Raw genomic sequence first — 113,726 nt, forward strand, 5'->3', positions numbered from 1 at the left:
AACCGATTTTTTCACTGAGAAAATTGCATTTGTGTAAAATGCATTTTTTCTACAATTTTCACTATTTTTCTAAGTCTGATATCTGTGGCGCAATGAGTTTCCACCACAGAGGGCTAAAATTTTGGGAATCTAGGTTTGAACTATCTAGTTATCAAATGGTATATAATACACGTCATTCAAAGCGAGTAAATTTTTCGATTTTTGGCCACCACTTTCCCCATAGTGCAGCCCACGAGGCTCATGGCGGCGCAGCCTCAATAAGGAAATAAAAGAAGTCGACAGAAATTTGACCTGGCCACAGGTCAGGGTGATGGCGAGCAATCGCCTAGAATAGATTTCAATTCGGCCGTCTGCACCACCATGGGTGCTTATGACTGAAGGTAAATAGTAATTATATTATATAGAGTATATGCGTATCCATACGATGCAAAATAGCCATTGACAGAGAAAGCTACCAGTTAAAACCTGTGGAAGTACTCATAGAACACTGTGCTGAGAAGCACGCTTTGTGCCATTGGGGACGTTTCGCCAAGAAGAAGAAGAAGAAGATCATAACATTTCACTGATCTAAGCAAATTTCAGCTACTAAGGGGTCCACTATTAACTAAATTACCCTAGCAATAACTACGATCGGCCAATACAGCTCAGTGCTCGTTAGCCATAGACAGCCTTATTCTTTGTTGTAAAATAAATTCCTATTTCCACTGCACTGACGTATAGCTAAAAAATGGGTCGATTGTGCACAAGTGAGTAAACATATGATCAAGTTTATGTTAGGTCCATAATAATCTGAGATGAATATCTTGGCAAAAGTAGAGCCATGGCGGAAAATTCCATTGCCGCAACTTCCGCCCAATAGAGCGATTGTTATCACTTTACATACTGTCCTAACAATAAACAAACTGCTGTTTTGCAGTCATTGCTCTAGTAAATTGCATCGACACGTGCTTAACCGGTCAGTACCGAAAGAGCCACCACGCGAGAACGATGCACTCGGAATACGTTGAAAATCTCTTCACTATTGGTGAACTGACACCATTGCAGGATAACTTGAACGGCGTCACGATTCCCACCTGGTTCAGTGAACAAAAGTTCAAACGGTTCGTCTGAGCACGTGTTCCAATGTAGAAATACCTGCAACGAAAAGCATTTCCTTTGAAATTCGTTCCAGAGCTCAGCGGTACTTCCGGCAAAACTTCGCTGCCATCTACTATGGAACGATCTGCGGACTATTGACCGTGTTATCAGTGCCATCGATCCTGAACGCCTTGGTGTTCTCGACGGGGGGTAAGCCATCGTTCCGAATCGCAGCCCGTCGCTATCTGGGAGCTTTCCGACACACCGTCAACTGGTACTGCGATGACCTAACGACGTCTCAAAGTAGGTTAGTATTTAATCTGTTCTAGCATAACTTCCGCGTCGGCTGTTATCATTTGAGCTGATTTTTGCAGCTCTTGGAAGTCGCTGAATCACGTGCGTCAAGTTCATTCCACCATTCAGAGGCGTGCAGCGGCTAGAAACTATGGCGTCATCATATCTCAGCGGGATATGGCGATCACGCAGTTTGCTTTTGTTGGGTAATTATGATACATTTAAACACGATGTGTTTTCGATTCGAAGAGCAAAGAACAACTACAAACATATTGCTTACCATCAGCTTCGCGATACTGGATCCATCGAGGTTGGGAGCTCAGAACGACCCGGCAGACCTGGACGCAATGTGTCATTTTTGGCGAGTTCTTGGCTATCTACTCGGAATGGAAGACCGGTACGATCATCTGTGGAAGTAAGCTCCTTTCAGTTCTATCGTTAATAATTTCCTGTATTTCAGGTTCAACCTATGCGCGGACTCGTTAGAGCAGTCGCGCGCACGCATGGACAGACTTCGGCAGGACTTCCTGGAGCCTGCATTTGAGCAGCGGACGGAAAAGTGCGAAGAAGCTTACCGTTTGCTTCTGGGCGGATTGTGGTGTTTCAACGTGCTTCTGGACTACAATGCGCTGACTTACTGTGCGGGAAGGGTCGTGGGTTCTCCCGGGTATGGCAACTATTGGAGTAAAGATGGTCATCAGGGTTCTGCGGACAGGCTTTATTTTGGGATGAAATGGAGAAGCCGTTTTGTGCTATTTGTGATACTTTGTATTCATGAAGTGCTACTCAAGTTCGATTTGTTTCGCGTTGGTTTCAATACTGTTTTGATAGCTTCCGGACAGTTTGCAATATGGATTTGTTCCCAGATTGTTGGGAGAAATGTAGAAATAGTTCAAGACTTCGTTCGCAAACTGAAGGGGAAATGTAAGGTGTATTAGATTAGAGATTGGTGAACGGTGTGCAACACAATTGTTGACTTGATAAATGGGTGATCCAAAGATATTGTTGAAATGCCAAAGATTAAAGTTAGTCTTCCGGAACACATTATTCAGTATCATGTGACAAATAGAATCCATAGCACTTATAATAAATGTCATAACACAAAATTAAATTTTATTTTAATTTAGCTGCATAAAACGTCCGAAAAATATAAATCCACTGTGTTCCAATGCTGGCCAGACCTCGCTCCATCTGGTCCGCATGTCATGCTCACTGCGCTCAACGCCTTCTTGTGACAACCGGATCAGTAGCGAACTTTGTGGGTTGTTGTTCGGCATTCATGCAACATGCCCTGACCACCCTATTCTTCCGATTTTGCACACTTAGTGGATGCTAACTTAGCAGCTAAGCAGGGCCCTTCATTTTCAATTTCAATTGAAATTTGCATTGCTAAGTACGCCTTAGGGTGCAGCGAGACCGTGTTTCATCCATTTTTATCTTCTAAACAATGGGGGTATAATCTGCTCAACAGACACCTAAACAGGGAGGTTCAGGTAGTATGGGGTTAAGGACCGTCTTCTGCAACAAAAGCGAAGTTATGATTACTCTTTCCTCGACCCACTAAACAACATTCCCATGGTCGCCAAACCCCTCGTCTCTCCGGAACCACCTAGAACCCAACTAACAATCACTCATTTAACAAGCACCTTTATGACGAATTGATTCAGCATGATGCTGAATAACATTTGTATAATTTTCAGGCACAACCTTTGTTCGGGTTTTGTTCACACAAATTTGGAGAAACTATAAAGCATAGTGTTGTGTACCAACTGAACTGTTTGTTGTTAAACCGTTTTACAACTATATAGTAAAGCTGTTATTCAGCTTTAGCAAAAATGATTAAAAATTTAAAAATAAAAAAAACAATTTCTACGAGAATTTATGATTGGAACTTAATGCTGTGTACAAATATTGTGAAATAATAACTACACATAAATTTACCTAAATCCAGATTCGAACTCGAGACCCGTCGATTGCGAGCCGCATGCCTTCCTATCTGCGCCATCCTAGAGATGATGAATTGCAGCGCTCAAATCAAAACATAAACTTCCCGTGGTTTAATAATGATCAGACTTCGACTCCTATTCAGCAGTGGTGAATTAGCGCAACATTATGGTTAACGATTGAACAACAGATTAATTTAGCTGTTGTTCAGTAAAAACACGTGTTTTTCATCATGTACTCTGAGTCGAAGTATGATAAAACGAAAGCGCTTATTTGACTTGTGAAAAACACACTATACAGATACATGTCCTAATTTTTATATGAACTTAACGAGAAGCAGAAAAAATTCTTGTTAAACTATGTTGTAAAGGAATTACTGCGAGTCGAATAAAAATCTTATTAAACACTTAAACAGTGTTTTAAATTATCATTGTTAATACCAATACGAAAAGTTGATCATTGGCTACTTTTTTAATTGAAATAGCATTTGTACAGTAATGTGTACAGCATAATTTTTGTTCAGCTATAATTACTATTATCAAGCAATAATTCAGCATGCATGCTTGTTTGCGGCTGGCGATTGTTAGTTGGGAAGACATTGCTTCAGAGAGGAGCTAGTGCACATCGCACCGTCAAGGTTAGCTGCGTAGCCTGCAGCAACGAACATCAACGTGGCTACCGAAGGTAAACTTATTGTCGATCATCAACCCCAAGTGATTGACGGATCGCTTCGAAGTGAGCCTACACTGTGATCATCGCTTGCTGCCCCGACTTTCGGTTGTTCATCTTCACCACCTCAGTTTTGTGGTAAGCAAATTCCAGTTCCCTGGATCTCATTTACTCCTCCACAACTTCGATCGAGTGGGCAGCAGGCAATTCCACATCTTTGATCGATTTACCGTAGAGTTACAGCGTAATGTCGTCGAAGCCGGACGATACTGCCACTGGGAACTCTTACCTGAACATCTCGTCGTACATGACATTCCATAACACCGGACCCAGCTTGGAACCTTGCGGGACTCCTGAGGTTATGTGAAAGCATTTCCGACCCACCTCATTAACTAATACTCGATTCTTGAAGTAGCTTCCGAGAATCTTGTACAGGTAACCGGGAGGCCCAGACGCACCCGGCGCTATTGAACGCGTTCCTTACATCCAGAATCACTACCACATAGTAGCGAATCCACCCATTTTTGGGCTGGAGCTTGGCTGGAGCGTTATCTCGGTGGTTTTTGCAACCAATAGGATAGCGTGTACGGTCAACCTCCCCTTCCGGAAGCCGAACTGGCTGCTCGAGAGACCTTTTAAATATACCCTCGGTGTGCCTCAACATTCTATTGAGAACGATGTTTTCGAGCTCCTTCCCCACCGTGTCGATCAAGCATATTGGTCTTTATGCCAACAGGTCTCCGGGTGGTTTCCCCGCCTTCGGTAATAGAACTAGGCTCAATATCTTCCAAACTTCTGGAAAAACTCCCTCGTCCAGGCATTTCTGCATATCAGACCTGAACATCGCGGAGATTCTGCAATAGCTACCTTAAGGGCCAGGTCTCCGGAACTCCGTCCGGACCTGGGGACTTACCTAGGCTAAGTGATTTTGGTATCCCCGCAAGTTCCACATCGGTCACACTCTTCTAATCGCGAGCCCAGCCCCCGGCTGTCCTATGATAGGAGGCCAAGGACTAGGATCATGACGCGGAAAAAGCCCCTCGATGATCCCCTCAAACATCTCTGGAGATTGCTCTGTAGGAGCCATTACACCTCTCGTCATGGCCATCGCGATCATGTAGGCATCATTCCACGGATTTCAGTTGGTACTCTGACAGAAACCCTCTCGGTCTTCAACGCGACTTTAGCAGCGGCGAATACCACCCACCATTCGTTTAACTCTTCCTCATTTGGTGCTCGATGCATCCGCCGACTACCCAGGCACGGCACAGCTCCGCAATCGCTTGAGTCCACCAGTAATCCGGTAGTCTCCCGTTTCTAGGGTGGACCTATCTAGGCATGGTCGCATAGCATGTACGCGAGAGCACCGCCACCAGCTCTTCGCCGTCTAAACAAAATAGGTTTCGCTCACGGCGGAGCGGCTCCCTAAATACCCCTTCGTCGAAGTATGATGTCTTCCACCCTCGAGGGTGGCTTTGGCCTAGCCGCCTTTTTCGCTACCCGCTGGCTGCTGTTGTTGAAGTCGATACTGTAGCGAACCGCCAGGAGATCGCTGTGAGTGTAGCCATCGTCTACTCTCCAGTTCGAACTACTTGTTAGGCCAGGACTACGACAATCGACTCCGCACCGTTCCGACTGAAGGTACTGTTGGCACCGACATGTGCAAGGACGACATCTAGTATGGCCAGTGTCTCTAGCAGGATCTGACCCCGCTGGTTCGTGATACGGCTTCCCCATTGCACGGCCCAAGCATTGATGTCACCCGCTATTACCACTGGCCTTCGCCCTGTCAGCTGACGACCGTGCTGCATTTGCGTGAACTACTCGATCGGCCACCGCGGAGGCGCACAACAGCTACAGAAGAAGACCCCGTTTGCTTTGGCGACCACAAAGCCCTCATAGGTGGTAGACATCAACTCCTGGACTGGTGTCGTCCACATCGCCGCCATTTTTCTGAATCCATCCACGATCCAATTGCCGGTGAGTACTCGGTATGGGACCGCTATGATGGTGGTATCCACCCCATTTACAATTCCATGACTTGTGTCCTGGCCTTTACCGTCCCATAACTTGTGTCCTGGTTCCAGACACCTGAAGCAATCCTCCGGTGACTCATGCGAGGTCAGTTGGCATACTGACCAGCCCATCTTTAGCTTCCCTACTTTAACAGACTTATTTACGTCCGCCACAGGTACCTGTACCAAAACTACTTGTGTTCTTGCTAGGCCCTTCCGTAGCTGAACGGCTACGGTGGCCACCAGCACCTCGCACTGATGCCGCAGTGACGTGACGAGCTCTTCCGCGTCAGTGATCTTATCTAGGTTCTTCACTTTCAGAGTCGCCTCCGCTGTAAGAGCTCTCACTTCGACCCCTTTGCCAAGGACTTCTTCCACCAGACTTTTGTAGGCGGCGTCCTTGCGCGCTTGAGCTTTAGGATCATTTCGTCCGTACGAGTGCGTCTAATATTGCGCACTTCGGCTTCTGCGAGTGCTTATCATAAACAGTCGCATCCGCAAAAGCGAAGCGCTCGTAAACTTTGCTTTCGCCGGTTCTACTGCTGCAGTTTCCACGAGTTCCTCGTGGTCTTGCTTGACTTCGTTCATTGACTTTTGAAGTCGAAACAGGGCCTGCTTGAGGACGCAAAGTCATGATTTTGCCATGCTGCTACACAGGCACTTCCATTGCAGAGAGCCCGTCTCGCTTTTGATTGATGGCCCTCGTCAATCACGTTCCGTCCACTATCTATCGGATCCTAGTCCTACTTTCTCCCTTATCCTTAACGGAGATCTAGCCAACCCGCTTCACGCCTCGCCACTACAACTACTTTAGAGTTCATGTTCGATCTCACGAGTAGCACAGGAAAGAAGGTCTATCTCGCCAGAGCCCTGCATTAACGCGGTAAGGGACAAAATACTGTGGGGAGTGCCCAACGGGTCACTTGACACCTTGAATTGGGGTTAGTAGTTCTACCGGCAAACTCGCAGAAGGGGGGTGGTCGTCAGGGCGTCAGGCCATTCGGCCGAAGATCATTAGGTCGAATGGTCACTAGGTCGAATGGTAAGTGAGTCTTATTATTGCCGTTGCGTCCCCGCTGAGACAAAGCCTGCTTCGGCTTTGGCCACCTTCTAGATGCTTGGTTCACAGTAAAGTACAGCGAGCTTGTGGTTCATCCTTCTCCGGCACACACCGTTCTCTTGTACACCGCCGAAGATCGTCCTTAGCACGCGTCGCTTGAAAACTCCGAGTGCTTGCAGGTCCTCCTCGAGCATGGTCCATGTCTCGTGTCCAACGGTCTTATAAGCGTTTTGTACATGGTGCAATTTGATGCGTGGGTGAATCTTTTTAGACCGTAGCTTCTTCTGGGGCCCGACTTCCGCTGATGATGCGCCTTCGAATTTCACGACTCACGTTGTTGTCTCAGTAAGGATCCGAGATAGACGAATTCCTCCACCAACTCGAAGGTATCCCCGTCTATCGTAACAATACTACTCAGATGGATCCGGTCGTGTTCGGTTCCGCCTACCAGCATGTACTTTGTTTTTGAGGCATTCACCACCAGTCCGACCTTTGCTGCTTCGCGTTTCAGGCGGGTGTTCAGCTCTGCCACCGTTCCAAATGTTAATGGCGATAACGTCCATGTCGTCTGCAAAGCACACAAATTGACCGGATTTTGTGAAAATCGTTCCCCTGCTGTTGAGCACGGCTCGTCGCATCACACCTTCCAGAGCGATGTTGAAGAGTGAGCAGGAGAGTCCATCACCTTGTCGCAGTCCCCGGCGAGATTCGAATGAACTGGATAGTTCATCCACAACCCTTACGCAGTTTTGCACACCGTCCCTCGTTGCTTTAATGAGTCTAGTCAGCTTCCCAGGAAAGTCGTTTTCGTCCATGATTCTCTATAGCTCAGCGCGGTGGGTACTGTCATATACCGCTTTGAAGACGATAAACAGGTGATGCGTTGGGATCTGGTATTCACGGCATTTCTGGAGGAATTGCCGTACGGTGAAGATCTGGTCCGTTGTCGACCAGCCGTCAATGAAACCGGCTAGGTAACTTCCCACGAACTTATTTACTTAAGGTGAAAGACGAAGGAAGATGATCTGGGATAGCACTTTGTAGGCAGCATTCAAAATAGTGATCGCTCTGAAGTTCTCACATTCCAAATGGTTGTCTTTATGAATTGGGCAGATTACTCCTTCCTTCTACTCCCCCGGTAGCTGTTCGATTTCCAAGATCCTGACTATCAACCGGTGCAGACAGGTGGCCAACTTATCTGGGCCCATCTTGATAAGTTCAGCTGCGATACCATCCTTGCCAGTTGTTTTATTGGTTTTGAGCTGATGAATGGCATCCTTAACTTCCCTCAGCGTGGGAGTTGGTTCATTTCCGTCCTCCGCCGCACTGGCGTCGTCGTTTCCTCCGTTGTCGTGGTCTTCCGTGCCTACGTTTTCCACGCCATTCAGGTGCTGATCGAAGTGCTGCTTCCACCTTTCAATCACCTCACGTCCGTATGTCAAGAGGCCTCCGTCCTTATCCCTGCACATTTCGGCTCGCGACACGAAGCCGTTGCGGGATGCGTTGAGCTTCTGATAGAACTTCCGTGTTTCTTGGAAACGGCACAGCAGTTCCATTTCTTCACACTCCGCTTCTTCCAGGCGGCGCTTTTTCTCCCGAAAGAGGCGGCTCTGCTGTTTCCGCTTCTGTTTGTAACGTTCCACGTTCTGTCGAGTCCCTTGCTGCAGCATTACCACCCTCGCTGCGTTCTTCTGCTCCAAAACCGCCCTGCACTCTTCGTCGAACCATTCGTTCCGTCGACTCCGTTCCACGTACCCGATGGTGCTCTCGGCTGCGTCGTTGATGGCTGCTTTCACTGTACTCCAGCAGTCCTCTTGAGGGGCCTCATCGAGCTCGCCCTCGTCTGGCAACGCGGCCTCGAGATTCTGTGCGTATGCCATCACCAGATAGTGGTCGAAGTCGATGTTGGCGCCACGATAGGTCCTGACGTCGATAATGTCGGAGAAGTGCCGTCCGTCAATCAGAACGTGGTCGATTTGAGATTCCGTATGCTGTGGTAATCTCCAGGTGTAACGATAAGGGAGGCTGTGTTGGAAAAAGGTGCTACGTATGGCCATATTTTTGGAGGCGGCGAAATCAATGAGTCGTAGGCCGTTTTCGTTCGTCTGCTGGTGGGCGCTGAACTTACCAATCGTCGGTCTGAATTCCTCCTCCTGGCCTATCTGAGCGTTCAAATCACCTATGATGATCTTGACATCGTGGCTTGGGCAGCGATCGTACTCGCGTTCGAGCTGCGCGTAAAATGCGTCCTTGTCATCATCAGTACTTCCGGAGTGTGGGCTGTGCACGCATATCACCCACGAAAGTGAAAGTTCTACGAGAAGCTGAACCGCTCGCGCAGAGGCTTTGTGTCACAAGCTGACATGTGCCGAGAAAATCACGGGAATATTCTCACGAGTGAGCGTGAGGTGGTCGAGAGGTGGCGGCAGCATTACGATGAGCACCTCAATGGCGACGTTGCAAGTACCGAAGGTGGCGTCCTAGACAACCAGTAATCGTATAAGATGTTGCATAAGATGATAAAGTGGAGGCTATAAGCGTGCATACCGCCATTTAGGCGCATGTAAAATGTACGCATATCGCCTCCACTTCAACATCTTATGCAACATCTTATATGATCATTGGTTGACTGGGGTGGTGACAGATCTAGGAGAATGTGCACAGGACGAAAGACTTCCGGCCCTGACCTCCAAGAGATTGAGGAGGAGGTTGACCGGTTGAAAAACAACAAAGCCGCTGAAGCAGATCAACTACTAAGCGAGCTTTTAAAATATGGTGGAGAAGCACTGGTGAGAGCACTGCACTGGGTTATTACCAAGATTTGGGAGGAGGAAGTATTACCGGAGGAATGGATGGAAGGTATCGTGTATCCTATCTACAAAAAGGGCGACAAGTTGGATTGCGCGAACTACCGCGCGATCACACTACTGAGCGCTGCCTACAAAATACTCTCTCAAAATTCATGCCGCCGTCTATCACCGATTGCAAAAGAGTTTGTGGGGCAATATAAGGCTGGATTCATGGGTGAACGCGCTACAACGGATCAGATGTTCGCCATCCGCCAGCTGTTGCAGAAATGCCGCGAATACAACGTGCCCACACATCACTTGTTCTTCGATTTTAAATCGGCGTATGATACAATCGATCGAGAACAGCTATGGCAGATTATGCACGAATACGGATTCCCGGATAAAGTGATACGATTAATCAAGGCGACTATGGATCGAGTGATGTGTGAATTTCGAGTATCAGAGACACTCTCGAGTCCCTTCGAATCTCGCCGAGAGTTACGACAAGGCGATGGTCTTTCGTGCTTGCTGTTCAACATTGCTTTAGAAGGTGCAATTGGGAGAGCGGGGATAAACATGAGTGGAACGATTTCCACGAAGTCCGTTCAGCTGCTTGGTTTCGCTGATGATATTGATATTATTGCTCGTAAATTTGAGACGATGGCGGAAGCGTACATCCATCTAAAGAGTGAAACCAGGTGAATCGGATTAGTCATTCGAAGACAAAGTACATGATGACAAAGGGCTCCAGGGAGGAATCACCGCGCCCGCGACCCCGAATTTCTATCGACGGCGATGAAATCGAGGCGGTTGAAAAATTCGTGTATTTGGGCTCATTGGTGACCGCCGACTACGACACCAGCAGAGAAATTCAGAGGCGCATTGTGGCAGGAAATCGTGTTTACTTTGGACTCCGCAGAATCCTACGATCGAATAAAGTTCGCTGTAACACGAAGTTAACTATCTACAAAACGCTGATTAGACCGGTAGTCCTCTATGGGCACGAAAGATGGACCCTACGTGCAGAGGACCAGCGCGCCCTTGAATTTTCGAACGGAAGGTGTTGCGTACCATCTACGGCGGAGTTCAGATGGAAGACGGGACTTGGAGAAGGCGAATGAACCACGAGCTGCATCAGATGCTGAGAAAACTACCGGGAGGCTACGGTGGATGGGTCACGTCATCAGGATGTCGAATAGCAACCCGACTAGAATGGTTCTCGCAAGTCATCCGACCGGTACAAGAAGACGTGGTGCGAAGCGAGCTAGTAAGGTAAGGTAAGTAAGCCTTGAGGGCGCCGCCTGGCAATTCCTCACGGTTGCCTCGCTTCTGCGACTGCATGTCGTAAGAAATCGAGTCTGGTGTACCCTTCGGGCTACCCGCGAATACAAAGGCTTCCGTCTGGGTAGGGTAGGGCGGGGCAAGATGAGCACCCTAAGGATCCCGTTGAGTTTATTGAAAGTTAACACATTTTTTCAAAGTACCTCTCAGTAGTTGTTTTCTATATTATGTTTTCTATCACCCATAAACATGGGAGGGTTCAAAATTCACAATAAGGATGATTTATTTGACTAAACAAAAAAGATGTTTTATGGTCAGTTCGAACATGCTACGGGGCAAGACGAGCACTTCATTAAAATCCCAATATTTTAACAATAAATTGGTCATACAGTGATTGATTTAGTAAACCTTGGCTATAGCTATGGTATCTCGCTCTAAAATTATTATTTTTTTCGATTATTGAAAAAAATGCGGTTTTATAATACTATATACAAAATGACCCGAAAAACAATAAATGATTATTAAGTTGCTTATTTTTAGAAATTTACGCTACCAAATAGTTGCAGAGGTTAAGGAAACCTATGTTCGGCACTATTGAGTGGATTACAATAATTTCAACATATTTTCTATATTGCCATCATGGGTGCTCATCTTGCCCCACTATAGGTAAATAACTAAAATTGAATAGATTTTAATGTTTGTTTTTAGAAAATATTTTCTGATGTAAATTAAAATGCTTTGCAGTAAGCTAATAATGTTGGCTGATAACCAGAATTATGGTAAAAATTTGATTCTGATATAAAAACCTTATTTTATTCAGATGATTTCTAATAAGAAAATGCTAAAAATCCATACTATTGGCTAATTTGACGATATTTTTTCATTCGTTCATTATGAAGTACCTTTTATCAGGTTTACAAACAGGATGAACATTATTCTAACGGATTATGAAGTTGTTTGGGCAAAATTCATCAAAAAAGTAGTAAAACGAAGGGGTGCTCATCTTGCCCCGGGTGGCCATCTTGCCCCGTCCTACCCTATGGATTTTGGCTTGTGATATAGGTACATGTGCCGGGCGTATGCCAGCGGTTCCAGCGTTCATGTAATGCATATTGATATTTTCACCATACGCTAGTTTGTTCTGTTTCAAGCATCAATTTTGCTGACAGTACCAATAATTGGTGGATTGCTGATCAAACACAAAAGCCAAACCAGTAAAAAATCGACTTAAATAGGTATGTCAATAGGTAGGCCGGTCGACTTTGGAGAGATGGGTTAAGCGCTTAATATTTACATAGCAATCACGTTTCTTCATGTAGGGTTGAATGTATCCAGCTAGTACAGTTCAGTTGTATTTAGCTTTAGCCTAAGTAAGCACTGCATCAGGTGCATTCTGAAGCAGTAAAATTCGTTATTGATTTACCAAGATCTAATTGTGTTTTGATGGATAAAAGTTGCAGTTCAAATTTCTTGTACAAGTTAACCAACATCGCCACTAGAATTCCTGTAGACAAACATGAAGTAAACTTCCAAATCAGCCTACCTCCATGGTTCGATCGGGACAAATTCAAACGGTTTGTGTGTTACAATTGTTTCCTCTACAATGGGAAGTTTATACTTTAATTTTCTCACGCATGTCTACCCAGTGGTCAGCGGTTCTTCCGAAACAACTATGTGGCTATTATGGCTGCCCATATGTGTGGTCTGGTGACTGTATTCGCCGCATTATCAATTCTGAAGGTGCTGATATTTACCAAACAGTCGGCGACTCCTGCAGCGGCATACAAGCGTTATTACCGCACGGTGCTGCATATTCAAAGTTGGTACTTTGAAGAGCTTGAGCCGGCGTCAAAGTAAGTACAGTGAGAAGATTCAAGGGTTTCCACGATAAACGTTATGATAGAACAGTGAATAACAAATAGGACATTATTGGTGAGCTCGTTTTATACAATTTGTCAAATTACAAAATGTATTGCTTTAGTAATCTATGTTCTGTATTGTTCTGTTCATACAGTTATTCAATCTACTCGAATAAAGGAGGGGAATTTAAGCCAAAGTTTACAGTCCATACACATTCTAAAAATTTTGTATGGACAAAAGTCTACAAGAGAGAAGGAGGGGCGGGTGTCTGAGATGACCGAAAATGAGTCTACGTAGTTTATGGACAGCACCAAAATAGCGAATTTCCACTGTCTATCAATTGCCTTCAACTAAAACAGGTTACCTGCACTCTAAAACTGTTCAACACTAAAATGTGTAAGACCTGCTTATAAGTGCATAATTTCCAGCCCACATAAAAAAAATGTGTAACAGTTACACATTAACAAAATAAGCTCTTATACTCTTCTGGATGTGAAATGTCTATATTTATTGATTCCCAACGGTCACTAGTAAACCAAGCCAGATTACCCTGCATGGATTAATGCAAATTTGTCGACGCAAGAGCTGATTTTCCTGATGTGTAACTGTTACATATTGTGTTTTAGTGTGAGCAAGCCAGATGCAATTCTAAGAGACTTCTCTAGCTGCATCCACAACAGTAATGCAGTGCGTCCTCTCCTGTGGCTATGTACGCAATACTCATATGTAGTGCGCAGTAAAGCAGCATCATGAAGTCGCAATTCCCAATGTTCGTAGGCTCGTATCTTGTCTGTCTGTCTGTCCGCTCCGCTCACTTTAGTGAGATTTGTTAGTTAGCTTGTGTAACATCGAACTGCTCGAAACGGAGCCAGTGAATACAATTTGAGAAATTTTCGCAGTTGGGGATCATTTTTCAATGAGTGCTACCCAAGGAGAAAGTAAAGAGCTGGAGTCTATTTCCGGACGTAGTTCGAAAAACGGGAAAGAATCACGTTACATCGAGACCTTGATCAACGATGGATCTAGAACGCCGATCGACACAGATAGTGACACCTACGAGATTCATTTGCCGCCGTGGTTCGATGAGGATAAATTCAAGCGGTGTGTTTTCGACTCAACTGGTTTTTTTTTATTATGTACACGGGAGTGAATCAGCCTTGGGCCGGATTTCCCCGTAATAACGAATCCATAATAATAATTTATCCATTGATTGATTCTTTCTCAAAGAGGTCAGCAGTACTTTCGGACCAATCTAACGGCAATCGTCACGGCCGGGTTCTGCGGATTAATATCGGTGCTTTCCATTCCGTCGATACAGGATGTGCTTATATTCACCGGACGATCGTCGACCCTAACGACGGCCTACAAGCGCTACGTACTGACTGTGCTGCACACGTTGAACTGGTACCTAGAGGAGTTGCGACCGGGATCTAAGTGAGTGTAGGGGGCAAGGGGGAGGTGGACTTGATGTGATTGATGTGATGTTGTGCACAGTGTCGAGGGCATAGTCAGTTAGTGACATAAGTTGTTGACTTTGATCCTTTTATTGATGCTCGTGATTAGGCTCAGTCACTAACTTTTTTCTTTGGATAACTCCAATTTATCACTGCAAACAAAAGCTTGCTGAAAACAATGGGTGCCGAAATAATGTTTGCCGTCCAAATTTCAACACGAATCATAAATGGCTGACGTCATAAACTATCTGTATCAGTGCTGATTAATCTCACACTATATTCATGGCATTCCTGTTGCTTATTTATTCGCGTCTTGACGGAAGTTTTAGCTCTAACAGAACACGGTTGGATATGATACATTACTCTCAGCACGTGCAGTTTATAGTTAGGAAAAACATTTTTAATTACTTCATTTGTTTTTGTCATTTACTATAATTGACTTAATGACTACTATTCAGTGCTCATGACCTCATGACGAGTAGTATTTTGTTTGATACATCAAGATGCAAACTAATTTAATGTGTCACATTGATAAAGCAATTAGGGTATCGCGCCACTTGGGCGGTGGCTTCTATATTCGTCTGTTTTTCACTATAACTCAGTCAATTTTGAGCCAATTGACTTGAACTGTTGTACACGGGTAGATACTATACCTATCTCACCACATTCCAAAAGTTGTGTCAATTGGTTCAAATTTGACTGAGTTAAAGTGGAAAACAGACGAATATAGAAGCCACCGCCCAAGTGGCGCGATTCCCTATTTCCGAAAATGTGGCCAACAGGGTCCGGGTACCTTGCACACATTTGAAAGGCACAGGGTAAAAAGCATAAAGTTGTCTTAAGCATGAAAGATTGTTCATAGATTGAGATTTCGTTCGCATATTGCGTAACACTAATTATGGTTATTTGTATCATTCTCCCAGTTTGAGTAACCTACGTTTTATTGAAATTTTAAATTTGCGTCGTTGGAATTCAAAAATTACTCGATAGTAGTACGTTTTCTTGTATTGAATACGAAATTAACTTCATACTAAACTCATAGAGGATTTGTACCTTTTAATTCCGCCCTATTTTGCTTATCCTTTGACAGATCCTTTGACAAAATACAAGTACATAGAGCAAGACATAGAGTATTTATAATAATTTTCTATGAATGTTTTGGATTTTTTGTGAAAAAAGCCAAGATTTTTGTTAGATACCATTTTGGAAGTTTCTCAAGATGTTTTGTTATAAATCATTCAGAATTGACTGAATTTTTTTTTGTTAACTCCGCGAAGCAAGAGTCCTACAAATGCTTAAGTAATTTTACAAGTAAATAAAAAAAACCTACGATTTTTTGTTATTGTCGAGGATGCCATCACAAATGTGGGTCTCCAGTTGCCTAGTGGCTATTGATCGCCAATCCGGAGACGACGGATTCAATTCCCGTTCCGGTCGGGAAAATTTTCTCGACTTCCTGGGCATAGTGTATCATTGTACTTGCCTCACAATAAAGGGTGGTACGGTCAAAATTTGGTCACACCATTTTTTTTTCAAAACTGTAGACTGCGTACACCAAAACAGCTTATTTTTTGACCAGTAACGGTACATTATATGAAGCTTATACCATAAAATTTTCATCAAAATTCATTAAGTATTGGTTGATATATAGATAAAACCAACGACCTGCCTTTTTAAAATTTTGTACATAGCGCTCCAAAGTAAATTTTCGGCAATTTAAAGACAGTAAAGCACAATTTTGATTATAGAACTATCCTAGAATATCTTGGAAACGTAAGTCTCTACAGAACTATGCTCCATGGACCTGTAAGATGTTACACCGTATCAGTAATGTAATAAAAATCCATTTGTTACGCTTGTAGATGTTGAATTATTTATTCGCGGACATTCTTGGATGACCTAGAGCATATTTAGGAAGTAGCTTTCTACAGAACCATGCTCCATGGATCTGTAGGATGGTACATCGCATCAATAATATAGCAACAATTAATTGATTACGCTCATAGATTTTCAGGCCTGTACTCTCGGAAGTTCTTGGAAGTCCTACAATATCTTTGAAAACTACGTCTCTACAGAACTGTGGTCTAAAGACCTGTATGATGTTGCACCGTATCAGTAATGTGACTACAATCCATCGATTACGCTTGTAGATCTTAAGGCCTTTATTCGCGGAAGTTCTTGGATGCCCTAGAATATCCTTGAAAATTACTTCTCTTCAGAACTATGCTCCATGGACCTGTAGGACGCTGAACCATACTCCAGAAATCACCTTTAGGAAACCCCCCATTTAACCCCTCCTAGCCCACCATATATTAACCCCCCCTTCAAGAAACAGACCCCCCCCACACATCCCTTTTCTGCAGACCTCTTACATCATCATCCGCCTTCACCTCATACCACTTTTCAACTCCCTTGCGACCCTTTCCCATAAATCCCATTTCTCCCTTTTAGTAAGAGTTCCCTTCTAGACACTTAGCGCGAGAAAGTTGAAAAAACCGTGTTAATTCGCGAATCCGTGTAAAAAAAACCGTGTTAATTCGCGAAACCGTGTAAAAAAACCGTGTAAAAAAGACCTTAGTGTACTGCTTCGATTCTTATGAAAATTTTACAGTATAATACCATTATAAAAAAAAATTCTTAGTTAAATTTTGAGCCATTTTGTATGAATACTTTCAAAGTTGTAGCAGTTTGAAGATAAAAAAACTGACCGGGTGCAACTTAGGAAAATATAACTTTGTAACGGCTAGATAAAATTGAATGAAACACAACTCAACATTTTGACATGCATACTTTACAAACAGAAAATTTTTCATTGAAATCGGTTAACTTTTTCTGGCTATATAAATAAAACAGTAAAAATGTGTTCTTATTTTTGAATCCTCCTTGTACAAAACTTTTAAATTGCAGATCTCAGGATTCAACAATATCTCCGCAAATACTAAAACGATTTTTATGAAAATTTTATGGTATAAGTTACATACAATCTACCATTAGTGGTCCAAAAATCAGCTATTTTGGTGTACGCAGTCTAAAGTTATGAAAAAAAAAAAATGTATGACCAAAATTTGACCGTACCACCCTTTATAAGGCACATTTGTACCAGTGAGACGTGTACCAATAAGGGCGTAGCGACGAACATGACTTCTTCGACCGCACGATCACCCTCGTGGGATTTCAGTTTCATATGAGCTCCCCAAGTATGGATGACAACTTCCAAGATATGTTAGATCGCCATTTTTTCCACCAATACATGAAATTTTTTTTTTGAAATCCCATTTTAGCTCAGTCAAATATACTATATTAACAATATAGGTCACTTCGCGTTTTCACATACAACGACATGGGGACACCGGTGGTAAATGATAACAGCACCACCTGTTGTCAGAAAATGTCAATAATTGTATTTTGATCAATTTCAGTTTACCGTGCAATGCGACATTTCTCGAAAATTATGTTAGGGATGTCCAAGTTTTTTTGTTCTCAAATAATCGATTAATAAATAATCGATTTACAATATACGCAAACAAAATAACATTTCAGTAGATGTCATCTACGAATACATCTATAGAAGATTATGAATGCTTCCTCATTGTGACGTCTGCGAAATCGTTTAACATCAAGATTTTACTTTTTCGCCCTCAAAACTAACTATTTTCCTTCGACAATGGCTTTTAATATCATCATTATTGATGCCAATAGCAAGAGCTCCTCAATTTAATCGTATAATTTGTTCTAGACGCATCTGGAAGAGAATTTACTTTTCTGTACAGAAATGGCTCGTTTGTATTTCTATGGAGCAGAACTCGATAAAAAGTGAGAAAAGTTCACTTCACCTATGCTGCGCCTTGACGGAGTCGTACTTTCGTTAGGGTTTCTATACCCTATTGTTGTTGTTATTCTTACTGCTGTACTATTTTCAGTCATACTACAAAAATAAGAATAAAAAATCGACCAGAGAAGTATACAAGAAAACACTGACAACATTGAATTTTTAAATTATGTTTTAAAGAAGTGCATATAAAAACGCGGGTACGATGTTGGCCAGGATAACTACCTATAATTTAATAATCCATATTCGGTTGGAGTTAAAAAAAAGTGAACATGTTTTGTTCTTTGACAAAGCGTTTTTTCGTCGTTTACGAGCGTATCTTTGAATAGAAACGTTTTATATAATTTGGAAGTAACTCGTAGACTTCGTAGCCTTGGAGAATTTTGTTTTTTTTTTTTTATCAAAACATTTCATGAGATCGAACACACAAAATCTATGTTGAAGTCAAGCTTGGTTTTATTAGACTTTATACACGATTACAAAAACGTCAACTACGTCATAAAGCCCTTACTTAAAATCAGTCTATATTCTTGCTCAACAGTAATCTGAGGACACCCCGTGAAGGTGCTATGCACTATACTAATATTTTGAAGAAGGGAAAAATAACTAGACAATGGATAACACTAGTTTACAGCATTTTTGAACTCGGTAAGCTGATAATCATTTTCAGTGTAGATTCATGTCCTGAGTTCGAAAACGGGAAGGAAAAAAATTACAGTAGAGCGGAAATTTTTTCGACTTTCCATACAAGGTTGATGATTTGAAATCGATTTTTGTTCTATTTTGAAGCAAAGTTGCTCACTTCATACATCCCATTCTCCGTAATCAATGCTCCGATTGAGCTGATTTTTTACTGTAGTTCGCCTACATATGATATGTCAAATGAACGTTGAGAAAGAATTTTTAAATTGATTTTTTTATTGAAATAATACATTTCATATATTTTTGGAAATTTTGCTAAAATTTAGGGAGATCGTCACTAAAACTGGCCAATATCTTGAATTTCATTAATATGACGCAAAACCTGCATTCAGAAGATCGAAAGGTAATATATTCAGTTTATGGAAAAGTTTTAAAATTGGTTGAATAAAATGCAAGATGTAATTTGCCAATTGTTGCACGGCTTAAAACTCGCCTATTGTTGCACACTCCATGTTTTTCTTATGGGGTGTGCAATAATTGGCGAATTTTTAGCCGTGCAACAATTGGCGATTTACGCTATTTGAATTTTAGTAAATTCCATATTTAAGAAAACTGTGAAACTCGATAATGAGCTGAAACTCAAAAACTGTTCTACTTAATAAATTTTGAAGCACGGTTTCGAAATCAGCGTTATTTCGATTATTGTGCATAAAGAATTTTGATCGTTGACAAAAATTCACGACTCTCGTTTTATTTTGTAAACTAGTGTAATTAACCTGTGCACCATTTTGCGCTGTTTACCTCACTCCTGCGGGAAATTTGGAAACGGAGGACACAATGAACGTCAAATTTCTGAAAACAAAGGGGATGATAATATTTATAGTCACGTGTTAGGACGCCTGCTACTGTCAAAATTTTATTCATAAAAACGGTTCGTAAAATAAACTTTTCCATGTTACATTTCTTATAACATTCGATTTTCTTCTAGCAGGGGCGATTTCCGCTCCAGTCGGGAAAATTTTCTTGGAGTTGTCCGGAATAATACGATCAGTATTCGAATAAACTCACAGTTCAGTTCGGAAGAGCAACGAAATTAATCAAAATAAAATTTCTAGCTGAATTATTTTATTTTTCACGAATAATCAGACTTTGGCGACGAAATTTAACTCGCCCTAATATGGTACTAACCTAACATTTGTGTCACCTTTTCGCCTTTTTTACCCGATTCAGACAAAATCAGCTGATTTTGTCATGAAAACATAATCAGCTGGTAGCTGAGAATAATGAGGATGAACGTTAACATCGTTGAACCAACTGGTTTTGTTGTGTAAACATGACCATAACGCCAGAAAATGTTGAAGAAGAAAGAATAAAATATGTTCTAATTTGAGTAGTTGAAAAAAAAAAATCGATGATTGATTAATCGATTATTTAAAAAGAAGTGGACATCCCCACCATGCAATGACAGCTCGACGAATAAACGTCATTCGGATAGCGCATGCGTTTAGTGTGTAGTAGTACCTCTTCTGACGCTTGGTGGCGACACATTCACTAAAAAGGAGTCGCCAAAAATTCGTAAGAGTGACCTATATTGTTAATATAGTATATTTGGCTCAGTGCACAACTATATAATACTACTGATACAAAGGAGGATCTAGCATACCTAAGAGAACGGTCATCTATACTAGGATGAGCACCAACAGTCTGTTTTTTTTTCGAAATATTCCTCAAATTTAGCTCTTTTTATGGATCTGGGCCTAAAATTCCATAAAGAGATCCCTGTATGTGACGTGAAGATGGGTAGCACAAGTATCGCAAGTTGGATCGCTTCTATCGAAGAGATATTTGTGTGGCAAAGTCTTAGTCGTGTAAAGGCGGTATATTTGTGTAGCAAAGTCTTAGTCGTGTAAAGGCGGTGTGCTCTTTACGATTGCCTGAAGAAATCCACGCGACAGTGTTGGTTTTAAATTTCACGCAGTTTGTGCTCCCTTAACCTTCTTCGGATATTAAAAAAGTTACGAATAATGCATAAGGGTCATTATGACCCAGAAATTCAAACTCTTATAGAAAGATGAATTTTTATTATGTCAAATTACCAATGACTTATTTAAAAGATAGTTTCGTCAAGAATGTGTTGATATGGTAAAACAGTGGTTGCTCAGAAGACTAAGAACTTTCGCATAGAAAACAATTTAGTTCCAGAATCACTTACTGCATGGCGATAGTGCTCTTAAGAGCTACTAGTTTAGTCTAAACGTTGTAAATCTCGCATTATGGACCACTCTGAAGAATTCTGACTTCGGCAAAGTTGCTCCGAAGAATCAAAGATTTCTTGTAGTGGCCCTAGCGCTGTAATGAGCTCAATTATAGGGTGTCGTATATCTCATGATCTGGACCGCTTAGAACTGTTTTTAGTAAAGTTGCAAAGAATGATGTTCAGTTTGATCTAAGGGTAATATATCTCGCGTTCTGAATCACTTCGTAGAATACTCTCCTCGGCAAAGTTGCTCAGAAGAGTAAGAGCATCCTTCTAGAAAACAATTGATTTCGAAACCACCACGAGGCGCTAGTGATCATAAAAGCTTCTAGTTTAGTCTAAACGTCATATTTTTTTTTTTGCATTTTGGACCACTTGCAAGAGTTCCGCTTCGCCAAAATTGCTGAGACGACCGAACACTTTCTTCAAGAAAAAAATTATGTGCACGATTCGCTCACAATATTGCTTTAGTGTTGTAAAGAACTACAGTTTGCTCTTTGTGTCGCATATCTCACGTGCTGGACCATTTCTAAAATTACTAGCTTAAGAAGATTAAAAAAAAAATAAAGATTTTGAATTTATCTAGAAGCTTTCTAGAAATATCTTTGGAAACTCCTATGGAAATATCTCAGCCACTTGATAGGAAGCTTGTTCAACAATTCCTTTGAAGCTTCGGCATTTCTATTGGCCAGAACTGCTTTGGAAAACCATTCTGCTTTTTATTTGAGAACTTATTCATAGTCAATTTTCAGGGAAAATTTGAGAATTTTTTTCTTAACATTTTTAGGCAATCCTTCAGGAAACTCTTTAAAAAATTTGATATGGATTTCAACAGCTCTCTACGCAGATTCATTGTTTTTATTTTTGCATTATATTTTCCAATACACGTTTATTTAGTATTTGTACAGCAATTATAATGGAGATTTGTTACAAAATTCCTCTGAGAATTTATTTGACAAATATTTTTATAATTTCTTCCGGCCATTTCTTGTTGCATTTCCATCGACAAATTAATTTTGGTTTTCTCTAGCAATTCGTTTTGTAATTACTTCTACAAATCACACAGGAAATTCCTTTGGAATTGATGCGGGTTTCATTATGAAACTTCTCTTGTAATTCTTTCGGAAATGCCTTCGACAACTTATTAAATATCATATTTTGCTATTGGATAGTTGGTTCAAGAACAAATTTTTGATATTATTTTCAGTATTTTAACTTCTTATCTCAAACAAACCAATATCATGTTTTGATTATCAGTACTTGATCTCTACTTGGTATTCTAACGTTTTTAGAAATTGCTTTTTGAAATTTTCCAGTGATTTATTTTTGGAAACTTCTTGCAATCACCTTGATTTTTTGGAAATTCCTTTGAGATTTTCTATGGCCATTCTATTGATTTGTTGTTAATTCGTAAGAAAGTATCATCCAAAGTTATACGAAATCTTTCCTCCGACTGTAATGGGAATTGGATCCACAATCCGTGGCTTACAATGAGCATAAAAAGCTGGCGCCACTAACCGCACAGTCACGAAGCTCACGGTAATGCAGTAGCGTTGGCACAAATCACGAAAATTCCAAGAGCTATCGAACAAAATTCCAAAGGAAATGCCGAAAAAGTTTTCAAAAAATTCCATAGTAAACCAAAAGAAAAAAAACCATACAGGAAGTTTAAAATCAAATCCAATAAAAGTTGCTGAAAGGATTCCCAAAGGATTTGCTGAAGTAATTTCACCAAAAAAAAATCCGCGAAACATTGTCACAGTGTAATTTATAGGAAATTCGCCGAATCAATTTTCGAAGAAAATCCGAATGAAACACCCAATCAATTCCAGTGGAAATTGGCAAAGATGTTTCACGAAGAATGTTGACGAAACTCCCAAATTAATAATCATGGGAATTGTGAAAAAAAAAATAAAAGGAAGTTGCAGACGAAATTTCCAAAGTAATTTCTGTAGAAGAAATTTTTGTAGAAGTTCACAAAGCCATTGCCGAAGTTTCCAAAGAAATTGCCTAACAAAATTCTCATGAAAATTGTCACAGAAACTCGAAGTTCTTGGAAAAATCTTAAAAACTTTCACCATGGAATTTTGAACTCAATTGGGTTTTTAAATTTTGAAAAATGTATTGATGTTTTTATTCTCTACGAAAGAGCACATTTTTCTGAGCCACCATAATTCTTAGAATTTTATTTTAGGGCCTGTGTCAATTGGCGAATTAAAATTAATTTTCACTTAAACTTGACAGTTCGATAATTATTTCCTTAGGAGAACTGTCAAGTTTAAGTGTTGAATTGTCAAATTTAAGTAAAAATTAATTTTAATTCGCCAATTGACACAGACCCTTAGTACCTTAAATAAAATTCAAAGAATTTTTTAAATCACCTTTTGATGATTCGGCAAATCGCTCCTATATAAACTTCAAATTGATTTTTAAATAGGTTTCCGGGCACAAAAATTCACGATAATTTGGTTTTTGGATCAGTTTGGCATGCAGATTCAGAATATGGAATCATCTTAACACCGCTAAAGAAGCCAATTATGGCTTCGATAGTTCTATCCCCCAGACTGTATACGATACTGTTTTGATTTATCACTCCCCTTTTTCAAAATGTTTTTAAATATACTACTAAATTTATACACATTTTCAATATTTTGCACGTTACCAAACGTGCTTTTGACATTCTTCTTGAAGAACAGGGGAAACACTTGCTTTAAAATATACAGCGAAGGAATAAAAAATGACGGACCGAAGCGTGGAGGGCGTGGTAAAATCGGAACATTACTGTATATAGTGACTGTATTTATGTGTTGATGAAAAAGTGTATGATTCACGAAATCCAGTGCATGAAAAAATATCTGTATTGAAACATATTGTGTCAAAAACGAATACAGGCATAATGCTCAAAGACTTTAGAAACAACCACCTGAAACGCTCCTGAAGGCCCTTGGAGCCCACTCTTTTTGCGCTCTTTGGGAACCCAGGAGCAAAAATTGTTCTCGCGAACCTAGTTTGCTTATTGAATCTGAACCTTAATAGGACAGATCTGTGAAGTACTAGATTTGTAGTAATGAGCTGATTTTTTTGTATGGTGAGAAGGTCAATTCTCCGTTTCTGCAATGAAATGGTGCAAAAAGCATGGGTATTATTAATCCTTGCCAAGTTTGATGTTGTTTGAGCAAAACTGGCAACAGTGTTGTTGTTTTCTCCATTTCTTGCAACATAAACAACATAGTTATCCAAAGTTTTGCTCAAACAGCATCAAATTAGGCAAGGAATAATAATAATACCCATGCTTTTTGCACCATTTCATTGCAGAAACGGAGAATTGACCTTCTCACCATACAAAAATTCAGCTACTACAAATCTAGTACTACACCGAACGTGACCCATTGTCTCTTTTTATGCACTTTTTAACTTATGCACCCCCAGATGATGGCTACTTTTAGAACATTGAGTAAATTTTAATTTTTTTCTTTCAAGCTCCTGGAAGTCATTGGAATATGTTCGACGCATCCACGCCGTCAGTGGAAAGAACGCAAATGCCGCCGATTCGAGGATGCTCATATCCCAGAAGGACGTGGCCATTACACAGTTTGGTTTTGTTGGGTAGGTCTCAACTTCATTGTACATATAATGGAAGAAAACAAGTTAGGGATCCTTATTTGACTCAATTTCAGTTACGTGGTGCTGAATCACCGGAAACTAGGCGTCCAATATAGCCGAGAAGGTGTAGAGGGCTTCGTGCATCTGTGGCGTACCATTGGATATACACCAAAACCTCTATTTAGGTAACGAGTCGGGACTGCCTAAATAGAATTTTTACCTAAATGGATTCATTACCTAAATGGATTCAGTTCATTATCTAAATGGAGTACAAGGTTGCAAAGAAGTTTAAGAAGGTGAGTTACTAGGAGATTTAAAGGAGGTCATGTGCAGGGAGTTTCAGATGGCTTTCAAGAAGTTTCAGGAGGGGATGGATTTCAGAAGGGAAGGGGCTTCAGGGGCGTTTTCGGGGGTTTTGCAGGGTCTTAGATCAGAATTGTCATTCAAGTGACTAGCTGTGCACGAAACACGAAAAACCCTGCGAAATTCCGCCAGACTGAAAAATTATTGAATGTCGGGTCAAAGTCGGGTCAATTTTTATCGTATGTTGGGCCATTGTTGGACCAACATCGAACATCTGTTGGGTCTATGTTGGGTTTGGTGGCCAAAATAAAAACAGGTGAATGATAGGTTGATATCGGGTTTGACGTCATCACTGCTGGAGCTGATATCAATTGAATGATGGAAGGATGGTTGCTTATCTCAATTTCAGCTGGAAATGACGCTGAATACTGACACTTTTCAACACTGCACGGAAGGGGGGGGGCATATCTCAACATTACATCTCCCTCCCTCCCCCATATCCCCAACTCACTACTTCTTTCCCGTAAACTACCCTTATACCTCATCTTAAGTACTCCAACTGATCTGAACACAGTCAAATTCCATTTAGGTAACGTTACCTAAATGGAGGGACCTAAATAGATTTTACCTAAATGGATCCTACCTAAATGGAGGTTTGAGTGTATGCTGGGATTGGAAGATAGGTAAACCGTTCAGTTTAAATAATTTTTAGCGAACATATTTTGATACTTGCAGTTTCAGATTCAACCTGTGCACGGAGGACTTCGACACCTCGGTTCAACGGATGACCCTCGTCAATGATCACTTCTTTCGTCCAGGCTTGCAAAATCCCAGTGCGGATTTCGATCACATGACCAGGATCATGATCGACGGAATGTGGTGCTACAGCACCCTGTTGAACTACGATGCTTTTATGTTTATGACCAGAAGGCTGTCGAACGTTCCCGGGCACTACTACTGGAACGATGAACCACGGGATGGTGCGGAGGCCGTTTATAAAGATTTCAGTTGGTTCAGTAGGGTGATGCTGAACGTCTTGATGGTGATCCACGAGGTTCTGCTAAATTACACGGTGACGCGGTGGTTTGCAAATTGGTTTTTCCTTTTCAATACCACTGTGGCTAACAAGTACTTTCCTGTGTTGGCGATGGTGACGCATGGCTTTCGGAAGGCTTATGTTAAAATTGTCTATTGACAGTAGAATTAGAGCAACGATAAGTTATTTAGGTGTAATAAAACTCAAAATTTTAAAAACTTAAAATGAATGAAAATGTTGGCATTCCTATTGTTTGAATATTTCCGCCTCATTAATGGGGAAATGGCCGTTTCCAAATCAGTAGAAACGATTTCTATCTTGATCTAACCAAGACGATGGGTGACTAACATAAAAGGAAGTCGTAATGTAAGTGCCTAGTAGATAAATCAGCTGTATTGTTGGACTCCTACGAGCTTGATTGTTTTGATTCATTTTTCGAACTCAGTTTAATCTATACATGCAGTTATTATCGTCGACCGAACTTTGGTCCTCTTAGCTCTTTTGGGTTCCAATTTGATAACATAATCTACTCTCTCACTAGTGTTCCATACCTGCGGGGACCTTCAGTGCAAGTGGATCATCCCATTCAATAAAGATCGAACAATTTTGTAGGCTTCAATTTTAGCAACATGAATCCTAAAGTGGATAAGGATTATTGCAAAACTTTGCAAAGCGAGGGAGTCAGTACACCGATTGAACGGGTGACGGATTCACAAAGCCTACATCTCCCGGTGTGGTACGATGAAGCCAAGTTCAAACAGTAAGATTTCAAAAGCGTTGCTCTTGATTGCATCACTTTTCACTAGAACACAATTGTTACAGTGCTCAAAACTTCTACCGGCGAAATGCTTACGCTCTAGTGGTGGTTGCTTTTTATGGACTGGTAGCCAGCATGGCACTTCCATCAATACTGAGTGTACTGATGTTCACCAAACGATCGTCGAGTGTACTGACGGCGTACCGGCGTTACATGACGACGATTTTGCACTTCGTCGGATGGTATACCGAAGAACTGAAACCTGGAACGAAGTACGTTAAGTTGTGATTTTTTTTTCGTTGAAACATGATGTTAATTCGAATGGTTGTTTGTAGGTACTGGAAGTCACTGGAGTTCGTCCGGCGAGCTCATTCTACGACTAGCAGACGAGCAAACTCTAAGTCTCCCGGGATGATAATATCCCAGCGGGATATGGTGATTGTGCAGTTTTCTTTTTTCGGATAAGTTACATCAGCCTTCGGTTACAAATGAAAAACTTTGTGTATATAACTTTTGTTGCTTAATTACATGAAGCATTTTTGATGTTTTTCTGAAGATCATGATGAATAACTTTCAATACAGGACATCGAATAATTTGAAATTGTTTTGTACTCATGTTTTTCAAATGCAGTAGATGTTTCAAAACGTAATGTTCTTCTTCTTAGCGTAACGTCCTAACGGAGACAAAGCCTGCATCTCAGTTTAATGTTCTATGAGTACTTCCCCTGCTTTTAACTGAGAGCTTTCTCTATCAATGACCATTTTTCGCATGTTTACATCGTGTGGCAAACACGTAGACTTTTTTCCCTTTAATGACGAACTAGCACAATTGTGCTAATGCTATGCCCCCATGTTCATCCTATCCCAAAAACAGACGATTCAAGCATAGTTTGCTTTCGTTCTTTTTCTTATCGTGCATGCTCAATATTAACAAAAAAATACAAAAATAAAAAACAAATAAAGACTGAACTCGAAAAAAGTGAGACACACAAAATAATGTATAAAGCCTGTATCCACAATAATCGGGACACAGAAGTACGGCTGTAGCTCTGTAATGAATCGGTAAAATTGGCCAAATAATTGACTGAGCACTCTTTGGTGTATGTTTATTATTTGTACCAAATTTCATAAAAATCGATGCATTACTTTTAACTGTGGATAAAAAATAAACCGACGTGGTTTTAAACATTTTGTACAATCATGACCAATTTTCATTCGCATAGTAGATGGTTCTTTTATGCTACAGTTCAAAGTTCTGTTGTGATAATTATGAAAGTTCGTTAGCAGTTATGATACTTATAGAGACACTTTCCTGCAAAATTTCTTCAACTTTTACAAATTGGTTTGAAAGCTACTGGTGTTGACATTGGTGAGTGTTAATGAAAATTTTTCGTGTTACTTTTGAATTTCTGTGCCAATTTTCATGAAATTTTCACAGATGGTAGTTGATTATGTGTATATTGTGTCTGCAAAATTTGATGGTTATTGGTATAGTACTTTCAATAGTACAATCGAAACAACAAAGGGTGCTGACTAATTGTTGTCCGAGGGGCTAAAATCACGTTCAGTCCTAATACATGTTTCGACTATAAAATAGTTGATAGTGCATCGATTTTTTTGAAATTTTGCCTGTGTAACAAATGTAGATTGAGAGGTTTGTGTTCAAAATTTCAGCCATTTCCTTTGCCAAATTCAAAAGTTACAGCGCTGACAAGCACAACTAGGGACTGTACAAAATTCAATGGCGCACATTCTACTCTTTCATTGCTGCAACAAAAAGTATTGCATCGATTCACATGAAATTTTGTGGGTGAAATGAACACATCTTAAGATGTTATTAGGCCAAATTTGAGCAATTTTGATGTATCTATTACAGAGTTACACCTGTATTTCTGTGTCCCGATTATTGCGGATACAGGCTTTAACTTTGATTGCGTGCACCAATACAGTTGATTTTTTTTTACCAGAAATAGTGCATTATGTGTAATACCTTAAAAAACACCAAAATCGGTTAATTGTTGGTGGAGATATCGTCGAAACAAAAGAATCGCCATTTGAAAATCTTGGGCAAACAACTTTGAAAAATATCTCTTTTTTTTCTGAAACTGTAGAGCCAAAAATACTGAACCGATTTCAATAAAAATAAATTTCGTGTTGTATAGTATGTACCGTAAACTGGGGTGTAGTTGATCAGTGTGGTGAAAACATGGGTGAACCTGATCACTCAATTATCCACGGATTTCGACTTTGAAGGAAGCAACAATAATATCTGAACCATTCGCACTCCAATGACGAAAATATTGTATCTCATCGATTTCAAGAGTTACAACTGATTTTCTATGTAAAAAACCGTATTTTTAAAATTCAATAAAAAGCTTCAAACAAAAAAAGGTACTCACAATTTTTTCACCATCAATAGAACAGAGTACGATCTTTTAAATGCAATTCGGCGATTGAAAGTTCATTTGCTTCTTTTCAAGATTCTTCTTCTTCTTCTTCTTCTTTATGGCACTACGTCCCCACTGGGACTTGGCCTGCCTCGCTTCAACTTAGTGTTCTTTGAGCACTTCCACAGTTATTAATTGAAGGGCTTTCTTTGCCTGCCATTGCATGAATTTGTACATTGTGAGGCAAGCACAATGACACACTATGCCCAGGAAGTCGAGAAAATTTTCCCGACTGGAACGGGAATCGAACCCGCCGTCTCCCGATTGGCGATCCATAGCCTTAACCGCTAGGCTAACTGGAGACCCCTTCAAGAGTCAAGATGTGACTTTAAAAAAAAAAGTATTTTTTTGAAGAAAAAAGCCAATATCTTTTTGACTATGAAAAAAAAACATGCGTCATTGATAGTTTTAAAAGTGCTCGGAAGTTTTTACTTATGAGAAACTAATGGATTAAAAGTTATTGCAAGAAAACTGAACCCAACAAACATTTTTGCTGTACAAGAGTGGAACAAACAACCATTAAGCAACCATTGGTCTAAGAAGCTGTTATTCAGCTAGTTCTGTTACTTGGAAATTTCATGGATCACATGATTCTAAAATATAAGTTAGGAACCATAAGAGAGCCAGGAATGGATCTAATGAAAGGTTCATTGGCCCTGAGCCCTTCTGCGGGATCTCAGACTGCTCTGTAAAAATGGAACTGAACAAATATATGGTCAGTCAAATCACATCAAACTGGAATGCATTTCCCCATACGAGCCAATCCAAAAGATCGGAGCAATCCAAACCTCAAATTGCCGCTTCTGTGACGAGGAGAGGGAAACATCAGAACACATCCTCTGCTATTGCAGTGCACTCACTCAACGTAGGTTCAAAGTTCTCAGCAAGCTATTTTTAGGGCCTGCTGACATATGGATCTTATCTCCCAAGGACGTGGTTGGCTTCATAAAGCTAGTCTCGCCAGAATGGGGGAGTCACATACTGTAACTCAGGATCTCTATTCATCAATAATAGATGGTCTTGAGTTCAGTCGATACCAAGGTATCTCAGTGACAAATTTGTTACTGAGATAACTTGCGTACCAAACAGCAAAAGGGTATATCACAATAGTTCTAAAATCTGGACGCAGTGATCTTCACCCGACAAACGAGAGAGAACCATAAGAGATAGAATAATGGTTTCTTCAGCAAACTTGCTCCAAATAAGTTCTTTTGCAATTTTGTAGAACATTTTGTAAGCGTACATAAAACTATTTAAAAGCAGATGTTTGGATCAGCTAAACTAGAAGGACCACCCTAAATTCACAACGATGAGAAAAAAGGTCGAAAAATATGAAGAAACGTTCCCAAAGACACCATGTATCTAAAACTTAAGGTTTAGGCACAAACATTTTTATCTTCGTAAATGCGGTTCTGGATCCATTGTGCACGGGTTTCAAAGGGTTTCAGGGCATTCCAGATGGTTTCGGTGGTGTTCTAGGGGGTTACAGGCAATGCAAAGGTGTTGCTGGGAGTCATTAAGAGGCGTTTCAGGAGGTTTCAGGGGCGTCCTAGGAGTGTTCTCTGGGGTTTCAAAAGCGCTTAATGGGGTTCACGGGGTTGCAGTGACGTATCTCGAGATTTTAATTGGTTTCAGAGGCGTTTCGGGGGTGTTTCAAGGGTATTACAGGAATTTCAAAGAACATTCCAGGAAGCTTTACCCAAGTTACATTTTGACAACCAATTAGTTTTGAAGAGGTTTTGAAAACCGTCATAAAACCTAATACCTTTTATTTAGATATTATCATGGTTTTGCGAACCTCTTTCAGTCTATTTGACTAGAAAATGATGGTTTAGAGACGTTCAAGTGGAATTCAGCGGCGTTCTAAGGAGTTACAAGAGGTTTCAAGGGCGGTCCAGGGATCTGAAGGGGCTTCAGTGCAATGCACTGAATCGTTTTGAATGCCCTCTAAAACACCTACGGATACTAAGGCCCCTTAAACGTTTTGAAACCTCGCTAAAACCTTCTTGAAAGCTTTCTGAGAACTCCCGAAATTACTTGAAACCAGGGACGTAAAATTTGAAAAGGAAAACATGAGGCACGATAGCGCTGGCAATTCGCTTCTCATATGACGGATTGCTGTGATGCTGAATTTCTCATGCTGAAACACGCTACTTCATTGCTGGCATTTATGCTGGATTTATGAAAGATGCAAGTTTGATCACTGAAATCCAATTAATAGACTCCCGCAGCCTAGCGTGCAGTAGTGAGACACTGATGATCTGCCGATCGAAACGAAAAAAAAACGTGACCGAGAGGAAGAGACTACCGAGTGCTACGATGAACGGAAAGGCTTCCCGAGTCGAAACGAAAGACTAGAATCGTCTGTGAAACGGTTGACGCGACTCATTCAAAGGTTGCATGAAAGTATATCATTGAAAGGAAATTGCACGCCCCTGATTGTCACACCTTGTAATACCTTGGAATTCCCTTGAGAACTCCCTGCAACGTCTTCAAACACCTTCCCAATCTCCCTGAAATCTTCTGAAACCACACGAAACACCTTCAAATGCCTTGAAAGTCCTCTGAAAAGCTCTGGAAACTCCCTCGAAATGTTTCCATGCCCTTCGCTCAAATCCCCTTAACTACCCGAAACGTCTGGCAACGCCTTGGAACTCTTCTGAAAATCTCCTGAAATATCCTTGAAATTCCTACAACTCCTCCATCTTGTGCATTGAATTTCTAAAAGCCTTGATACGCCTCTGAAACATTCCTGAAACCCCTGGGAACCCCTTCGAAACTCTTCTGAAACTCCCTTGACAGTTTAGAATGGAAATCTGATAAATTTATGACTGTATGTAATTTAATTTTAATTGAGAGAATTGGTCAACATTAGCTTAAAGATGCGTTCAACATTTAGGTTTCTGACTTCCGATACAAATGTCCTAATTCCTCTTTTGAATTTTGTACTCAAGCAATAGAGCCACCGTCAAAAGGTGAAAGGAAAACATATTTAGAAAATACAAAGCGATTCAAAACAAAAGCATTTCGGATAAAACAGCAAAACAATGTTTCTCAAATTTATAAAAGAGAGCATTACATTTTTCGGTCAATTGAATCAGAATGTAATCACTAGAGTGGGTCACCGTTGTATGGAGAAACTTTAAATTTGACCGCATCAACCCGGAACAAAGCTTTTTTGACTCCTTTTTGCGTCCAAAACAACTGTGCAAAATTTGGGAGCGATTGGTTGCGTCCCCGTACTCCGCATTGTGATTGAAATTAGTATGGAAGTTAGTATGGGAAAACGTACTTTTTTGCATTTTACTCATAAGTTGAATTCTTTTGTCTAATACCGTTTAACTAATGACGTTAAAGTATAGCCTAGGATATACCGAAAAACTTTGCCGAAGACCGCAAAGTGATCTGACGCTTGTAAAAAAAGTTATTCGCTTGGTAACTTAGGCCAAAAACTGAGATTTTATTATTGATGTTATTCCTTTACATGTTAAATGATAAGCACCACCAGGCAATCTGTGCGTTATAACTTTTTTCACAAGTGGCGGATCACTTTGCGGTCTTCGGCAAAGTTTTTCGGCATATCCTAGGCTATGCTTCAACGTCATTAGTTAGACAGTTTTAGACAAAAAATTTCAATTTATGAGAAAAATGCAAAAAAGCACGTTTTCCCATACTAAATGCCATACAAACTTCAATCGCAAAGCGGAATACGGGGACGCAACCAATCGCTCCCAAATTCTGCACAGTTGTTTTGGACGCTAAAAGGAATCGAAAAAACATTGTTCCAAAAAATCGACTTTGTTGACCCAGTCTAGTAATCACGCATGTAACTTCCTCGTTTTACGTCTATCGTGGGCTGAGCAACAAAAAAATTACATTTTTATATTTTTGTCAACTTCTATTGATTGAAGAGATATTAAAAAAAATATAAAAATGTTCGGCTTGCTTATTGTTTTGGCGGCACAATTTTTTTAGTGCTGTCAATGATGGACATAAAAGAAGGACAAGGTACCGTCAGTGTACCAGTAGCCGCTCATGACCCAATAGCCGCTCACTGTTGCAAAAATCAAGTTTACACGCATAAATACACTCTTTTCGGTGCTGATATTCTTGGACAATATTAATTAGACGAGAGCAAAGTCATTTTATGCAATATTTACCGGATAACATAAATTTTAAAAACAAAACAATGAATTTTTTTGAGCGGCTATTGGGCCCAAAAAAGCTGTAGCTAATTTCATGTGTTCCAATAACCGCTCACGCAAAAAAATACGTCAAAATTATAAAATCTGCCGATTTTAGTACACAGTGTGTTTAATCCCTATTATACACTTCTACGGAACAGGAAAAAATAATTGTAAAAACATAGAGTTGCAAAAATAATGCACTTTTCCGCAAAAGTCTATTTAAAAGATGGCATAAATTTGTTCGTGAACGGAATTAGGACCACTTTGGTCTCACACCAAATGTAATAAAATCATACTTTTATGAAAAGTTTTACATATGTCTTGAGTTATATCTGATTGCACTTAGATTGAACTAACAGAAAATGGAAAAACATTACAAATTGGCTTAATAGTCATTCAACAGATGATGTTTTTCTGCGAAACTGGCCTTAGATGAGCGGAATCTGGTACCCTGATGGTATATTGAATCTTCCTAACGTACGCTCCGAGATGAATGCATGCCCGAGTCTCAACCGACTCAGCATGTATTGCTCTGTTCTCCTTCGGCACATATGTAGGTTCTTTCACGCAAGTCGTCGCTCCTTGTTTCGATTGTAAGTGAAGTGAGTGAAGAAAATGCTTAAATTGAGTGAGTGTTTCCCATGATTGCGTCTACCAATGCCACTGCATACAGAGTAGAAGAAAAATATAGTACTAATGTATTTTGATATGATAATCATGAAAGTGATATGAGTTTGATTGATATAGGAGATAGAAGTACTTAAAATATTCTAATATCATCATCATTTCATATTCAGCTTTTGTAATACCTAACCGATAGCTGCGAGCTATTTTTTTCAGTGTTAAAATATCAAGTTTCGTTATTGTTAAGATTTTTTTGATATTTGATACTTTTACCCTGTTTTTACACCTTATATCAAACATATGACCTCAATCCGGGACTTCTACAAGAATTCCTGGTGAAATTTTCGAAGGCATCTTCGATGGTTAATGATTGCCTGAAACAAGGTATTAAAACTTGGATGATACTTCACAAAAAAAATCAATAGTTTTTACTAAGGCGCGTGCGCTAAAAGGTTAAATCTGTGAAAAACGTTTCCGGATTATTATGAACTTTGCTGATGTTTTTCTAACAAGGAACACAAGTGTCTTCTCCGTTTTCTTCGCTTCAAAGGGGTTTGCGATTATTTTGTCCAGTAGTTTTACATGGACAAAAAAATAATATTATGCACTCTACATAACGATTTTGGATGTGGCTAATCACGCCGGATAATATTCTTAGAGAATATTCAGCAAGTCATTTCTTTTTTTTACTTGGCATTTATTTATTAGGCTCATTCGCACTAGGCATAACGGAGCCGAAAGTTAGTAATTAATTACATTTTAATCAAGAATACATCCCTGTCTGATCAATTCATCGATCCTTCTGCTCTCCTCTTCTATGTACTGTGACGAAGAACGGGGTCATCGATGTGTGAATACGAACCACGTCTGTATCGCGATGGTGCGGGAGCGGGGGAAACATCAAAATCAGCAACGTTGCTTTCACTTTCGCTGGATATAGATAGAGGTGGTGCGTACGTTTGGGTACGTTGGTGCTTGCTGTGTCTGAGTCGACTGATCTCTGTCGCTTGGGATCTGGTTTATTGTTCTCATGTTTTTTTGTTTTGCTCTTACCACTGATCTCCGGCTTGATTTTCGGCTAGCGTTGATGGGACTTGTGCTTTGCTAGATTTATTGCACTGCGTCGGCTGTTTGTTCGTCGTGGATGCTACCGCTTCAGAGCACCGCAGTTTTGGGTGATCTTTACCACCACAATTTCGGCAGGTACGCGTTTGTGGCGGATAAGAAACATAGGTTGTTTCATCGGCCACCGTGATATATGATGGGATAGGATGGGTCAGCTGCATACGTACCACACGTACCCCGTCGCTGAGACCTGGAAAGTAGCTTCTCCAGACCTCGTTCCGTATGGAAATCACTTCGCCATACTGCCGCATATGAGTGGTGATCGTGTGGTTTTCAATCTCCTCCGGTAGGTCATGTAGATGAACGTCGACAGCGCAGCTATCGATGTAAATCGGCAGTGGAATTGGGAGGCGCTTACCTTCACAATTCATGAAGTGTTTTAGGTGATACTTTGAGGCAATCCTGACTATACTGCCTCTTCACTTTGCATGGTCATATAGATAACATGCCGTACGATGCGAGGTTAGATGCTCTTTACTAACGTCATATCCAACTCCAACTCACATTCTAAAAACTGTTTTAAATCAGCGATGCCAGGCCGTTTCGGAAGCACCGATGTGTCCAGCACAACACAATTTTTCCTCGCAACCGGCATGATGGTAGAATGAAATGAAACAGAAAAGAACCGAACGCGTGTGGTTTCGCTGAGAGATGGATAGCAACTGAACTAATTTCTTTGTTACATGGTTTACAACATATAAATGTTCTACTTAGTGTGATAAAAAGAGGAAGAAATTGAGTGGATATTCCAAAATATAGGAAGAAGAAGTTTAATGATCCCACTGCAGCAAAATGATGTTCAAAAGTTTAATGGAATGTATAAGAAAAGTTAAAAAGACAAATGACTAAATGTGCAACAAGGACCGAAACTCGTATCCAAATGTTCATAGAAGGTGGAACTTTTTTAGAGCTTTTTGCTTTTTGAACATTTTTCTGAACCTTCTCAGTTCTACCCACTCTTCGTGAAGTTAATCTAATGTTACTCCAATTTCAGATAATGTTGTTTTAAGTCCACGAATGTTAGGCATCCAATACAATACGGAGGACATGGAGGCATTTGTGCATTTCTGGCGAGTGATGGGATACATGCTCGGCATCGAGGATAGGTAACTAACAGAATTTCATTTTAAATTCTAAATTTGAGAAATACTCATCCCACTCTATCTTATCAAGATTTAACGTCTGCACCGCCGATTTACCCTCGACCCGCAACTGAATGCAACAAGTTCGCGATCTGGTTATTCAACCGGGTCTCGCCACCACCGTTGGTAAAGATTTCCGTCGGATGACCCGATACATGCTCGATGGTATGTGGTACTTCAACGTTTTCGTGAATCCAGACGCAACCATGTACTTTACCTATCGTTTGGCCGGAGTGCCTGGCTACAAGGAGCTAAGGACTGTATCGGAAATTAACTATAAACGTTCACAATTGCCTGAAAAATAATCTGTTCGAAAAAAACATAACTTTATTTTTGTAGATGCTATATAAATCTCTTAAATAAAGAATGGTAGTTCTGATTTTCAAAAAATAATCATTTAACTTGGACTTTTATCTCAAAGATTGCACACATGTTTTTAAAATTTTGGACACCTAAAAATTTAAAATTGCGAAAACTGTGGGAAAATATTTAATTTTTTCACTTATTTTTGCGCAAATATATTCTCTTCCAGAATGCTCATGATATAGGAAAATTATTTTTTTCAAGAAAAAATTCCTCCGCAGTTTAGGGCAATTCTTAAAAATGAAAAAAGGCCATTTTTCGAGGAACTCTTTTTTTATGCGTCTTCAAAGAACGATTACGCAAATAAAAAAATATATAAAGTTAAAAATTTGCATTTTTTTCGATTGGGTATGTATTTAAATCTATTAAAGAGGTAGTTTTGCCAGAGAACGGAATTTTATAACCTCTAAAGATATTTAAAACAGACCGTCAAAGTTCGACCAAAAAGTAGGTGTTTATTTGGGATAGACCATATTCTTAATGTTGAAGGTTTTTCTATCCAAAATAAGAATTTAAAAGTCGCTTTTGAGTGTTATGTTATGTGTACATAACTGCTAGTAATAATCATTATTTTCCAGATTTTTCCCCGCACAATTTTTTTTCGCTAGAGATGTTAGAAACGTTAAAAAAATTAAAATTAAAATGCTGTTTGTACAGATTGTTATTTTGTGTGGTATACTCATAGAGCCATATTTTCAATAATACTAAATATTTTCCAAATTTCTTCAAGCTGTTGTAAACTTAACTATATTGTGAAGATTTCATAGAAGAACCGGAATGAAAAGACCAACCGTGCGACGAGATAGAGCATTTTGAATGTTTATAGTTAATTTCCGATACAGTCCTTATCTGGGGAGAATTACGAAAACCTGAGTTTGTACAGTCGGATGATGCTGAGGGTGCTGGTGACAATACACGAGGTCAGTTTGGGGGTTGCCATTCTTCGGTGGCTGCAAAATTCGTTGGTGTACGTGTTGGTAAACTATGGTATACAATACTTCCCTGTGCTGGCGATTATCCGATTTGGATACAAGAACGCGATTGTGAGGATTTGAGGAAATAAATGGAGTTGGTGATACATCACTTATCATTGAAGCAACACCCCTTCGTACACAATCATTTTATAATAATTTTATTGTATTCGCTCGATTACTAGCAATCGCATCGCTTCTTTGTCATACGCTCTAAATTCAATTCCATTCTCTAAAAGCAGTTTTTGCGCAAACAAAAATGCCATCCATTCTGTTAGGTTTTCGTCCTAAGATTTGCAATTCTAACTGGGCTTATATCACTTCTATCGTGTTTTGTTTCTCTAATGCTACGCACTGTATATCGTTTCCCTTCGTTTGTTTTGGTGAACGTTTGTAAATCCCTGCGCTTTTAAAAAACCCTTCTTCTCGATCTGTTCTACATTTTGTTTTCTCGTTGAGCTCTCGTGTCAAAATTTCATAAGTGTTTTGGAATGTGCTCCGCAAAAAAAGTCCCACTTGCTGTTGTTGCATTGATTGAGTTGTTTTGTCGTATATTTTGGACTGCACTACAGCGAATAACTTGGTACAGAAAAACACGTATCGAACTTTTGTTGTTAGCATGTAAGTATGTAATTCCTTAAGTTTACAACAGGCGGTTATGATTTGGTATGTATAAATTGTTTGTATAAAAGTTTGGGGTCGGTTGGGTTTGTCCTTATGACTCTCTTTGTTTACAATACAAGCTCGTTGACCTGTCGGAATCCTTCAATCAATGTAAATGGAATACTGCAAGCAAGATCCGTTGATAGACTCAATGCCTTATATGCATATTTAGGATTCTATTTGATGATTTTCATACTGCATCCCACAAGTGCTAGTCAGACCTCAACGAATTTGATCTCGATTCATCTTATTTTTGTTGTATGCATGTTATTTTTTGAAGATTTGAAATACAAAATTTCACTTACTAAAACACTGTTTGAAGCAGAGCACAATTATAAATAATACCGATGTGCTTCATCTGTCATTTTTGATAATTCATAGAGTAATACACTCCAGTCAGGTTATGGCGAAACTGGAAGCATTTCCTCACTTTTTGGTTTTTGATTTTTTTATTATATAACAATGCAATATTTTCAAAATCGTTTTTCGTACACATGTAGAGGATGGATCAAGATATCTTCTGATTTTTTTTTCGTAGTGGAAAATGTTTTTGTTTTAGCAGAAACCATTTTTGAACGAAATTTCACAAAAAAATGGTTTTTGAAAAAATGGCAAACTTTTTCAACACGATTCAGAAGATACATTGATCCATACTCTACATGTGTACAAAAACCGATTTTGAAAATATTTCCTCGTTATTTTTACAAAAATCAAAAACTGAAAAAATGAGGAAATGCTTCCAGTTTCGCCTTAAGACCACTTATTTGATGCACGAACGTCATGTTCTATGTTAAGAACGGTAAAGTAACTGATAAATAACATATCAAACACGAAGCATTTTGAAGCCCTTCCTGAATATTATCTAACATTTTCTGAGGTGGTCTTAAGCTAAAACAGACAGCCGAAGTCTCAAAAATATGCTCTAAGACTGGAAATGTTTTTGTTTGCACTCCCTAACTAATCAACTAGAAAAAAAACGTACTAATGAAGAGCTTTACAAAATACTTTAGGTAATTTTGAAACTCTTTGTAATTTATTTGAACATCTCAAATACATGGGCGGTCTTAAGCCAACTGGACACAGTGTATAGCTGTGAGTTTAATATACGAACCCGTTTCATGAATTTGATAGCTGAAATGATTTTTTTTATAATTATAAAACTGGTAGAAGCAGACGGCTTTTAAGCAATATGTATTTGGAAGCTTAGCGTAATAAATAAGATTCAATTAATTAACTTAAAAAGATTTTTAAGATCTACTATATCTACGAAGAGAATCATTATGAGCAACAACTATTCTATTGCAGTAGGTAATTAAAAAAAGTCCATGCTACTTTTTGCGAACTGACGTTAGTTTTCGCCGAGCAATGGTTTCCAACAAAGATGTTTTATTACTTTGCTTCATTTTTTTTAACTAGATAGACCACTCCATCTGTTCACAGTAAGGTTCCCATTTTCAACCTGCTGAAAACAAAGGAATGAAATACTTTGTGTTATGTTTCTTATTTTTGTATTTTTTTTGTTGGAAGTGAGTATGTATGATAATAAAAAAAGCAGGAATCAATCGGTGTCACAATCGTTTTTTTATCGAAAACGGTAAATTTAGTTCATCCGAAAAGGTGATATGGGTGTGATATGGGTTCATTCAAATATTACGTAACGCAAAATTTGTCAATTTTAGACTCCCTCCCTCCCCCACGTAACAATTTTTGTATGGGAGATTTTTAAATTTTGTATGAAGCGTAACACAGCGCTAGACCACCTCCCCCCTTAGCGTTACGTAATATTTGAATGAGCCCTATCATGCATTGTTTCAATTTCGCTTTGTGTCTTACATAAATATCACTCTTCTTCTTCTTTATGGCTCTACGTTCCCACTGGAACTTGGCCTGCCTCTCTTCAACTTAGTGTTTTTTGTGATACAGTTATTAATTGAAGGGCTTTCTTTGCCTGCCATTGCATGAATTTGTATATAGTGAGGCAACGACAATGATACACTATGCCCAGGGAGTCGAGAAAAATTTCCCGACCGGAACGGGAATCGAACCTGTAATCTACGGATTGGCGATCCGTATTACTAAATATTACTGTGGTCTACTTGACAACTTCCAGGTAAAACTAGTCGTTGGAATTAGATTTAGCCTGTAATGTAGGAGGGCTTTAACTCTAAGTTCCATTGCTGAAGTGCTCATCACGCGGGGATTCCACAGCCTTAACTTTAACGAAGTCCTTTGCGATTTAGAATGTCAAGAAAGAGTCAGAAAGCTCTCCAGATCAACTTTGCGAATCACTTCCTTCAGACAGCGTTAATTGGTGGCTCCAAGAGGATGCTAACAAGTATAATTAGTACATTTACCACTGCTTAAGACCTCATTTCATCAGGAAAGATTCTCAGGCGTTTTTTTAAATGATTGTTGCCAATCCACTTTGTGCATTACAAAATAATCACTTTGTTCTACAGGTGAAACTTGTCGTTGGCTTTCGAACTAGCCTGCAATGCAGGATGGCTTTAACCCAAACTTCGCAAGCAAAAAACACATTCCACGCGTTTACGCGATAATCAAACATATGGATGGTCCTGGGTTTAATCTTAGGCCCGTCCCTTTCGTCCTACTTTGTATTTTTCAATATACTTCCTCTTCTCTGCATATCTAACTCATGTACAACTGTGTTCATAAAAATAGCAGTGAAAGCCGTTTTCTATACAAATTGGCCAACTTTGTTCATCTATGAGCGATTGAGCTGAAAATTTAACATCGAACTACAAATATGGTGAATATTGTTATAGCAAAATCTGAGAATTTTCGATGCACCTGGGAAAAAGTTAAACACTATGTGAAATTGATCAAAATCATAGAAGTGTAAATAAATTAAAATGTAGCTATACCTTGAAGAAGCAAGACATATTTTCGCACACTATACGTATAATTTCCGCCATCATCACAAAATATTACAAATTAAAAATTAACGCCAAGAAATCTGCTACTTTTTCGAAACATTTTTCAGAGTTACAAGTATTTTCAGAAGAATATTAGTAATTATCTTCATATTGGTGCAAAATAATCAAAACCGACAGCAAGAGCACAGAAAGATCGTACAATAAAGCTCAAAACCCGCGGTGTAGAAGTGCGTGGAATGTGTCAAAAGCTCACAAAACGAAGTCCCCAACACGTGGGGGTTTCACAATCTTAAATTTGAAAAAAAAAACTTCATCGCTCTGTTAGGCATAACGTCAAGGAAGAACATATAAACTGATGCAAGATCACTGTCTCCAGACAACGATAGTTGGTGACTCCTAAGAGGATGCTAACAACAGCACTGATCAAGTCCTCATTTTATTCAGGAATATTCTCCTGCGTAATTAGTATTAATGTTACTAATATTAACATTACTCGAATATTATTCAGTTCTACCTGTACTGCAGGAAGAATACGACGTTAAAATAACAAATAGCCTGTAATGCATGGCGGCTTAAACTCAAAGTCCCCTATCAAAAGTTTATGAATCGAAGTCCTCATCACGCAGGGGATTTACAGCCTTAATTTTGACAAAATTTTTGTGAGCTCTCCTGGTCAACGTTGATCAGTTTCCACACAGTGATTTCGGCACCAACATTTCAAAAGGGCGTAACTGCATTTTGAAACAAACCCCTCTTTTACATCTGTGGATCGTATTTCAATGCCGCCATGCAAATCACCGCCAGTATAGGAAAGAAGAGCAATTTCTCTGTCTAGTAATGTTTGTGAATTTCGTGGGAAACTTAAAATATGACCCACAGATGTGAAAGAGTGGTTTGTTTCAAAATGCAGTTACGCCCTTTTGAAATGTTGGTGCCGATTTATGGTGACTGCAGGGAGGACTGGAATTAGTTTCACGAAAAAAAGTAAAGTACTATCACAGTACCAGAGGAAAAATAAAATCACGCGAGCGTGAACGCTACAATCTCGAATCTTCAAGTTAATCAGTAGGACGTAAAGTGATAGTGTTTAAAATGGAGTACGATAACATCCCGAATTAAAACTGTCGTTTGTGTACCGTTTGATTAGAAGGAGAATCATGTTCACATGGCGACCGTGATAGATGCTAAGTCTAAGGTTTTGAATAGTTTATTTACTCTGAAATAAGTAGTGAAATTTACTTCGGTTAAATCACAATTGCATCAAAGAAAAAGTGATTTTGTTCTGCATTACGGGAAAACATCAAACCAAGTAAACCTATGAAAAAAAAAAGAAGTTCAGCTAAGAGAAAATCGACACGCACATGACGACGACGGCGAAATGTATCAAACGTATTACATGTACAAGATGTATGCACATTTTCGATTCAAAGTTTTGCTAAATTCGATAAAAGGCAGTTGAAAGCTAATAGAAAATGGTTACTGTTCTCATCCTAAAATTTGGTAGACCAACGATACTGCCGTAAATTTAAATTTATTTTTAGAAAATGATGCAACTTTAGATTGAGCTTATATACATAAATATTGGAAATAAAATCGCCTAAATCTCAAAGTTTCTTTAACTTATTATCTTATGAATGGGACCTAGATTTTTGGGATTGGACGCAAATGGGCAAAGATATGGGCTTGAAAATATAACACCACAATCTTTTGATCAGGAGTGTAGCTTTTAATTTTTGGAAAAGGTAAATATATTACCAAAACCGTCATTTTGTCTGCAGTCAATAATAGTAAACTTTATATCACGTTTCTCAGTTGTAATACCCACAACGAAAATTTAATAAGACAAGGAAAAACATGGTTCAGAAGACGCAATTTAAACTAGCGCTGAGCAGTGAATTCTTTCTTCTGCAGCATGAACTTTTTTTGGTGAGGTACTCTAGCGGAAATTGGTCTAGGCGATCTATATAAACTGGTACGTCGAGCGACAGACTACCTTGTGTGAAATTATTTTCTATGGTTTCAATGTATAGGCTTGTAAAAGTAGAAACAACTAATAGAAATCGTGAAAGCCGAGTCTAATACAAGACAATTGGATTCACATTGGTTGCACGAGTTCGCGTACACGATTGCAAATTCAATCGGCTTGGCTCACGAACCCGGAGTTGCACACGGGGAATCAAGTGCCTCATGCACAACAACTGGTGGCTCCAGAGAGGAGTATTTAAAGAATCATACTTCAAATCACAATCCTAAGTGCAAATTAACCAATGACAATAACGATCTGCTCGAACAAAATTAGTCACGAATTGGATAACTGGCATGTGCCGAATGAGGAATCTATCTGGCCTTCGCTACATCTGTTTTCGAACATTTAGATGTTACTTCGCAAGTTTTCCGTTTTTTTGAATCCCCGGTCTCTTCGTAGAATTGGTTGCGACTAAATTACATGGGTATTTACCATTCATTGGAACTCCAAGTGACTTGGATGATGCCGTTGATCCTTCATCATAGAAGCTTGTTCTCTGCGGTCTATGAAGACCACATGAGGAACCCCCTGGTGGAATTCCGATTCGGCCATGCTCAGAAAACAATGTAGAAAGAGTTGTAACAGACAGCGTTCAGACGACTTGGAGGCTCTTAAGTCGGCTCGTAAGGCCTATAAGAATGTTCTCCGATCTGCGGAACGATTCGGCTGGAAAAAGATTTGTACAAACGTTTCCAGTTAGAGTGAGGTCAGTCGGTTAAACAAATTAGGGGAACGGAACCCATCTTAAGCAAAGTGCTTCTATTTTCATCCTACCTAAAACGAAGCAAATTATCGCTATTTGTGCTATTTGTTTTGTTTGTTATTTTTGAATTTGTTTTGGGATTGAGCATGCATGATAATAAAAAAAAAGAATAAATCGGTACCTAAATCGTCTGTTTTTGAAATAGTATGAACATAGGGGCATATGCTGAAGAAGGGTACTCACTCATACCGTATTTGCAAAAACCAAAGATTTTCAAGTGAACAAAATTCGTTTACCAGATGGTAACTAAGGTGACTGAGGGTATTATCGGCAGATTTGATCTCTTGGTCATGGGGGGATTATGTCGGCCAAATTGCCTGAACCTTGGTTATATAATTCAGCTTGGTTGGAAAGGACTTAAGGCCACGTCAACTCTAAGTTCAACAGGCTTCAAAACCCCCCATGACGAAGAGAACAAAACTGCCGAAAACACATACGTTTCCCTATATATACTTCTTCTAACGAGAAAGTTTTAGAATGATTATTCAATTCATACTTTCAAAGATGTGTTGATATTATGTACATATGTCTTCGGATGAACCAGATGTCTTTTCATATAGTCACGAATCTCTGGCTTCAGCACGGAGTACAACGTTACTACTGAAACGATTCAAAGGGCACTTAACAGCTTTGCTCCATTACACATATCCGGGAGCAGATGGGATTTATCCTATCTTTCTCCAAAGGGGTTTGAGCATTTCAAACTTCTTTTGAAAAAAATATTCTTGTTTATAACTTTGCTTATGGTTACATTGCCAGATCCTGACGTGATATAACTGTGAAGTTTATCCCGAAAGGGAGACCTGCATCGTATGAAGAAGCAAATAGCTTCAGACCTATCAGATCTTTTTTCTTCTGAAATGCTTGGAACGTATTGTCGATCATCATATGTATCTGTGATGTTTTTCTTGTAAGCTCTTCATGTGAACAAGCCTTCTTACCAATCTGGAAAGTGTACTGTGACTCTTTCACACAAGGTTGTTTACGATATCGAGAAGGCATTCGCTCAAAAGCCTGCTTGAGTGTTTTCTTAGATATCGAGGGTGCCTTTGACAACGTGCCTTTCGATGCCATATTGGACACGGCACGGATTCATGGTATATTGCCAATGATTACCAATTGGATCCCCTAATTGATGATGATGATGATAAAAGTGTACCCACCATCAGCGCAAGGATTATCTATGACTGTAGAATCATTCCGGAAGAGAATGATCTACCTGATGGTTTGTTGTAGCAGGGTGAGTTAAAATCGCTGAATCCCTTCGGTAGTCAACAAAAGTTGCTAACTCGTGACAAAAGTCTGGCTACTCCACGAACTTAATTCCGGCCATCAGTTCTTTCAACTCCCTTAGGCTACCCCCCTGTGTGTAATTCCGCAGTACAAAAATGAAAATTTGTATAATGTATTTAGTGTTGCTACTTTGAAATATACATTAAGAAGATAGGAAAAAAGTAGTTTTGATTGGAACAGGCTCACCAAGTTTAGTCTCCTGTCGTCTATCGAAGTTAAAAGCAATCACTACAGATCAACCGCTTGACTTGAAGAGCATCAGCCGAACTCGTTAGCACATCCGAAATTCCGCTTGTAGTTTTTTCATCACACACTTGAAACGGCAACCTGGGAGGAAAACTGAGTCAGTTCTTCTTCTTCTGCTTTATGGCTCTACGTCCGCTCTGGGACTTGGCCTGCCTCGCTTCAACTTATTGTTCTTTTGAGCCCTTCCACAGTTAATAATTGAAGGGCTACCAATTGGATCCCCTAATTGGGCAAAAACCGACTTTTGTGGAATCTCGTAGCTGCGTACGTCTAGCAGATACGCTATTGAGGCAACTCGATAGTCTTATTCAACGACGCAGGCTGAACTTGCTCGAAGCTGCTGCATCCTGCTCTTGCACATTTGTCAACAAATCAGTAAGAGTAGGATGTAGCAACTTCAAGCAAGTTTAACCTACGTCGTTGAACAGGACTAATAATAGTAGTTTTCCTAATGTAGTGTTTTGCTGACGACTACCCAATATTATAAGTTGGTATACGCATCTGCACCATTTTTGATCTGATACAAAGCGCTCTTCAGGTAGTTGAGCATTGGTGACGCCAATATAGTGTTTCGGCAAATCCGGGTAAAACATATATTGGCGAAACCGTGATGGAGTTCGACCTTTGCGTCTTTTTGGCACTGAAACCAAAGTGACTGAACAGCTAAAGTATGTTGCAGTCATATTTGATTCTAAGCTTTCCTGGACACCTGGAAAGGTTTGTATGGGCTTGGAGCAATGCAGACGAACCTTTGATAAAACTGGTACATAAAGTACATACATTGGATTTACACAACTGTAGTTTGACCATTATTTGCACATGAATGATCTTACAATGGATTTTTTTTTCGCTTCTCGGGAAGAATGGACAACTGGTAATCAGGAAAGAAGCAGCGTGAGGCAGCAACGTATGTTACACTGATGGTTCCCTTCTCGAAGCTCGAGCAAGTGCTGGTGTCTACTCTCGTGAGCTAAGGCTACATAAGTCTTATTCACTTGGGAGACTGCACCGTTTTTCAGGCTAACTTATTTGTTCTTATGTGCGAAGTGCTATCAGTACATACTTCAACAGCACATAATGGGCAGAGTAATATATTTCTGTCCAGATAGCCAGGCTGCTTGCTTCGGCGAACTCTAGGTCGAGGTTAGTTATCGCTTTTCGAATTCAAGTTGAGTAGCTGAATTTAGCAAACGCTATTCACTTTATTTGGGTACCTGGCCACTCGTCCATTCCTGGAAATAAATTAGCTGATGAGACAGCTGGTACTTACACTGGAGCACCAGATGACTTAATTGGCCCTGAGTTTTTGAGCAACTGTGTTTGCAAGCGCTTGAAAAACTCTTAAGTGAAACTGACTTCTGATATCTGAATATTCTGGATAGTCTGTTGTTTTTAACCCGTTGGTTGTAAGGAGCTGTAGGCTATCCTTACGCTTAGGCGTTTTACAGTGCTTTTTCAGGGCACTGTTTGAATCCTGTTCGGTACGCTCATGCAAAAATTCCCTTTGTGACGATCCTATTCCTCTACCTGTCATTTTCGACATTTCACCACTTGTTCCATTCCTTCTCCTTCTTCTACGGTTCATGCCGATGGGCATACATTTCCAAATGGAAGAGAAGGTGCCTCTAGAGCCGACCTACTAATGCCTGATACCACCAAGTGCCTCGTGCATTTCAAATGGTGGCTCCAGAGAGGAGTAATTGAATAATTGTAGGGGAACGGAGCCCATCTGTACCAAAGTGCTCCCATGTTCGTCCTATCTAAATCAAAGCAATTATACGCTATTTGCTTTGCTTTTTATTTATGTATTTTTTGTTTGGAGTGAGCATGCATGATAACAAAAAGAACGGTAACAACCGGTGCCTGATTCGTCTGTTTTTGAAATAGGATGAACATATGAGCATAGGCTGAAAAGGATACTCATACCCTTCCTTAAATCAAATCAATGACATTTTTTTTAGATGGGGATTGAAGATATCGATAACATAAAGAAGTTAGTGATGAATAGAGATAATCCTCCTAAAAAAAGAGAGTACTATGAAATTAATGCATTAACCGGTAAGCCGAATATGATTGCCTTCCATACCAGTAACCTCCTTGAACATAAGATGGATCGATAGAGACAGTCTAATTTTCGATCAAAAGATGACCAAAATGTTCAGAAATATAGCTCCAGATGACGATATTCAAAATGCGAATAAACAAACTGTAGTTTTCAACGATTAGCTTTTTCGATGAACTGACAAATATGAGTAGAATTATCAAACATTTTGGAAACCATTGTCGGCGAATTTGTTGCACTATAATTCCTATCCAGTCTATGAATTTGCAGGATTTTACTAGATTGAAAACCATTCCAACAAATAGTGCAATCACTGCAGCATTCTTCCAAACCGTGTTTTGTACGTGAGTAAGATAAAGTATATTGGTGTATTGCGCATTTCACCCCAAATTGGACTATTTCATACAAATTATTGATAACCTTTAACGCTTTTAGGGTACAGTGGTGGTTTGCTCTTCTTTGCAACAAGCGAACGATCACTGTAGTCCGATTTGCTCTGAAATGCGCTACCAACCATTCGCATTTTCCGATACTAGTTTGTCAAATTGTCGAGGATCCCTTCTCCATCAAACCAAGCAGGTGTTTCAATACACATTTATCACAATTAAACACTGCACACGGTTCCTGGTTTAGATCCAGTATTTTGTTTGATTTTTATTTGTATTTCTGTTTTAACCTACCAATGAATACTTATCAATACACAGGATTAAACGTATGTATGTACTCGCATTAAGGAACGCGCTTTGACTTACCCTAGCGCAAAACCTATAATTGTGTATAAAAAAACGACGCAATTTTCAATTCATTCGCTTAATTTCGCATTATCAGTATTCTGTTGTGTAAAAACTGAGGGCACCCGAAAAAAAACGTTCTACGTTGTTCTCTAGCTAATTTAGCGACTTAATACGGTCGATATTTGTTGTCATTCTCATCAAACGTTTAAAATTTTGTTTCCTTCCAAAGGTGGAGTGGAGGTGTACTTATTGTGCTGCTCGGTGTCCGATTCGTACTTAGGCTGAGTTTCATCCCCCTGGTCCATTCCCTTCGCCGTTCTTTTTCTGATTGGTTTGGATGAAATGAAAGAACACAATTTTGCTTGAGGACTTACGTTGCTTCGTAGGTGGTTACTTCCGCGGGCGTTGAGGCCGGAGTGGTTGGTTGCAGCAATGATTCGCTGCGGCGGGTTCGTAGAAGCGCTATCGACAGGAGTTGCTTCAGCAAACCGGCAAGGATGCTCCGCAGTGAAGGTGTGGGCGGTACGGCCACCAGTGGCATAGCCCATCGACCGAACCATTCGAAGAGGCGATTGATGGCGGTACCGTCGCCGTAGGATAACGATGATGGCGAAGGGAATGCTAGTGAATCTTAGATAACGGTTGCGGTCCGTTTCGCCACCAGTAGGTCGTTGTGTGACATGACGATACCGCCGACCAGCGCCACTAGGGCCCGATCCAGCCAGGTTACCGGATTCGGGTAGATGAGACCACCTTCGTAGAAACCGAGATGGCCACCGTTGGCGAGTTCGATGTAGAGCGATTGGTTTTGGGTGGCTGGAAGGAAGAAATGGTCACATTTGATCAATCTTGATCCGAAACATATGGACTTAAGTAGATATGATTTAATTGCCCGTATTTTTTTTTTCAAAAAATCTTTCGCCAATCGGTTTTGAATGAATTTAATCAACCACACAATATTTTTTTTAAATATCCAGATTACCGATTGTTGTTTGGTCTAAATATTCGAAGAGTTTGTCAAAAATCTACACAACCAATGATCTGCTTTAGACTATCCCCATCAGTGCGTAGTAAGTCGGTGAGTAGTAGAGGTGTGCAAACCGGTTTCATTTCTGATACCCACCCGTTTTCGCACCAGGCGTTCACATCATCGTTGGTAAAGTACCACCTTATCTCCTCACTGGTCGGTGGTTAGTATGGTTCATAAGGTATACAGAATACAGAGAAGCAAATAAATGAAAAGATATTTTTTGTTTCTCATATTATCGTATTCGATTGTACCAAAGTCCTAGATTGTTGATAATGAATTCCTCAAGTGTTTCGTTCGAATTTTTAAATCCCTGAAGGCATAGGCACCAACTTAGGAGGGGGGGGGGGGGGGCAAGCATAGTTTTGCACCCCCCCCCCCCCCCCAATGTTTGACGATATTCAAATTTTCCCATACAAAAATCAGAAAAAAGGCTTTGCCCCGCCCCCATAATTTGACCAAGTTGGCGCCCCTGCCTGAAGGAATTCCTTGGGGAATCTCTGATGGAATTTCAGGACAGATCCTTAAGGAATCCCTGAAGAAACGCCTGGAGGAATCCATGATAGAAAATCTTAAAGGAACTTCTTGAGAAATCCATCAATGTATTTCTAAAGATATCTCTGAAGGAACTGCTGGGGAAATGGTCAGGGCAATCCGGGAAGGAATTGTCGGGGCAATTTTGGAAAGAATTCCCGAGGCAATCCGGGATGGAATTTCGGGAGAAATCCCGGAGGAATTCCGGAAGGAATTCCCAGCGAATCTCGGAAGAAATTGCCAGAGGAATCACTGAAGGAATTACCGAAGAAATCCCGGAAAAAAATCTCGATGCAATTCCGGAATAGATTCCGAAAGGAAGCCCTGAAAAGAAGCCCGGAAGAAATTCCCAGAGGAATCCCGGAAGGAATTCCCGAGGAGTCCCGAAAAAAATTCCTGAAGGAATCGCGGAAAGAATTGCCAGAAGTATCTCGGATGGAATTCCCGAAGAAATCCTGGAAGAAATTCTCCGAGGGAATCCCACAAGAAGTTCCCGGAGGAAACCCAGAAGAAATCCCCGAGGGAATCCCGGAAGAAATTCCAGGGGGAATCTCGAAAGGAATTGCCGGAGGAATCACGGAAGGAATTCCCGAAGCAATCCCGGAATAAATTCCCAAAGGAAGCCCTGAAAAAATCCCGAAAGGATTCCCTGAAGGAATCCCGGAAAGAATTCCCAGAGGAATTCCCAGAAGTATCCTGGATGGAATTCACGAAGGAATCCTGGAAGAAATTCTCCGAAGGAATCCCACAAGAAATTCCCGGGGGATCCCGGTAGGAATTGCTGGAGGAATCTCGGAAGGAATTCTCAAAGGAATCCCAGAGAAACACCGGAAGGAATTCCCGAAGGCATCCCGGAAGGAATTCCCAGAGGAATCCCGGACGGAATTTCCAGAGGAACCTCGGACGGAAATCCCGGAGGAATTCTGTTAAAAATTTTCCGAGGGAGTTCCTGAGGGAACTCTTGGAGGAATTTCTAAAGGAATTCAGGAAGGAATTTCTGAGGGAATTCCGGAAGGAATCTCGGAGGGAATTCCGGGAGGAATCTCTCAAAGAATCCCGGGAGGAATCCCTGAGAGAATTCTTGGAGAAATCCCTGAGGGAATTCCTGGAGGAATCCCCGAGAGAATACATGGAGGAATTTCTGAAGAAATTCCGGAAGGAATCTCTGAAAAAAAATTGGATGGAATCCCTTAAAGAATTCTTGGAGGCAGCGCCGAAGGAATTCCTAGAAGAATAACTCAGGGAATTCCTGGAAAATTCCCAGAAAAAATTCTTTAAGGATGCTCCGAAGAAATTCCTGACGTAATTTCTAGAGAAATCCTTGAATGATCTTCAGGATGAACCTCCGACGAACGGATCTCTAAAGAAACTTCTGTAGGGTTCCCTGGTAAAATTTCTAGGAAATCCCTGTGGGAACTCCTGGAGGATTTGCCGAAGCTTTTATTATTTGAATGCCATCTATGTTTTATTATACTTGGGGCTTGGAGCTCTGGAATACCAAAACATTTGCACGTTTAAGGTGGAAATTTCAAAAAAAGTTCACGTATATTCTGGTATGTATGTAAATTCACCGTTCTTCGGTTTGTGCCGTTCCGACAATCGAATCTTGGGGCACATCAAACCTCGCCCGGAAATAAGCTTTATCTTTCATATGTGTCCATTTGTGACAAACGCAATCTTAAATGCACAAGAACGGTTTCAAAGATTATCGAAGATAATCACTTTCCTATATTTTACTTGAAGAAAGCCATCTTGCTTTTGTTTGGCATTCAGATTGAAATTATGAAAAGGTGATGTCAACCGCGATTGCAACGGTTGGGTCAGGTTGCCAAATATATGAACCCACTGTTCACCGGGAAGGTAGGTTGTCATTTTCAAACCGATTTGGCAACGGTTGGTGGGGTTCATGCGTTATGATGGCGGTTGCCAATTTGGGTTTACTCACACATTGGTGGGCATCGTCTTATAGGCACTTACTTGCAAACTGCTTGATCGGTTCCAGCAGCATATCCGGCACCAGCGGATCATCCCTCGCATTCACAAACACCATCGGGCGCCTAATGTTCCCCAGGTAGTTCAACGAACTGCTCCAACTGTACATCTCCTTGACGTTCTGGAAATTGTGCACCCTTCGGGTGTAGGCCTCGTCCAGTTCCGGTAGGGTGGCGGCCGCCGCAATGTCCCGTTCGTTCAGCTGATACCGCTGCTTGATGTCGTCGGACAGCAGCACGTGCCGATGCTTCATGATGATGCTCTTCACGTTCTCCGTCAGAACGTACAGATAGAACCGGTGGAAGTTCTGCCACTTGAGTAGCCACTGCGTAGCGCTGCAAATATTTGATGGTAAAGTTGAGAATCGAAGACATGACATGCGTTAACCCTCGTATGCACTTACATCACAGCATTGTAGCCTTGGCAGATCGAAACTCCGCCGATGATGTTCTCCGGCCGGGCTGCCTCGCCCAGGTACTTGGATATGAGATTACCGCCCAACGAGAATCCAACCGAAACGATGTTGGTCGTCGGGTATTTTTTCAGCAGGTTGGTAATCATCGCCGAGTAGTCGTCGGTGTGGCCTGATGGGAGAGAAATATAAACAATTGACGTTAGTTCATGGACGAAGGAAATTAAGTAATTGGAATCAATTAGAGTACTGCTTAATTGAATAACGGATTCAAGGTGTGGCTTAGTTAGTTATCTATGTAAAACCTAAATTTGTTTCTCTTTGAACGCATGTGGCTGATTTTTTGTAAGAGGTGGCGAAATACTTAATTTCTGTATAAATCCATTTTAGCCTACCAAAAAAGATCAGCTTATTGGACGCAGTGGCCTCATTATCCCTAACAGCGGGAAAGAAAACCCAACCTAGTTTGTTGAAGATTTCTTCTTAAAATATAAAAAAACTGTTAGATTGTTATTTGAGAATTTATACATAATTTACCTTGTTTCAAAACTTTCGTAACTCAGACGTTCTTTTCTTCCCGGATTTTTTTTTACTAAGATTATTGAGCGTCTACCGTTAGATGGAATTTCTCTCATAAGTTCATTTCGACAACTGCTCTAAAGAACCCGCCATAAAATTCTTGGTGCAGCAAGGAACTAGTTTATGAGTAGTATTCTTCTCGCAGATTTGCTTGCGCAATAAATTGACAACCGTGATTTCGGGTGAAATTGGTCACTTTTCGCAGTTTTTGGCGAATATTTTTTGAATACTTATCGATATGGTTAAATTCAATGTTTTAAAACAAGTACGACCATGGTTTTCATCAGTCAAGGAGGTTGAAAATTCTACTGCAAATCGTTTTATTACAAAAATATCATTTGAAATAAAAATTCAAAAATTTTACATTCGGGGTGAAATTGATCAGTCAGTGAATTGTTGTTGTCAGTGCTGAAAATATTTTTTCCACCTGAATCAACCACCCCAGATCGCGAAAAGCAATGTAAAACATTTACAAGTTTACAATTTTTTTTTAAATAATTTAAGTTTGAAGTTTAATAAATCTTCAGAAAACGCCTGAAAGTATGCAATTTCCATACTAAATATGTTATAACTTCTGGAAAAGTAGAATTTTATGCATAGTTTCAATATTTATAATACTTTTGACGACAAAATCGGGTTTAGCGAAAACTTGGCAGCTAGAAATATTCATTCGAGAATTAATTACATGTGCGATACAGCTACGGTAACAAAAGTTTGAAAGTGTCTTTGAAGTTCGCCTAACACGCAGTTTCAGAAAATATTAAATTTTATACAGAATTATGTGACTAACTGGCTGTTAAACATGTAAACTCATCATTCAATAACTGTTGAGCCAGATGATGGACATTTTTTACAAATTGTTTTAAGTTTAAAGCGCTATTTTTAACAAATAAAATGACCCTCACGTCGATCAATTTCACCCCACTGATCAATTTCACCCGAAATCACGGTAGTCATTTTTTTTTAGAAATTACATTACAATATTTTTCACGAATTTTGTCATAAATATTTGAATTTATTGTTCTGGTATTTCAAGCATCGAAGTTGAAATTGACATCTCATCCCATTATCGTCTTATTATTTTTTTTTTCTAAAATTTTTAACGACATCTTTATTTTTTTCTCACGAGTTTATGTCTGTGATCCAACGTTTGGGTCACATTTATTGTGCCTTTCTCAAGTAATCAGTGAACAATGATTCGTTTATGTTGTGTTTATGATTATTGTGTATGCTCGGTTTTCTCGTTCACCACACCCGTTCACCCCAGCGTACGTACTGTGCAAAAATAATTGGACAAGTAGGTAATGGCCAAGTAATGATTCCGCTTCTGAATTGCTTGAGCAGTTAGCAGTGTAACGCTAGTAAGGTGCCGGCCAGAGTGGACGCGTCACGCGGCGCGACGTGAAAATTTGCACGCAAAGGAATAACAATCAATATGTAATAAGGAGCTGTCAAATCGTATGGGAAATCCGCGTCGCGTGACGCGTCCACTCTGGCCGTACCCTAACGCTTTCCGTGCAAATCAAATGGAGCTGTCAGTTTTCCGCGCGGAAAAACAGTTCGTGCTATAATTCCGTAAGGAATCTCCCCATACTAGATCATACTTGCGGAAAATAGGTGGAATTGTACTTAAGCGCTCTACTTGGGAACAGGAAACTTAGCTTAATAGGCGAGCATGTTTATCGTTCGGATTGCTTACTCTGCCGACCGCGGCAGTGGTTCAGTGTATAGGGGAAATCCGAAAACAATCCGGATCGCAGAACTACGATGCAGTTGACCAAACGCCTGTTTAGTGCCACTTTTATGTCGAATTCGTTTATTCCCGACGGTGCACTGCACCGGTGTAGCAATTGACACCGGAAAAACGAACGGTTTCTGTGCAATTTGTTGACAGCTTATGATGGTATTAGTAAGAGCGCGTGAGAGCGTCAATGAAAACAATAAAGGATATCAAAAATAAACATAATCAATGTTTTCATGATTTCCGTGATGAACAAAATTATTTTAATTTATTTTTATTTTTAACTTTCTATGTCCAATTTAACAATTTTAAAAGTTTTCAGTAATCCACTTGTACATGATAAACTTGTAATAATATATGTTACTTGAAAATAGTTATCCAATGTTTTGACACTCCTACATTATTTATCTTCTTCAAATTCTCGTAATATCATAATTTTTCAATTAAAAGCAACTTTTTAGAATATACAATTGTAAGCGATCTACGTGAACACATTAAACACAAAAAAATGTTAATGCAGTTCAATAGAAAACGTTTAGCTACAACGTAAAAAGAAAAATAAATAAATGCTTTTTAGAAGATAACGTTATTGAAACGCAACTCATATTAAAAACGCTTTAACCATCCTAGTGACATTTGTTTGACTTTCAAAATAATTCAAACATTCAATAAGAAAAAAGAATACAATTTACGGTTTTTGAAACTGTTTGTACCTACGAAATGTTACTTCAGTAATATTTCAGTCCAATTTGAATGCAAGATTTTAATTCTATTCTGGGCTTATCAAAACTTTATTACATCAACTTTTTTTTAAAAAAATAGATCACCATGCGACAGAAAATTCTAATGATTTAAATCATTAAAAGTAATCCGCATATTTGCGATAATCAAAAAAAAAAAAAAATAGTAATAGGAAAAATATACGTTAAATCAACAAACTCTTTGAAATTTCATGTTACCGATAAATTTTGAAGATTCCTCAGAAGTTGATTGAAAGACGTGATAATCATCGATCAAGTTTCAATAATTTTTAAACGCACAGATTTGCTATTTCCAAGAAAACTGTTTACCTAATGCCGAAGAGAAAATCATCATTCCTACCAAAACAAAACCACGATATAAGTTCAGCGATATGCATGTATTGGTAAAACTAGCTTTGTACCTGCTACACCGCGCTCAAACTGGGTGTAGCATTTTCTTGCACCGGTGCCAATCGGGTGTCAAAACAGAACAGTACCAGCGAATAAACGAACGGTTTCGGTGCAAGTTTACTACACCCGGTGGCAAAGCGGTGCAGGCAGTGCAAATAAACGAATTCGACATTACTCTTGTTGTATTGATTTTTGTTGTAACGATTCGTCTGCCTATTGCACGGCCTCGCTACGTGTATTGTTTCTTAGTATGCAGTGAGTGCAGTAGGCAGGCATACGTATTGCTCAGGTTGTCTGCATCTGTACGCTTCTTGACAGTGTTTGTTGTATTTCTCCTTCTTCTTCTTGGCGTAACATCCCCACTAGAACAAAGCCTACTTCTCCGCTTTTGTATGAGCACATTCACAGTTTTTAGCTGAGAGCATCCTCCGCCAATGACCATTTTGCATGTGTATATCGTGTGGCAGGTACGAAAATACTCTATGCCTGCGGAAGTCAAGGAAATTTATTTACAAAAAGTTCCTGGACAAACCGGGACTCGAACCCGTCACCCCCTGCATGGTAATGCTGGATACCCACGCTTCACCAGCTGTTGTTGTATTTACAATACACCCGATTATTTTTTCCCACGGGTTCCACGGGTGCTATAAGTCGGTCAGTTTTGAACCAATTCACATGAACATTTGCACACCTGGAGACACGGTCAGTAAAATCAAATAAATAGTTCAAAATTGACAAAATAATGGCAAAACCACGACCCGTGCAAAAAAAAAGAATCGGGGGTATGGCATATTTTGAGTAGACTCAACCATTTGATAAGGTCCAACTTATTCAAGGGCTTTACATAATTCATGACAAATAGAATTAATTTTATAAGGTTGCTTTACAACACAGTACCGACTTACAGTTTGGCTCTTATACATATTTAGCAACACGGTATTCTTAAATTTCGGTAGCCGTGTGGGTTGAGCATGAGCTCAGTGATCCCGACGTTAATGGATCGATTCCGGTCTGCATCATTTTAAGATTTTTTCGCTCTTTTCATAGGTCTATCTTATAAAATTAATAATAACAAGCACGATTCAAGTGCACGATCACACTTCGATCAAATCGAACGCGAGTTGGATCGCTCGATTGCTTGTTTTGTTGCTTTGTTCCGTCGTGCACGGTATCCGTAGTATCGGTCGAAATGTACAGTGAAGCGACGGTAAAGAATACACTGGCTTTTGTGTTCCCAGACAAAGCTTCTCAGCCAACTCTGGCTGAAATGGCTGGCTTTATAAAAGCGCTTTCCGGTGATTTATCTTCGATGGAAACAACGTATAAAATCTCTGATGAGAAATCAGTGTTTGTACGTTTCCGCAGTGCAAACGCTATGAAGTTTTGCCTGGAAAACAACCCAGAAACCATTCCTTTCTGTTACACAAGTGGGGAGAAAGTCATGGTCCAGATGTCTATAGCAGGCGGTAATATTTGCTACTTGCGGATCTTCGATTTTCCCCCCGGAGGTATCTGATCAGCATCTAATCTCAGTTTTGGCGAAATATGGCAAGGTAAAGCACACCGTGCGGGAACGTTTTTCGGTTGAGTTCCAGCTGGACATGTTCACGGGAGTTCGCGGCGTATATATGGATATTAGACTGGGTCAACAAAGTCGATTTTTTGGAACAAAGCTCTTTCGATTCCTTTTAGCGTCCAAAACAACTGTGCAAAATTTGGGAGCGATTGGTTGCTTCCCCGTATTCCGCATTGCGATTGAAGTTTGTATGGGATTTAGTATGGAAAAACGTGTTTTTTTGCATTTTTCTCATAAATTGATTTTTTTTGTCTAAAACTATCTAACTAATGACGTTGAAGTATAGCCTAGGATATGCCGAAAAACTTTGCCGAAGACCGCAAAGTGATCCGACGATAGTGAAAAAAGTTATAACGTACAGATTGCCCAATGGTGCTTAACATTTAACATGTAAAGGAATAACATCAATAATAAAATCTCAATTTTTGGCCTAAGTTACCAAGCGGATAACTTTTTTCACAAGCGTCGGATCACTTTGCGGTCTTCGGCAAAGTTTTTCGGCATATCCTAGGCTCCCAAGTAGCACCTGCAACTAAAATGGAAATGATCATCGTTGCAAACATGTTGCAACTGAGTTTTCATGAAACAAACAAAATTAAAATCTATTAAAACCCTGTTGTTAATGCCAAACTGAGGTGTAACAGTTTTATAACAACTAACAAAATGAAAACAAACGTCATCATTAGTCGAAACTTGCGAAACCAATTTGTAACTGAAGTATAATCTTATTGTTTCAACGAATCTTAGTTACAACCGTTTACAAACCAAATCAACCAAAACATTGATTCTGATTGTTATAAGCATGTTGCACCTGGAACTTATCTAGAACATAACGAAAAATTTTGACAGGAGAGGTAGAAGTTCCAAAATGTGTGGCAAAATGTTTTTGTGATCATGAAAAATATAAAATGCACTACAAAAAAAAACAAAATGTTTCAAATATAACGTTATCATGTACAAATAAAATGTAACCTTTTCTTCATAAATTTATCGATTTATGTATTCCAAATTTTATAAAATTAAAGCGGTAAAATAGAAAAAAATCTGATTGGAAGTATAATTATGACCCAAAAAAAAAAATCTGCCACATTTTCGCAGTACTGAACAACTGGTACCTCCCACTGGGAAGATTTGAATATATAGGGTTTTGAGAAATTTAACGTAACTTACAAAAATATTAGCAGTTCCCCACGAAAAATTTTACAATGGGTTTACATTTTTTACAAAAAAATGTGAAATTTTCGTTACGTAATAAATGGACAGCCTCTTGTCGACGTAAATGGGAAGTACACGTCCAAGTGTCTGCTTTTTTGGTTATTTATGTCCTACACGGAAAATTCAAACTACCTTATTTTGGGTAGATTTTACCCTAAAATGAGTATATCAAATTGATTGGTTACCCAAAATTAGGTTGTTTTTCCTCTCTCCCCCACAGATGTTGTCGTAAATAAACAGAGATGCGTCTATCCAACGGGGGTCCTTGAGGCAAATAAGCCATTTTTGGGTAATAGATTAACCCAAATTTGGGTTGAATTAAGGGGGTCTTGGGTTGAATTTACCTACTATTGAGAATATTTTTAGCTGGAGGTAAAGGTAATTTACTTTGCGTGAGTTTAATTGGTTCACTCAAATGTTGACTTATTGGGCCGAACTATGGGTTTGCATCAAAAGAATCCAATTTTGAGTAGTTTGGCGGTTCCGTGTACCGCGTGCAGCATTGTTGTACTTTGTCAATACGGATATCCATAGACATGATTTAGCAAAAAGTATCTTTCTAAATTCTAAAATTAGTTTTCAGCATTTTACGGGTGTATTAAATAAGCTGCTGAATAGCACTGCGTCAAAGCAATATGGCGATTTAATTTTTCCACAAATGCCTAAATTTGCACTCGCAAAATGAAAAGTAGACTGAGGCGCGTTGAGAATACGGAGCTAAAATGCGTAACTTACCGATAAATCTGGAACGGCACACAAATTGACGTTCTCGGTCGCCCTATTTGCGGTATATTTATGCACACAATTTATTTATTAATCACATGAACGAAACTGTTGATGCATAATTACTGACAGTGACGAATGTGGTGACTAGCTGACTAGTTGTCGAATCGGTCACCATTTTTTAAGTCGACTATAAGTTGTATCTTGGTTATAATTCGATTGCGTATTAAAACCGTTTATATCACAAATGGATGTTTTATATTGGCTCCACCTCTTGCGCTTTTTTGGTTGAAATTTAGTCGTAAATAAGACGATTGGTTCAAATGGCATAACTTTCAATATAGTTGCATACAAATTACAGGAACTTATTAATGTCCAAGTGTGTTGCTTGGGCTATACTTCAACGTCATTAGTTAGATCTCCAAATCGCTTCGGTAAAACTCCTCCGGTGGAACGGGTAGGTCTTCTCTCTCGGTTCCTATCGTCCAGAACAATAGTATCATCTTCTCCGTAAAATGCACCTTCCGCTGATTCATATTCTTACCATTCTTCATCATCAGTAATACCTTCGGACTCGAGTTCCTCTTCCGGTGACTGTTCAGGTTCCATCGCCGATGCGGACTCCACTTCTAGTGGGGGTTGAGATTCTGCCGGTAGCTCAGGTTCCAACGGCATTTCTGCTACTGGTAGAAGCTCCTCCCATTCAATAATCGTACCAATGACTTCCGGCTTTTTCTTCGAGTACTTCTTTGCCTCTGGCTTCTTATTCCGAATCACATCCAGCTTCCTGTTTCTTTGGCAAGTGTGCTGTCGGCAAAGCAACGTCTGCATATGGGCACTCATTAATGCTTGATCCGGAAGACACAAACGATACAAGCCACTGTGCCGCTCTCCCATTGCACACACCTTTCCATTGCGCTTACGAACTTCGCACCCATTTGCATTGAATGCTACATCAAGACCCTTCTGAGCAAGAACACCTACTGACACAAGACCGGTTGTCAATTTCGGCACATACAATACCTCACTCAGCTCGATGTTGATCGGTTCTCCAGTATCGGTCACACCGACGATGATTCCGCGGCCGATTCCAGCCACTTCCGCTCTCTTCTCACCATCTGCCAACATCACACTCGTTCCTCCAGTTTTCTCTAGCACCGTGAAAGACTTCCGGTTTCCCGTCATGTGCCGAGAAGCGCCACTGTCAATAAACCAGCTTGTTGGATCGGCTTGTCCCACCATCCAGGCCAACGGATACTCAGTAACATCTTGAACTTGCTTGGCCTTAGGTTCTTCCGGTTTGGTTGCTGATACTCCAGTTGCATTCTGTGGACAATCTCTCCTCAAATGTCCCGGCTGCTTACACAGGTAACATGATCGCGTTTCTGTTTGTGTACCTTCACAATTAACAGCTTTGCTTCCACCACATCGACAGCGGTGTTCCACTCGCAGCACTTTGTTCGATACAGTAGCTTCACCGTGTTCCCGGCGCTTTTCCGCTTCCGCCAGCAATTTTTATTTCACCAGTTGCAATTTCAACTCATCCCGCCGTCGCTGCTCCAGAGCTGTCGCTAGATAGTCGTACGAGTCCGGAAGCGAGCACAACAACATAGCCACTTGCAGCTTCTCCGGAATCGGATCGCCAACATCCGCAATCCGTTGCAGCAAATCGGAAAACGTCTGCAAGTGCTGCTCCATGTTTCCTCCTTCTTCTAACTCCAGGTGCGTCAGCTTCTTCAGCAAGTACACCTCCGAACACTGATCGTGATATGTCTTCAAAGAATCCCAGGCCGCTTTCGCCGTTGCGCATCTTCTTACCAATCCAGTCTGATCGTTTTCAATGCAGAGCCCGATTGTCGCCCGAGCTTTAGCATCCGCTTTCTTCCACACGTCTGTCACGGGGTTTGGTGCCGCTTCGCTGATGACATACCAGGTCTCCTCTCGAATAATCCGCATCTCCACCTTGAAACGCCATGACTGGTAGTTGTGGTTCTTCAACTTCTGCACTGCAAAACACTGTGGGTCAAACGACCGAAAAATCACACCGTTCCGTGACCTCCCACGCGAAAATTTTCTCACTTCCGCGATGCGCGGCTAGCTGGGCCCATAACCTGTCGAACGGACAATCCAATTACGGACCAGACCAGGTAATACTTCGGAATTCGGGCAAAAATACAGAGCACAAACGCGACCGACTTGTTCCGAACAACTTGTTTTTTTTATTAATGATTTGTCACAACAAATCAGGGAAAGCAAACTACTACTTCATGTATGTGTGTGTGTTGTTTTTCTCTGCAGGGGTGGATTCGCGCAATCGATCTAGCGTAACATATGAAAAGTCCAACAGACAAGACCAACAATTCTCGGATACTTTTTTAAAACGACGTATCAACATAGGATTTGCGTGTATTATACGTCGTTTTGAAAAAGTATCCGAGAATTGGATTGTACAGCTCAACAAAAACAAGAGATCGATGAAGAAAAAGAATGTATCAAAGCGACAGTCATCAGTTGTTTCTGAGGACCAAACACCCGAAAAAGAGAACGAAGACACTGTTAGTAGCAGAACCACAGTCTCAGATTCTCTTTTGGAGAAGAAAAGATTCAGAGTCTCGAGGTACGAGTGGTTCGATGATGTTAACAAACGGCAACAGCTTATTGACGAAGATAAGGTCAGGATAGCAGCAGCATATAATATAGGTGTAAATCAAATTGAAATTTATCACGATTAGTTGAGACTATTTTGTATTATAATTAGTTGTATTTTAAATAAGATATCGGCTCCGCAGAATGTTATACATGCCTGACCCTTTCAAATAAACAAACTTGAAGAAAAGCACGATTTCATAAGGTATTCTTATGGCATCCATACTTTACAGTTATGGCTAAAATTCATAAGGTATTTTGATGATTATCGTTAGTTTATTTCGCTGAGTGTCAGTCTAGTTATTCTTTCACTTGTCTGCTACTCTCTCAAGATGTATTGCTGCAGATCTTATTAGCGCCATAACTAATTTACATATTCGACAATGATTTTTCCTTCTTTGAAACATGCGCTGCTCTTTCATGTTGTATTGTTACTAAGATAGTCGGCTTGTCAGATTCGGGCTTGTTATTTCCGGGCTAGTGACATTCGGGCTAACGGTGCATTCGGGCTAGTGACATTCGGTTTGACATTATAGTGTTATAGAATCCTTATATGTATAGCTCATGGAGTATTTTAGGGATTTTCCGGGGAGTTTTTCTAGTGATTTCTAAAAGAGGTCCTCAAGGCATTCCTTCTCGAGATTTTCAAGGAATTGCTTGGAGAATTTTGAGATTTTTTTCTGGAGCAGTTCTTTGGATTTTTTTGTGGAGTCTTTCTAGGGATCAACTTCTGGATTTTCCCCCAGCATTTTTCTTGAAATTCCAACTGGAATTTCTCTTGGAGATGCTCCAGAAATTTTTCCTAGGGGTGTCCTGAAGATCCCTTTTAGATATACGCGACCATTGAAAGCTTTCGTTCCCCGCGGATTACCACCGCCAATGGAATTTTACTTTCGCGAACGATTTGAATGAAAAATCGAAGCATGGGACTCGGTATGGATTTCATATTTTTGTTTTGTTTTATACTGCTCGTTAACGTATTAAAAAATAGATAAGCATTTTCATTTTTTTGTAGAATTTAGGAGAAACTTCAGGATTCCGGATTCGAACGCGTGCTCTCTCGTCAAATGAAATTTTTCAACGCTATTTAGACTCCGAACATTCATTGCTCACGTTGGCTGCTAGGAAAACTTCAAAGGATTTTGCCATTACAACGTTCACAGAAATTTCTACAATAGATCAAACATTGAAAATGGATAACAAAAACATTTAGCACATGCGCTGGTTTGGAAAGGTGAGCTGATGAACACGTGCCGACCGACTCCCAATAACCGAGATGGGTTTGAATAAAAGCAATTAAAATCCGTATGTCGGTGACGGAGTTCTATTCATGACTTTGTCATTTCATTCATGCTGATCACAATTAATACGATAGACATCGCAACGTGTGGCTGTTTTTTTTACTGTGGTTGAAAGATACAGTAGACGTTCGATAACTGCAACATGCATTCGTTTCATTTAGCGAACGAAATTCGATAACTGCAACGACTGACGTTGAATGAACGTAAAATTCATACGACTGTTTATTTGGGGAAATTTGTCCCATTATTTTGCACTTACCGGACATGCAGCATTGCAGTTAAACCGCTTGCAACGACCGAACGTTTACTGTAGGTATAGGTAGGTAGGTACACATGGAAGCGACAGTTGCGTGCCGATAGTAATTATTATCTGCAGTTGCCAATTTATCCAACATAAAGGAAAATCGATCGCTTGCCGATATGCTTCGTTTGTCTCTATGTGGTGTTTGAAAATATTGACACTAATAGCTGATTGTGTTTCGGATGTGATATAATGTGGTTTTTATTCATGGTTTAAATTACCTTTTCATGATTTCGTCAGTTTCTTCTGGAAAAATAATCCAAGTGGTTTGGTGACTGCATAGCTTTATAATCTACTAGTTATGACTTGAGACGATTTTTTTCCATCCGTGATAGCTTTGAAAGCTTCATTGCGGGATTTATGATCGAATTGTGGTTTTGTTGGAGTCCTCCTTTATCTTCTTCTTTTTGGCGTAACGTCCCATCAGGGACAAAATCTGCTTCTCATGTTAGTGTTCTTTGAGCATTTTCACTGAGAGCATTTTCTGCCAATGACCTTTTTGTGTTTGCATATCATGTGGCAGGCACGAAGATAGTCCAAAGAAATCAACGATCAGTTCCTGGACCGACCGGAAATCGAACCCATCACCCTCAGCATGGTCTTGCCGAATACTTTCCCGTATGAGGAAATTCATGGAATTATTTACAGGGCTTCAAACTGCCATGAGCATGAGCATAGATGACCGTACAATTCGTAGTTGCTACTCCGTGATTGACCAGAACAATCGAAATTGCACAAGGAACCAACAAACGGAGATTGGGAGTAGCTACCGCTCTCAATGTGCACAGTTCGAGAATTCCAAACTTTATTAGTCAATAACGGCGCCGGCCACGTCCTTACGGTCATCGGGGAAGGGAAGGAATGTTAGTGTGACGTACGTTGCTACTAGAGACCGAGATCATCTCATCTTCTCCACGACTGTCACGGGAAGGAATTTTTGTTAGTGGGGAGGGGGAGAGTCACATGATTTGCATTCACTTTGGTAAGTGATGTAATTCATGTAACCTTTATTTGAGTCAAAACATTTATTCATTTTGACTAAAATATTACAAATGTCGACACCGAAGATGACGAACCATTCAAATTTTTGTGTACATGCAAAAAATGAAAGAACAATATTTATTATCAACTAAATGTGCATTGGGAGCTAGCGCCAACACATGACGTGACGAACTTTTCAATATTTGTTAGTTAAATACACAAAAACTATTTACAGGGCTTCAAACTGCCTTGTATAAAGTAATTTGAGCAGGAATAGTTCGAAACGAAATCGAGTTTATGTTACTTGGTTTGAAAAACCGTATCAGTCTTGGTATCAGTACAAATAGCATTCATGATTTTATTACGGCCGTGAGCAGTAATTATTGCTTAGATACCGAGATAAACCCATGAATGTTATTTGGATTGTTACTATTTTTCAAACCAAGTCACATTGGGTTACTTCAAATTGCTTCTCTGCGATTTCATCATCGGAAATTGATTTGAATCATAATAACACCCCCAAATAACATATTACGGATTCCCCCATCATCCAGTGCAATAGCTTCACATCAACCATCAGAACCAGCTCATCATCACCATCAGCTCAGATGTGGGCAGCAATAACTTACCGTAGGTGAAAATCCGAGTGGACGTCACCTGAACGCTATCAAGCACACCGATGTGGTTAAGCACGGCACACCGGTAGCCATGGCACTGTGCATAGTGAACGAAGGTGCGAATGTAGACCGATTCGGACGAATTTCCTATTCCCGGGCAGATGGCCACCGTGATGTCATCTGGCCGAGCGCGCGTGTGCATGAAACGAAACAGGACAGGGTATGAATATTAATTCACACAAATCAAAATGAATCTCCGTCCTCAGTCCCCATATGTACCTTCCATAGAGTTTATTAGCGGCTGGTATAGGTCGTACGTCAGCGTTGATCCGTCCGAAAGTGAGAGATAGACGCGTTCTCCCAGTGGCCAGGGGCATTTCACGCGGCCCACGATGCTGTGAATTATTGTCTGGAAGTGACCGCTGAATCCCCACAGGCGCGTTGGAATGTATCTGGGGAAGAAATGAGACGGAAACTTATGATCAATGTTGATTGGATCACGTGTGTGGATTAAAAGGTCATGCTTGCACCCTTCGAACTTAACCCTTATACGCCCAGCGACAGTAATTTTGAAGTGAATATTTTGAGAGTAACATAATATTTCAGCTTACTATCTTCGGAGAAGTTGTTCATACGGATGTGAATCTTCCATTCAAATGACCTTTTTCCTATGAAATGGCTCGAATTTAATAAAAATCAAAAATACAGGTAATTCTTAGTTCCATGTCAAAATTTGAGCTCAATTGGTTCATAAAAACCAAAGATGTAGACCTGTCTACTTTTTTCTTCCCAATGCTGTACCAATGGGACAATATGCTGCTAGTGGGGACGATGCAATCTAAAATCAGCAAAAATGCTACGTCATTTATGGAGGATACCTACCTCACTTGCTGGTGCTGTGGTATGATTGATTTGATTAGATAATATCTCCGGAAGCGCATCTGAAAAGGTGCAATTTTGGTGTTCTTTGCAAATATGTTTTTCTGGCCAAACTTAGTTCGTTAATGTAATTATTAGTTAAAAACCCCTTCGAACAGCTGGCACTGGGGTGAAAAAAAAAAACTTTTGCAAATATCTTGACTCCATGAAGATGGCGACTTCAACCAAATTGTCCAAGCGTATAAGAAGCACTGTCGTGCACAGCATACAGTGTATCAACCAATTGTCCGGACATAAATTTTTTCGTTAAAATACTTTTTCATTCAAATGTTCATAACTTTTTTATACGTCAATTAAAAAAGCTTAAAATTTTGACCAATTATAAACTATATATCAAAGCTCATTTGGTAAAATTTTGAGCGAGATCGAATAAGTTTTCTAGAAGTTGTAGGAGTTTTAGTGAAACATATAAGATTTTTGAACAAAATTTCAAAACATTATACATATCTGAATATGTAGTTGATGAAACGTTTTCTGTTTTTTTCTGTGTTGCAGCTTATACCTAAGGCTTTCAAATGCAGCTTCGTTTGAGGTTTCATATTCATTACAAAAAATATGTTGAATATGTTCAAAGTATCATTTGGAAATTTATCATATTTTGATCAATAAAAGCGCCAAGTGTTTTCAATTTTTTTAATGTAATACTTTTATACAGGACCTACTAAACTACATATGCATTTTTCGTTCAATTAATGCACTTTTGATAGTGGAAAACGTTTGGCAGATTATATGTGCGAAATATGGTAAATTTATAAAAATCGTCAATTACATAAGCAGATTTTTCATATTTTTTGTAGTGAACAAATTAACCCTGCAAAATTGCGTATTAAATGTTCGTGTGTTAGTGTTCCCTCAAAAAAGTTTGGAAATATTTCATTCAATATCTTTGAGATATAGAGCATTGAATTTTGTTTAATAAACCGTCAAGCTTTACTAAAAGTTCTATAACTTTCAGAAAACTTATTCGATCTCGCTCAAAACTTTACCAATGTAGCTTTCATATATGAATTATGATTGGTCAAAATTTTAGCGTTTTTGATTGACGTATGAAAAAGTTATAAACAATAGAATGAAAAATTATTTTGACAAAAAAATTGATGTACGGACAATTGTTTAATACACTGTAGTTGTCCCATGTTAAAAGGGATTCCAATAGAACAGGGGACAACTATGCTGCAGTCGACACCTGACCTGACCTCTTCGGAGAATATAGCTCTAACGGACCCGGAATTTGGATATCGGCGAACCGCAACTCATAATGGACGACCCCCAATTGGACTGGAAAAGGAACAGCAGCCAACCATCAGCATCATCGTGCTCATCATTCTACCGTGGATAGGGTCGAAAAGTTGAAGCAGCACAAGGCACCAGTTCGATATAGTTGAATTTGAATATAATACATGTAGGCGCTGTACAAAGTGTAAGTGCAGCGTCCAATTTTATCGCTCACGTAGTGCCCTAGTGGACAAAAGAGCTGTAAATTAGGTTAAGTGATTAAGAATAAAAAAAACTATGCTGCACACAACAGAGCATGTGTTGAAAAATAAAAATCCAGTCTTATCGCAATGGATAGTTTTGGTGTAATTTATGTATATCACAGATTGTATGGCCTACTACATAAAAGGCAACGATAAATCTTTGAAATATTCAGCTATTCCTACCGTTAATTTTCCACCGATTTTGTTTAGATTCCTACCAGAATATATTTTTTTTATTTCTTCTCAAGAGTCCTGAAGATTTCTACTGTAATTCCTTTCAGCATTCTTTCTGGAATCTAAGATCTAGGATCTTCTAGGAGTTCATCAAGAAATTCCTCCCGGGACTCCTTCATTGATTTCTCACGGGATTCTTATAAGGATTTCTCTGGAGTTTTTCCAAGGAATCTATTCAGCGATTTCCCACAGGATTCCATTCTGGATTCTTTCCGGGAATCTTTCACGATTCCTCCATTGATCCTTCCTGGTTGGGATTTCTCCTCTTCTCTAGGTCAACGCACTGACCATTCGGTCGGTGAAGAAGCATGCGGCCGTGGAGCATCAAATCTCATCGCATAAACAATTCGCTCGCGCTCATCATTTCGAAGGCGCAACCGCGAGAGTGTGGGAGATTGACATCTAAGCCGAAAGAGAGATAAAGTTGTGAAAGACGTACCCGGTTAGGGTGGTGCTTGGAATCCAGTTTGACTTTCTATTTCACAGAGTTGTAACTTGTTCTGTGGCTTAGTTGGTAGAAGCGGTAGACTAGCGATAACGGAGTCGTGGGTTCGAATCCCACCAAAACAAGTGGTAATTTTTTTTCACAAATTCATCTCTCAATTTGTCAATCAAACACACACTGTGTCTTCGAAAAAGTTTGAGTTTTTTCGTCTTTTTCAGACATACTAGCCGACTGGTGTAGCCGGTAAAGGGCAATATTCCAGGGATTCCTCATTGATTCCTCTTTAGTTCCATTAGAAGTTTTCCCGAGATTACGTTCGGAATTCTTTCACGGATTATTCCCGGGACGGCATCAGGGGTTGCTCCGCGATTCTTCCGGAGTTTTCTTCCAGGATTCCTTCAGGAATTCCTCCCAGTATCCCTTCATTGATTCCTTCCAGGATTACTTCTTTGATTTTTCCCAGTTTTTCTTTAGAGATTCCTCCCGAGATTAATTGGATCGCAGCAAGCTGTGCGCCGGAGCGGCTGCGTTTCCAAATCGTCCGTCACGTTTTTCCTCGATTCTGCGTTGTTTTTAAATAGGCCTGCCGAATTGGAAAATGATTTTACAAAGATACCGGAATTCGTCATTATTTCCCCGTTTTGTCGTGTGTGCTTGCGTTTGCTTCGGAAAATCTGGTGCCTAAACGTTAACCTAACATAACCATTACTTATTGGAATCGCCTGTAATTTTTTTTCTTTTTCGCGTGTGATTCAATCGGGCTAAAAAAGGCTAGTTAAAGAGTGAATCCAGCAATGTTTCAATTAGATTTTGGCTGAAAAACTGAAAATTCGGCCGAGAATTCTGCCGGTGGAATGTTCCCGTGCCGTATTAGTGTTAAACAACGCGAGTTTTAATGAAGACCTATTTGGAACAGCTAGAACTGCCCGCGTGTTTTTTTACGCTTGAATCGGCGGATGAAAATTTGATTCCGCTGTTGGTGCTACGCCTTCCGGCATAGATTTGAGTATGCTTTCCGTAGTTTTGGTGGGATCTGTGCGCGTGTGATGATAAAGATAAAATAATACTTGAAATTGACAAGAAAATGTGCATTATCCAGTGATAACATTCTCTTCCGGATATCGGATATCGGTGGTCAAAGAGATGAGTTTGGTGTGCAACTATGTAGAATGCCGTCGCAATCGGGACGGGAGTCCTATTTCTGGCGCATGATCCGGCGCTGTTCAGTGATGATGCGCGACGGAGGTGAAAGCAAATGCATGACAGCATCACGTTGGGTTTGTTTCGAGCTGGGATTGAAGGATGAATTTTTGAGAATGCTTCAAGAATGTTGGATTTGATTATCGGTTGAATCGGGTGAGATCTTTCTGATTATTTTTTATTGAAGTACTTATAATATTTTCTTTGTTAAAGTTGACCATGCCATTGGGAGAGATCAGTAGTGTTTTTCGTTTCAGAGAGCGAGTTTAGGCGCTTAAGCCTAGGCATTAGGGCCAGGACACGGACCAAATACCTGTGTTCCATCCCAGGACTCCAAGGACAAAGGGGTGATATTAACCTTCTTAGCAACGTCACCCCCACCGATTTTTCATGTAGTTAGCTTTCTATACAAAACTGAGCGGTTGGTACGAGATGTCCCCGTTTAATGGTTTATTGTAAAATCAATAACGCTGCACAGTAGGCCTGGCCGCTTTAATACTTGTAATGCATTTTCGATGTACTGCAAGCATTAATAATGACAAGAAAAATGGTAGAAGTAGTCGATTCTACCATTTTCCAGGATTCTTTCAATGAATGGCTGTGTATATGTAGACTAGACTAGACTAGACTAGAGATTCCTCCCGAGATTAATTCAGAAAATGTTTCAAGGATTCCGAGATTCCTTCAGAGATTTCTCCTAGGACACCTTCTGTAATTCCTTAATTGATTTTTTCCATGACTCCTTCCGACATTTTTCAGATATTCCTCATGAGATACATTTGGGGATTCTTCCACAGTTTCCTTTAGAAATTCGTTCCGAGATTCCTCCCGAGATTAATTCAGAAAATGTTTCAAGGATTCCGAGATTCCTTCAGAGATTTCTCCTAGGACACCTTCTGTAATTCCTTAATTGATTTTTTCCATGACTCCTTCCGACATTTTTCAGACATTCCTCATGAGATACATTTGGGGATTCTTCCACAGTTTCCTTTAGAAATTTATCCCAAGATTCCTATAGGGATTTCTTCTGGAATTTCTTAAGAGGCCAATTTCAAGATTCCTTCCGGGATTTCTTCAGGGATTCTTACAGGTATTACTCCTGAAATTAATTCAGGGATAGTTTCCGGGATTCCTCCAGTGATTTTTCCAGGGAATCCTACATTAATTCCTTGTGTCATTCCTTCAACGATTCCATTAACGATTTCTCTTGGGATTTCTCCAGGATTCATTCAGAGATCTCTCCCGGGATGCTTTGAGGGATTCGTCCAGGATATTCAAAGGGACTCGGGTCTCCAGTTAGCCTAGTGGTTAAGGCTATGGATCGCCAATCCGGAGACGGCGGGTTCGATTCCCGTTCCGGTCGGGAAAATTTTCTCGATTCCCTGGGCATAGTGTATCATTGTGCTTGCCTCACAAGATACAAATTCATGCAATGGCTGGCAAAGAAAGCCCTCCAATTAATAACTGTGGAAGTGCTCAAAGAACACTAAGTTGGAGAGAAGCAGGCCAAGTTCCAGTGGGAACGTAGAGCCATACAGAAGAAGAAGAAGAAGAAGAAGAAGAAGAAGAAGAAGAAGATTCAAAGGGACCCCTTTTGAGATTCTTTCAGGGATTACTCCAAGTTTCATTTAGGGATTCCTTCAAGGATTTTTTTTTCAGAATTCTACCTGGGCCGAGATTTCTACCTGGGCCGGACTTCCATTATTCATTCCCTTAGGAACTCCTCCCAGTATTCGAGACCTACCGGGATACTTTTATTGATTTTTCGCGGTTTCTCCTAAGATTCTTTCGAGGACTCCCTCGAAATTCTTTTGGGGATTTCTCACGGGATTCCTTCCGGCAATATTTAAGGTATTCCTCCCTAGATTTATTCAGGAATTCTTTCTCCCGAGATTCTCTTGAAGATTTCTTCAGAAATCCTGTTGAGCTTCCATCATGGATTCTTCTCGGAATTCCTTTCTAGTTTTCTCGTGGGACTCCCTCAGGATTCTCTCAGAGACTCCTCTTGAGATTTTTGCTGGGCTCACTGCTGGAGTTTTCCACGGGTGGATCCTAGGATTCTCTCAGGAATTTCTGCTAGATTTTGTCAGGGATTCCTCCAGGGGTTTTTTTCCGGATAACTTTTCCGGGATTCCTGGAGTATCCTGTGGGGAAATGGGTGATAGTATAACGAGCCTTCAAGGCAGGAGGCAGGAGAAAGGAAGAAAATATAAAAAATATGGAACGTCATTTATGGATTCTTCCTCACGAAAAAATCCTAGACCGTCCGGGAGTCGGAGTCAAGCACTCTCTGTATAGGCTTACTGAATAAAAATAGTTTATATTAGATCAAATAAGAGTGGGAGCGTAAGAAAAAAAATACATGATTTTTTCGATAGAATGAAATTTCTGCAATAAGCCATAATGTAATCCGACAGTCTGTTTTCTATTATTTTTATGTTGATATCACCTCTTTCACTCGTTTAGAGTTTTCTTGTATCTATACCAATCAGATTGTAACGATAGTATAAAATTTGTACTGAAATAGATCGTGAAAAAAATATCATATGTTGGGGATTGAAGAATATTTTTGGAACTACACCACATACATCCATTTTTTTGTTTATTTTATTTGAACTTGACTATTGATAACAAAATAATTTGAAGATTTAAATTGTGGGACACCTTGGGCGTGACCGGGTTAATTCTAATGCTAAATACATTCTGTGCTTTCTAATTGTACAAGGTTTTCAGTGTACAACAGATGTTTTTCCATAAATTCCACCAAAATATCTGAGATTTTGTACAATAGTACCTGTCATGAATTTTTATTCTAACTAACCAATATTCAATAAAATTATCAAATTTATAATAACACTTACATTTATTAAGCAACGAATAATATATCCAAAAATTCATCTGAAATTTGAGTGCAACGATTTCAGGAAGCATCTTTATGAACAGACATTTATGAAAACTGTTGACAGAACTTCCATGTATTATTTTTCTGTTTATATTTTTTAAAAGTCTTACAAAATTATTTAAGATTTTTCCTAAGATAAAATGCGAAATACTCGAAACTTTTATTAGTCTAAGAATCTAAGAATCTCTCTAAAAATTAAGTTCAAGAAATACGCAAATTAACAAAGACGAATTGGGGTTTAAGGTTTCAAAAAATAATTGATGTTTAAATTTTATTCGAAAGTTCACTTTTTTGTGATCCACTCTGATTTTTTCAAAATTTTTAAAATTTAAATTTTTAAAATACCTAAAATTAATTTCAAAGGGATTTTTTTTATATCACCTTTTGATAGCTGGGCAACTGCTTGACAGCTTCGCCCAGTACAAAATCCAGCGAGTGGTTATTCAACAAATCGCACCAACACAAACTTCAAATCGATTTTAAAAGGGTTCCCGGGCACCAAAGTTCATGAAAATTAGGATTTCGGCCCAGTTTGGCGTGTTGATTCAGATTGTGGTATGATCTCAACACTGCTTAAGAAGCCAATTAGCAGAAAATGATCTATAGCTGATCGCGCATTGTTTGGTGTAGAAATGGAAATAAATCGAGACGTGGGTGCGTTCATTCGACGATGGTCCCTTCAATGTCGACTTACTTTAATTTTAGTTGACAAAACTTTGTTGATTTTTATCCGATTTTCAATCTTGTAGCATGGTCTATTTTAATGATGTCAATCATTTTTGAATAAACTTGTAGAACATAAAGTTTAAAAAGAAAAACGTAAAATATAAGTTTTACAAGATTTAATTCAACTTTTCAACTGCATGATCAATTTTATATCTTGTTTAAATAGATATTTTTGTGGTCTTGAAATGTCGGGAACAAACTATTCTTTCAAGTATCCATTTTAACTCCAAAAACTTCCAAACATGCATAAAAACATTTTTTTAATAACAGGGCTTGAGTTCTGTTCAATAAGATTTTTTTACAATTCAAACAACAAATCAGGCACCTACAACACATTTAGGATTATGAAACAGAAAAGAACATCAGCTATGCTCATAAAAATTCCTTAAGACATTTCACCAAGAGTTCGTTTAGGAAGTTTTCCATGGATTCAGCCCTGAGCAGGTTCATCTCCGCGTTCAGAAGCTCTAAGATTGTTCCTGAAATTTTTTCAGCCAGCATTTTTTTTAGAATATATTCTGGTGGTTCCATCAGGAATTCGTACAGGCAATTTCTTCACGAATTTTACCAGATATTTCCTCGGGAATTTCTCCAGAGATTCCATTAGCAACAACCGCAGGAATGTCCCCAGGAATTACTTTAGGGATTCATTCAGAAATTCCAGCAATAATTCCTCCAGGCAATTATTACTTTCAGTGATTCTAGCAGGAATTCCTCCAAAAACTCCCACAAAAAATCATACAGCGATTCTTTCAGGAGTTTCAGTAGTATTCATACGTATTCTTCAGAAATTCCTCTGGCATTTCTTTCAAGGATACCTCATGGATTGTTTTCACGGATTTAGAAGTTACTCCAGAAATATTTCCTAAGAATTTCTACAGCAATTCCATTGGAAATTTCCCAAGAGTTTTTCCGGATTTCTCCAGGTTTTTTTTTTAAAGAAAATGCTTCAGGTACTCTATGGAAGGATTTCTCCAGGAACTCTTCAAAAGTTTCACAATAAAATCTTTAGAGTTCCACCAAACGTTTCTCAAGAAGTGTCCCCTGGTATTCCTCCAAGAATTTCTTCAAAACTTCCTCCTGTATTCCTTCAGGAATTTCTCTGGGATGACTTTAAAAATACTTTCAGAGATTTGTACAAGAATTAGACTGGAGATTTCTTCAAATATTCCTTCACAGATTCTTCAAGTAATTCCTTCATGGATTGATTTTTTCTGAAATTTCTTCGATGATTTCTTCAAAAATAACTCCAGAGACTCTTTCAGTATTTTAGGAATTTCAGCAAGGAATTTCTTCAAGTTCTTCCAAGATTTTTTTTCTTAAAATTTCCTTTTAAAAATCTTGCGGAAATTCTTCCAAGTGTTCCTTCAGGAATTCCTAGAGAAATTCCGACAAAGGTTCTTTTTAAAATTACTCCTGCGATTTCATATTATATTTATAATATGAAATCGCAATATTATATTGATATTATCAAAAACCCTTTCATGATCATTAAATTCCAATTGGGCATCATGACACGATTAAAAAACACCTGGAAACTGTGAAGATTTTACAAGAAATCCAGAAAGACACAAGCCAAATGTAGTCAAGTACGTTAAATCAACTAAAGCCTGAATAAAATCGTCAAAATTAGATGTTCAAGAGCAGAACAAAGTGTTGCACCACCAGCACCCTGCTTTTGTTCAAATTAAGGCTGCTTTAACCCTTTGTGGACAAATGGGTCATATTTGCCTAAGCAAAACAAAGCAAAGCAAAGCTAAGATAACCGTACACATCGTAGTTGCTACTCCGTGATTGACCAGAACAATCGAAGTTGCACAGAGAACCAGTGAATGGTGCTTGGGACTAGCTGCACACTCTCAATGTGCACAATTCAAGAGTTCAATATTTTGTAGTCAATAACGGCGCCGGCCACGTCCTTACGGTCATCGGGAAAGGGAAGGAATGTTAGTTCGACAACCGTTGTTACTAGAAACCGTGGAATCTACAGCATCCCCACAGTTGTCTCGGGAAGGAGTATTTGTTAGTAGGGTAGGGTAAGGTGTGGATCTTGGAGCCACCTTTCGTAGGTGATATGATCCACTAGTTATATGAAAATACACGACATGGTCTTCATCCCGATTATGAGTCATTTGGTCACGATAGGGTAATGCACATATGTCAGCGATCGTTCAATATTTAACGCGTCACCGCATTGATCGTTTACATAACCGTGAAAACCGAATTTCACACGAAAGTTATCGCGCACTTCTGATGCTGCATCCAACACTCGCGTCCCCATCTCCCTACCGAGAAAACCGACCGACTCACGGAAATAGTCGCGCGCTTCTCACAGTATTGAACTTAGAGCATACGGAGAATAAACTTTCAAGATTAGATAGCTATTTTCGAATTATGTATCATTCTAAGAGTAGTCCTATGTGTTTCCTGTGATCGACGGCCGTTGAGGTAATTTAGCCAATTGGGTTTTTAAATTAAAAAAATGTATCGATTTTTCAATTTTATACGAAAGAGCACCTTTTTCTGAGTCACTATGATTTTTTCAGATTTTTAGAACTTTATTTTGGTACCTAAAATCAATTTCAAAGAGATGTTTTGAAATCACCTTTTGACAGCTGGGCAACTGTTTGACAGCTCCGCCCAGTACAAACTGAGACGAGGGGTGATTCGACAAATCGCTCCCATACAAACTTCAAATCGATTTTTAAATAGGTTTCCGGGCACCAAAATTCATGAAAATTTGGATTTCGGCTCAGTTTGACATGCAGATTTAGATTATCGAATTATCTCAACACCGTTAAAGATGCCAATTATTTTTAATTTGCTCAATGATTGTTGTGAGCTGCAATTACTTTCTTCTAACATTTTTATCGCTTCAATATTAGGTCAGCACCAGAGCTACACTCAGAAATAAAAGTATACACGGAATTACTATTATTTATGCATTTTGTATCCGCATCTCTCTCACACTCTTTCTGTTTTCATATTATCTGCCGCTTAGCCTGGGTTGAAGAGAAGTGTTTCGTCAACCCAGGCGAAGCACCAGATAGCATGAAAACAGAAAGACAGTGAGAGAGATGCGGATACAAAATGCATAAATAATAGTAATTCCGTGTATACTTTTATTTCTGAGTGTACAAGATTATTTTGCAGATATTACCAGATATCAGGAGTCCTCATAGAAACGCATTGGCGAAACTACCCCAACTCCTTCTAGGATCTAAAGAAAAAAAATAATCGGAATGATCTCACCCATTTCCATGTGGTTGGATGACCGCAATCACTCCTTGACTCCTTCAATTTTCCGCAATACTGTTGGCTACCAAGTGTGCAACCATATCACTTCACGAGGAAGGACAATGTGCACCTGCCCCAAACACGTGGCACTTTTCACTTTTTCCTTCGAACAATGCAACGCGATCGAGATCCCCATCGCAACTGACCCAAAAATGCGACACTTTTCGTTTTTTTTTTCCACTGAACAATGCCACCCGATCGAGATCCCCATCGCAACTCTACGGATGGGTCATATTTGCCCAGCCGAGAAAATCGACCATCACAAACGTGTTCTAAACCAGCGAGGTTGCATCCAGAAAGGTGAAAATCCCGTCTCCTAAGGGTTAAAATAGTTGAAGGTATGCTTGTACAGCATCAAATTGGTACTTGGACAAGGAATGGTGACTTGAACACACGTGATATACATCCAGACAAGAAGTAAGTTACATATGGGATACGTTGTGTTCAAGGCCACTCTTGTTATCATTATTCATAGTGCACAAAGGGAAAGCGTGAATGTTAATTACACTAGTTTACAAAATAAAACGAAAGTCGTGAACTTCTGTCAACGGCCAAAATTTTTGAAGCATAATTTAACGCTGATTTCGAAACCGTGCTTCAAAAAAATCAAAGTAGAACAGTTTTTGATTTTTTGCTTATTATCGAGTTTAACAACTTTTTAAAATATTGAATTTAATAAATTTCAAATATCTTGCGTTTTGTTCAACCAATTTTAAATCTTTTTCCATAAATTAAAATCTGAATATAATACCATTCGATCATCTGAATGCAGGTTTTGCGTCAGATTGATGAAAATCAAGATATTGGCGAGTTTTGCGGACGATCTCCTCAAATTTTAGCAAAATTTCCAAAAATTTATGAAGTAATGTATTTTTTTTCAATAAGAAAAAAACAATTTAAAAATTCTTTCTCAACGTTTATTTGACATATGAGGCTTTCCACGGACCAGCACGAATCCATTTTAATCGATGTTTTTAATTTACTTGATATTTTTGTATACTATTCCTTTTCATGTGAGAAACCATTTTTTCATATCAAAAGTTCATATTTTGTCTCGACTAACTTTCAAATAGGGCCAATGAAAAAATGGAACACAAGCAAATAAAAAATTATAACACGGAAACGGCTTGTTCGATCGGAAAGGTGTCTTCAGCAAAGTTGTAGAATAATATATGGCGGCTCTCAGAAAAATACACATTGAAAAATTTATTTAGTTTTTCTTCTGAAAAAATTGAATTTTGTTACTGAAAATTAAATATCTCAAAAAGTTATTTTTTACCTTCGTGTTTTTTTGTGAGAATAAAGTTCATTTTGTTAGCTATCATCTGTAAAATTTTTATAGTGGTAAAAAAATGTACAAAAAAGTTACGGCACTTTGAACATTTTTGGTTGCGTGTTTTTTTAGAGTGCATGACGAATTTCCCGCAAACTAGATTTTGGGGTTGGCAGCACCCTCTCAGATTTCAATGGAATTGTGTAGGTATGAAGACTATGTACTTTAAAGCAACGTTGCATACTTTGTTGTTTTTTTTAAAAATTTATCTACACTAATATTTGAAAAGGGCTTAAGTTTTTGACTATTTTATTTATACCAATATAACTTAAAAATAACATAACCTGCAAAAAAGTGTGGTATGTGTGACTTTAAGGAATTTGTGTAAACTTTCAAGTAAAAAATTGAAATATTGAAAAAACGATCACGCTAAAAAAGTTAAAAAATAAATTGAAGTCAATTTGGAATACATGCCCATTTGCGAAATTAAATTAATCCTATTTCGGAGAACCAAACCCCACACCAACCAATAAGAATAGAATTCAAAATGGATCAAAGTAATTAAATTGCTATTATCTAAATCTAACCCAACACAAAATGTTTTTTTTTGAGTCAAACCAATTTTTGGGTATTTTTATACGTGGATTTTCACATATTGATATTGAACATAGCTTTACATGTTTCAATTATAAATCTATCCAATACAAAGAATATAATTTAGGATTCTCTTTTGAACCAGAACACCAGATTTGTAACACAGAAATTCAGAACATCAACCAGAAGTCGAATTTCAACTTAAAAGTTTTCTTATTCATAAGAGAATAAAATAAATACTTTGCATTAGATAGACTTGTGATTTAAACATATGGAGCTATGTTTAATTTAATATCTGTAAAAAACGCCGTGGATAAAATCTTTTGTTTTCTACCGAAGAGAAACACGCAAAATGATGACATGAAGTATTTGTTGTTAGGAACCGTCCATTAAAGACGTAGCATTTTAGAGGAAGTTTATGATATTGCTAGGAGCCTTCTATTAGGTATAGGAGAATATACTTTAAGAGGGAAGGAGCTGTCAAAAATGTTCTACTAATGCTACCGTGATTTCGAATGCAGCGATATGGTCAAACTCAAACATTACAGAATCCTTGAAAAAGGTCCTATAAGGACCGAAACGTCGGGTTAAGAAAACATATAGTTCTTTTTGATTGACCAAATTAGACTGAATTGCCAATTAAAGATATCATCCAACGTACAGTCGATCACCCAAAGAAAGTCAAACTCAAAGCAATAAACAAGTACGACCACGATTCTCATCAGTCAACGAGATTGAAACTTTTACTACAAATCATTTTATTGCAATAGGTAAATATCATTTAAAATAAAAAATCAATAATTTTGTTTTCGGGATGAAATTGATCAGTAAATGAAATACCTTTGCATGTGCCAAAAATATGTTTTCCACCTGAATTAACCCTCTAATACCCAAATTTTTGATTTTGATCTAAATATCATTTTTCGTCATCTAAAATCGATTTAAACATGTTTTAGAAGATGATTCTTCTTCATTCTCGATTTCGTGAATTTCAGTTTTCGATTTTTCTAATTTTTATTTTTGAACATCCCCACACTTTTATATTTTTCCTGGAAGCCTATTTGGGGTACGGATTTTTTGAGATGAAAACATTTTGAGATTTTATGATTATTGTTAAATTATTTTTATTTTAAATTTTTTTCATAGAAAATTTTATTTTCCGTGTAATTTTAAGGAAAATAATTTTAGAGTGTATTCGATTCCCTTAAACTATAAAACTAAGATAGGATGATTTGGGAAAAATTAATAATATGTTATTTGTAGCGATTCAATACAAAATAAACAATGACTTCTAAAAGGTGACTAAAACATCAATTTTTCAATGATTTTTAAAAAATGTAAATACTCTTTAAAGTACACCAAAAACTATTTTGAGATATACAAAACAGTCCTAAATATCAGCCAAAAATATAAAAATTTTGGTTTTCCACGAAACAAAAATTACAAAAATGCTCAAACTATACCCCGTCTAAAGGCGGGGTTGGGTATTAGAGGGTTAACAACCCCAGAATGCGAAATGCTGCGCAAAAGTTTAACGAGTTTTCTCAATTTTTAATTATTCAAGTTTTAAATTTAATAAATTTCATGAAAACGCCTTAAAGTATGCACTTTTCATACTGAAAAAGTGATTACTTCCGAAAAGTGCAATTTTATGTATAACTTTGAATATTTATAAAATTTTTGATTATGAAATCGTGTTTAGCAAATACTTGGCAGCTAAAAGCATCCATTCGAATATTCATTACATGTGTGATACAGCCACGGTAACAAAAGTTTGAAAGGGTATTTGAGGTTCGCCAAACACGCAATTACGGAAAATATTGAATTTAATTCAGAAATATGTGACTAATTGACTGTAAAACATGTAACTCATCATTCAATAATCCTTTAGCCGGATGATGGTCATTTTCTACAAATTGTTTTAAGTTTAAAACAATATTTTTAACAAATGAACATGACCCTCACGTCGATCAATTTCACCCCACTGATCAGTTTCACCCGAAATCACGGTACCTCAGAAATGCTTTTCTTCAAAAGTGCGCATCTTGCGATATATGGCAAAATTTTCAATAATTACAAAAATGTCATGTTTTGCAAATTGAAATAATTTTTCCTATTTGCATTTTTTTTACTTTTAAAGCGTATTGACATTTTTCAATGTTATGAAAGTTCACATGATTATCTAAAAGTCACCCATACATAACTTTTTTGTAGCTAATGTCATTTTTAAGTTATATTGAGTAAAAAACGGTCAAATACTTTAGACCTTTTCAAATATTAGTCTAGGTAAATAAAAAAAAACAACGTATGCAATCTTGCTTTAAAATACGTCTTTAAAGCTAAGAAATTCCATCGGATTCTGAGACAGTTTTGCCAAACCCCTACGGCGAGTTTGCGTGAATTCGTCATACACTCTAAAAAACACACAACCGAAAATGTTCAAAGTGCCATAACTTTTTTGTACATTTTTTTACCATTATGAAATTTCTACAGATGGTAGCTAACAGAATGAACTTTATTCTCACAAAATATCACGAAGGTAAAAAAATAACTTTTTGAGATATTTAATTTTTAGTAACAAAATTCAGTTCTTTTAGAAGAAAAACTAAATAAATTTTTCAATGTGTATTTTTCTGAGAGCCACCATTTATTAATCTACAACTTTGCCGAAGACAGTTTTCCGATCAAACAAGCAGTTTCAGAGATATGATTTTTCATTTGCATGTGTTCCATTTTTTCATAGGCCCTATTTGAAAGTTAGTTGAGACTCAATAAAAAGTTTTAATATGAAAAAATAGTTATTTATATTGATTAGAACAGCTGTGCAAAATTTTATGCAAATCAAAAATGCAAAATTAAAAAAAATGGATTTTTTTCGTGCTGCTTCGTGGAAAGCCTCATATTATATGTGGGTGAGTTACAGTAAAAAATTCAGCTCAATCGGAGCATTCATTACGGAGAATGAGATGTGTGAAGTCAGCGACATTGCTTAAAAATAGAACAAAAGTCGATTTCAAATCATCAAGCTTGTATGGAAAGTCGAAAAAATTTCCGCTCTACTGTAATTTTTTTCCTTCGCGTTTTCGAACTCAGGGCATGATTCTACACCAAAAACGATCATCAGCTTACCGAGTTCAAAAGTGCTGTAAACTAGTGTTATAAATAGAAACAGCAGGAAACTGTTTTCAAACTTTTCCCAGCCACTCTCTGCCGCCAGTGTGCGGTACCTATTGAGTGACACTCGTGATGTGAATCTTGAATAACTTTCATCTTCCACACTTTGAGATGTGTGACCCTGATGGGTGACGAAGTTTTCCTTCGTTTATCCTCTTAGAAGCAAGAACCCAGTTTTCCATCAAGTGGAGAATTAATTGGACTTTTTTTACATGGAAATTTTATCTTCAGTCGACGGACTCTGGTTTCGTGGAAAGGATAAGAGTGAAGATTGGATTTGAATAATCGTATTAATTAATGAACACCATCATCCCTTCCGTTCCCGACTGGTCGGTCGGTAACCATTTAAGGCTTTTCATGTGATGCAATATCTAGCTAGAAGCTAGTTAGTAGATAATAGGTTTACGATAGACTCTTTGGCAGACTTTTTCGCAGTGGGGGCCCGATTGTGCATAGTCATTTTGGTTTTACAACCGATAGCACAGAGGTTGCTGACTTGGTGACATAAACTAATAGATTCAGAAGGTGTAGTGACATGATGGTGTTGAAAGGATGCAAAGTGCTTTTTTATGGTAGGTACATCACACGCTATGTCCAAAGGAAAGTATTATGAAAAGTGAATGTACCTCAACATTTATTCGCTTGAACCATATTAACCTCTAGATTCAGAAAATGTGTGGTTTAAAATAATCCATCTTGGTTTTTTTCATACATTTCTATATGGGACGAAATTGACCTTTTTTTTACTTATTCGTTTATTTGGAAGGCTCGGGCGCCACATGGGCATAACTGAGCCGAAATCTTTTGTTTTTACATTGATTTTACATTTTACAATTTATTACTGCCTTAAAACTATGTTAGTTTGGGAAGCCGAAGTACTCACGGCTGTTTCGAGGTTAAGGATTGAAAATAAAAATAAAATAAAATTGGGAAGGACGGGTTTATGGGTTTAAAACTAAATTATTTGCTAACTTATACTAAAAACATTGATGGGACAAATTGTCCATATCTGTAACGGATTCAAAAAGAAAGGACTTTATTGGTAGACAACGACAAGAAGAGGACAAACGGAAAGGGGCGACGACAGACAGGGTCGAACAACAAAACCAAAAGGCAGACAACGAAAACAAGGAACGTACTACATCAAACTCTGACATCAACACGTTTCAAAAACTGATAAATCAGGTTCATGTATTCCAAATCAAGTCCTGCCAACACTTCTCTAACGGGTTTCTGTTGTTTTCCTCGGACCCGGAGAATTTAATGCAGCTCAGATCTGACCTCACGATACTCATTGCATCCCCACATGACATGTTCGATATCCTGGTAAGCTACGCCACAGACACAGAGATTGCTTTCTGAGAGCCCAATACGGAAGGTATGTGCGTTCAACAAATAGTGGTTGGACATCAGCCGACACATTACACGAATGAAATTGCGGCCTAAATCCAACCCTTTGAACCACGGCTTCTTCGACACCTGTGGAATGATGAAGTGCAACCATCTACCCATCTCTCCATCTCTCCATTTGTGTTGCCAGCTGATCAAGGTCTCCTGACGGGCCAATGCAAAAAAATCGTCGAAGGCGATTTGACGCTCGTAAATATCGCCTCCGCTAGCGCCCACCTTAGCCAGAGAGTCCGCTTTCTCATTGCCCGGAATTGAGCAATGTGAAGGGACCCAAGCTATGCTGATGGTGTATGAGCGTTTGGACAAAGCACTCAAGACTTGGCGTATTCCTTTTAGAAAGTACGCTGAGTGCTTCATCGGTTTCATTGGCCGAACAGCCTCCAGAGAGCTTAGACAGTCGGTAAAAATGAAGTAGTGCTCAGGTGGGAGAGTGCGAATGTACTCTAAGGTGTAGTATATAGCTGCTAGCTCAGCAATGTATACCGAACATGGCTTTTGAAGCATGTAGGTGGCGCTATGAAATTCGTTGTAGACATCGAAACCAGTCGAATCATCGGTTTTCGAACCGTCTGTGAAGAACTGTCTGTCCCCGCTAACATGCCCGAACTTACTCGTAAAAATTTGTGGAATACACACGGATCGAAAAGATTCTGGTATTCCGGTGATCTCATCCTTCATGGACAGATCAAGATCTACAGAGCAACTGTCGAAGTTTGAGAAGTTGTCACGATTGGTGTTAACCGAAAATGGGCTTACCTCCAGCGTCATGTACCAGTAGTACACACTCATAAAACGAGTTTGATGGTTCTGTTCGAGCAGCTTTTCGAAATTTTCTATGACCAATGGATTCACAACCTCGCATCGGATGAGGAACCGGAACGATAACTCCGCAAAGCGGTCTGTCAGAGGCTGTACACCAGCCTCATAGTGTGAGTTGAGTTCATGCAACCTAACGCGATTCGAAGACAACGGTACTGAACCCGTTGAAGCTTCAGCAAGTGTGTTTTCGCCGCGGATTGAAAACAGAAGCTACCGTATTCTAAAACCGACAGAATGGTTGTTTGGTACAGCCTGATCAGATCTTCCGGGTGTGCTCCCCACCATGTTCCGGTAATAGTTCGCATAAAGTTGATTCGCTTTTGGCATTTCTGTATCAGATACACAATGTGCTTCGCCCAGGTGCATTTGGAGTCGAACCAGACGCCAAGATATTGAGAAGACATGCTATGAGTGATTGTCTTACCCATCAGATGGAGCGGAAACTTTGCCGGTTTGTCTTTTTTAGAAAAGACAACCATCTCCGTTTTCTCCGGAGAGAATTCGATACCCAGCTTGAGAGCCCAAGTAGACAAATTGTCCAAAGTATCCTGTAGTGGTCCTTGCAGATCGACTGCTATTGATCCCGTTATGGAAACAACACAGTTATCCGCAAGCTGTCTTAACGTGCAATTTTCCATGAGACAATCATCTATGTCTCTAACATAAAAGTTGTAAAGAAGGGGGCTTAGACATGAACCCTGGGGGAGACCCATGTAGCTAATTCGTGAAACTGTCAAGTCGCCATGAGCAAAACTCATCTGCTTCTCAAACAGCAAATTATACAAAAAGTTGTTCAAAATTGGTGAAAAATCACTTCCGTGTAGTTTGTCGGAGAGAACATCGACACAAACTGAATCAAAAGCTCCCTTAATATCCAAAAACACTGAGCCCATTTGCTGCTTTTGAGCAAAGGCAAGCTGAATTTCTGAAGTAAGCAACGCAAGACAGTCGTTCGTTCCTTTGCCTCTGCGGAAACCAAATTGTGTATCAGACAACATGCCATTCGATTCAACATATTTGTCCAGTCGAAAGAGAATCATCTTCTCCAACAACTTCCGTAGACAAGACAACATCGCGATTGGACGGTACGAATTATGATCCGACGCGGGTTTCCCGGGTTTTTAAATAGCTATCACTCTCACTTGCCTCCAATCATCCGGAATGATGTTGTTATCCAGGAACTGATTGAACAAGTTCAACAAGCGCCTCTTAGCGACGTCGGGGAGGTTTTTAAGCAAGTTGAACTTAATTCGATCCATTCCTGGAGCGGAATTGTTACATGAAAGAAGAGAAAGTGAGAATTCAACCATCGAAAACGGCCTATCCATGTCGTCCCTATCCTCGGAAACATCACGAATTATTCGCTCCACGGGTACGGAATCTGGACAAACTTTTTTTTGCGAACTTGAAAATCCACCGAGGAGAGCTTTCTCGATCCTCGTTTACCGACGACGCGTTACGCATTCTTCTCCCGACGTTCCAAAGAGTTCTCATTGATGTCTCGCGCGATAAACCCTCGACGAACCGACGCCAGTAACCGCTTTTCTTTGCCTTGACCAAGTTCTTAAACTTGCTTTCAAGGGAAGTGTACCGCCGAAGACGGCTAATAACAAGACAGACAGCTCCCACCCTGTCGCAGGCGACATGGTTGAAACGCCCTCAACGATTCACAGTAACATTAAATCATGATTGTGTGCGTGTACATGCTAATACGTACACGGAAATTGTAGCATCGCACGCACACTCATTCATGATGTTGTTCCCTGAAGTCGTTCGCGGCGCTAGTGTGCTTGTAGCTCCCAAAGTATATGGAGCAAGAGGGTAGATGTCTGTCTTGTTATTAGCCGTCTTCGGTACCGCTTAAAGTTTTCGACCGAACCGCGTTTCCGAAATTCTTTGAACGCAGCGGATTTCTCGCGTTAGATTTCTGTACACTCGCTATCCCACCACGGATTGTGGGGTTTCCTGCGAACCGAAGGATCTGGCACTCACAGATCTAAAAAAGAGTGTAAAATTCTGTGACATATGATGCACATAATTGGAGCGTGGGATATCACGGAAGTTTACATGACATATCATGTCAAGTTCATGAAATATCATGTAAACTTCCATTATATGTCATGTAAATCAGCATGACTCTGAGAGTTTACATGACATTTAACATAAATTTACATGATATATCATGTAAACCATCATAACACTAAGTTTACATGACTAAAATGAAGTTTACATGACGTGTAAATCTAATTATTTTTATCTGTGCTGGCCGACGTTGTGCCTGAAGCGCGCTACTGATGATCAGTTCTGATAGAAACTGATACTCTTCCCGCGGTGGAAGAATTTCTACCGATTGCTCACCGTCGATAACTGCTTCCGCGTACTTCCCCCAGTCAATGTGTTTCGTGAGGTCGTAGGAAATGTCGATAGATGGAGGTTGACGTGAACCATTGGAAATAGAAACAACGATCGGAAGGTGATCACTACCATGGGGATCCTGGATAACCCTCCATGTGCACTTCAGCGATAGTGAGCTCGAACAAATTGATAGGTCTAATCGGCTGTCTCTAGGACTGCCATCTTTAGCTGGAGGTGCCACTCGCGTAACTTCTCCGATGTTCAAAATTGTCATGTTGAAGTCGTCGCAGAGGTCATATATCAAAGTTGAACGGCTGTCATCGTACAGTTCCCCCCAGCCTGTACCATGGGAGTTGAAATCTCCCATGAGCAGCCGTGGCTCAGGCATAACCGAGCAGATGTGGGCGAGATCCCTGCGAGATATCGTAGTTCTCGGTGGAAGATATATGGAGGCGACACTGAGGGTTTTACCTCGGATAGTCACCTCACATGTGACGGCTTCGATGCCTGTCATCGGTTGAAAATCGACTCTGTAAAATGAGTGCTGCTTTTTGATCCCTAAAAGCACCCCTCCGTACGAGTCGGACCGATCAAGACGGATAATGTTGAAATCGGAAAAAGGTATGGTTACATCGGGTGTCAGCCATGTTTCGGATAGCGCAAAAACATCGCATTGTAAATTGTTAATTAAAAATTTGAAAGCGTCTAATTTTGGTACGATACTACGACAGTTCCAGTGTAGCACAGAAATCATATCTTCGACCTCGGTGGTTAAATTAGCCATCGAAAGATACGATTGTCGCAAGGAGGGGCATTTTAGGAGCCAACTGCTTCAAAAGAGGGGACACACAAGGAAGAAGTGCTTTGACAATGCTCTTCACTGAGTCGGAAGCATTAAAGAAGTTTAGGATGATGTCTACTATGCCAGAAAGGAAATTGACCTTAAAATGGCTTTTTTCGATATTTGTATGGGAAAATAGGAAAAAAAATCAATAATATTAAAAAACCCAAAATGAAATATTTTAAACCACACAGATTCTGAAACTAGAGGTCCAAAGCAACGATCCTAGGGAATAACGTTTGAGGTACATTCGATTTTCATAATACTTCCCTTTGGACATAGCGTGCATCATGTGGGCCGAACTAGAGATAGAAGCTTGAAGGATAAAAGTCCAGATATCCATAAGGTATCGTGATTTACTTAAAGGCAGCCGAATTTTGCTTTGAACATTCTGTTTATTGAATAATTTAGTCTGATTGAAATCTTCTGAAAAGTAATGTGATTGACCGATCCGTATCATTTTGCTTGTCATGGCTTTATTAGCGACAAATGGAATCGTGATAATTGAATTATTATCATTCGTCTGTCAAAAGAGGAAACGGCCTCAGAAATGGTGATGGCAAAAATTGACTTGACGCCTACATGGTTGAAGTAAGTAGCAGTGTCTATTTTCGTCACGACTATGAATCATTCCCTTTTCTTTTTGAAAAACTCAAATGAAGTGATAACGTTGCTGTCTTATAGCACATCGTTTCATTTCTACATTTGACAATCGAATACAGTTTATCAGAATGACATTTTCAGGTAATATCTCAAGCTATTCATTGCAACAGATTATCCATTCCATCCATAGAAAATCATTATCAAAAAAAAAAAAAAAAACATGAAGTCAACAATCAAGTATAGCAATAAAAACAGCTATGTAGAAGCAGATGGATTTAACTTCACCGAATCTCATCAGATACACATATGTAACTCTAGTTTGTGCTCTATTTTATATGATCATATGACGTGCGGCAACACATATCATGGGAACGCTTTGTTGGCGCTAGCTGTATCTTTAACCCCCGGTGAAAGTTCGCATGTTGCAAACACGTGATTACCAGTTATCTGGCATCAAATCACTCCACTTCAATCTAAAACATCGAGCAGCGTAGGCTGAACGTTGTCAGCAGTGTCGAGCCGGCGAGCTTCTGTGGATGTCATTTGGGGCATTAATTATAAATGCTCGCGTGGCAAGTTTCAGCCGCCCTGTGTAGAGCTTGCCTTCAAACGGTAGCGCACTACTGCTGTCTGATAGGTCTGTAACACCACACAACCAACGTGCAATATCATCTCAAAACAGTATGTTGGTGCGCACAGCACTGGATAAAGGGCCTCAAAGGGGGAGCACTTGGGGACATTGACAAGGGCAACTACCGGGAGTAGACAGCAACACAACAATGGACGCCAATAAGTTTGGAACACAACAATTGTACCTACATAGGTACACCGAGTGCGAATTAATCTAGGTCGGACAGGTGTAACAGACGTGGAAGCCAGACCACAGAAACCGCTAGCTACAATTACATCCAGCCGTTTGGTCGGATAACGTAAGCAGAGTTTACTGTCTCTGCAGTCGGTGTGTTTACGAGTTTTATATGGTTTTTGCAAGCATTTTTTCGCAATAAAGCTTCAGCAGGTTAATGTAGACAACCTGATGCGAGTTTCCATAACGGCTACGCCCGTTTCTTAATGTTGTCTTGATGAATTGAAGTAGCTGAAACAGTAAACTTTTATAGAAAAATTACGCGTTGCACTATTTTGTTGAATTTCGCTAAAATTTATAAGTAGAGTTTTTATCTAATTCCTGTCTATCTAAGCATCGTCCAATAATGATCGAATAGATCTTTGTACCTCGCAACGCCTCATGGCCAATTTGGTATTAATCACTAATTTATAAATAAGCATCCCTATCATGTAAAAAATATTGTAAAAAAAAACTAAAATTTCCTTAAAATAATAAGATTGAATAGTTATCCCTCGAATCTAGTTTTCGTTTAGTCCACGTCTATTTCGGGCACAACCTGAATTCAATTTCCGGCAGACCTGCTACACGTGACACTATGGTACATAGGATGGTCAAAAATTATGATTTGACCGTAGGCGTTTATTCGAAAAGTCGGTCAAATTCTTCGCAATCCAAATCAAATCATGTGCAGAAAGCTTGTAAATAGAGATGGGTGTAGCTTTAGAATAACGACCAAAATATTTCAATTTATATTTTTGCTCACCAGATCGTAATACGCCATCACAGTGCAACGAAGCAATCTTTCTCTGTGGTTGTGAAATACGGTTCCGTATGCAGAAAATCCACGCACACACACATTCGCTTGCATTCTGCCTAGGCGAATATCAACTTGTTGTTTATATTTTACCAACGGGAAAAAAATGATTTATTTGATTAATTGAACAGCTTTTGCTGCGTTCTGTAGCAGTGAAATCCAACTTTGAAGTACCACATAGCTTTGGGGTGTGGGTGTGAATTGAAGGTTGGTTCAACAAGTGAATCTGGCGAAGTGAAAATTGCTGCTTTGGTACGATTGCCTTCGTCGCAAGCAAAACGAGAAAAATTCCAACTCGCAAGTGGACTGAAATTTAAACGTGAAATTTCGCGTAATTATTCGTTTTCTAATGCTATAGGGATTGATAGACTTAATTTTTTGCTTCCATCTTATGAGCCGTTGGCAAAGGTAAGTCGGAACATCTGTAATTATTGGCTATTTTGTGCCTGATATGACGGCGCATATGACGAAGTAAATTTTTACCCTATATCTATATTAAGATGAAGATTTATTTTGAGCCACTTTTTATGCCCTGATCAAAAAGAATGAGAGCTATTGGAGAGAATATTGGATGAAATATTTTCAAACTTTTTTGAGGGAACGCTTAAACATTTAAGGAACATGAACATTTAATACTCAATTTTGTAGTGGTTAATTCGTTCACTGCAAAAAATATGAAAAATCGGCTAATGTAGTTGACGATGTTTATAAATTTATTATATTTTGCACATGATAATCTGCTAAACGTTTTCCACTAATAAAAGTGCATTAATTGAACGAAAAATGCATAGGACCTAGGGGGCATCCATTTAGTACGTCACGCAAAATTTGGTAATTTTCGACCCCCCCTCCCCCCTTCGTACGGGGTTTTCATATACCTAATACATTGCTTGTCACACTTTTCGAAACCCCCCCTCCCCCCTATGAGCGTGACGTACTTTATGGATGCCCCCCTACTCTGAATATGTTGTTTAGTAGGTCGTGTGTAAAAATATTACAATAAGAGAGTTTTATGCAAAATTTTCCTGTACGGACAATTATTTGATACACTGTATGAAAAGCAATTCACGTACTCTGGTGGGAATCGAACCCACGACTCTCAATATTAAAAATGTTTAAAACAAATGTTTTAAACATTTTAAAGGAGTTCAGTAAGTTTTTGCCGAAATTCGAACATCTGAACACAGCAAAAATAGATTGCTTACCATTTGCACGGGCTTTTGACAGTTGGTGTGCTGAGACTAAGTAAAATCGATTACCAAAACTACCGAAAAAGTTTTGTTGTCCTAATTTCGACGAAAACGTACCGAGCAGGCAATTCAGGATTGAGTGTATGGTACATACAAAAATGTGATATTGAACGTAGTACAACGGCACTTTAGAAGGGATGTTTCTAGGGGTTTTATGGGCGTTTCAAGGGATTTCTTGGAAATTCAGTGGATTCCAGGAGTGCTTCATGGGGCTTTCAGGGGTTTACAGGGGCGATTCAGGGATACTTCAAGGGGTCTCAAGAGGATTAAAGGGGTTTTCGAAAACGTTTCAGAGCCTTCAGGAAGGTTCAAGGAGCGTCGCTGAAAGCTTCCGGTGGTTTCAGGGAGATTTCAGGAAGTCTCCGGGCCTTCAGATGGTTTCGGGGTATTGCAGAGGATTCCAGGCCCGTTTGAGGGGCTTTCAGCGGACTTTCAATGAATTTTAGAAGGTTGAAGAAGAGAGTATTGGGGTTTCAGGGGGTTTCTGTGAATTTCAGTGTTTTTTGGGACGTTTAAAGGGGTTTTGGAAGTTTCAGAGAATTTTCAGGGGGCTTTAGGGATGTTTAAGGGATCTTCGGGAGTTTCATAGGTATTTAAGAGAGGGCAAAGTGTTTCATGGGGGTTTATGGAGTTTTAGGAGCGTTTCAGGGCGTTTCAAGAGATTTCTTTATGGAGAGCGCTTGAGAGCAGTTAAAGGGACTTCGAGGGGATTACAGAGGATTTTTAAGTTACGTGGCCTTGTTGTTTACGATTCGGACTTCGTCAGCTATCCATGGGTGATTGGTTAAGCTCAAAATGTGCGGTTCGCGTGGATGTGCTGATTTATGACTTGGCATACCCCAGGAGTTCCTTTTGGATTTCCCCAGGAATTCCTTCCGCGGTTGTGAGATTTCTCTAAGAGTTCATTGATTGCTCCAAAAATTTATTCCGAAATGTCTCTAGGAATTCCTCCCATGGTGTCTTCGGAAATTTATTTCAGGATTCCTCTAGGAGTTCCTTCTGTGATTTCTTGGCGAGCTCCGTCTGTGACTCTTCTTGATGTTCCTACCCACTGCAATTCTTCAGGGATTCCTTCTGAGATTCATGCTGGGACTTCCAGGGATTTCTTCCGGGATTTATCCGGGAGTTTCGAGAATCCTTCAAGAATTGTTTCCGATATTCCTTCAAGTTTTCCTCATTATTTCTTTTAGAATGTCTTCAGATGTTTTTTTTCAGGGATTTCCAGAAGGAACTCCAGGAAAAATGGATTCCAGGAAGGAGCTATTGGAGGAAACAGAAGAAATCTTAGGCGAATCACAAAGCTATTGGAAGATTTGCGTAAACAATATTGGAGGAATTTCTCAAGGAATTTCTCCAGAAACTTCATAAGGAATAAGAAAAGAATACCACAAAAAACTTCTGAAGAATTTCCATCCCAGGAACACCTTGGAGAGTTTCAGAATGGACTTTCTGAGTAATATCAGGAGGATCTGCCGAAAATCCAGAAGGAACTACTAGAGTATTCCTTAAAAGAGTTTCTAGTGGAGTCCTGGATGGAGCTCCTGAAAAAAATCCGGAAGGAGGTTCCCGGAGGAATCCTAGAAGAAATTCCAGAAAAAATCCCGCGTAAATTCCTGCAGGGTTCCCAAGAGATGTTCTTGGAAGACTTTCGGAAGGAGTTTCCGAAGGAATCCAGGGAAGGATTTAAAAAAATCTTCATTGACAAGATTTTTAACCCGGGGCTAGTGTATCTCGGGACCCACGATTTACTTCCCTTACGAAGGAAGAGTCCACGGAAGGAGTTTCCGGAGGAATCCCGGAATGAGTTCCCGAAAGAAGCTCCTGGAGGACTCCTGAAAGAGGTTCTTGGGAGAATCTCTGCAGGAATTTCCGGGATAATCTCAGAAATAATTCCCGGGAGGAGTTCTCGAAGCAATCCCGGAAGTAGTTTCTGAAACAATTCCGGAAAAAGTTATTGGAAAAATATCGGGAGAAGTTTTTAGAGGATTTACGGAAGGCACTCTCAGCCGAGGAGCCTCAGTAGGAGCCACAAAAGAACTCCGGAAAGATTTCATGAATAAAACCCGGAAGCAGTTTCTGATTGAATCTCAGAAGAATTTCCTGGAGGAATCCCAGAACCTGGGAAGGAGCTCCCGTAAGAATCCCTGAAAGAGTTTATGGAGAAGTTCCAGAAGCAATCCCGGAAGTAGTTCTTGGAGGAATACCGGAAGAAGTTTTTTGGAGGGTTCCTGAAACGATTTGCTAGAGAATTTGCTAAAGAAATTCCTGAAGGAATCTCAGAAGGAACTCTTGGAGGAATCTCGCATGGAAAGCCTGGAGGGATCCCGGAAGAGGTTCATGAGGGAATTTCGAAAGGAGTTTCCGGAAGAACCCCAGAAGGAATACCCGAAAGGGGTTATTGAAGCAATTCCGGAAGTAGTTCTTGAAAGAATCCTTGAAGAAGTTCTTGGAAAAATACCGGTGGAAGGAGGGGCTCTCAGAGGAACCTCAAAAGAAGGTATAAAAGAATCCCGGGGGGAGTTCCTGGAGGAATTCAGGAAGGAGTTCCTGGAGGAATTCAGGAAGGATTTCATGAATAAATCCCGAAAGCAGTTCCTGGAAGAATCCCGGAAAAAGTCCCCGGAGGAGGCTCTTGGAAAAATCTCGAAAGGAGTTCCCGTAGGAATCCCTAAAGGAATTTCCGGAGGAATCTCGGAAGACGTTTTTGAAGCAATCTCGGAAGTAGTTCTTGGAGGAATACCGGAAGAAGTTTTTGGAGGATTCCTGGAAGGTTTTGGAAGGAAAAATCCTCAACAAATCCTGATAGGACTTCTTGAAGGAAATCAGTTTTGGAATCTCAGAAGAAAATCTTGGAAGAGTCCCAGAGAGAACTTCTGAAGGAATCCTTAATCCTCACAAGAAACTCCCTGGGAAATCCCAGAAGAAACTCCTGGAGCAGCCCTGGAAAAAGGTTTGTAGAGAAAGTGCAGAAGGAAGCCCTGGAGGAATTCTGGATGAAATTTCTCCGAAAATCCAGAACGAGCTCCTGGAGGAGTGCCACCAGCAAGTCATAAATCAGCACACTTTCCCAAGCACGCGAACCCCACATTTCGAACGGCTAGTTCATTTTTTCTTGGCGTAACGTCCCAACTAGTACAACCAGGACAGAGACCTTCCTCTGGCAATAATGTGGATGACTGGCTAGTTCGTGTAATGCTAGATGAATCGATGCCAAGTGTGAGGGCAGGATTGTAGCTTGCGCTTGGCCAGGTATGTCCCGCCATGGGCTCCAGCCTCATAGGGGCGCCGAGAAACTCTGAATGCTTTAATCAGAATATGACAGGATCGTGACACTTCGTAAGCTTTTGAATTGGGTTACCGACGTTGAATCATATCAAACTTTGATCTAATTCGGTGAACCTTCATCTAACTCCAACCAACGGCTTAATGGATTCATAATCATTGATACCAACTTTGTGGCACAACCGCTGTATACAATGGAAAATCCATTGGAACCAATATCCAGCGGAAGGCAATCGGGAAAATTGGGTCTGCTACAGGGAATGCCATCCTGCTCCAATGCATCAATCTATCTCTGGGAAAAGATTATCTAAAATTCGAATCCCCATTTGTGTGAGTCTGCCTCCTGACGGCGACGGGTCCAACGGACTTTCCGTTCAATCCATTCACTGGCTATCCTGCCCCACCCCGGCGTAGAGTAGATCAAGGATGGGGATCCTCACTTGTAAAGAGTTACTCTCACTTGCTATTTTGTCAGCTTAGAGGCATGCTATTTAAAACAATGTATGGAGGACTTTTACCTTGTAGTTTTATCTGAAAGTTTGCCGAATGAAGTAAGGGTCGCACACGTAAACCAAAGTCGTGGGGGAGCCATGAAGGCAAATCTCCACGAACTCACCTCGTGGAGAGTTGTTTTCAAAGCTCTGTCACGACATTGATATGCGTTTGCGACCCTTGCTTTATTCGGCAAATTTTTAGATAAAACAACAAGGATGCTTCGGAACTGCGAATAGCAAGTGAGTGTTCCCATCCCTAGAGTAGACCAAATTCAATTAAGCTCAATATCTCATCCGATTCCACGAGCAGTCAGCGTCCGAAGCTTTGACTCAATCCAAACAGCACACACAGGACAATTCCCATACACTAGGTATGGGTGCATTTGGGATGAAGGATGATAACGACAGAACAGCCGATTGGTTCTGGCGCTCTGTTGCCGGGTGTGCTACTCTATCTGATGGATTCCGTTGATTGACGTGCCGGGCTCTTTCGGGAAGCCATAATGGATGAAATTTTGCTCAATTGTGAGCGCTTCCTTTCAGAACGACGACACAAACAGGTCCAGCAAAAGGGGACTGTACAGTAGCAGGCTTGATTTTGAATCACAATGGTCCACTTTTGAGGGAGTGGGAACGAGGAGAAGGAAGCTCGTTCTGGTTATCGGTAGTCACATTCTGTTTTTCAATTGTTAAAGAGCTGCACGACACCGGTCACGTGACTGCACTTGACACACAGATCAAGTTCAATTTAGTATCATCATCATATATTTATAATCCATTGGGCTTCCTTAGTTACAGATATGGAAAGAATGCAGCTACAAAGAAAATGGTGTCTGGGTTCTATTTTTTTTCGTTATCAGAAAATCCTAGACATTCTTGAAAAAATATGTAGACATTGGGCAACAAGCGCTCACAAACTGATGAAACAAGGGCTCTATACCGCTAGGCTTGCAATGCCAACAAGAATAAGGATACATGTAGGTCACACAAGAACATCAACAAAGTTTCTGAAGGGATGAGTGCAATCGAGTGATAGATTCTGTTGGTGCAGTTACAAGTGTTGGCTACTCATTACTATGGGTCTGAAAATTCCAACAGCATAGTTATCCAAGGTGACAAGAATCGCTTATTTTCGGGTATAGTGAAAAACCATTGCTATATGTCCATTAAAATGGTTATAAATCGTTTTTTCGCCTGATTGCTTTTCCGACAAACATCCCTTCAGAAGTTTTTCTACGTTATTGCTCTGTCACTATACCCGTGCTATAATTTGTGTGCTATAATTTCTTGTTGACACTATGAGTCAAAACAATCATGCACAATCTGAATGCTCACCAAACAACAACAAAAGAAGCTGCGATGGACAATTGGATACTTTGTGGAACGAGATACACCGAATGTTTTCCAGTCTAACACATAAACTGGAAGCAATGCTTGAATCCTATGTGACCAGCCTCGATGATCGTATCGGACGTCTTCAGCAACACATGGATGCTTTGAAGAAGGATTGCAACGCTAGTGTGGACAATCTAACTAGGACGGTTAACGACGCTTGCTCTGCAAATCGGGACAAGTTGGAGAAACTGGATCGGGTGGAGAAAGCTCAAGACCTTGTCATCACGGGCATCCCATATCATCGAGATGAGGATCTGCATTATATCTACCGCAGTATTGCTTGCAGTATTGGCGCAGGGGAAATATCGGAGTCGATGGTGCATCTGAGACGACTCTACAAGCATCCTTTGCGGCCTGGAATATCGCCACCTATTCTCTGCCAATTTGCTTTCCGTGGATTGCGAAACGAATTCTTCAATAAGTATCTTATCACCAGATCTTTGGCACTGCATCACATTGGTTTAGGCGAACACGGTCGTGTTTACGTGAATGAACGATTGTCTCCAATCACCAGACGAATATTGAAGGCTGTTATCGGGCTGCGTAACGAAGCGTTGTTATACAAGGTCTTCACAAGGAATGGATTGGTTTCTGTAGTTTCCCACAAGACAAATGAGACCATCGCAGTAAACAGTCTGGACAAATTGATGCTGCTTAAATCGTACCTATCCAAATAGATTTCTCTCTCCTTCCCATTTTAGTCCGTGATTCACATCCTTTATACTCCTTTGTATCCAAACCGCTCCTGAAAGTCTTTTTTTTTTATTCTATTTTGTTACCTTTCCTCGTCAACTCATTAAGCTCCTTCTGATCCTATCCCACTATATCCATGATTCCTTCCTGAAAGTATCGGGCCTGGGGTTGCTGCTGGGTTTCGGAGCTGCTGCTGTTGCTGTTGGGTGCCTGCTGTTGTTTGCTGTTTTTTGCTGCTTGATATTGGTCCGTTGCTGTTGGAATACTGCTTTTTTATATCAAATGCCACTTGTCTGCATTATGGAATAGTAGTTCTTTAATAATGTTAGTTTATAATATTAGTTTGTTGTTCCTGGTAGATCATACTTTTTCATGTTGTTCATGTTGGGATTCGAATACTCGCTTGATCCAAATTTCCTTTTTTATCAATGCTGGCTGACGTGAGTGGTTTCAATGCTTCCACAAGTTCTCTTATTCCTAGAGCTGTTTTGAGGTCTGCTTTAGATTCTAATAATTTGAATATTGGCCATATACATGTTCAGAGTTTGACGTCTCGACGATTCACAAAGTTCAATGAATTGAAACTGAACTTTTTGGAATGCAAGTTTGACATAATCTGTATGACAGAGACATGGTTGGACGCTTCTATTGAAAACAAGACCATTGCTATGGATGGCTACAACTTTTCAGAAACGATCGCAATAGGCACGGAGGAGGGATTGGCGTATACGTCCGGAAAAACTTAGTTTGCCGGATTTTGCAAATGTCGGATAACAGTGGTGCTCGATCAACCGAATTCATGTGTTTAGATATTGGAAGTGGCAATGATAAATTTATGCTAGCAGTATATTACAATCCCCCGGAGTTGGACTGCTTGAATACATTGCTTCATCATTTTGATGAATTCACTGTCAAATATGAATGTACCTTTTTTATTGGTGATTTCAATGTTGATCTTCTAAAGAATAATAGTCGAAAGAAACGGTTCAATGATATTATTTCCAGCATGTCGTATACTTGCATCAACAATGAACCCACCTATTTTCATCAAACGGGATGCTCTTTGTTAGATCTTTGTTTAACAGATTCGCCAAGTAAAGTACTAAAGTATGGTCAATTATCCATGCCTGGTGTATCGCACCACGACATGATATTTGTGTCGCTAAATATAGACTCACCTATGATAAATTCAGATGTTTATTATCGAGATTACACTCACTTTAATGCAACTGCTTTGCAAGAAGCTTTCAACAGGCAAAATTGGGATGATTATTTTTCACTGAATGATCCTGATCTGCTCCTAGAATTTCTAAATGATAGGTTAACATTTTTACACGATAATTACATACCATTGAGGAAAGCTAAAGTTAAGAAAAATCCGTGGTTTAATGTCGACATTGAGCGAGCGATAATCTCTAGAAATATTGCATACAAACATTGGTTAAGATTCAAGACAGCTGATAATTTGCTACAGTATAAACGTACTAGAAATAAAGTCACCTTCATGATTAGAAAGGCGAAGGAAGATTATGAGAAACGTTGCATTAACACCAATTTATCTGATAAGCAACTATGGAAAAATGTTAAAAAACTAGGACTTTCAAAAGACAGAACATGTGACAATATTTGTGACGCTTCTTCGAACGAGATCAACGATTATTTTTCTTCAAATTTCAGTTTCGACAGTCAACCTATGCAAAATTATGCAAGAAACTCGAACGGCTTCGTTTTTCATGAAATTGATGATTTCCATATTGTAAATGCAGTTTTTGACATTAAGTCTAATGCTGTGGGACTAGACAATATTTCAATAAAATTTATTAAAATTATTTTACCGTTAGCAATCTCACTTTTCAAACATTTATTCAATAAAATCATAACCACGTCTAAATTTCCGTCAATATGGAAACAAGTTAAGGTAATTCCAATTAAGAAAAAAGGAAATTGTTCCGATGTCTCCAATCTTAGACCAATAAGTTTATTATGTTCGCTATCTAAAGTTTTCGAAAAATTGTTGAAATGTCAAATGTGCGATTTCATAAGTAGGATGAACTTTTTAAATCAATTCCAGTCTGGATTTCGGAAAAAACACAGCATAACTACTACTCTATTAAAAGTGCATGACGACATTGCTCAATCGATCGATAAAAAAGGTATCGCCATATTATTATTGATTGATTTTGCTAAAGCATTTGACCGGGTGTCCCATCGCAAATTACTCAACAAACTATCATCTACATTCGTCTTTTCTAATACAGCTGTCGAATTAATTAAATCCTATCTTATAGGACGAACTCAGACGGTACTGCATAACGGAGAATTTTCCTCCTTTGCACAAATTGAGTCGGGTGTACCTCAAGGTTCAATTCTGGGGCCATTATTGTTTTCTCTGTTTATTAATGATTTACCATCGGTTCTAGAATATTGTTCTGTTCACCTTTTTGCCGATGATGTGCAAATTTATCTTTGTAGTGATAGGAAATATAATATTACTGAAATGGCAAGAAAAATAAACTCCGATCTTCGAAAATTAAACGATTGGTCCAAGAGAAACCTACTTATGATAAATCCCACCAAAACAAAGACTATGCTCATAAACAGGTCACGATCTTCGCCAAGAATTCCTGATTTATTTCTTGATGATAAGAAAATTGAGTTTGTTAGTCAAGCCTCTAACCTTGGAATGTTATTCACATCAAATCTTTCTTGGGATGCCCAGGTGAATCAACAATGTAGGAAAATTTACTACGGATTGAAACAATTAAACTTAACAACTAGGCATCTTGATATACAAACAAAAACTAAACTTTTCAAAGCACTTATATTACCCCATTTCATTTTCTGTGACTTTATCTACAGTAACGCATCTCTAGCAATTCTGAACAGATTGCGATTGGCGCTGAATTGTTGTGTACGCTACGTTCATAACTTGTCCTGGCGCTCAAGAGTTTCGCATCTGCACGAAACATTGCTTGGATGTTCATTCTGGCGATTCCTTGAATATAGATTATGTCTGAACTTTCATAAGCTAATTTGCTCCGAGACCCCAAACTACTTGTTCTCTAAAGTTACTCGTCTAAGATTACCACGTACCATGAACTATAGTATACCTCATCATAACTCAGCGTATTACGGGCAATCATTTTTTGTGCGAAGCATTGTCCATTGGAACACGTTACCTGTCAGCATGAAACTATGTACCTCTATCAGTGGATTCAAGCGAGATCTTCTCTCAACATTTAGCAACATGAATTAGATGGCGATTAAAGGAACCTTCAGGAACTATTTAGATTTAAGAATTGCAGTAAAGTTATATTAAGTTATGAAGTATTTGAACTTGAATTTCAAACCATTTTGTGGCAACAAAAAAGACAGAGTCTTACGTCGCAAGAATTGTTATGAATAAATAAATATAAGAAGGAAGTGGATGGAGAGGAGAAACTTTCGGAATGAAGTTCTGAGGACAGCGGCAAATTGAACGAATCTGGATATACATTATTAACATTTTGGGAAGCGCGATGCTTCCCGATATGAAAACAAGAATGTCACGCTAGCTACATATCTATCGGGAAAATGGTCGAATGGCGTGCATGCGAAATTCGTCAGGTGCTATTATTTCGAGCACGCAGGTCGTAAACATTAATCGACTGAAACGTTTTCGGTTTAGTATTCAACACGCGGGGTCATTGGATGGGATCATTCCAAATTGATAGTTATTTCCAAGCATTGAGCGTTATTTGTAAAGGTGCAGTCATTATACAGAAAACAATTTATGTGACAAGAGACTCCATACCCAATATAGTTTCCAGTAACTTTTCATTTCTTATTAAAAGAATTACATTGAACAAATGTCATCGGAGACTAAACGTTGTAAGTCGTGACTCGTGAGTCATACTGTATCAACTTCTTTGTTCAATTATTTGAGCCAACTGGAGCAGAGAACGAACTTTTCTCGTTATGATTGCTCCCAACGGAGGCAGTCTTGGTGTTTTTGTACCAACGCGTTCGTTCGCAAAACTTTTTTCCACACCAATAGTAATCTCTCCCATAAGTACCATTCAACAAATGTTCCGTGACGGGTGAAAACAAATCCAGTCTGCAAAGTTGCTCAATTCAATCTTTGCCGCTTTGAGTGCTTTTGAACATGAGAAAATCAGTATCTTTTCTTCCAAACACCAATCTTAATCAGTTTTTCTAAAGTCTAATCCATATGGTTTTCATTTCGAAAATTCAGTTGAAATTGTTGTTTAAAGTTTTGGATCTGTAACGAAAAACGTCAAAACTCTACAGATTACTATCTCCAGATAGTGAACGATGGTGGCTCCAAAGAGGATGCTGAAGCGGCCTCGCGGTGACGTAAATCATTCACTTGCTTTGTATGGGTTCAATTTCCAGCCCAGACACCAGAAAACTCTTCAGCCGATACAAAATGACAACTAAATTGACACTTATCCTCCTCTAGGCACATGGTCAAATCCATCCCGAAAAATGATCAACCCACGGTAATAAAATTGCACTGAAAAGGAATCAGCAAAAACACGTGCTCATCGTTCTACCGTCGATGAAGTAGAAGCAGAGAAGCAGCATCGTTGCAATCAGTATAGAATTATTAAATTAGAAAGTGATCTACAGACTCTGAGCACAGCAGTCAAAATATCCCCCACTCACGAAGTGCCCTAGTATTTAATAGAGCTGAAAAAATAACCCAAGCAGCACACAAGTCACAAAGTAGAGTCGACACTGCAGATTTTTGGTTGGACAGGAGCTACATTCATGTAATTCTAATTTAAAGGCAAAATAACTTGAAAATAACTCGTGTTCAACCAAAAACCTGCGCTGTCAACACTCCTTTGTGACTTGTGTGCTGCTTGGGAAGTTAAAGTGAGTAAAGAAAAAAAGGGGATGCCAACAAATACAGTTAATACTTGTGTAACACTGATCAACTCCTTATTCCATTCGAAAACATTATCCACCTGCGCAATTTGGTTCATTGTTTGTTCCTATTCCACTTTGTTTCTTACAACATAAAATATACCCTGGTTTACCTGTACTTCAGCTACAACTATTTGTTGGAATTAGATCTAGCCTGTTCTTTTTTTTTTTTTTTTTGGTTAAAAGTGAAGTTTTATTTGTCAGTTCATGTTTTACAGTTTTGAATTTAAAAATCTAAATCTAGGTAGAAATTCAGAGCATTAACATCAATCCTAGCGTTACAATCATTAACGAAGCAGATGTAATTCACGAGCAGTTTTAAGATCTCCACTCGTTGTCTTCTTCCCATACCATTCAGGGCCGGTCTCACCAGGTCTTCAAAAGTCAAACGTCTCCATCCATTCATGACATTCACTATTCTCTGCTGCAGGACCGTCCAAGCCGGGCCGACACGAGTGCAGGTACTGAATTTGTGTTGGAGCGTCTCTACGGATTGATTGCCACAGTGAGTGCAGATTTCGTCACCCACTCTCTGCATCACGAACAGCAGCTTACGGTGTTCTATTTTACCATTTACTAGTAGGTAGAGTTTTGTTCGCTGCGCAGAAGACAGTGGTTTGTCTGCGATGTTCCGCCAAGCGTGTGGCCAGTTCGTTGTCGGGTTATCACGTTCCACCTTTGGTTGCTCGGTTTAGCCTGTTAGTATAAGACAGATTTAATCCAAAGTTCCCTTGCAGAAGTTAACGAACCGAATTTCTCATCAAGCGAGTTTCATGACCTTAAATTTGTCGAAATCTTCATTGATCTGTTAGTCAGAATTTCAAGGAAGAGCAGTGAAGTTCTCCAGGTTAATGATGCAAGCACTGGCTCCAAGCAGCGATTATTGGTGGCTCCAAAGAGGATGCTAAAAAATAGAACTAGTACTTGTTCATCTCCGATCAAGTCCTTATTTTATTCAAAAAGATTTTCCTCCGGCATCATTTATTGTTAATAATCCACTTCGTTTCTTACAAAAATATTACTCTGTTCTTCCTGTACTGCATGTGGAATTTGACTTTGAATAGTTCAGTAGTGCAAGACGACTTTATTCCAAAATATCTTGTAGAAGCTAACGAATGGAATCAAGGGAAAATTGTCCAGCTCCTCATACACAAGTTTACAAAATAAAACGAATGTCGTGAACTTCTATCAACGACCGAAATTTATGATGCATAATTACGTACTGATTTCGAAATCGTGCTTCAAAAAATTTGAAATAGAATAGTTTTTAGGTTTTAACTTAAGATCGAATTCTACAGTTAAAAAAAAAATAGAATTTACTGAAATCCAAATATTTTCCGTTACAGCCGACCAATTTCCAATCTTTTTGCGTTAATAAAAAGTTGATTATTAATATGTTCCGATCATCTGAACACATTTTTGGTGTCAGTTGAATGGAAGTCGAGATATTGATGGGTGTATGGGACGATCTCCTTAAATTTTAAAGAAATTTTCAAAAAATAATGAAGATTCGTATTTTTTTCAATTATAAAAACCCAATTGAAAAAATCTTTCTCAATCTACATTTGAAACATTAGATGTTAGCCAGTTACAGTAAAAATTTCAGCTCAATCGGAGCATTGGTTACAGAAATAGAGATGTATGAAGGGAGCAATTTTGCTTATAATTAGAACAAAAATCGATTTCAAATCGACAGCCTTGTATTTAAAGTCGAAAAAATTTCCGCTCTACTGTAATTGTTTTCCTTCACGTTTTCGAATTCAGGGCATGATTCTACACAAAAAATGATCATCAGCTTAAAGGGTGTCCATGATGAAATTGGCACAAAGAAAATATTGTATAACTTTTGATTGCGTTCGCAAAAATAGCTAATTTTTTGACCACGAATAGTATATTATGTGTAGCTAATACCGTAAAATTTTCATTAAAATTGGTTGAGTATTGGCGGAGATATCGTTGAAACAAGGAAATTGCCACTTGAGAATCTTGTGCAAACAAACATTTTGGAAAATATCACTTTTTTGCCGTTTAAACTCTGGCGCCAAAAATACTGAACCGATTTCAATGAAAATTTTATGTACGTTAAGTATGTAACCCAAGTAACACAGAAAACATCTTTGAAAATGAAATATGAAAAAGATGTTGTACTACAGTTCTATAATCGTATCTGTACACATCTTATGTTGAAATCATGTTTTAACTATGTGTGGAAATAACAAGGTATTGAAAAATCTTATCAACCTCACCACAAGTTACAATAACGTAAATATAACGTCGGTTACACTAGATTTTTGAATCATTATCTTCTTTCAATTATATATCATCAGCAGCACATAGTTATAACCTTTGGGCTCTAACATGTTACGGAAACGTTATTTTTACGTATTCAGTACGTTAATGTAAACGTTCATCAGATCGCTGTTTCTCCTTACTCACTTGAACATTATTCATGAAACATCTCTTGCGCGCAAAACTACTAGGAAATCCAACTATGATAGCATTCAGCACTCATTTTTTATGCTTTGCAATTATCCGGACTTGATATTTCTTTGTCGTTTGCTTAAGGGATAATCATATAGGTACATTAGTATGCTCTAAAAAGCTTTGTGACTGTGGAATTCACTTTAGGCCTGAATGGCTCGGAAGAAAGTAGCCACCTTTGAACTTCACTTGATTGTCAGGCCTCCTGTTATTTAATAATCACTTTGGGTACTTACGTGACGGCCAATCACTATTTTTAATCCCACGAATTACTATAAATCAATTTATCAGGATTCGCTCCATGAACTGCACTCACATTGTTATTGTTATACTGATGTTCAAAACTGGTATCCAGAAACAAAAATCACATCGCTGTATGCTATTTGGAAATGGATGTTGCAAAAACGTTGCTCTGATGTTTTATCAATGTATTTCAAACGATTCAAGCAGTATTCGACAAACATGTTTTTGCGATGTATAACAAATGTAATTTAAACGTAATTTTCAATATATTGAATACTTCCCTATCAGGCCAGATAAATTACAGTGCCTGCTAAAAGTACTAAACTAACACTGTTATATATAGTTGTTCATTCATATGCAAGTTTTTCCCTAATAATAATTTAACTGGTTAGTTTAAATATTCTTTAAAATAATAAAATTGCCTTATCGATAACGTACACAAATTTTACAGTCAAAATACCATCATTAATACAATATATTAAAAATAGCATTCTAAAACTTTCTGACGGTACTGCGTCAAGAACACACCATGTTGCATGCCTGAAAATGGGTCCGAAAATCTCACAAAAATCAAAGAGATAACATAAATCCAAGGTTGCGACCATTCATTTGCAAAGATTTACATTCATTTGCTATTATCTCAGTTCAGAAGCATGCTATCAAAAAACATTGTATGGATGAATTTAACCTTGTAGTTTTATCTGAAAGTTTGCCGAATAACATTGGAGTCGCAAACGTATACCAAAGTCGTGAGCGAGCTGTGAAGACAACTCTCCACGCGGTGAATGTAAATTTCATTCACGCTGTGGAAAGTTGCCTTCACAGCTCGCTCACGACTTTGGAATGCGTGTGCGACCCCAATGTTATTCGGCAAACTTTCAGATAAAACTACAAGGTTAAATTCATCCATACATTGTTTTTCGATAGCATGCTTCTGAAATGAGATAATAGCAAATGAATGTAAATCTTGTAAATGAATGGTTGCAACCTTGCATAAATCTCCCTTCTCGTTTTCAATCCGATAGGAAGCGACTGAATCCATGACGAGTGAATATATTTATTTCACCATAAATTTAGAATGGCACTTGAAATTAGGTAATAGTGACCAAAAATCAAGATGATCAATTGCAAGTGAAATTAAGGCTCGGAAATTATGTTGAGCCATTACCAAATATTACATAATAAGTGTTACACTTATTTGCACTGTGTGCGATTGACAAATAATATTTTTTCTGCTAGCAAAAACTAAGTTGTTACGATGTTGCTGAGAACATATCCGATACTTAATTTTAAGTTATAAGAATGTATTGAAAAACATCTTTAGTAACATCGAAGATGTTTTATAAGCCGCCATTTTTTGCGCTTTTTCGGTGATATAGGTGTACGAAAACAAGTTTTCCATATTCTGAGCAAAACTTTGATGTTTGTATGAAACATGTATTATATACATCATTGTAACAAGTTGTGTTACTTGGGAAGTAGAAGTAACTTGTCAAAATTTCATTCAATTTGATCATACCGTTAAAATGTTATAGCCATATATGTCGCACTATGTCACAATAAGCAGATGTGGTTTATGGTATAGTGAAATTCAAACTGCTCTTACTTTGAAAGTACTCAACAAAAATGACTGAAATTTTCACTGTAAACAGTTTAACACAACAATTTTACACTGTCAAAGTTTTATAAAAATCGGGACAATGCTGTAAACTAGTGATATTAACGTTGCAAGATCATTATCTCCAGACAGCCATAGTTGGTGGCTCCAGAGAGGACTGGACCGAAACTGGTTTGCAACGGTTCCAGAAATTTGCGAGGAAACGTAAAGTAACACGATTTTTTAAATAAAATTGTTGAAAATGGATAAAAAAATTCAATTTTACAAAAACCTTACCCTTCGATTTGTAATACGTAGAATGCGGACTTCCCAAATAGCCCAGGATGCTGATTTGCCAAGTAGCCCAGCATGGTTAAATGCTTCTAACTATTTTTTCTCGAATTTTTATTTTTCATCGATTTTTAAAACAAGCAGAGTCAAACAATTTTTTAGATTTTTTATATAAAAAAAAATTCTACGTATAGGTTTCAATGAAAGAATTTGCTATTTTTTCCTAGCATCTAACCATACTAAACTAAAGTAATAGCAAATTTAAGAAAAATAAAATATAAATATTAAAAATGCATAACATCTTATGATATGAAATCAGAGAAATCCCGGAAGGAGTTTCCAGTTAAATCCCGTACGGAGATCTTGGGAGAAGCTGGGAGGAATTTCTAAAGGAATCCCAGTAAGGACTTCTCTATAGGAATTTCGGAAGGAATTTCTGGAGGAATCTCGGAAAAACTTCTCTAGAGGAATTCGTAAAGGAAATTCTGGAGGGATCCCGGAAAAAAAATCCGGGTGGAATTTCTTGAGCTTCATTGAACGATATATCCGTGCTCCTACTGTCTATTCCTGGGTGGGTGGGAATATTCAAATCATATCTCAAATCGAACAAATTTTGATGTCATATCTTAATTTGAAATTAAAATGACATTCAAAAATTCATCATATATCACAGTAATATCTTAAAGTGATATGATAGCTAAATTTGCTCTTGTTGAGATACTCGGAAAGCCGCAAAAGCTTAATAGGCAGCCCATATCCATTCTCAATGGCGTAGCTAGGATTTTTTTTCCCGAGGGATCCCAGGGGGGGGGGGGGTGCTAACTTGAGAAGACTTTTAAGAGGCATGGTCGCCCAATATGTGAACATGAAAATCTGCATTGCAGTTTTGAGAAATCAAAAAGACTATTTTAGATTTGTTCCTGGTTCCGTAAACTATGAGTAAAATTCCTTCAGGAATTTTTCCAAAGCTTGCTACAGTGATTCCTTCATGGATTCCTCTAAAGATTCCTTCAAGTATGCAACTAGAGGTTTTTGGGGATTTGTCCTGTGATATCTTTAGAGGTTCCTCCAGTGATTGATTCAGTGCTGTTATCGTGGTTTCATTCGGGAATTTCTCCAGAGATCCTTTAAGTTATTTCTGCAAGTATTACTTCAGAGACTTCTTCACGGATTTCTCCATATATTCCTTCCAGTATCCCGACAAGAAGGTTTCAACTAAAATATAACATAATTATACAAACTATGATATGTATAACTCATTATGATATAATCATGTTTAACATCATTGGTGTTAAAAAATATTGTAACTCAATTGTATCATATTATGTTATAAATGTTGTTCAATAACTTATTATGAAATAATTTAGTTCTGGTTTTTTGACATTCAGAACATCATTTTACACAATTGTATTAAAATATGCTAGAAACTAGTTTTCTTGAAGCTAGAATTTATATCATATTGTGTTATAATTTTGTACTGATTCTAACAAAATAGGTTATTATTTTGATTAGCCGGTGTACTTTTTGTTACAGTTTTAGTTATTTTAACATCATCCTGCATCTAGTTTATAACAAAATATGTTATAGAAAAATTTCATATCATCATAACACAATGTGTTATAAACTTGATAAATTTTTCTAGTCGGGATTCCACTAGAGATTACTCCAATAATTCCATCTAGAATTATTCGAAGTATTTCAGCAGGAATGTCTTCCACAATTTCTTTCAGAAAATTTATTCAAAAATCAACCCAGAAACTGCTTAAAAATTTAGTACAGAAAATCCTTCGAGAGTGCATCCAATTGTCCCTTGAATGATTCATCTAGAAATAACTGCAGACAGGGATTTCTTAAGATTTTTTTCCAGGAATTCCTGCAGAAATTCTTTCCTAAGGATTTTCTCAAGGGATTGCTTCCGGGACTCCTCATGTATCTTCAGAAATTCCTCCAAGAATTTCTTCAAGGATTCACCCGGGAATTCCTTCTGTGAATCTTCCAGAAACAACTTCCGAAATAATTAAAAAAATTCCTCCAAGCACACTTCCTAGAATTCCTTTAGGAATTCCTCTTGGAATTCTTTCAGAAACTCATTCAGGAAGATTCCCTCAGGAATTCCTCTTAGCATTGCTTCCGAGATTCTTCCTGGGTTTCATCAGGAACTGCTACAGAGATTCTTCCAATAGTTCCTCTACGGACTCTTTTTAAGATCCCTTCAGGATTTCCTCAAGAACTTCAGTGATTTTTCAATACTTCCTCCTGGGATTTCTTCAGAAACTCCTTCTGGAATACCCTCAGAAATTTCTCCTTGGATTGCTTCCTAGGATTACTCCAGGAATTTCTCAAGGGATTCCTCCAGAAACTCTTACAGGAATTGTTTCTCTGTGAATTCCTTCAGGGATTCGTCTAAAAATTCGTACAGGGATTAGTACAGGAATTCCTCTAAAAAATCCGCAAAAGGTTCCTCTAGAAGTTCCTCCAGGAATACCTGCATGATTTTTTTCTGGGATTCCTGCTGGAATTGCTCCAGGGATTCTTTCTTAGAGTCCTCCAGTGATTCTTCAAGAAAATTCTACAGAAATTCTTTCAGAGATTTCTCCAATGATTCTTCTACGGATTCCTCATGGAATTTATGCAGGGATTCTTCCAGGTATTCCTCTAAAGATACATCCAAGCATTCCTTTAGAGATTCATGCAGGGGTTCCTCCAGGATTTTTTTTAAGGGATTCCCACAGGAATTCATCCAAGGATTCTATCTGAAAGTTCTCCAGTGATTCTTCAAGAAAATCCTTCTGCAGGAGTTCCTCTGAAGATTTCACAATGAATTCCTCCAGGAATTCTTACAGGTATGTCTCCAAGGATTTCTATAGAGATTCCTCCAGGGATTCATCCAGGCATTTCTCCAGGATTTCATTCAGGGACTCCTCTAGGAATATATTTAAGATATCCACCAGGAATTCCACCAAGAACACCTCCAGGAATTACCCCAATTTTTTTCCTCAGCCTGTCCAAAATACATGAATTACCCTGCTTCTGGTGTGGAAGTTAATATTTTATTGATAATGTGCAATCAAATGAATAAAGTGATAACAAGAGACATCATTGTTATGGCTAAAATAGTGAGTTTCACAAACTAAAACGCAAAACCTTCACTTCATCGCCAAACATGAAAAGAAAGATTCTGCGGAAAACTTTCCATTGATGTTGTCATTCACAATCACTGTAAACAAAATCTGGAACCTACCAGAAGCGATTCAAATAGAGAGTCGGCCTTCGCGAGGCTCCGCATACATAAAAGAAAAAAAAAACTAGGACAACAAAAGCCAAAATCAAAACAACAAACAACCGGAGGGTTATTGACATCTGCGCTCCAATGTTTACTGCTCCACTGAGCCGCCGAGCCAAGCCCCAAGCCAGCAGCAGCAGCAGCAGCATGGTGGATGTTACTCAACAACAACTGAACGAAACACCGCCAACGGTGGTAGTTTGCGAATTGAACACGCGGAATTTTCGCGATGCGTCATAAATCATCAGTTCGCGTAGCACATTGACGATTCACGCGTGCCAAATATTTCATTTTATTTAATTCATTGCGTTGAACGTTAACCATTTGCAGAAATGGGTGGACGAGTCTATCGTTAATCTGCGGTGGACTTATGTGAAATGATTTAACTGACGTAATAAGGATAGCAGCAGTTTTGCTGTCATGAAGTTACGGCTTCAAACATTAAAATTTAATAAGTTGGATCACACTCTTGGAGCATCCGGTGACCGGTTGTGACGACCAACAACAACCCAAAGACGGCCACCAACTGCGGCGAATCGAAGGGAAAAGCGTATCAAATTATAATTCATGCCATGTTGCTACCGGATTTACGATAAGCGCTTTTGTAGCTCTTATTATTTGGGATGACAGCACAGCAGCAGCGTTGTTGGGTGCAAATGATAATAATGGTGATGACCGTGTCTATAGATGGTGTAACCCAACAATAATGGTCGATACCAGCACCGTACCAGGCTTCAGCGCAGGTTCAGTGTTGTGCTAATAGAGTCACCGCACCACACCGATGCGATGTGGACGTTTTTGCTTTCTTTTGGTCGTTTATTGGAAAGCCGATTGGGAAAGCTGATGATTAATGGAATGGATTGATTTAGTGAGGCTGTCAATCGGGGCAAACTTTGCTCGCTGCCGTGGGTGGTGCACTGATGTGGAACTCCCGGTGAAACCATGACTTCTGGGCCGGTATGGCTTGAAATATGACATCAGACGTTAATTACAACATATTGCATTTAATTTTTCACGTTGAAACAGCCTTATGGAGTTGCTATCAATCAGTAATTACATACAATGTTTCAGACAAACAAATTGAATTTCCATCACAGACTGGTACACCAGCTGCACTTGAAGTGCAATCCAAATACTTTCATCCTGAGAAAATCGATTTTTACTGGCGTGTCAAGTGCAGGTCCGGTCCAAGAATACCCTCAAGGGCCGAACCGCTTTCAAGGATACCGGTAGGACGACGATGCTTAAAGTGAATGTCACCGGGTAGACTAGGAATAAATTATCTGAATACCGTATGCGTGATAATGTTTGCACCATTGTACAAATAAGGTACTCATATTACCTGCTCACACAATGTCTTGGTTTTTATTGCATGCACGTAAGCTCTAACTCATATCACAGTAGGTTGCGAGTAAAAAATCCGATTTCTTAAGTTTAAAATTTGCACCATGAAGGGGTGGCAGCGGTAGTCGGGACTTGTCCACGCGCAAATGTTAAAAAAGACATTTCAGGAGTGTTCAGGAGCACCGTAAAACGGTCTTAGACCAAAAAAAAAAAAAGCAAGGGCAACTATTCCCGAAGGTGTTCACTGGTCGTCCAAGGTTAACATGGATTAAGAAGGCTATCGCTGCCACCAGAAAGAAGATTTGGGTGAATTATATGCGCTCAATGAGAAAAATGGCAAAGAAACGCGAAATCAGCGACTTAACGGCATGGCATATCGAAAAGGAAAATTACGGTGGCCTTTATGATCCTTCGACCATAGAATAAAAACTTACATTATTACCAATGGCATCCAGGAGCTACGAGTAGCGCCATATAATAAAGTCTTGAATTTGCCCGAACGCAACATCCGTTTTTTTCGATTTCCGAAAAACTATCGATCCGTACCAAATCCCATAATCAATAGTTATATTAACTTTTGTTTGTGTGTCAATGTCTACACCATTAGGCAATGTCAAAATAAAAAAATAAACTCAAAAATTGTATATCTTGACTTTGACACTACTACTGACACTTTTCGACATTTGCGCGTGGACAAATCACGAGCTAGGTTGCCACTTAGTCATTATGCAAGTGTTAAACTAAGAAAATCAACACTTTTTATTCACAGCCTACTATTATATGAGTTTTAGCTTAAATGCCTGCAAATAAAACCAATACATTGTATTCACAAGTAAAACTGGAACGTTATTTAACGATGGTGCAAACATTATCACGCATACGGTAGCTTTACTTCTTTGGTATGCTTTGTTGGTATTCGAACACACCAATTTTGTGTATCTACTAAAACAAGACTCAGGCAATCTGAGCACTTTGCATATTTTGATTGAATGCAATTCAAACACTTGTAAGAAAGTTTCAGAAAATAAGAAGTTCAGCCCTATTTTGCTAATTACCAGCGAAACAATTAAGGCTCAAGCATCCGTCATCATTTTTCGGAAATTAAAAAGCAGTTTTCTCGCTGTAAATCAAAATATCGACCATGAAAATATATTCACTGCATTCTATTCCTCATGTGGAGTACAGTGAATATATTTTCATAGCAAAGACTTTTGTTTTGAACGAAAAAACTGCTTTCAAATATTTGATGATGACGATGATTTCAATGACGAATTGTTCAACGTTAAGTGTGGGTGCAATAAATAGTTTTGCTTTTCACCCACTAATTCCATAACAAATTTGTCATGCGTAAAATTTTATACCACAACAAGCGACAGCTTATGATTATGATAGCTATCTTCAAGCTACATTTCGGCACCAACATTTCAAAAGGGCGTAACTGCATTTACAACCAATGCCTTCACACAAAGCTGTGGAGCGTATCGCATCCCTCTCGAGCAATCCACTAGCACAAATAGAAAGATAAAATCCTTCTCTTTCGATTAATGGATGTGAATTGCGTGAGATGAATGAAATACGACCCACAGCTCTGTGAGAAGGCATTGGTTGCAAAAGCAGTTACGCCCTTTTGAAATGTTGGTGCCGATTTTTGCTTTTTCCTACCATAGACCATTTGGGACAATTTGTCGGGCGACCTTGAGACACGCTTTTTCCATATACCATTCGGTGGAGGCGAACAAACAAAACAAAAGGAAAATTATGCCAGGCGACAATGAAATGGTTCAATTATGGGGGTTGGTTTTTCCTGTCGAGTCGCCGTTTTGGTTGTCACTGGACCGGGCCGGGCCGTTGAGTCAGATCGAGTTGGATAACTATCGATAATGGGAGAAAATGTGACACTTTATTTGTTTGATCCGATCGAGCGACACAACATACATTTCGAATAAATGTTTCTGACGGGGTAGTGGAAACTACTAAGCTAGGAAATATAATCCTTGATTGTTTAACAAAACAAAAACTTTAGCGCTGTTTAAAATTTGTAACAGGAATCTGTTAGGAGACAGTAAAAGCTCTGAACAAAAGGCTTCTTGAGTTTGTCTTTCGAAACTGGAAACAAAATTAAAACAGCCATCAGTGTATACGGTATATAGATGCATGGCATTATTATTATTTTTAGATTTTTGGTAGGAAAAATTTTCGTCCAAGGAAATTTTCTAAATATTTCTTTTTTCGTGAATTTGTAACTATTTGGATGGTTTACCCTGAATCACTGACTGTGCAGTACAGAAAAGTAGTAGAGAGATCCATGCTGATGTTTGGTATGACCTATTTTTGTAGAGCCATAAAACGAACTTTGTTGATTTGTGCTATGCTTTTTCCAATCAGAAATATGTTTTATGTTCGATTTGATATACAAGATTGAAAATACATTTCTAATAAACCCTAAAGTATTCATTAAAGATTACAAGTTAAATAGAAGGTAAGCATGCAAATGAATAAAATGATCTTGAAACAACAGCCAAATCATATAAATCAGCGCACGTTTTCTAAGCAATTGACATACGAATATTTCCAACTACATCAGATTATGTTCAAAACAAACACGGAAGCTCTACCAGAAGCTTCGAGGCTAAAAGAATGCTTTAGCACAGAGAAACAGACGTCACACTCTCATCGCTTCTCATCGATAACCTTTTTAACGGTTGATTCAAATATTCAATAGTAGGTCGATTGACCACTCGCAGTGCTTGTTTGGTTTTTGCTTCTGTTTGACATTTACTCACTACTGCCATCTAGTGGCGGCCCGGCCAAACACAGTACGCATTGGGCTATTACGTTTTCGTGACGATGTTTTTAATGAAATTTGTTGTAAGTGTTACGTCTGTTTCTCTGTGGCTTTAGCATCCCGTGCCTTAGCTTCGTGCTACGAGCCAACATGTGCCGGCATAAGAACAGGTATATTTTGACGAACGGGCGTTGGCTGACTGAAAGGTGGAAGCAGCACTACGACAAACGCCTGAATAATGTGCGGGAAGCGCAGACATGTAGGACCAAGGCAGCGGGAGAAATGACTACGTCAGTATAACAGAGAGCAACAACGAGCCAACTCCCACGCTGAAGGAAGTTAACCTTCACGTACCCGAACCCCAACATCTCATTTTCAAAATGCTGGCATTTCGTCAATTTTCATTCAATTTTTTTGAAGTCGCCCTCAATCGATCATAAATTGGTGCAAGTTTATTACACCCAAGTGGCCATGCAATATCCGGAACCATTTCGGA

General features: G+C 39.2%; 4 protein-coding genes across 5 annotated transcripts; 3 read left to right on the top strand and 1 right to left on the bottom strand.

The window, feature by feature from the left end:
• The first annotated feature begins 585 nt into the window (after nucleotides 1-585).
• On the top strand, nucleotides 586-2,461 carry LOC109417586 (uncharacterized). Its single transcript, XM_019691652.4, has 5 exons — nucleotides 586-1,100; nucleotides 1,172-1,384; nucleotides 1,452-1,577; nucleotides 1,658-1,768; nucleotides 1,832-2,461. The coding sequence occupies exons 1-5, from the start codon at nucleotides 988-990 to the stop codon at nucleotides 2,307-2,309; spliced, it is 1,041 nt and encodes a 346-aa protein (XP_019547197.2). The 5' UTR covers nucleotides 586-987; the 3' UTR covers nucleotides 2,310-2,461.
• Nucleotides 2,462-12,484: 10,023 nt separating this feature from the next.
• LOC115255401 (uncharacterized) lies at nucleotides 12,485-26,348 on the top strand. Of its 2 annotated transcripts, none has more exons than XM_029853470.2 (6): nucleotides 12,485-12,703; nucleotides 12,776-12,982; nucleotides 24,652-24,777; nucleotides 24,849-24,938; nucleotides 25,740-25,760; nucleotides 25,819-26,348. In XM_029853470.2, the coding sequence occupies exons 1-6, from the start codon at nucleotides 12,573-12,575 to the stop codon at nucleotides 26,270-26,272; spliced, it is 1,029 nt and encodes a 342-aa protein (XP_029709330.1). In that variant the 5' UTR covers nucleotides 12,485-12,572; the 3' UTR covers nucleotides 26,273-26,348. The 2 variants fall into 2 exon arrangements, with proteins under 2 accessions (XP_029709330.1, XP_029709329.1); XM_029853469.2 differs by lacking the exons at nucleotides 12,485-12,703; nucleotides 12,776-12,982 and adding exons at nucleotides 13,713-14,090; nucleotides 14,217-14,423.
• Nucleotides 26,349-26,479: 131 nt separating this feature from the next.
• LOC109622158 (rubber oxygenase-like) lies at nucleotides 26,480-38,498 on the top strand. The gene is given in 6 exon segments (XM_062850472.1): nucleotides 26,480-26,873; nucleotides 26,936-27,142; nucleotides 27,206-27,333; nucleotides 36,251-36,359; nucleotides 36,427-36,655; nucleotides 37,601-38,498. Coding segments are annotated over 6 exon segments (1,017 nt in total). The 5' UTR covers nucleotides 26,480-26,742; the 3' UTR covers nucleotides 37,814-38,498.
• Nucleotides 38,499-48,295: 9,797 nt separating this feature from the next.
• Nucleotides 48,296-66,150, bottom strand: LOC109417552 (abhydrolase domain-containing protein 2). The gene is made up of 6 exons (XM_062847789.1): nucleotides 66,092-66,150; nucleotides 65,489-65,754; nucleotides 65,222-65,389; nucleotides 52,370-52,550; nucleotides 51,952-52,301; nucleotides 48,296-49,229 (listed from the first exon to the last, which is right to left on the bottom strand). The coding sequence occupies exons 1-6, from the start codon at nucleotides 66,148-66,150 to the stop codon at nucleotides 49,045-49,047; spliced, it is 1,209 nt and encodes a 402-aa protein (XP_062703773.1). The 3' UTR covers nucleotides 48,296-49,044.
• Nucleotides 66,151-113,726: the final 47,576 nt, after the last annotated feature.

Source organism: Aedes albopictus, chromosome 2 (genome assembly GCF_035046485.1).
Source record: "Aedes albopictus strain Foshan chromosome 2, AalbF5, whole genome shotgun sequence".
Classification (NCBI taxonomy): domain Eukaryota; kingdom Metazoa; phylum Arthropoda; class Insecta; order Diptera; family Culicidae; genus Aedes; species Aedes albopictus.

Bases quoted from the DNA above. Each gene is read 5' to 3' on its own strand.
- LOC109417586 (XM_019691652.4), top strand. From the start codon at position 988: ATGCACTCGGAATACGTTGAAAATCTCTTCACTATTGGTGAACTGACA. The intron at 1,101-1,171 runs GTTCGTCTGAGC...AATTCGTTCCAG, and splicing joins AGTGAACAAAAGTTCAAACG to AGCTCAGCGGTACTTCCGGC. The intron at 1,385-1,451 runs GTTAGTATTTAA...TGATTTTTGCAG, and splicing joins CTAACGACGTCTCAAAGTAG to CTCTTGGAAGTCGCTGAATC.
- LOC115255401 (XM_029853469.2), top strand. From the start codon at position 13,906: ATGAGTGCTACCCAAGGAGAAAGTAAAGAGCTGGAGTCTATTTCCGGA. The intron at 14,091-14,216 runs GTGTGTTTTCGA...TCTTTCTCAAAG, and splicing joins GATGAGGATAAATTCAAGCG to AGGTCAGCAGTACTTTCGGA. The intron at 14,424-24,651 runs GTGAGTGTAGGG...TTTTCTTTCAAG, and splicing joins GAGTTGCGACCGGGATCTAA to CTCCTGGAAGTCATTGGAAT.
- LOC109417552 (XM_062847789.1), bottom strand. From the start codon at position 66,150: ATGCGCTTCCGGAGATATTATCTAATCAAATCAATCATACCACAGCAC. The intron at 65,755-66,091 runs GTAGGTATCCTC...TGGGCGTATAAG, and splicing joins CCACAGCACCAGCAAGTGAG to GGTTAAGTTCGAAGGGTGCA. The intron at 65,390-65,488 runs GTACATATGGGG...GCGCTCGGCCAG, and splicing joins GCTAATAAACTCTATGGAAG to ATGACATCACGGTGGCCATC.